We start from the raw sequence: 144179 nt of genomic DNA on the forward strand, positions 1-144179 counted from the left end.
ATAGGAAATGGAAATGCTGCATTTGTGTCATCACTTGCAAATTATTGTCCCAATGCATTGACATGAATTGTTGGTGCACCTTTGGGTTGTGGGTGGTGGTGATAGAGTAAGTCTGGATAATGGGGATCAGATTCATCTAAGGAATCTAAGGGAGATTCCTCATCCACATAAGCCAGCAGTTCATGTTCCATCCAATCTCGAAGGTCATTCCATAAGTTTAGACTACCTTTTAACAAGGTTCCTATGCGTATGTGAATTTGGGAGGAAAGGAAGGCAGAGAGACTAGACAGGTCGTGTTGATGAGTAGGGGCTTCTTGAGGGGCGGGGCCTTGATCATAGGGCGGACCAACAATAAAATATGGAATTTCAATTTGGTCCTTATTTGACAGGTGTGTTGGTCGAGAGGTAGTTGCAATATGAGGATAAAATACCTCATCAAATTTGTGTGCAGACCTCCTGGGTTTCTGTCGCGGACTCTATGTCATTGTTTGCTTAGAGTTGTTCAATGTGAATGTGGGATTTGGGCTTGGACATCGGTGGAACATGCATGGAGGATAAGGAGGCGCATGAGGGGAAAAATCGCCATTCGTCAACATCATTTTGCTGAACGGAATCTTCCTTGGCCTAGAGCAATTCACCGGGGACCTTGCGTGACCTGGTGTGGAAGTTCAGGTTCAATGGGGGATGGTGCGCACTCAAGTACGAGGTCAAAGGCTACGAAAATGGTTAATGGTTCAAGTTGAGCCTCATAATTCTCTACCAGTGTTTGGGCCTACTCTGCAGACATTGCTTCTCAAAGGTGGCATTGGGATATTTGGCTAGCTATTTTTTTCGTTTGGTGAGTTTTTGCTAGGTTGCATGGAGGAGTGGTAGTTAGGCACGATCATCGCTCTCAGAGGAGTATGTGGTCTTTGTTTGTTGAGCCTGTGCGGATGCTGACCCAATCGTCTTCGTGGGCAACGTGCTTAGAGAGAGTTGTTTCTTTCGGGATGTGGCCTTCTTTAGCTTGGCCTGCAAACCGTGTGACGACATTCAATGGGATAGTAGATATCTTCCCATATCGAACACTCAACACGTTGAGGGATTGTACGCCTTCGATTGTCGAATGAGAAACTGATTGCAAAGGGCAATCCTTATAATAATGGTCAATTTCATAGTTATGACATTGTGGTTGCATTAGCATCCATTTCTTTTGGGGGCATTCTGCCACTATATGGGGTTCATGGCAGAGGAAACACATAAGAGATGGTTTCCTTCAAGGGCACCTATAATGTGCACAAGTGGACCTGGTTCGAATCTTTCCATAAGAAATAGGGTGTGCCTAGAGAGAAAACTGTTGGGATGGAAAGATTGGTAGTGGAGAGGGTCGTGGTGGCGCTTTATGTGAGTAGTTTGTTTGGGGTGTGCCACAAGTAAGGTGGGGTCCGGGAGGAGAGGAAGGTAATGTTGCATATGAGCTATGGGTTGTTATTGGTACGGTGGCCAATTGTGTGGAATAGCTTTCTCACATGTTGTCATCATCAAGAAAGATTACCCATTCGCAGGCCTGATCAAAGGTGGAGGGGTCCTTGACCAACAAGTGGTCCGTCAAGTCTTGGATTGTGCAAGCCCAAGAGAAAATGGTCCATTAATTTCTTATCTCTCAATTTTTCCCTCTCTTTGCAATGTGAATCAAAGTACTTGATGTAAGCGATGTAGTCAGGTATTGTTTCCTTGGGTTTTTGTTCCAATTAGAACATTTGGATGGCGGGGCTCCATTTGGGCCATACGGTGTAAATCGAAGAGTGAAGGACTCCCTCACTACGTTGAAAGCAATTTTGTGCTGAGGGTCCAAGGATTGGAACCATTGCACAGCCTTGCCTTCAAGGGTGAGTCCAAGGAGATGGACTTTGGTTGCATCGTCGAATATTTCAAATGCTTGATAGATTTGGATAAAGACCTCGATATGGAATGTGGGGTCTCCAACTCTTTGGAATTTTGGCAGAAGCTCAAATTTTTTTTCCCACATAGGTTTTGTATGTGATGATTATGGGTACAAGTGTTGTGACACTCCCCTTCTTAGAGCTTGTGCTGCTAAGGTTGTAATGTTAAGTTGTGGCGTAAGGGGAGGTTGTGCAAGGGTGGGGGGTGGGAATAGATTCGTGGTGGTGAATAGAGAAGAAGGTACATGAGTGTTCTTGAGGCATCTATCCTGGCCAAGGTGCATGTATGGAGGGGGCCTACTAGATGAGGACTCTTCAAAAATCGTTTCGCCCTCATGGCTAAACATGTGTGGCGTTGCAACCACATGTGAATGTACAATGGGGACCGGGGTGCCGATGAATGGAATGGGGGCATTGGGGGGGCATGCAACCATGACCTAAAGGTGTCCACAGTGTGCGGGAGAAGCTTAGAAAAGCTTCAATGATGCATGCACGAGCCCAAAATAGGAGTTTTAGCTTACTTTTGCCTTTGGTGTGAACGCACCCTTAAGGTAAAAATGGTTTTTTGAGGTGTTTCATGCATGTAAAAATGACCCTAGTTAGTTCGGGAGATAGACCAAAAGCATCTCTAAACTTTTAGAAAATTTTGATTTTTTTTAAAAAAAAAGTTTTTTTTGGTACGGTCATACGCTTATAAGTGAACAGCCATGGCTTTAGTGTGGAACAGCTGTTTGAGTTTTTTTTTTGGGTACGTCCATATGCTCACAAGCGAACACCCATGGATTTAGTGTGGAATGGTTGTTTGATTTTTTTTATTTTTTATTTTGGTATATAGCCGTATGCTCACAAGCAAACACCAATGGCTTTAATTTGGAACGGTTGCGGGCGGCAAGTGTGAAACGACCATTCGAATCTTTTTATTAAAAGTTTTTTTTTGGGTAGGTCATACACTCACAAGCAAACGCCCATGGCTTTAGTGTGGAACGGTTGGTAAGTGTGGAACGGTTCTTTGAATTTTGAAAAAAAGAAATTTTAAAAAACAGTTTTTTTTTGGTACGACCGTATGCTCACAGCAACCACCCCTAGATTTAGTGTGGAATGACCATTCAATTTTTTTTCTATTTTTTTTTAAAAGTTATTTTTTGAGTATGGCCATGTGCTTACAAGTGGACGCCTGTGGCTTTAGGATGGAACAACCATGGCAAATGTGAAAGAGCGGTGGCAAGTTGGAATTTGAATTTGAATTTCAAATTGGAGGGAAGTGAGTGGGAGACAACTAAGACCCTCTCATTAATGCTAGGTAGGTGGAAAAGGGCTAAAGTTAGAGACTACCTCTAAATTAGTGGATTTCAACTAATTTAGAGGTACTTTAGCTTACCGAAAGATTAGTTTTCTTAATCCAAATGTTAATCACTTCTTAACCCTCTTCTTTGCCCTCAAATTAGTTTAAGCATGGGGATTTGATAGGTGGATTAGAAAAATTTATGCTAATCCAAAGGTGTGATTATCTTTTTAAAAAATAACTAATTAGGTCACTAATTAATCCACTCAAAAGAGAAAAAAACTTGACAAAAGAGACCAAATTAGTACCAATTCTTACTAATTAGGGCATAATTGGACTGAACAAAGCATAGACTTGAGTCAAGGCAAGTGTTGAACACTAATGCCACTCCAATTAGTCTAATTGCAAGCAATTAGGCTCACTTTTTTAGTTTTTTGCTCTCTTTAAGTTCACTTATCATACTAACCAGTACGTTAGTGACAATTAGTGAAAATTAAGAGATAGTTTATAGTTTTTTTTTTGTTTTTTTGTTTGATTAGTGTTCTATCTATAGTAATGCTAGCCTACCTATGCAAAGGAATTAAGCAAAAAAAAGAGCTAAAAATTAACAAAAAGAGTCCAGGTTTAAACAAAACTCCTCTTGATTAGGCTCTTTAATCACCCAAATCACAAGTTTATTTACTCAAACAAGTGATAATCCTACTTTAAACACAAAGCTATACATGAATCTTAACCAAAACATTAAAATAACCAAACAAAACATCAAAATACAAAAAAAAAACTATATTCGAAAGAGCCTACCTGGCATCGGGCTATGGGGGCTCCGTTGGATTCGAATCAAAGATGGCGTACACAAGTAGCGGATGACACTTCCCAAAGGAAGTGCCAAAAATGTTAAGGAAACCCTACACTAACTGTGTCATGGGAAGTTGCCTATTCGCCGAGCTTGAGCATGGCTCACGAGCTCCACCGTAGCCGCTTGTCACCGCCATTCTCCCATACTCGTTGTCACACCAAGGTGGTTACTCTACTCTAACGGGTGATGCAAGATTTCTCACAAAGATCACGTGGGATCTCCGTAGAAGTGGATTGCGTTGGTCACCCTAATCACTCAAGAGAGAGACAGAGAGATATGAAGCAAGAGGGAACAAGTGATTAGCACTAATCACTTCCAAACCCTAACCGTGCACACCACACATGTTAGATTAGAGTTACAAGAGAGAGGGAGAGAGAGAACGCTCCACTTCTATTGCACAAATGGGAGAATGAGTTACAAACAAGAGAAATCGACTTTTATAGTTCCAAGCCTTTTCCCACTAGGCTGCCTGGGAGTAAGTGACCCAAGGCACCCAAAACATAGTTATAAGGCTTTTCTCTATGATTTGGTCAACTTACCAAGATCCTCTTGTCTACTCTTTGACGCTCAATACTTGGGAGCATTCTTAGGGTGTTTCCCTCATCAAATGATGGGATTTACAATATAGCACAGGCGTCCATTACATAAGTGTGCGGACATAGCTGTCATAGAAATATGTTAACCAATATGTGGTTAAGAGAGGTGTTTTAGGAGAGAGTCTCAATTTCTAGATCGTTAGTCACAGCAGTGCTGCTAATTTTGCTAATGGGTAGTAGACTTTTTCTACTCCCGTCATGTCGTGTGGCAGTGAAGTCGGGTAATTTTTTGTCAACAGTTCTAAATGGTGTTGTGTGTTTTGTATGAACCCTAAATTAGTTTTGGCTAGGTTGAAGATCTCTGACAGTGATCATCAAGGGGTTAAAGTTGGTTCCAAGACATGGTTGAGAAAAAAAATTTATTGTGTGTGTGATCGATGTAGTCACGTATTGTTTCCTTGGGTTTTTGTTCCAATTAGAACATTTGGATGACGGGGCTCCATTTGGGCCCATAGGGTGCAAATCCGAGAATGAAGGACTCCCTTACTACGTTGAAAGAAATTTTGTGCCAAGGGTCCAAGGATTGGAACCATTGCATAGCCTTGCCTTCAAGGGCTGAGTACAAGGAGATGGACTTTTGTTGCATCGTCATATATTTCAAATGCTTGACAAATTTGGTTTAAGACCTCAATATGGAATTTGGGGTCTCCAATTCCATGGAATTTTGGTAGAAGTTGAAAATTTTCACCCACATAGGTTTTGTATATGACGTTTATGGATGCAAGTGTTGTGACACTCCCCTTCCTAGAGCTTGTGCTAAGGTTGGAATGTCAAGTTGTGGCGTAAGGTGAGGTTGTGCAAGGGTGGGGGTGGGAATAGATTCGTGTGGTAGATAGAGAAGAAGGTACATGAGTGTGCTGGATGCATCTGTCCTTGTAAGGGTGCATGTATGGAGGGGGGCCACTAGATGAGGGCTCTTCAAAAATTGTTTTGCCCTCATGGCCAAACGTGTGTGTGGCATTGCAACCACATGTGAATGTGCAATGGGGACCGAGGTGCCGATGAATGGAATGAGAGCATCGGGGGCATGCAACCATGACCTAAAGGTATCCACGGTGTGCGGAGAAGCTTAGAAAAGCTTCAATGTGATGCGCGCGTGAGCCTGAAATAGGAGTTTTAGCTCACTTTTGCCGTGTGTGAACGTACCCTTAAGGTAAAAATTGGTCTTTTGGGGTGTTTCATGAATGTAAAAATGACCCTAGTGAGTTCAGGAGATGGACCAAAAGCACCTCTAAACTTTTAGAAAATTTTGATGTTTTTGTGAATTTTTTTTGGTACGGTCATACGCTCACAAGCGAACACCCATGGCTTTAGTGTGGAACGACTGTTTGAATTTTTTTTGGGTGGAATGGTTGTTTCATTTTTTTTTTGGTAGAGCCATATGCTCACAAGCAAACGCCCATGGCTTTAATTTGGAACACCTGCGGCAAGTGTGAAATGACCATTCGAATCTTTTTATTAAAAGTTTTTTTTCTGGGTAGGTCATACGCTCACAAGCGAATGCCCGTGGCTTTATTGTGGAATGGCCGCAAGTGTGGATCAAATTTTCAAAATTTTTGGATATTTTATTTTTGGTACGACAGTATGCTCATAGCGAACACCCCTGGTTTTAGTGTGGAACGCCTATTCAAATTTTTTTTTTGAAAAAAAAGTTTTTTTTTAAGTACGGCCATATGCTTACAAGTGAACCCCTGTGGCTTTAGGATGGAGCAGCCATGGCAAATGTGAAACAGTCGTGGCAAGTTGAAATTTGAATTTGAATTTCAAATTAGAGGGAAGTGAGTGGGAGACAACTAAGACCCTCTCATTAATGCTAGGTAGGTAAAGGACTAAAGTTAGAGACTACCTCTAAATTAGTGGATTTCAACTAATTTAGACGTACTCTAGATTAATGAAAGATTAGTTTTTTTAATCCCAATGTTAATCACTCCTTAACAAGGCTCTTCTTTGCCCTCAATTACTCCTAATTGTTGGTGAGGAGTTTAAGCATGGAGATTTGATAGGTGGATTAGCAAAATTTATGCTAATCCAAAGGTGTGATTATTCGAAAATAATTTAACTAATTAGGTCACTAATTAATCCACTCAGAATTAAAAAAAACTAGGTCACTAATTAATCCACTCAGAATTAAAAAAATTAGACAAAAGAGAGCAAATTAGTGCCAATTCTTGCTAATTAGGGCCTAATGAACAAAGCATAAATTTGAGTTAGGGTAAGTGTTTAGAAACTAATGCCACTCCAATTAGTCTAATTACAAGCAATTAGGCTAACTTTTTTAGTTTTTTGCTCTCTTTAAGTTCACTTATCATACTAACCAGTACGTTAGTGATAATTAGTAAAAATTAAGGGATAGTTTATGGTTTTTTTGTAGTTTTTTTGTTTGATTAGTGTTCTATCTAGTAATGCTAGCCTACCTATGCAAAGGAATTAAGAAATAATAAATAAAATTAAGCTAAAAATTAACACAAAGAGTCTAGGTTTAAACAAAATCCCTCTTGATTAGGCTCTCTAATCACCCAAATCACAAGTTTCTTTACTGAAACAAGTGATAATCCTACTCTAAACACAAAGCTATACATAAATCTTAACAAAAATATTCAAACAACCAAACAAAACATTAAAATGTTAAAAAAAATAAAAACTATATGCGAAAGAGCGGACTATGGGGGCTCCGTTGGATTCGAATCAAAGATGGTGTAGACAAGTAGCGGATGGCGCTTCCTAGAAGCGGTGACAACAATGTTAAGGAAACCCTACACTAACCGTGTCGTGGGAAGTTTCCTATCTGCCGAGCATGGCTCACGAGCTTCACGGTAGCCGCTTGTCACCGCCGTTCTCCCCACTCATTTTGTCACACCAAGGCAGTTACTCTAATCCAACTGGTGATGCAAGATTTCTCACAAAGATCAGTGGGATCTCCGCATAAGTGGATTGCATTCGTCAGCCTAATCACTCAAGAGAGAGAGAGAGAGATAGGAAGCAAGAGGAAACAAGTGATTAGCACTAATCACTCCCAAACCCTAACCTATAAGCACACCACGTATGCTAGATTAGAGTTACAAGAGAGAGGGAGAGAGAGAACGCTCCACTTCTATTGCACAAATGGGAGAATGAGTTACAAACAAGAGAAATTGGCTTTTATAGTTCAGGGCCTTTTCCCACTAGGCCGCCCGGGAGTAAGTGATCCAAGCACCCAAAACATAGTTACAAGGCTTTTCTCTTTGGTTTGGCGAACCGACCAAGATCCTCTTGTCTATTCTTTGAAGCTCAATACTTCGGAGCGTGTTTAGGGCATTTCCCTCATCAAATGATGGGATTTACAATATAGCACGGGCATCCATTACTACATAAGTGTACGAACATAACTGTCATAGGAATGTGTTAACGAATAGGTGGTTAACAGCAGCAGCGTTTTAGGAGAGAGTCTCAGTTTCTAGATTGCCACTAATGAGCACTGCTAATTTCACTAATGGGCAATGGATTTTTTCTACTGTCGTTGTCGTTGTTGTGGCAATGAAGTCTTGGGTAGTTTTTTATCACAACAGTTCTAGATGGTGTTGTGTGTTTTGTATGAACCCTAAATAAGTTTTGGCTAGGTTTAATATCTCTGACAGTGATCATCAAGGGCTGAAAGTTGGTTCCAAGACATGGTTCAGAAAAACAATTCATTGTGCGTGTGATCGAAGTAAGGGCCAATATATACAATAACATCGTATAACAATTGAGCATATCCAGACATATGGGCTTCATGAGGCATTGGCACGAAAAAGTGCAAATGATAACATGGAGAAGAAACATAGGAGAGTGCTAGGTTACATGCCACACCATTCAGTGACATCGGGTAGAGTGAGGAAGGTGGAAAGGCTTCATATGGAAAGCATAGCTGAGACTCATCTTCGCCAACCAATGAATGATGTGCCTCCACCATTGCTACATGGGGAGGAAGAGAATATCATCATGGAAGACATAGTGAATGACTTCTTTGGACGAGAGGTCATAGATGATAGTGAGCAAGCTCCAATGTTAGAAGAGGACGAAACCTTGAGTAGAGAGGCAAGCACCCCTTTGTATATGAGGGATGTTCATACTGCACACTATGAGAAAACTTGGAGCTATTAAATTTGCAAACAACTTATGCATGGAGTGATGCAAGTGTCACCAGTCTTCTTTGGTACAACCGCCTCATTCTATTCTCTCAAATATAAAATGTTTCATGTTCTATATACTCTCATTTCTAATAATTTGACGTATGATTTCTTATGTTATGTAGTAGTCTTCTCAAGAATATTCTGCCCCCTCAAAATCTATTGCTAAACTCATGAGATGGATGTCTTAAAATTCTCTCTATGCTAGGTATGGATTACACAAAAATACATGCATGTCCCAATTATTACATGCTATTTAGAGGGGTTAATAACGATGTAACACAATGTCTACAATGTAGGGAGATCCACTATAGGGATAATTTGCAAGGAGATAAAGTTCCCCGAAAGGTTTTGAGACACTTCCTTATCATTCCTTGCATCCAACACGTTTAAATGTAAGGGGATTGCAGAATGCATGACATGGCATGTTACTCATCGCTCAACCGATGGCATAATGAGGATCGTATAGCTGATTCACCGACATGCCAACATGTGAAGAATCAATGGCCAAAGTTTAAAGATGAGCCCTGTCACTTGCGCCTTGGCTTGGGCATGGATGGTGTTAACCCATTTGGCTTCATGTCCACCTCATGGTCTACTTGGCCTCTTATATTGGTGAATTAAAACCTCCTTCCTTGGGTGGCAATCAAGAAATGTCATATTACGCTTGCTATCCTTCTACCAGGCAAGTATAAGGTGGCAAACATGGATCTGTACCTCGAGCCTTTGATTAAGTACATTGAGACACTATGGCGAGGTATCAAAGTACATGTCCTTTCAAGGCCAATAAATAGGCGTGAGGGAGAGTTGAAAGGAGTTTTGCTTTTGACGATGCGTTTATATCTCTACCTCTCAATCATCTCAATTTTAAAATAGTTTTGACAACCTTTGGACATCATACATGTTAGATTTGTGAACCATCACTTGTTTCAAAAAGACCCTCTACACTTAAGAAGGTGGTGTATGACAAACATCATCAATTTCTCCCTCCTTCACATCCCTAGTATGTTCCGCATGAGGGGTCTCACCACTTGTGATGAGAGGTACAGATTGGTTTGAGGCATGGAAAAGAACCCCTAATCCACCACACCCGCCGATGGGATGTCTAGACACTCAATCTTCTTTTGACTTCCATATTGGTGTGACATGAAGATCAATAATCTCTTAGATCCCATGCATATCTTCAAGAATGTAGACAAATATTTGGGACCATTTAACTGGTAAAAGAATACAAAGGGTACAAAACATTGGCTGCCTTCAAAGTGCATGTCCAATTGAAGGTGACAGTGACAACATGGTCCTACCAAAGGCACCATGGGTATTAACCAAGAAGGAGCACAATAAGGTGAAAAGTGTGATTGCCTCTTTTCGTAAACCAACGAGACTAATGCATTCATTGAAGGGTGCCTTCACAAATACCAAAAAGGAAGGAGAGGTACAATTATATGGCCTCAAGACACATGATTGGCACAAGATATTATAGGTATATAAATATTTGATTATTCTTTTTCTTTTTATGGTGCATAATTTGTAGGCTCATATACTAACTTTCATGTTTTTTCTATGCATAGTTTATTCTTCCAAATGCTATGGTTGGGTGTGGAGACAAGAAGGTGAGAGACGATATTTACAAAATGGGAAGATTCGTGAGGTATGAATCTTCTCTTCAATTCACTAGCTAAGTTATCTTGAAGAATTGGTATCCTCATGCGCTCACAAATTATGTATTGGTAAATAGTACACCATGATGTCTATGTATGTAGGTACATATCCTTAAAGTAGGTAGATCCTACATCCATTGAGATGGCTCGTCTCATGTATATACCTTGTTTAATACACTATACTAAATGTCATCCTTTTGTCTAATGTTAGTACAAACTATATAATGCAATATGGTCATAGGGAGAGCACTTTTGCACGGAGCATGTGGATTCTAAAAGAAACACATTTGATTTGTGGTGTGATGGAAACTTTTGAGCAAGAGAGTCAAGCTAGTAGATATCATACCAATGTCATAGAGGACAATCTTGAGCATTATAAAATTATTCAAGATATTCTTAGTTGGATTTAGAGAATTTAGTCTATTCATCTTTGATGTCAAATGGTTCAAGGTTGTATATAGGTGGTTGCAAGATGAGGTTATCTAGTTTCATGTAGTGGGCGCCCTTGGCTTTAGCCAGAAAACAGGCATTTTTCCAAGAAGAATAGCCAATCTCTCCTAGTTAGCCACCTAGTTAGCCAAGGAGTTTCACTTCAATGTCTTCTAATGAAACATCATATGCAAAGTTGGGCACCTAAAACTATAATCTGATCGAATATCCAATATTTACAAATCCCCTTTTCTTTGGGAATCAAAATTGTATATACAGGCCCTGTCAGAGGTTTAGACAAGTACAGTGAATGTGAGTAAATTGCCTATAACTTTTACATTATTGCTCATATGATGTTTCCACTTTGCATATCACAAATACAAATAACATAGAGCTTAACTTGATTTATCAAGTAATTTTTTATGTGTTCTACTATTTTCTATATTATTTAAAAGGTATTAGAATTGTTACAAAACATACTATTGTGTCCTCCCACCGCATCTACCATTTAAAATGCTCAAATTGTATGGATCTAGTGATGATTAGATTGGGAAAGATTAGTATAATGTGGGTATAAGATAAAATTACAAATCTAACGGTTGGATTTTTGTAGATTTACTTTGAAAAATTTGTTATGACTGTTATAGGCCCATTAAATCAATATAATTTAATTCAAGAAAATTAAATATTAAGTCTTTCAATCTAAAAACTCTAGGGATCAATATGCTTGTTGCCATGAATTTATTAAAAAAATTAGCTTAATTTGAGTATGGGAAGGTCCATTTTCAATCCTCCCAACTGAAAATTCCCATATTGTGTCCACTCTCCCCTTTTCAAGTCTAAAACCAATCCTAGTTAGGTTTGGAAATCTAGGCTTGGTAAACGTCAAAGCTTAGATATCATTCCATGTGTGAGGCTTGGGTAGGCACAAATCTTATAGATGCATGCCACTTTATGTCCACATCAGCTTTGAGAGGATCCACATAAGCAGCTTGCCACCTCACCTTGCCACCTCCACCCTCCATGTCAACATGGTCAACCTAGTTGACTCCCCACCTCATCATCCTAGTCATCATTAATGCCACATCTTCTTGCCACCTATGCATGCCACCTCGCACTTGGTGACATGGCATGCCACATCAACCATAATAGTGTCACATGTCAAGAGAATGCCACGTGTCATGCACGCATGTGACACGTGGCACCTCCTTCCCACCTCCCCTTTTTTTTAAAAATATATTTTTGAAAAAGTTAATTTAGTAATTTAGAGAAATAGAATATAGAATTTTAAATAATAAAATATATATAACTTATTAAATAAAAGAATTTGATATCACTAATTTTAAAGGATTATATTTTGGAATTAGATCAATAATATTATTTTTAAAGTTCATGTTATTCAATTTAACAGAATAAATTTTTAAGTTTAATATTTCTTGAAAATATTTTATGTAGAATAAACCTTTGAATAAAATTTAAAAAAATACATTATTAAAAAAATACAATTATATAATTATAAAATAAAAGATATATTTATATATCTAGTAATGATAAATATTTAGACTTGTTAATAAATATTATTAATAATATTAATTTTTAAGTGGATAATAGTTTATCTTTAATTATCTTTATGTTTATCTTAATTATCCAATCAATCTTAGATAGGAAATCCAATGAGATTTGAATTGGTTAACCTATTTTTCCTATATAATCACATATCTCTAGTACTATCCCACACTTATCTCTAGTACGATCCCATCATTGAGGCTTCATAATTTTTTCTCTCTTAGTTTCCTTGAGAATGGGTTCTCAAAGTCATAGGAGTCGGAAACGTGATAGGACTAGACGTCCCCCCATCCACCAAGTTCAAGAGGAGGAGAGGAAAAGAGTAGCTCGTGAGAGAAAGAGAGAGTGGAGAGCATGTCAACGAGCAACACCTTCCGTTAGCGATGAACCAAGCCTTGCTCCTCCTCTTTCGATTCCTCTCCCTCTGCCCTCTTCCCCCCCACTACCTGTTAGTTTAGATAATCCACATGAACCCGCCCTTCCTGAGTCCCCTTCTCTTCTACAAGAATCCACCCCCTCCTTTGGGGCGCCCATCGTGTGGATAGGAAAGAACTATCAAAGTCAGGGGCACATCGTCGTGCCCATGCAATCTTCCATTCCTATTTCAAAGACCTCACACCTTCATCACATGCATGTGTGCTTGATGCTTTGATCAATCTACCCAACATGGCCAAATGCAGGGCGCTTTCCAACATTGGAGGTCGAAGAGAGAGGAGAGTTGGCATGGCAGTGCTACAAAGTGTTCGTCATTCCTATATAGTTAACAAGAGGAGGAACTCTGTGGATGCTTTGGCTGCTCGACGGGCTATTATGGCAGCCATAATTAGCTCCCAAATGAAGGCTAAGGTGAGTTCCACATCTCGCATCCTTTCCATAGCACCACACGCACTTAGAGTTGGGTCTATTAGACGACAAAGTTTAGATGCCAATGAGGTTGGTGCTTTTTGGGCAAGTAGTGGACGTGTAGCTAGGCATGATCTCCTACTAGATGAAACCACTAGAGCCTTGATAGAAAGTTTTTGGGAGGAGAATTATCGTGCCTCACTAGTTTTCAAGAAAGCTTTGCGTGTAAGAGAGTGACAAGAGGAGTGTTCATTGAGCACGATGATTACTTTCTTGAAATGACCCAAACTAAGTTGTATTCTCAGTTTGTGGCTTCGTATCCAGAGCTTAAAATTGGTCAAAGGTCATTTGAGGGGTGTAAGCCTTGGTTTGTGAGGTACTCACGTCAGCGTGACACATGTTGTTGTCGCTACCATGTTGAGTTCAAACTTTTTTATGATGTGTTCCATTCTCTTAGTGGGCATAGAGAGTTGCCTCGTAGTCCTCGTGATTTCATCCACTCTCTTTGGTGTGCATGCACGGAGGATGCCGAGTTCCATAGGATGCCTTGTGTGGAGAGCAAATTGCACATCATGTGGTTCACTTGCACATCTACAGATGGTAGATCTTGATGCAAGTGACCAAGACATAACATTATGAGTATGTGACACACCAGCTCCAGAGTGGTGGACAGTCCAGGAAGTTGCAGCCCGTGGACAAACATAAACCACGTTGTCACTTCACAGCCACATTTAGGGAGCAGATCTACCCCTATATATGGCGTAGTCATTGTGCCAAGTGGCAGGATTGTCAGTTCCCATCATGCCTGGCAGAGTTTCCTATTGGTGTGGTCGTCTCTGTGATTGATTTCGCAGAGAACTACACCTTCACACCTTTTCAATAGATACAATCTGAGTATTACTTCTCAGAGCAAGTAATGGTTATATTTCATAATATTTGTTTCGTGTTTGAGCTATATTACTTATTTGATTTTTTGTGTCCTAATCATCTGTATTGCTTACCTCACCAGGTTGCTATTATGGTTGACATTAGCTATCGATATGCAGAGGCTCATGTAGATGGGATAACGAGTACCCCCCCGAGACCCGTGTCATTATTCGAGAGTATCATTTCTATATCAGTGATGATCGTTCACACATAATGCACATTTTGTGCAACACTGTTTTCGTCTCCATGACGATTTTTTACGAGATTGTGGGTCATACGTGGCGAGCGATGGGTTTGGTCGGATGGTTGTGGCGCCTAGTTCAAGTCATCACGACAATTCTATTGGCTCTACAGGTAGTAGTACTTATGGTTCTCTTATATTCGCGACAATTAAACTAAATTCACTAGAACATCTTAAAGAAAACAATAACTAAGACTTTGTTTTATGGATTTATAGGTGGCATGTGTAGTCTAGTATCCCAGTGATTTGGTCATTCTTTGAGACTGGTCACGGGAAGGGAGAGCATGATGGTGCGGGCGCGTGTGTGAAACATGCCCTAAGGCATCATCAGCTGCGGCAGGATGCTAAGCGATTTAGAGATGCGGGCCAGGTAGTCGAGTGGTGCTTCCAACATTTGTGTGGGAGTGCAGCATCATCATATCCCAAACGTGATGCTCGGAGTGTGAGGAGATTTTTTTGACATGTGGATGGTGGCATGATTGATCGTAGAGCCTCCCATGATTGTGACACAGTACCTGGCACCTTGGGCTTACATTCCATCAGACAGGAGCATGTGCATGGTACCCCCCACGATTTACACAGTACTTGGCACCTTGGGCTTACATTCCATCAGAAGCACGTGCATGGCACCTCCCACGATTTACACACAACGGTTTGCATGCTTCTGTGGAGCATGTATGGATGGGGATTGGTCACATTGTGCCTCGAGAGGATGGGCAGATGCATGGATACAGACATTCCTCTCCCCCGAGCATCCTTCACATCTAGTGTTGTCTGATGAGCACACAGGTCTTGCGTTCATGGTCAGTTATGATGACCTGAGAGATTTGCTACAGGAGGGTGATGTAGTTGTTGTTATTATGGGTGAGGGAAATAGCAAGGGAGTAGACTACTATCTGATGAGTTGCACTAGGCCAAAGTGCATCCTTGACCAGGATACAGTGGATGATCATGGGTTTTGTTTTAACGCCCATAGCATGATTGTGGCAGGCCAGTTCTACCAGCAGATTCGACTTCATTGTGAGTTCCTGTAATGGAAGTGGGAGTTAGAGGCATTTCAGTCGTCTCATCTAGTTGTTGCTACCAGGCTCACCCTTGATCAAGTACAGAGCCGAAAACACAGTTCTCACCCTCGTTTTCGGCTTCATGTGGATGACCATGAGAGCATTCTAGAGCAGTTGAGAGCTAGACAGGGTGCTGCTGAGTAGATCTCTATCTTGATAGTGACTAAACTCAAACTAGCTGGGTTAGCTCACTTACATTGTACTTAGATTTTTTGGGAGTGACTAATCTCATAATATCTGGGGTAGCTCATTTTCAAAATACCTTGATCTTTTGAGTTAGTGGTTGAAGTTTGAACCCATAGTGGTTGTGTTAGCTCACATTCTAAATGTACTTAGTTGATGTTTATATCATTATGAGTTTTCTCATTATTGAGGATCATTGCATTTTAGTTGATGTTCATGGTTTTCTGATTTTTTAACACTTTGGCTATCATATCGTTTGTTTAAAATCACCATCACCATATTGTTTGTTGAAAATCACCAAACTTTGCAAGCACTGGGCGCTAATTACTAACTCGAGCATGCTCCGATCACATGACCAAACTTTGCAAGCATGTGGCGGTGCCCTCCCCCCCCACATGCTTGAAAATTTTGGTCCCCATTGAAGCATGTTTATGTATGATGGTATGGGGAAGGCCCGGATTCTCCATGGCCTCTAAAGCACCAAGAGACTTGAAAAATCTGCACACTGGGCGCTAATTACTAACCCGAACATGCTCCAATCATGACCAAAGTTTGCAAGCATATGGGAGGGGCCCACCCCCACATTCTTGCAAAGTTTGGTCCCCATCCGAGCATGTTTGAGTACAAAGGTATGGGGAAGGCCTAGATTTTCCATGGCCTCTTAAGCACCGAGACTTAAAAAATCCACGCTGGCGCTAAGTACTAATCCAAAAATGCTCCGATTGTGACCAAACTTTGCAAGCATGTGAGGGTGGGTTTTCCCTACATTCTTGCAAAGTTTGGTCCCCATCGGAGCATGTTTGGGTACGATGGTATGGGGAAGGCCCGGATTTTCCATGGCCTCTTAAGCACCAAGAGACTTGAAAAATCTGCACTGGGTGCTATAATTACCAATTCAAACATGCTCCGATTGTGACCAAACTTTGCAAGCATAATTACCAATTCAAGACGATGAGCGAATGAACGACTGACGACCTCGCCTGCGAGCTCCGCGTCTCCCCCCCCGCTGCTTCTCGCCATCGCGCCCCCCTCTCCCCCCCTGCCAGTCCACCGCTTTCTCCTCCGTCCTCTTTCCCGCCTCCTTCATTACGCCCTTCCTCGCCATCTCTCCCCCGCCTTCTGCCTCTCATCCTCCCCCGCCATCGCTCCCCCGCCTCCCTCCTCGTTTCCTCCCCCGCCTTCTTTCCCCCTGCCTTCTCTTCCTCTGCCTCCTTCCACGCTGCCTCCCCCGCCATTCCCCCCTCCGCTTGCTTCCTTTCCCCCGTCATCTCTTTCCCCGCCTCTCTACCCCCCTCGCCTCCTTCTCCTCCGCCTCTCTTCTCTCCCCCGCCACCTCTCCCCCCTCCGCCTTCTCCTCCGCGCTGCACGTCTCTTCCCCTCTGCCTTCTCCCTCTCCTCCCTTTCCGTCTCGCCCCTCCACCCACCGCTAGCTCCCCCCCGCCTCAGCTCCCCCCTCCCCCCTCCCCCCTCCCGGCCCCCGCTACCTTGTAGCCCTCCGCCTCTCTTTTTTTCCTCGCAGGGCTGTGTCCCTCTCGTTGGTGACCCCGGTTTCTGGCCTTTTCCCTCTGGAGGACTCCATGGAAGCCGCTCCGACTACCCCTGCCGATTCCCGTCTCCGTCTGGAGTTCACAGCTGAAGATCTTCAGTTGTTTGTTTCCACAGTATCCGCTCTTTGAGGCCTCCTCCTTGGTCTGCAAGATAGTGGGTAGCCGTCCGATGGAAAGAGAGCTTCGCGACCTTCTGCAAGGCAGCCTTGTTGGCGTGCCCGCCAAGATCGTCAGCGTAGATTTTTTGGGACGTGGCTACTACCAGGTGGATTTCGAGTCCCCACAGGCAGCTCAGATGGTGCTGGCTCGGAGCCCCATTGCCCTCCGCTCATCCCGGGCGTTCCTGGCACGATGGACTCATGGTTTCAACCCCGCTTCTGACCCGCTAGCAGGCGCGCGAGTTTCCCCGTCACTATCTGCTCTCCTGGACTCCGTAGGGAGTACTTGCCCCTCTTGTCATCCATTGGCAAGGCGTTCGGGCAGGTGGTGGAGACGCCTCAGACAGCGGCTTCAGTGATTGCTCGGGCAGCAGGACTCCCGGCCATTCGTGTTGTGGTTCCATCACCGGAGTCCCTCCCGAAGACGATCCTTCTCCCTTGTCTTTCTGGAGGACATCTGATACAATGCGTGGAGTATTCGGGCCTCCCCGGCCAGTGTTACACATGTCGGGAGATGGGCCATCTCGCACGTGCCTGTCCCCGCAAGGGGGTTCATCCTTCACGCTATGCTGCCTCTGGACCCCCTGCAGGAGACCCGAGGGGTGGCCATCCACCTCAGAGACCAGACATCCCTGGCTCGCCACAGCAGGCGCCATCATCTGACGAGCAGGCCCCGGCGGAGGATGCCGTGCAGACCCAGGAGGCTGGCGGATGGCAGGAGGTTCACCGATGGAAACGCCCGGCCCGCAAGGACCATCGCAGACGCCAGCATGCAGCACAGGCTGGCGGACAGGCGACTCCGGTTGGCGTACAGGCACCTACCCGCACTTATGCTCCAGTCAGGGATAGGCGGCCAGCAGGTCCCACCCCGATGGACGAGGATTTAGACTCAGTGCCCGTTTTGAGGCCGCTTGTGGAGCCTCCCACGTGGAGACCCCGCTCCCGCCTCCCCCCGCGGGGGGCCCCGCCCCCTCCTTGGAGCAGATTCTTGAGGATCCCGGGCCGCACTCTATGACCCTCGGCTCCCCTTCCCCTCACCCGGAGAGCACTCCTTCCACCCTCCCTCTCCCCCCTAGCCCCCCCTCCCGCCTCCCCTGGCGGCCCCCCCTGACACCTATCCTCTGGCAGATGCCTCTCCATCCTCTGGCAGATGCCTCTCCATCCTCTGGCAGATGCCTCTCCATCCTCTCCTCGCTCTCCCCCCTCCTCGCCGCGAGCCCCCACCGTCCCTCGGCCTCTCCAGGATACTTCGCCAGACCACCCACTGCCCCGGGGCAGCGCAGCTGGGTAGGCCACCAGCGGCGGCTGTTGTTCCACCGCCACTCCGGGCCGGTGGAGATGGCGATCCTTACTTCGCCTGCCACCACAGAGTTCTCTCTACGAGTGATGGGGCTACCAGTGGATTACGGTTTTTTCAGGTGCCTCCAACTGGATGCTGGCCCGTTCGAGACACTGGTCGCGCCCTTGCGAGTTTGCGTGGTGTGCCATCCCTCTCGTTCTCCTTCAGTGGTGAGCAGCATGGTGGCTTTCTCCTTTCCTCTCAGTGTTGCCCCAGACACAGCATGGGATTGCAACTCTGTAGAGGAAGTTTTGCATGATCAGATACTGGAGTTTTCTCACCACTTCAGTGTGACTTGGGGCTTCAGTGATTGCTCGGGCAGCAGGACTCCCGGCCATTCGTGTTGTGGTTCCATCACCAGAGTCCCTCCCGAAGACGATCCTTCTCCCTTGTCTTTCTGGAGGACATCTGATACAACGCGTGGAGTATTCGGGCCTCCCCGACCAGTGTTACACATGTCGGGAGATGGGCCATCTCGCACGTGCCTGTCCCCGCAAGGGGGTTCATCCTTCACGCTATGCTGCCTCTGGACCCCCTGCAGGAGACCCGAGGGGTGGCCATCCACCTCAGAGACCAGACATCCCTAGCTCGCCACAGCAGGCGCCATCATCTGACGAGCAGGCCCCGACGGAGGATGCCGTGCAGACCCAGGAGGCTGGCGGATGGCAGGAGGTTCACCGATGGAAACGCCCGGCCCGCAAGGACCATCGCAGACGCCAGCATGCAGCACAAGCTGGCGGACATGCTGGCGGACAGGTGACTCCGGTTGGCGTACAGGCACCTACCCGCACTTATGCTCCAGTCAGGGATAGGCGGCCAGCAGGTCCCACCCCGATGGACGAGGATTTAGACTCAGTGCCCGTTTTGAGGCCGCTTGTGGAGCCTCCCACGTGGAGACCCCGCTCCCGCCTCCCCCCGCAGGGGGCCCCGCCCCCTCCTTGGAGCAGATTCTTGAGGATCTCGGGCCGCACTCTATGACCCTCGGCTCCCCTTCCCCTCACCCGGAGAGCACTCCTTCCACCCTCCCTCTCCCCCCCCAGCCCCCCCTCCCGCCTCCCCTGGCGGCCCCCCTGACACCTATCCTCTGGCAGATGCCTCTCCATCCTCTCCTCGCTCTCCCCCCTCCTCGCCGCGAGCCCCCACCCTCCCTCGACCTCTCCAGGATACTTCGCCAGACCACCCACTGCCCCGGGGCAGCGCAGCTGGGTAGGCCACCAGCGGCGGCTGTTGTTCCACCGCCACTCCGGGCCGGTGGAGATGGCGATCCTTACTTCGCCTGCCACCACAGAGTTCTCTCTACGAGTGATGGGGCTACCAGTGGATTACGGTTTTTTCAGGTGCCTCCAACTGGATGCTGGCCCGTTCGAGACACTGGTCGCGCCCTTGCGAGTTTGCGTGGTGTGCCATCCCTCTCGTTCTCCTTCAGTGGTGAGCAGCATGGTGGCTTTCTCCTTTCCTCTCAGTGTTGCCCCAGACACAGCGTGGGATTGCAACTCTGTAGAGGAAGTTTTGCGTGATCAGATACTGGAGTTTTCTCACCACTTCAGTGTGACTTGGGGCTCGCGGACCTATTGCAGACCCGATTACACTCAGCCCGCATGAGCTTGTTTGGTATAGGAGACTGGCTGGCGGATCCGGTCCACACCTCAGTTGAGGCGGTGCTTCTGATTCTCCTCCATGCCGCCCCGAGGGTGCAGCCTACCTTTAGATACATATATGCAGAGGATTGGTCTCACGCCTATGCTCTGGACAGGGCGAAGGCGGAGTGGGGCTGGACACAGAGACAGGTCACCCTCTTTTTGGAGAGACTCCGCAGCCGGACAGACAGTGACTATTCTCCCTCCAAGCCGGCGCCCAAGACTCATAGAGTGGAGCTCATCCATGAGGATCCTCTCATGGAACATCCAGGGTCTCGGTGGACATCGCTGCTACATTGGGGTCGAGCAGACTTTGCCAGGAGATCTAGAGGGCTCTCGTTGGAGGACCCATAGATATCCTTTTCATCCAGGAGCACCACCTTTCTGCCGGGCGTACCCGCACCTGCGGGAAGATCTTGCCAGGCAGGAGTCACACTTTTTAGTCACCGGCATACGGCTCCCAGGGGAACCAGGGTGGAGTATGCAGCAGCTTCTATCCGAGGTTGTGGACTCTGGCACTCTGGTCCAGGGTCGAGCGCAGTGGATCATCCTTCGGGTTGGGGAAGACCGCATTGGCTTCCTCAACTTCTACGCCCCTAATGGGGCGATCGGGAGAGCCGAGTTCTGGAGCACCATTAGGCAGTCCCTCCCCTTGTTGGCAGACCACTGGTGCCTCGGAGGGGATTGCAACATGCTGGAGGATGCAGAGGACAGAATGGGGGGCAACCAGGAGACCATTCATGGGCCGGAGCTAGCTGCCTGGGAGGAACTAGTGCTGCAGGTGAGAGGCCAGGATCCGTTGACTCTCCCGGAGTTTGGTAGGTTGCAGGGGAGTCTATCTTTCTCGCGCTCGGATAGACGGGCCACAGGAGTTAACCTTTCCCGCATCGACAGGTTTTACATTGATGAGTGGGCTCGTGATAGAGGTGGCACTGTGGGCATACTTGCAGGTTCTTCATTTTCAGACCACTTTCCAGTGCTTCTCCAGATCGAGGACCCTACGAGAGGAGAGCAGGGCCAGAGCGTCCGGATTCCAGATTGTCTCATAGAGGAGCCCGAGATTGCGATCAGAGCTGAGCAGGTCTGGCAGGAGCTGCAGTTCAGGAGAGGATCGGCAGCCAGCGATCTTGCCAGTGGCTTGCAGGAGATCAGTCAAATGCTCAGACAGGCTGCCTTGGACCGGCTGGAGGCCTTCAGAGAGCAGGAGAGGAGCCTACGAAGGAGTCTAGCGTCCCTCCAGAGACTCCAAGTGAGGGATCCTACGAGCCCTTGGATCTCAGAGCAGATGGAGTCAGCTCGCACTGAGATCAGATCCATCCGAGGAGAGGAGGGTGGAGTTCCGATTCCATGCTCGGGCTTCTTTTTGGACACAGGCTGGAGACAGAGTGACTCGAGATTTCTTTGAGGCGATAGGGCCTCGCTTCAGACGAGAGGGTCTCAGGCGTCTTCGGCATGCTGATGGCCAGGTTGTGGTGGATCCCCCTAGGGTTCGGGCTATAGCCACAGATTTTTACAGGGATCTTCTCTCTACTGAGCCAGCAGATGACAGGGTGAGAGAGGCTCGGGAGGCAGTCTGGAGCTTCACGAGACCGGTTGTGCCGGCCCATTTGCAGCACTCCCTTCTCTCCCCCTTCTCGGATACGGAACTGGAGGAGGCTCTTCATGAATTACCTCTAGGGGCAAATGCTGAGGAGAGGACGGTCTCTCAGTGGCTTTCTTCCAGAGGTACTGGGGCCTCTTACATAAGGGCTTCAGATTGGCATTCCAGGAGATTATGGAGTCGGGAGTCATGCCGGACAGCATGGCAGAGGGGTTGATCCACTTGATCCCCAAAGAGGGAGGAGACAGACTGGAGATTAGATAGTGGAGACCGATCACCTTGCTAGGCACGGCCTACAAGGTCCTAGCTAAGGCGATCAGCAGGCAGGCGGCTTCAGCCTCACTTTCCGGACATCATCCACTCCACGCAGATAGGCTTCGTCCAGGATAGGAGCATTCTGGATAACATTTTCTCTTTCTGGGAGGCTACGGCTCTGGCTAGATTTCGGCAGGAGGATCTGGCAGTGCTCCTTCTCGACTTCGAGAAGGCATATGATCGGGTGGACTGGGCCTTCTTGGAAGGCACTATGGAGAGGATGGGCTTCCCCCCTCAGTGGATCCGCCGTGGGGTCTCTGCACTCTACACATCGGCTCATAGCCAGGTGGTGCTGATACAGGGCGTGCCCAGAGAGAGGTTCCAGCTCTCGCACTCGTCGGTGCGGCAGGGGTGCTCCTTGGCGCCCTTTCTTTTTCTTTTTGTGGCGAAGGCCATGAGCACTTTTTTGACGGCACAAGATACAGGTTTGCGGGGCCTCCAGCTTCCCATCCGCACCTCGGAGGAGCTCCTAGACTCGGAGTTTGCGGATGACACTACTATCTATCTTCAGGGAGGTGAGGAGAACCTCCGCCGCTTCGCCTTAGCCATGGACAGGTTTTGCAGAGCTTCGGGTGCTTTGATCAACTGGCACAAGTCGTGTGGGTTCGGTTGTGACCAAACTTTGCAAGCATGTGAGAGGGACCCACTCCCACATGCTTGCAAAGTTTGGTCCTCATCGGAGCATGTTTGGGTACGATGGTATGGGGAAGGCCAGGACTTTCCATGGCCGCTTAAGCACCAAGAGACTTGAAAAATCCGCATTGGGCACTAATTTTCAATCCAAACATGCTCCGATTGTGACCAAACTTTGCAAGCATCGGACCATGTTTGGGTACGATGGTATGGGGAAGGCCCGGATTTTCCATGGTCTCAAGAGCACCAAGAGACTTAAGAAATCCACAAGCGTGGGCAATAATTACCAATTCAAACATGCTCCGGTTGTGACCAAACTTTGCAAGCATGTGGGAGGGGCCCACTCCCACATGCTTGCAAAGTTTGGTCCCTATCGGAGCATGTTTGGGTACAATGGTATGGGAAAGACCCGGATTTTCCATGGCCTCTTAAGCACCAAGAGACTTGAAAAATCTGCATTGAGCACTAATTTTCAATCCAAAGATGCTCCGATAGGGACCACACTTTGAAAGCATGTGGGGGTGGTCCCCTCCCACATGCTTTCAAAGTTTGGTTCCCATCGAAGCATGTTTGGGTACGATGGTATGAGGAAGGCCCCGATTCTCCATGGCCTTGTAAGCACAAGAGACTTGAAAAATCCGCACTGGGCGCGAATAAGTAACCCGACCACGCTCCGATAATGACCAAACTTTGCAAGCATGTGGGAGGTGTCCACCCCCACATGCTTGCAAAGTTTGGTTCCCATCGAAACATGTTTGGGTATGATGGTATGGGGAAGGCCCGGATTTTCCATGGCCTCCTAAGCACCAAGAGACTTGAGAAATCCACACTAGGGGCTAATTACCAATCCAAACATGCTCCGATTCTGACCAAACTTTGCAAGCATGTGGGGGTGGGCCCCTTCCACATGCTTGCAAAGTTTGCTTCCCATTGGAGCATGTTTGGGTACGATGATATGGGGAAGGCCCGGATTTTCCATGGCCTCTTAAGCTCCAAGAGACTTGAAAACTCTGCAGTGGGCGCTAATTACTAACCCGAACATGCTCCGATCATTACCAATTTTTGCAAGCATGTGGGAGGGGCCCACATCCACATGTTTGAAAAGTTTGGTCCCACCCATCGGAGCATATTTGGGTACGATGGTATGGGGAAGGCCCGGATTTTCCATGGCCTCTTAAGCACCAAGAGACTTGAAAAATCCACACTGGGCACTCATTACAAATCAAAACATGCTCCGATTGTGATTAAACTTTACAAGAATGTGGGGGCAGGCCCCTCCCACATGCTTGCAAAGTTTGGGGTGGGCCCCTCCCAAATGCTCGCAAAGTTTGCTTCCCATCGAAGCATGTTTGGGTACGATGGTATGGGGAAGGCCCGGATTTTCCATGGCCTCAAGAGCACCAAGAGACTTGAAAAATCCACACTGGGCACTAATTACCAATTCAAACTTGCTCCGGTTGTGACCAAACTTTGCAAGCATGTGGGAAGGGCCCACTCCCACATGCTTGCAAAGTTCGGAGCATGTTTGGGTGCGATCGTATGGGGAAGGCCAGGACTTTCTATGGCCGCTTAAGCACCAAGAGACTTGAAAATTCCGCATTGGGCACTAGTTTTTAATCCAAACATGCTCCGATTGTGACCAAACTTTGCAAGCATCGGACCATGTTTCGGTACGATGGTATGGTGAAGGCCCCGATTTTTCATGGCCTCGTAAGCACCAAGAGACTTGAAAAATCCGCACTGGGGGCAAATTATGGGGGCAAATTATACTAACCCGACCACCCGATCATGACCAAACTTTGCAAGCATGTGGGAGGGGCCCACCCCCACATCCTTGCAACGTTTGGTCTCCATCGGAGCATGTTTGGGTACGATGGTATGGGGAAGGCCCGGATTTTCCATGGATTCAAGAGCACCAAGAGACTTGAAAAATCCACACTCGTGGGCGGTAATTACCAATTCAAACATGCTTCAGTTGTGACCAAACTTTGCAAGGATGTGCGAGGGGCCCACTCCCACATGCTTGCAAAGTTTGGTCCCCATAGGAGCATGTTTGGGTACAATGGTATGGGGAAGGCCCGGATTTTCCATGGCCTCTTAAGCACCAAGAGACTTGAAAAATCTGCATTGAGCACTAATTTTCAATCCAAACATGCTCCGTTTGTGACCACACTTTGCAAACATGTGGGGGTGGGCCCCTCCCACATGTTTTCAAAGTTTGGTTCCCATCGAAGCATGTTTGGGTACGATGGTATGGGGAAGGCCCCGATTTTTCATGGCCTTGTAAGCATCAAGAGACTTGAGAAATCCACACTGGGGGCTAATTAGCAAACATGCTCCGATTCTGACCAAACTTTGCAAGCATGTGGGGGTGTGCCCCTTCCACATACTTGCAAAGTTTGGTTCCCATTGGAGCATGGTTCGGTACGATCATATGGGAAAGGCCCGGATTCTCCATGGCCTCTTAAGCACCAAGACACTTGAAAACTCTGCACTGGGCACTAATTACTAACCCGAACATGCTCCGATCATGACCAATTTTTGCAAGCATGTGGGAGGGTCTCACATCCACAAGCTTGAAAAGTTTGGTCCCACCCATCAGAGCATGTTTGGGTACGATGGTATGGGGAAGGCCCGGATTTTCCATGGCCTCTTAAGCACCAAGAGACTTGAAAACTCTGCACTAACCCGAACATGTTTCGAGCATGACCAATTTTTACAATCATGTGGGAGGGGCCCACATCCACATGCTTGGAAAGTTTGGCCCACCCATCAGAGCATGTTTGGGTACGAGGGTATGGGGAAGGCCCGGATTTTCCATGGCCTCTTAAGCACCAAGAGACTTGAAAAATCCACATTGGGCACTCATTATTACAAATCAAAGCATGCTCCGATTGTGACCAAACTTTACAAGCATGTGGGGGTGGGCCCCTCCCACATGCTTCCAAAGTTCGGGGTGGGCCCCTCCCAAATGCTTGCAAAGTTTACTTCCCATCGAAGCATGTTTGGGTACGATGGTATGGGGAAGGCCTGGACTTTCCATGGCCTCAAGAGCACCAAGAGACTTGAAAAATCTACACTGGGCGCTAATTACCAATTCAAACTTGCTCCGGTTGTGACCAAACTTTGCAAGCATGTGGGAGGGACCCACTCCCACATGCTTGCAAAGTTTGGTCAGCATCGGAGCATGTTTGCGTGCGATGGTATGGGGAAAACCAGGACTTTCCATGGCCGCTTAAGCACCAAGAGACTTGAAAAATCCGTATTGGGCACTAATTTTTAATCCAAACATGCTCCGATTGTGACCAAACTTTGCAAGCATCGGACCATGTTTGGGTACGATGGTATGGGGAAGACCCGGATTTTCCATGGTCTCAAGAGCACCAAGAGACTTGAAAAATCCACGTGGGCGGTAATTACCAGTTCAAACATGCTCCGGTTGTGACCAAACTTTGCAAGCATGTGGGAGGGGCCCACTCCCACATGCTTGCAAAGTTTGGAGCATGTTTGGGTACAATGGTATGGGGAAGGCCCGGATTTTCCATGGCCTCTTAAGCACCAAGAGACTTGAAAAATCTGCATTGAGCACTAATTTTCAATCCAAAGATGCTCCGATTGTGACCACACTTTGCAAGCATGTGGGGGTGGTCCCCTACCACATGCTTTCAAAGTTTTGTTCCCATCGAAGCATGTTTGGGTACGATGGTATGGGCAAGGCCCCGATTTTCCATGGCCTTGTAAGCACCAAGAGACATGAAAAATCCGCACTGGGCGCGAATAAGTAACCCGACCACGCTCCGATCATGACCAAACTTTCCAAGCATGTGGGAGGGGCCCACCCCCACATGCTTGCAAAGTTTGGTTCCCATCGAAGCATGTTTGGGTATGATGGTATGGGGAAGGCGCAGATTTTCCATGGCCTCCTAAGCACCAAGAGACTTGAGAAATCCACACTAGGGGCTAATTACCAATCCAAACATGCTCCGATTCTGACCAAACTTTGCAAGCATGTGGGGGTGGGCCCCTTCCACATGCTTGCAAGGTTTGGTTCCTATTGGAGCATGTTTGGGTACGATGATATGGCGAAGGCCCGGATTTTCCATGGCCTCTTAAGCACCAAGAGACTTGAAAACTTTGCACTGGGCGCTAATCACTAACCCGAACATGCTCCGATCATTACCAATTTTTGCAAGCATGTGGGAGGGGCCCACATCCACATGTTTGAAAAGTTTGGTCCCACCCATCGGAGCATATTTGGGTACGATGGTATGGGGAAGGCCCGGATTTTCCATGGCCTCTTAAGCACCAAGAGACTTGAAAAATCCACACTGGGCACTCATTACAAATCAAAACATGCTCCGATTGTGATTAAACTTTACAAGAATGTGGGGGCAGGCCCCTCCCACATGCTTGCAAAGTTTGGGGTGGGCCCCTCCCAAATGCTCGCAAAGTTTGCTTCCCATCGAAGCATGTTTGGGTACGATGGTATGGGGAAGGCCCGGATTTTCCATGGCCTCAAGAGCACCAAGAGACTTGAAAAATCCACACTGGGCACTAATTACCAATTCAAACTTGCTCCGGTTGTGACCAAACTTTGCAAGCATGTGGGAAGGGCCCACTCCCACATGCTTGCAAAGTTCGGAGCATGTTTGGGTACGATCATATGGGGAAGGCCAGGACTTTCCATGGCCGCTTAAGCACCAAGAGACTTGAAAATTCCGCATTGGGCACTAATTTTCAATCCAAACATGCTCCGATTGTGACCAAACTTTGCAAGCATCGGACATTGTTTCGGTACGATGGTATGGTGAAGGCCCCGATTTTTCATGGCCTCGTAAGCACCAAGAGACTTGAAAAATCTGCACTGGGGGGGCAAATTACTAACCCGACCACCCGATCATGACCAAACTTTGCAAGCATGTGGGAGGGGACCACCCCCACATCCTTGCAAAGTTTGGTCTCCATCGGAGCATGTTTGGGTACGATGGTATGGGGAAGGCCCAGATTTTCCATGGACTCAAGAGCACCAAAAGACTTGAAAAATCCACACTCGTGGGCGGTAATTACCAATTCAAACATGCTTCAGGTTTGACCAAACTTTGCAAGGATGTGCGAGGGGCCCACTCCCACATGCTTGCAAAGTTTGGTCCCCATAGGAGCATGTTTGGGTACAATGGTATGGGGAAGGCCCGGATTTTCCATGGCCTCTTAAGCACCAAGAGACTTGAAAATTCTGCATTGAGCACTAATTTTCAATCCAAACATGCTCCGTTTGTGACCACACTTTGCAAACATGTGGGGGAGGGCCCCTCCCACATGCTTTCAAAGTTTGGTTCCCATCGAAGCATGTTTGGGTACGATGGTATGGGGAAGGCCCCGATTTTTCATGGCCTTGTAAGCACCAAGAGACTTGAGAAATCCACACTGGGGGCTAATTAGCAAACATGCTCCGATTCTGACCAAACTTTGCAAGCATGTGGGGGTGGGCCCCTTCCACATACTTGCAAAGTTTGGTTCCCATTGGAGCATGGTTGGGTACGATGATATGGGGAAGGCCCGGATTTTCCATGGCCTCTTAAGCACCAAGACACTTGAAAACTCTGCACTGGTGGGCACTAATTACTAACCCGAACATGCTCCGATCATGACCAATTTTTGCAAGCATGTGGGAGGGTCTCACATCCACAAGCTTGGAAAGTTTGGTCCCACCCATCAGAGCATGTTTGGGTACGATGGTATGGGGAAGGCCCGGATTTTCCATGGCCTCTTAAGCACCAAGAGACTTGAAAAATCCACGTTGGGCACTAATTACAAATCCAAACATACTCCGATTGTGATCAAACTTTGCAAGAATGTGGCGGTGGGCCCCTCCCATGTGCTTGCAAAGTTTGGTTTCCATCGGACCATGTTTGGGTACGATGGTATGGGGAAGACCCGGACTTTCCATGGCCTCAAGAGCACCAAAAGACTTGAAAAATCCACACTGGTGGGGAGATAATTACAAATTCAAACATGCTCTGGTTGTGACCAAACTTTACAAGAATGTGAAAGGGGCCCACTCCCACATGCTTGCAAAGTTTGGTCCCCATCGGAGCATGTTTGGGTACAATGGTATGGGGAAGGCCTCGATTTTCCATGGCCTCTTAAGCACCAAGAAACTTGAAAAATCTGCATTGAGCACTAATTTTGAATCCAAACATGCTCCGATTGTGACCACACTTTGCAAGAATGTGGGGGTGGGCCCCTCCCACATGCTTGCAAAGTTTGGTTTCCATCGAAGCATGTTTGGGTACGATGGTATGGGGAAGGCCCCGATTTTCCATGGCCTCGTAAGCACCAAGAGACTTGAAAAATTCTGCACTAGGCGCGAATAACTAACTCGACCACGCTCCGATCATGACCAAACTTTGCAAGCATGTGGGAGAAGCCCACCCCCACATGCTTGCAAAGTTTGGTTCCCATCGGAGCATGTTTGGGTATGATGGTATGGGGAAGGCTTGGATTTTCCATGGCCTCCTAAGCACCAAGAGACTTGAGAAATCCACACTAGGGGCTAATTACCAATCCAAACATGCTCCGATTCTGACCAAACTTTGCAAGCATGTGGGGGTGGGTGCCTTCCACATGCTTGCAAAGTTTGGTTCCCATTGGAGCATGTTTGGGTACGATGATATGGGGAAGGACCGGATTTTCCATGGCCTCTTAAGCACTAAGAGACTTGAAAACTCTGCACACTGGGCGCTAATTACTAACCCGAACATGTTTCGATCATGACCAATTTTTACAATCATGTGGGAGGGGCCCACATCCACATGCTTGGAAAGTTTGGTCCCACACATCAGAGCATGTTTGGGTACGATGGTATGGGGAAGGCCCGGATTTTCCATGGCCTCTTAAGCACCAAGAGACTTGAAAAATCCACATTGGGCACTCATTATTACAAATCGAAGCATGCTCCGATTGTGACCAAACTTTACAAGCATTTGGGGTGGGCCCCTCCCACATGCTTCCAAAGTTCGGGGTTGACCCCTCCCAAATGCTTGCAAAGTTTGCTTCCCATCGAAGCATGTTTGGGTACGATGGTATGGGGAAGGCCTCGATTTTCCATGGCCTCAAGAGCACCAAGAGACTTGAAAAATCTACACTGGGCGCTAATTACCAATTCAAACTTGCTCCGGTTGTGACCAAACTTTGCAAGCATGTGAGAGGGGCCCACTCCCACATGCTTGCAAAGTTTGGTCCTCATCGGAGCATGTTTGGGTACGATGGTATGGGGAAGGCCAGGACTTTCCATGGCCGCTTAAGCACCAAGAGACTTGAAAAATCCACATTGGGCACTAATTTTCAATCCAAACATGCTCCGATTGTGACCAAACTTTGCAAGCATCGGACCATGTTTGGGTACGATGGTATGGGGAAGGCCCGGATTTTCCATGGTCTCAAACATGCTCCGGTTGTGACCAAAGTTTGCAAGCATGTGGGAGGGGCCCACTCCCACATGTTTGCAAAGTTTGGTCCCTATCGGAGCATGTTTGGGTACAATGGTATGGGAAAGACCCGGATTTTCCATGGCCTCTTAAGCACCAAGAGACTTGAAAAATCTGCATTGAGCACTAATTTTCAATCCAAAGATGCTCCGATTGTGACCACACTTTGCAAGCATGTGGGGGTGGTCCCCTCCCACATGCTTTCAAAGTTTGGTTCCCATCGAAGCATGTTTGGGTACGATGGTATGAGGAAGGCCCCGATTCTCCATGGCCTTGTAAGCACCAAGAGACTTGAAAAATCCGCACTGGGCGCGAATAAGTAACCCGACCACGCTCCGATAATGACCAAACTTTGCAAGCATGTGGGAGGTGTCCACCCCCACATGCTTGCAAAGTTTGGTTCCCATCGAAGCATGTTTGGGTATGATGGTATGGGGAAGGCCCGGATTTTCCATGGCCTCCTAAGCACCAAGAGACTTGAGAAATCCACACTAGGGGCTAATTACCAATCCAAACATGCTCCGATTCTGACCAAACTTTGCAAGCATGTGGGGGTGGGCCCCTTCCACATGCTTGCAAAGTTTGCTTCCCATTGGAGCATGTTTGGGTACGATGATATGGGGAAGGCCCGGATTTTCCATGGCCTCTTAAGCTCCAAGAGACTTGAAAACTCTGCAGTGGGCGCTAATTACTAACCCGAACATGCTCCGATCATTACCAATTTTTGCAAGCATGTGGGAGGGGCCCACATCCACATGTTTGAAAAGTTTGGTCCCACCCATCGGAGCATATTTGGGTACGATGGTATGGGGAAGGCCCGGATTTTCCATGGCCTCTTAAGCACCAAGAGACTTGAAAAATCCACACTGGGCACTCATTACAAATCAAAACATGCTCTGATTGTGATTAAACTTTACAAGAATGTGGGGGCAGGCCCCTCCCACATGCTTGCAAAGTTTGGGGTGGGCCCCTCCCAAATGCTCGCAAAGTTTGCTTCCCATCGAAGCATGTTTGGGTACGATGGTATGGGGAAGGCCCGGATTTTCCATGGCCTCAAGAGCACCAAGAGACTTGAAAAATCCACACAGGGCACTAATTACCAATTCAAACTTGCTCCGGTTGTGACCAAACTTTGCAAGCATGTGGGAAGGGCCCTTTCCCACATGCTTGCAAAGTCTGGTCCCCATCGGAGCATGTTTGGGTACGATCGTATGGGGAAGGCCAAGACTTTCCATGGCCGCTTAAGCACCAAGAGACTTGAAAATTCCGCATTGGGCACTAATTTTCAATCCAAACATGCTCCAATTGTGACCAAACTTTGCAAGCATCGGACCATGTTTCGGTACGATGGTATGGTGAAGGCCCCGATTTTTCATGGCCTCGTAAGCACCAAGAGACTTGAAAAATCCGCACTGGGGGCAAATTATACTAACCCAACCACCCGATCATGACCAAACTTTTCAAGCATATGGAAGGGGCCCACTCCCACATCCTTGCAAAGTTTGGTCTCCATCGGAGCATGTTTGGGTACGATGGTATGGGGAAGGCCCGGATTTTCCATGGACTCAAGACAACCAAGAGACTTGAAAAATCCACACTCGAGGGCGGTAATTACCAATTCAAACATGCTTCAGTTGTGACCAAACTTTGCAAGGATGTGCGAGGGGCCCACTCCCACATGCTTGCAAAGTTTGGTCCCCATAGGAGCATGTTTGGGTACAATGGTATGGGGAAGGCCCGGATTTTCCATGGCCTCTTAAGCACCAAGAGACTTGAAAAATCTGCATTGAGCACTAATCTTCAATCTAAACATGCTCCGTTTGTGACCACACTTTGCAAACATTTGGGGGTGGGCCTCTCCCACATGTTTTCAAAGTTTGGTTCCCATCGAAGCATGTTTGGGTACGATGGTATGGGGAAGGCCCCGATTTTTCATGGCCTTGTAAGCACCAAGAGACTTGAGAAATCCACACTGGGGGCTAATTAGCAAACATGCTCCGATTCTGACCAAACTTTGCAAGCATGTGGGGGTGGGCCCCTTCCACATACTTGCAAAGTTTGGTTCCCATTGGAGCATGGTTGGGTACGATGATATGGGGAAGGCCCGGATTTTCCATGGCCTCTTAAGCACCAACAAGACACTTGAAAACTCTGCACTGGGCACTAATTACTAACCCGAACATGCTCCGATCATGACCAATTTTTGCAAGCATGTGGGAGGGTCTCACATCCACAAGCTTGAAAAGTTTGGTCCCACCCATCAGAGCATGTTTGGGTACGATGGTATGGGGAAGACCCGGATTTTCCATGGCCTCTTAAGCACCAAGAGACTTGAAAAATCCACGTTGGGCACTAATTACAAATCCAAACATACTCCGATTGTGATCAAACTTTGCAAGAATGTGGCGGTGGGCCCCTCCCATGTGCTTGCAAAGTTTGGTTTCCATCGGACCATGTTTGGGTACGATGGTATGGGGAAGACCCGGATTTTCCATGGCCTCAAGAGCACCAAAAGACTTGAAAAATCCACACTGGGGTGGGGAGATAATTACAAATTCAAACATGCTCTGGTTGTGACCAAACTTTACAAGCATGTGAAAGGGGCCCACTCCCACATGCTTGCAAAGTTTGGTCCCCATCGGCAGAGCATGTTTGGGTACAATGGTATGGGGAAGGCCTCGATTTTCCATGGCCTCTTAAGCACCAAGAGACTTGAAAAATCTGCATTGAGCACTAATTTTGAATCCAAACATGCTCCGATTGTGACCACACTTTGCAAGAATGTGGGGGTGGGCCCCTCCCACATGCTTGCAAAATTTGGTTTCTATCGAAGCATGTTTGGGTACAATGGTATGGGGAAGGCCCCGATTTTCCATGGCCTCGTAAGCACCAAGAGACTTGAAAAATTCTGCACTGGGCGCGAATAACTAACTCGACCACGCTCCGATCATGACCAAACTTTGCAAGCATGTGGGAGAAGCCGACCCCCACATGCTTGCAAAGTTTGGTTCCCATCGGAGCATGTTTGTGTTGAGATATCGAGCTCTAGTGAGGCGGTGGACACTAATGACCCGCCTGGGGGATAGGCCCCACACTTACACCACTGGCATGGTTGGTGAGATCTTGGGTGATATGCGGCCAGTGGGATGACAGGCTGTGTGACAGCCACTCTAGAGACTGGCATAGTTATAGCGCCAGCTCATTTAGTCGGGTTCACACTATAGAGAACCCGTGTATGTATTTGGTTGAGTACCTTTCATATTATGTGTACTCTTATTCTTGTATATGGTGTGTTGAGTGTTGAGTAGAGATGAAGAAGATTTTCAGCCTCTCACCTTGTGTGTTCTCTATTAGGGTTTTGTGAGTGTGTGTGTGTGCTTGCAAGAGCTCAAGCTCTCTTCCCCCCTGCATCTTTTCAGTTTGGGTATGATGGTATGGGGAAGGCTTGGATTTTCCATGGCCTCCTAAGCACCAAGAGACTTGAGAAATCCACACTAGGGGCTAATTACCAATCCAAACATGCTCCGATTCTGACCAAACTTTGCAAGCATGTGGGGGTGGGTCCCTTCCACATGCTTGCAAAGTTTGGTTCCCATTGGAGCATGTTTGGGTACGATGATATGGGGAAGGCCCGGATTTTCCATGGCCTCTTAAGCACTAAGAGACTTGAAAACTCTGCACTGGGCGCTAATTACTAACCCGAACATGTTTCGATCATGACCAATTTTTACAATCATGTGGGAGGGGCCCACATCCACATGCTTGGAAAGTTTGGTCCCACACATCAGAGCATGTTTGGGTACGATGGTATGCGGAAGGCCCGGATTTTCCATGGCCTCTTAAGCACCAAGAGACTTGAAAAATCCACATTGGGCACTCATTATTACAAATCGAAGCATGCTCCGATTGTGACCAAACTTTACAAGCATGTGGGGGTGGGCCCCTCCCACATGCTTCCAAAGTTCGGGGTGGACCCCTCCCAAATGCTTGCAAAGTTTGCTTCCCATCGAAGCATGTTTGGGTACGATGGTATGGGGAAGGCCTGGATTTTCCATGGACTCAAGAGCACCAAGAGACTTGAAAAATCTACAGTGGGCGCTAATTACCAATTCAAACTTGCTCCGGTTGTGACCAAACTTTGCAAGCATGTGAGAGGGGCCCACTCCCACATGCTTGCAAAGTTTGGTCCTTATCGGAGCATGTTTGGGTACGATGGTATGGGGAAGGCCAGGACTTTCCATGGCCGCTTAAGCACCAAGAGACTTGAAAAATCCGCATTGGGCACTAATTTTCAATCCAAACATGCTCCGATTGTGACCAAACTTTGCAAGCATCGGACCATGTTTGGGTACGATGGTATGGGGAAGGCCCGGATTTTCCATGGTCTCAAGAGCACCAAGAGACTTAAAAAATACACAAGCGTGGGCAATAATTACCAATTCAAACATGCTCCGGTTGTGACCAAACTTTGCAAGCATGTGGGAGGGGCCCACTCCCACATGCTTGCAAAGTTTGGTCCCTATCGGAGCATGTTTGGGTACAATGGTATGGGAAAGACCCGGATTTTCCATGGCCTCTTAAGCACCAAGAGACTTGAAAAATCTGCATTGAGCACTAATTTTCAATCCAAAGATGCTCCGATTGTGACCACACTTTGAAAACATGTGGGGGTGGTCCCCTCCCACATGCTTTCAAAGTTTGGTTCCCATCGAAGCATTGGGTACGATGGTATGAGGAAGGCCCCGATTCTCCATGGTTGTAAGCACCAAGAGACTTGAAAAATCCGCACTGGTTTGGGTGGGCGCGAATAAGTAACCCGACCACGCTCCGATAATGACCAAACTTTGCAAGCATGTGGGAGGTGTCCACCCCCACATGCTTGCAAAGTTTGGTTCCCATCAAAGCATGTTTGGGTATGATGGTATGGGGAAGGCCCGGATTTTCCATGGCCTCCTAAGCACCAAGAGACTTGAGAAATCTACACTAGGGGCTAGTTACCAATCCAAACATGCTCCGATTCTGACCAAACTTTGTAAGCATGTGGGGGTGGGCCCCTTCCACATGCTTGCAAAGTTTGCTTCCCATTGGAGCATGTTTGGGTACGATGATATGGGGAAGGCCCGGATTTTTCATGTCCTCTTAATTTCTAAGAGACTTGAAAACTCTGCACTGGGCGCTAATTACTAACCCGAACATGCTCCGATCATTACCAATTTTTACAAGCATGTTGGAGGGGCCCACATCCACATGTTTGGAAAGTTTGGTTCCACCCATCGGAGCATATTTGGGTACGATGGTATGGGGAAGGCCCGGATTTTCCATGGCCTCTTAAGCATCAAGAGACTTGAAAAATCCACATTGGGCACTCATTATACAAATCGAAACATGCTCCGATTGTGACCAAACTTTACAAGCATGTGGGGGCGGGCCCCTCCAACATGCTTGCAAAGTTTGGGGTGGGCCCCTCCCAAATGCTTGCAAAGTTTGCTTCCCACCATCGAAAAATGTTTGGGTACGATGGTATGGGGAAGGCCCGGATTTTCCATGGCCTCAAGAGCACCAAGAGACTCAAAAAATCCACAGTGGGTGCTAATTACCAATTCAAACTTGCTCTGGTTGTGACCAAACTTTGCAAGTATGTGGGAAGGGCCCACTCCCACATGCTTGCAAAGTTTGGTCCCCATCGGAGCATGTTTGGGTACGATCGTATGGGGAAGGCCAGGACTTTCCATGGCCGCTTAAGCACCAAGAGACTTGAAAAATCCACATTGAGCACTAATTTTAAATCCAAACATGCTCCGATTGTGACCAAACTTTGCAAGCATCGGACCATCGGTACGATGGTATGGTGAAGGCCCCGATTTTCCATGGCCTCGTAAGCACCAAGAGACTTGAAAAATCCGCACTGGGGGCAAATTACTAACCCGACCACCCGATCATGACCAAACTTTGCAACCATGTGGGAGGGTCCCACCCCCACATCCTTGCAAAGTTTGGTCCCCATAATCGGAGCATGTTTGGGTACGATGGTATGGGGAAGGCCCGGATTTTCCATGGACTCAAGAGCACCAAGAGACTTGAAATTGAGAAAAGATGCAGGGGGGAAGAGAGCTTGAGCTCTTGCAAGCACACACACACACTCACAAAACCCTAATAGAGAACACACAAGGTGAGAGGCTGAAAATCTTCTTCTTCTCTACTCAACACTCAACACACCATATACAAAGATATGAGTACACAATAATATGAAAGGTACTCAACCAATACATACACGGGTTCTCTATAGTGTGAACCCGACTAAATGAGCTGGCGCTATAACTATGCCAGTCTCTAGAATGGCTGTCACACAGCCTGTCATCCCACTGGCCGCATATCACCCAAGATCTCACCAACCATGCCAGTGGTGTAAGTGTGGGGCCTATCCCCCAGGCGGGTCATCAGTGTCCACCGCCTCACTAGAGCTCGATATCTCAACACTCCCCCTCGAGCTCAACTCCATCTCATGTACACCAAGTGAAGCCCTGAATCTACGGAGCTTCTCTGTACCCAATGCTTTGGTGAAGATATCAGCTACCTGATCCTCTGTGCTGACATAAACAAGGTCAAGATCTCCTGCCAAGACCTTCTCTCTGACGAAGTGGTAGTGGACCTCTATGTGCTTCGTACGAGCATGAAAGACTGGGTTCCTGGCCAACTGTATACTGCTAATGTTGTCACAGAAAATGACAACTTGTCTATCCACTGATAGACCCAAATCTCCAAGTAGCTTTCTCAACCAAGCTACCTCACATGCTGCCATAGCAGCTCCTCTGTACTCGGCCTCTGTACTCGATAGAGCAATCGTAGGCTGCTTCTTGCTGCTCCAAGTCATAGCAGCACTCCCCAAAGAAAACATGAAGCCACTAGTAGATCTCCTATCTGAGATACTACCAGCCCAATCAGCATCTGTGTACCCATGTACACATATCTCTGTCCCAGTCTCATAGAATAGTCCACAATGCAAAGTAGACCTCACATACCTCAGTATGCGTCTCACTGCATCTAAATGCGGTTTTCGTGGAACCTGCATAAACTGACTCACCAACCCAACAGCATAGCTCAAATCTGGTCTGGTGATCGTCATGTAGATCAAACTTCCTACTATGCTCCTGTACATAGTAGGATCCTCCAAGATCTCTCCTGAATCTGCACTCAACTTGCCATTCTGATCCAATGGCACAGAAATAGGCTTACAGCCTGTCATACCATACTTGGACAACATGTCCAAGCCATACTGTCTCTGCAGTAATCCAATACCATGTGGTGACCTAATCACCTCAATGCCCAAGAAATATCTGAGCTCCCCCAGATCCTTCATCTCGAACTTCTGTCTAAGCAAGATCTTTACATCAAAGATCTCTGCATCATGGTCCCCCGTAATGATCAAGTCATCTACATAGATGACAACAAGCACAACTCCTCTATCACCATGTCTCACATACAATGAGAAATCTGCATTGGCTACATGAAAGCCAATAGTGACAAGATATTCAGAAATCTTGTCAGACCATGCTCTTGGTGCTTGCTTTAAGCCATACAAGGCTTTCTTCAACCTGCAAACATGCTCGGGGTGACCCACATCCTCATATCCAGGTGGCTGCAACATATACACCTCTTCTTGCAAATCCCCATGCAAGAATGCATTCTTTACATCCATCTGATGTAAAGACCATTGCTTTGACGCAGCCACTACTATCACAACTCTCACCGTTGCCATCTTGGCAACTGGGCTGAAGGTTTCCTCATAATCAATCCCATATGTCTGCGCATATCCTTTGGCTACCAATCTAGCCTTGTACCTGTTTATGCTTCCATCACTGTTATGTTTAACTTTGTACACCCACTTGCATCCAATGGCTTTCTTGCCTTCAGGCAATTGCACTAAGTCCCAAGTTTCATTTCCATATAGTGCATCCATCTCCTCATCCATAGCTTTCTCCCAACACACATTTCCAATAGCCTCATCAATGCATGTGGGCTCAACAACCTGCACAACCTTTGCCATATATGCATAGTGATGTGCCACATAACCATCATATGTAAATCTCTGCACAGGGTTCTTCACTCTCCCTGATCTTTGCAACTTTTCATTCATGGCTTCCATAGCCTTCTTTACACCAGGTGTTCTCATAGCTGGGATCCCAAGCTCCTCATCAAGGCTCATATCTGAGCCACTAGACTCTCCATCAACATGAGAATGCCCTGCAGAAATGTCAGGCATACCAAGGGGCTCAACCACTTTCTCTTTTCCTTTACATGATGTAGTAATCACATTTGCAGGACTGGTATTATGACGCAGCCTGCCACTCCATGGTCTATCAACAGACCCACTAGATGAGGACTCTCCTGGTCCACTCAAAGACTGTGATTGCTGACCTGCATTCTGTGCAACCACACTTCCACTCAAATCAGCCCCGACAGCTTCTTTTTCAGCAGCATACCAGCTGCTCATCTCATCAAATACAACATCCCTGCTTACCCTCAACTCGCGTGTAGCAGGGTTATAACACCTGTATCCCTTTTGCTCAAGGGAATATCCAATAAACACACATTTTTCAGCTTTCGGATCCAGCTTAGTTCTCAGCTCATCTGGCACATGCACATATGCAATGCATCCAAAGACTTTCAGATGAGACAAATCTGGTTTTCTGCCAGTAAACCTCTCCTCTGGAGTTACATCATGTATGGCTGCAGTTGGAGTCCTGTTCATGATGTATACTGCTGTAGAAACAGCCTCAGCCCAATAGCAATGCGGCATATTCTTCTCTTCCATCAATGCTCGCGCAATCTCAGCAATGTGCCTGTTTTTTCGCTCAGCAACTCCATTTTGCTGCGGAGTGTATCTGCATGTGAACTGTCTCCGAATACCATTCTTCTTCAAGAATTCAGAGAACTCATTGCAGAAGTACTCTCCCCCTCCATCTGACCTTAGGCACTTTACATATTTCCCTGTTTGCTTTTCAACCAAAACTCTAAAATTCTGAAAGTGAGTGAACACCTCACTCTTCTCCTTCATGAAATATACCCACACTTTCCTTGTGTGGTCATCAATGAAAGTGACATAGTACTTGCAGCCTCCCATAGACACGGTCTTCGTAGGACCCCATACATCTGAATGCACAACATCTAGTGCATTTCTGCTCACATATCTGTTACGTGGAAACACATGCTTTGTTTGCTTCCCAAATTGGCATGCTTCACAGATTTTATGCATACCTTCCACTTTAAATTTTGGCAGCCCTGTCACAATTCCTTTTGTCTGCATAGACTTCAATCTCTGCACATTCACATGTCCAATTCTTTTATGCCATATGTCTGTGTCTGCAACAATTCCTGAACCATTTGCAAACATCGCAGCACTCATTTCAGGCATGTCTACATCCAACGTAAACATTCTGCCCACTCTGTTGCCTTTTGCAACCAACCTGCACTTGTCTTTGAAATCTTCAACATAACACCCATCAGGGTTAAACCGAACCTGCAAACCCTGCTCAATCATCTGGCCAACTGAAACCAGATTCTTTGTTATGTTCGGTACATGAAGTACATCTGCAAGGTACTTCACTTTGCCATCCTGCATAGACAATGGCACATCTCCAACGTGGGCAATTGGATGAGCAGTGTCATCCCCTGTTTCCACAAAACCTGGTCTTTCTGGGTTTTTCATCTCCTTGAACCACTCCCCATGACTCGTCATGTGGTTCGAAGTGCCTGAATCCACATACCATACATTATCTTTTTGTGCTGCATCAACATTTTCAGACATGGCATTCACGACATGCTGCATAACAAACAACCTTTCATTATCCTCATTATTTCTGCTTGAGGATGCATAGTTGTTTTGCTGCACTTTCCCATTTTGCATGTCAGCCTGCTTCTTATAACATTCTGACTGCACATGTCCAGGCTTACCACAATAATAGCATTCACGTGCATCATTATATTGCCTTTGCCAATTTCCACGGCCTCTTTGACTCCCCCTGCCTCTAAATTTACCTCTTCCGCCTGCGTGTTGTTGTTGTTGTTGATTCTGGGACTGTTGTTGTTGTTGCTGCTGCTGGCCATAATTCTGATTACCTGTTCGGCCACCTCCTTGACCGCGTCCACGGCCTCCTCTACCTCGTCCTCTTCCTGAACTCGTGTAGAAGGCCTGTTGCTCTGAACTGTTTTTGCTTTGTGAAGTCTGTTGGTCTTCACCCAAGCTCTTCTCTTCGATAATCAGCATAGACACCAAATCTGTAAAGTTGGGAATGTTTTCCCGAGTCTGAATAGACATCTTGAACGCCTTGTATTGTGGCCCGAGACCACGTAGACAGACTTCCACCTTGTCATCATCATCTACTGACACACCAATAGATGCAAGGGATTCCACAATACCCTTTATCTTCAACGCATAGTCATTCACAGACATGCTCTTTTTCTCTACAGTATGAAGTTCATTCTTCAACTGTATCTTAGGAGCCTTGGTATTTGTTTCATAAAGCTTTACCAAGGTGTCACACGCCTCCTTGGGGGACTTGGCATCCTGAATGTGCCCAATCATGGTGTCCTGTATACTAATGGAAAGCCAATACATAACCTTCCTGGCTCCTTGGTTCCAGTCTTTAAACTCTTTCACATCTGCAGCAGTCGGATTTATATTCGGTATCTCCGGTGCCTCTTCATGCTCACCTTCTATGTAGTCCCAATAGCCTTTTCCCATCAGGAAATTCGTCAACCTGAACCTCCAAGCATGGAAGTTATTCTTATCCAGCTTCTCAGCCACAATCTGTGTTATGCCATCATTAGACATCTTGCCAAACACACAATTTCACCAGAAACTGCACTCTGGTTTTTCCTGCACAAATGCTGTATTTTCTGTAGCGGTACTGTAGTACTCTCAAATGTCACAACCAGTGACTTCAATGCACATACATACACCCAATGGCAACTGTAGACCTCTTGCAGCACCCACAGTGTCTGCACAGTCAATATGTCTTCATGCAGTTCTTAAAACAGAGTTCTGCAGACAATCGATGACTTACCCGCAGTGCTCGAAATCGCCTGCTTTCTGAAAAACGGAGGTCCAGACGCGCCGGAAACGCGTTTTCGGTCCAAAAATTTTAGTCCGTAGGACTGTATAGTTGCCCTGTAGCTTTACTCCCGCCAAGAAAGCTCCTCAATCAGAGATCGTTGCCGGTGCCTCCCGTAGAGCTCCCGACAAGGGTGTAGTCACCAACACAATAGGGAAGAGTAGTTGAAGCTCTTACCCTCGTACCGCTTCCTGTGGTTCTCTTGCTTGCAGCTCAGCCCTTAGCACGAACCAGGCTCTGATACCATGAAAAGATGCAGGGGGGAAGAGAGCTTGAGCTCTTGCAAGCATACACACACACTCACAAAACCCTAATAGAGAACACACAAGGTGAGAGGCTGAAAATCTTCTTCTTCTCTACTCAACACTCAACACACCATATACAAAGATATGAGTACACAATAATATGAAAGGTACTCAACCAATACATACACGGGTTCTCTATAGTGTGAACCTGACTAAATGAGCTGGCGCTATAACTATGCCAGTCTCTAGAATGGCTGTCACACAGCCTGTCATCCCACTGGCCGCATATCACCCAAGATCTCACCAACCATGCCAGTGGTGTAAGTGTGGGGCCTATCCCCCAGGCGGGTCATCAGTGTCCACCGCCTCACTAGAGCTCGATATCTCAACAGAAATATCCACACTCGTGGGCCGTAATTACCAATTCAAACATGTTCCAGTTGTGACCAAACTTTGCAAGCATGTGCAAGGGGCCCACTCCCACATGCTTGCAAAGTTTGGTCCCCATCGGAGCATGTTTGGGTACAATGGTATGGGGAAGGCCCGGATTTTCCATGGCCTCTTAAGCACCAAGAGACTTGAGAAATCTGCATTGAGCACTAATTTGCAATCCAAACATGCTCCGATTATGACCACACTTTGCAAGCATGTGGGGGTGGGCCCCTCCCTCATGCTTTCAAAGTTTGGTTCCCATCAAAGCATGTTTGGGTACGATGGTATAGGGAAGGCCCCGATTTCTCATGGCCTTGTAAGCACCAAGAGACACTCGGGGCTAATTAGCAATCCAAACATGCTCCGATTCTGACCAAACTTTGCAAGCATGTGGGGGTGGCCCCTTCCACATACTTGCAAAGTTTGGTTCCCATTGGAGCATGGTTGGGTACGATGATATGGGGAAGGCCTGGATTTTCCATGGCCTCTTAAGCACCAAGAGACTTGAAAACTCTGCACTGGGCGCTAATTACTAACCCGAACATGCTCCGATCATGACCAATTTTTGCAAGCATGTGGGAGGGGCCCACATCCACAAGCTTGGAAAGTTTGGTCCCATCCATCAGAGCATGTTTGGGTACGATGGTATGGGGAAGGCCCGGATTTTCCATGGCCTCTTAAGCACCAAGAGACTTGAAAAATCCACATTGGGCACTAATTACAAATCCAAACATACTCCGATTGTGATCAAACTTTGCAAGAATGTGGCGGTGGGCCCCTCCCATGTGCTTGCAAAGTTTGGTTTCCATCGGACCATGTTTGGGTATGATGGTATGGGGAAGACCCGGATTTTCCATGGCCTCAAGAGCACCAAAAGACTTGAAAAATCCACACTGGTGGGGCGATAATTACCAATTCAAACATGCTCTGGTTGTGACCAAACTTTACAAGCATGTGGGAGGGGCCCACTCCCACATGCTTGCAAAGTTTGGTCCCCATCGTGTTGGGTACAATGGTATGGGGAAGGCCTCGATTTTCCATGGCCTCTTAAGCACGAAGAGACTTGAAAAATCTGCATTGAGTACTAATTTTGAATCCAAACATGCTCCGATTGTGACCACACTTTGCAAGAATGTGGGGGTGGGCCCCTCCCACATGCTTGCAAAGTTTGGTTTCCATCGAAGCATGTTTGGGTATGAAGGTATGGGGAAGGCCCCGATTTTCCATGGCCTCGTAAGCACCAAGAGACTTGAAAAATCCGCACTGGGCGCGAATAACTAACTCGACCACGCTCCAATCATGACCAAACTTTGCAAGCATGTGAAAGGAGCCCACCCCCACATGCTTGCAAAGTTTAGCATGTTTGGGTATGATGGTATGGGGAAGGCCCGGATTTTCCATGGCCTCCTAAGCACCAAGAGACTTGAGAAATCCACACTGGGGGCTAATTACCAATCCAAACATGCTCCGATTCTGACCAAACTTTGCAAGCATGTGGGGGTGGGTCCCTTCCACATGTTTGCAAAGTTTGGTTCCCATTGGAGCATGTTTGGGTACGATGATATGGGGAAGGCCCGGATTTTCCATGGCCTCTTAAGCACCAAGAGACTTGAAAACTCTGCACTGGGGGCTAATTACTAACCCGAACATGTTTCGATCATGACCAATTTTTACAATGATGTGGGAGGGGCCCACATCCACATGCTTGGAAAGTTGGGTCCCACCCATCAGAGCATGTTTGGGTACGACGGTATGGGGAAGGCCCGGATTTTCCATAGCCTCTTAAGCACCAAGAGACTTGAAAAATCCACATTGGGCACTCATTATTACAAATCGAAGCATGCTCCGATTGTGACCAAACTTTACAAGCATGTCGGGGTGGGCCCCTCCCACATGCTTCCAAAGTTCGGGGTGGACCCCTCCCAAATTCTTGCAAAGTTTGCTTCCCATCGAAGCATGTTTGGGTACGATGGTATAGGGAAGGCCTGGATTTTCCATGGCCTCAAGAGCACCAAGAGACTTGAAAACTTTGGTCCCCATCGGAGCATGTTTGGGTACAATGGTTTAGGGAAGGCCTCGACTTTCCATAGGCTCTTAAGTACCAAGAGACTTGCAAGGTTTGGTTTACATCGAAGCATGTTTGGGTACGATGGTATGGGAAAGGCCCCGATTTTCCATGGCCTCGTAAGCACCAAGAGACTTGAAAAATCCACACTAGACGCGAATAACTAACTCGACCACGCTCCGATCATGACCAGACTTTGCAAGCATGTGGGAGAAGCCCACCCCCACATGCTTGCAAAGTTTGGTTCCCATCGGAGCATGTTTGGGTATGATGGTATGGGGAAGGCCCAGATTTTCCATGGCCTCCTAAGCACCAAGAGACTTGAGAAATCCACACTAGGGGTTAATTACCAATCCAAACATGCTCCGATTCTGACCAAACTTTGCAAGCATATGGGGGTGGGTCCCTTCCACATGCTTGCAAAGTTTGGTTCCCATTGGAGCATGTTTGGGTACGATGATATGGGGAAGGCCCGGATTTTCCATGGTCTCTTAAGCACCAAGAGACTTGAAAACTCTGCACTAACCCGAACATGTTTCGAGCATGACCAATTTTTACAATCATGTGGGAGGGGCCCACATCCACATGCTTGGAAAGTTTGGCCCACCCATCAGAGCATGTTTGGGTACGATGGTATGGGGAAGGCCCGGATTTTCCATGGCCTCTTAAGCACCAAGAGACTTGAAAAATCCACATTGGGCACTCATTATTACAAATCAAAGCATGCTCCGATTGTGACCAAACTTTACAAGCATGTGGGGGTGGGCCCCTCCCACATGCTTCCAAAGTTCGGGGTGGGCCCCTCCCAAATGCTTGCAAAGTTTACTTCCCATCGAAGCATGTTTGGGTACGATGGTATGGGGAAGGCCTAGACTTTCCATGGCCTCAAGAGCACCAAGAGACTTGAAAAATCCACACTGGGCGCTAATTACCAATTCAAACTTGCTCCGGTTGTGACCAGACTTTGCAAGCATGTGGGAGGGACCCACTCCCACATGCTTGCAAAGTTTGGTCCGCATCGGAGCATGTTTGCGTACGATGGTATGGGGAAAACCAGGACTTTCCATGGCCGCTTAAGCACCAAGAGACTTGAAAAATCCGTATTGGGCACTAATTTTCAATCCAAACATGCTCCGATTGTGACCAAACTTTGCAAGCATCGGACCATGTTTGGGTACGATGGTATGGGGAAGACCCGGATTTTCCATGGTCTCAAGAGCACCAAGAGACTTGAAAAATCCACACACGTGGGCGGTAATTACCAGTTCAAACATGCTCCGGTTGTGACCAAACCTTGCAAGCATGTGGGAGGGGCCCACTCCCACATGCTTGCAAAGTTTGGAGCATGTTTGGGTACAATGGTATAGGGAAGGCCCGGATTTTCCATGGCCTCTTAAGCACCAAGAGACTTGAAAAATCTGCATTGAGCACTAATTTTCAATCCAAAGACGCTCCGATTGTGACCACACTTTGCAAGCATGTGGGGGTGGTCCCCTCCCACATGCTTTCAAAGTTTTGTTCCCATCGAAGCATGTTTGGGTACGATGGTATGGGCAAGGCCCCGATTTTCCATGGCCTTGTAAGCACCAAGAGACATGAAAAATCCGCACTGGGCGCGAATAAGTAACCCGACCACGCTCCGATCATGACCAAACTTTCCAAGCATGTGGGAGGGGCCCACCCCCACATGCTTGCAAAGTTTGGTTCCCATCGAAGCATGTTTGGGTATGATGGTATGGGGAAGGCGCACATTTTCCATGGCCTCCTAAGCACCAAGAGACTTGAGAAATCCACACTAGGGGCTAATTACCAATCCAAACATGCTCCGATTCTGACCAAACTTTGCAAGCATGTGGGGGTGGGCCCCTTCCACATGCTTGCAAGGTTTGGTTCCTATTGGAGCATGTTTGGGTACGTTGATATGGCGAAGGCCCGGATTTTCCATGGCCTCTAAAGCACCAAGAGACTTGAAAACTCTGCACTGGGCGCTAATCACTAACCCAAACATGCTCCGATCATTACCAATTTTTGCAAGAATGTGGGAGGGGCCCACATCCACATGTTTGAAAAGTTTGGTCCCACCCATCGGAGCATATTTGGGTACGATGGTATGGGGAAGGCCCGGATTTTCCATGGCCTCTTAAGCACCAAGAGACTTGAAAAATCCACACTGGGCACTCATTACAAATCAAAACATGCTCCGATTGTGATTAAACTTTACAAGAATGTGGGGGCAGGCCCCTCCCACATGCTTGCAAAGTTTGGGGTGGGCCCCTCCCAAATGCTCGCAAAGTTTGCTTCCCATCGAAGCATGTTTGGGTACGATGGTATGGGGAAGGCCCGGATTTTCCATGGCCTCAAGAGCACCAAGAGACTTGAAAAATCCACACTGGGCACTAATTACCAATTCAAACTTGCTCCGGTTGTGACCAAACTTTACAAGCATGTGGGAAGGGCCCACTCCCACATGCTTGCAAAGTTCGGAGCATGTTTGGGTACGATCGTATGGGGAAGGCCAGGACTTTCCATGGCCGCTTAAGCACCAAGAGACTTGAAAATTCCGCATTGGGCACTAATTTTCAATCCAAACATGCTCCGATTGTGACCAAACTTTGCAAGCATCAGACCATGTTTCGGTACGATGGTATGGTGAAGGCCCCGATTTTACATGGCCTCGTAAGCACCAAGAGACTTGAAAAATCTGCACTGGGGGCAAATTACTAACCCGACCACCCGATCATGACCAAACTTTGCAAGCATGTGGGAGGGGCCCACCCCCACATAATTGCAAAGTTTGGTCTCCATCGGAGCATGTTTGGGTACGATGGTATGGGGAAGGCCCGGATTTTCCATGGACTCAAGAGCACCAAGAGACTTGAAAAATCCACACTCGTGGGCGGTAATTACCAATTCAAACATGCTTCAGTTGTGACCAAACTTTGCAAGGATGTGCGAGGGGCCCACTCCCACATGCTTGCAAAGTTTGGTCCCCATAGGAGCATGTTTGGGTACAATGGTATGGGGAAGGCCCGGATTTTCCATGGCCTCTTAAGCACCAAGAGACTTGAAAAATCTGCATTGAGCACTAATTTTCAATCCAAACATGCTCCGTTTGTGACCACACTTTGCAAACATGTGGGGGTGGGCCCCTCCCACATGCTTTCAAAGTTTGGTTCCCATCGAAGCATGTTTGGGTACGATGGTATGGGGAAGGCCCCGATTTTTCATGGCCTTGTAAGCATCAAGAGACTTGAGAAATCCACACTGGGGGCTAATTAGCAAACATGCTCCGATTCTGACCAAACTTTGCAAGCATGTGGGGGTGGGCCCCTTCCACATACTTGCAAAGTTTGGTTCCCATTGGAGCATGGTTGGGTACGATGATATGGGGAAGGCCCGGATTTTCCATGGCCTCTTAAGCACCAAGACACTTGAAAACTCTGCACTGGTGGGCACTAATTACTAACCCGAACATGCTCCGATCATGACCAATTTTTGCAAGCATGTGGGAGGGTCTCACATCCACAAGCTTGGAAAGTTTGGTCCCACCCATCAGAGCATGTTTGGGTACGATGGTATGGGGAAGGCCCGGATTTTCCATGGCCTCTTAAGCACCAAGACACTGAAAAATCCACGTTGGGCACTAATTACAAATCCAAACATACTCCGATTGTGATCAAACTTTGCAAGAATGTGGCGGTGGGCCCCTCCCATGTGCTTGCAAAGTTTGGTTTCCATCGAACCATGTTTGGGTACGATGGTATGGGGAAGACCCGGATTTTCCATGGCCTCAAGAGCACCAAAAGACTTGAAAAATCCACACTGGACTTTACAAGCATGTGAAAGGGGCCCACTCCCACATGCTTGCAAAGTTTGGTCCCCATCGGAGCATGTTTGGGTACAATGGTATGGGGAAAGCCTCGATTTTCCATGGCCTCTTAAGCACCAAGAAACTTGAAAAATCTGCATTGAGCACTAATTTTGAATCCAAACATGCTCCGATTGTGACCACACTTTGCAAGAATGTGGGGGTGGGCCCCTCCCACATGCTTGCAAAGTTTGGTTTCCATCGAAGCATGTTTGGGTACGATGGTATGGGGAAGGCCCCGATTTTCCATGGCCTCGTAAGCACCAAGAGACTTGAAAAATTCTGCACTAGGCGCGAATAACTAACTCGACCACGCTCCGATCATGACCAAACTTTGCAAGCATGTGGGAGACGCCCACCCCCACATGCTTGCAAAGTTTGGTTCCCATCGGAGCATGTTTGGGTATGATGGTATGGGGAAGGCTTGGATTTTCCATGGCCTCCTAAGCACCAAGAGACTTGAGAAATCCACACTAGGGGCTAATTACCAATCCAAACATGCTCCGATTCTGACCAAACTTTGCAAGCATGTGGGGGTGGGTCCCTTCCACATGCTTGCAAAGTTTGGTTCCCATTGGAGCATGTTTGGGTACGATGATATGGGGAAGGCCCGGATTTTCCATGGCCTCTTAAGCACTAAGAGACTTGAAAACTCTGCACTGGGCGCTAATTACTAACCCGAACATGTTTCGATCATGACCAATTTTTACAATCATGTGGGAGGGGCCCACATCCACATCCCACACATCAGAGCATGTTTGGGTACGATGGTATGCGGAAGGCCCGGATTTTCCATGGCCTCTTAAGCACCAAGAGACTTGAAAAATCCACATTGGGCACTCATTATTACAAATCGAAGCATGCTCCGATTGTGACCAAACTTTACAAGCATGTGGGGGTGGGCCCCTCCCACATGCTTCCAAAGTTCAGGGTGGACCCCTCCCAAATGCTTGCAAAGTTTGCTTCCCATCCAAGCATGTTTGGGTACGATGGTATGGGGAAGGCCTGGATTTTCCATGGCCTCAAGAGCACCAAGAGACTTGAAAAGTTTGGTCCCCATCGAAGCATGTTTGGGTACAATGGTATAGGGAAGGCCTCGATTTTCCATAGGCTCTTAAGCACCAAGAGACTTGCAAAGTTTGGTTTCCATCGAAGCATGTTTGGGTACGATGGTATGGGAAAGGCCCCCATTTTCCATGGCCTCGTAAGCACCAAGAGACTTGAAAAATCCACACTAGACGCGAATAACTAACTCGACCACGCTCCGATCATGACCAGACTTTGCAAGCATGTGGGAGGAGCCCACCCCCACATGCTTGCAAAGTTTGGTTCCCATGGGAGCATGTTTGGGTATGATGGTATGGGGAAGGCCCGGATTTTCCATGGCCTCCTAAGCACCAAGAGACTTGAGAAATCCACACTAGGGGTTAATTACCAATCCAAACATGCTCCGATTCTGACCAAACTTTGCAAGCATATGGGAGTGGGTCCCTTCCACCGGCTTGCAAAGTTTGGTTCCCATTGGAGCATGTTTGGGTACGATGATATGGGGAAGGCCCGAATTTTCCATGGTCTCTTAAGCACCAAGAGACTTGAAAACTCTGCACTGGGCGCTAATTACTAACCCGAACATGTTTCGATCATGATCAATTTTTACAATCATGTGGGAGGGGCCCACATCCACATGCTTGGAAAGTTTGGTCCCACCCATCAGAGCATGTTTGGGTACGATGGTATGCGGAAGGCCCGGATTTTCCATGGCCTCTTAAGCACCAAGAGACTTGAAAAATCCACATTGGGCACTCATTACAAATCAAAACATGCTCCGATTGTGATTAAACTTTACAACCATGTGGGGGCGAGTCCCTCCCACATGCTTGCAAAGTTTGGGGTGGGCCCCTCCCAAATGCTTGCAAAGTTTGCTTCCCATCGAAGCATGTTTGGGTACGATGGTAAGGAGAAGGCCCGGATTTTCCATGGCCTCAAGAGCACCAAGAGACTTGAAAAATCCACACTGGGCGCTAATTACCAATCCAAACTTGCTCTGATTCTGACCAAACTTTGCAAGCATGTGGGGGTGGGCCCCTTCCACATGCTTGCAAAGTTTGGTTCCCATTGAGGCATGTTTGGGTACGATGATATGGGAAAGACCCGGATTTTCCATGGCCTCTTAAGCACCAAGAGACTTGAAAACTCTGCACTAACCCGAACATGTTTCGAGCATGACCAATTTTTACAATCATGTGGGAGGGGCCCACATCCACATGCTTGGAAAGTTTGGCCCACCCATCAGAGCATGTTTGGGTACGATGGTATGGGGAAGGCCCAGATTTTCCATGGCCTCTTAAGCGCCAAGAGACTTGAAAAATCCACATTGGGCACTCATTATTACAAATCAAAGCATGCTCCGATTGTGACCAAACTTTACAAGCATGTGGGGGTGGCCCCCTCCCACATGCTTCCAAAGTTCGGGGTGGGCCCCTCCCAAATGCTTGCAAAGTTTACTTCCCATCGAAGCATGTTTGGGTACGATGGTATGGGGAAGGCCTAGACTTTCCATGGCCTCAAGAGCACCAAGAGACTTGAAAAATCCACACTGGGCGCTAATTACCAATTCAAACTTGCTCCGGTTGTGACCAAACTTTGCAAGCATGTGGGAGGGACCCACTCCCACATGCTTGCAAAGTTTGGTCCGCATCGGAGCATGTTTGCGTACGATGGTATGGGGAAAACCAGGACTTTCCATGGCCGCTTAAGCACCAAGAGACTTGAAAAATCCGTATTGGGCACTAATTTTCAATCCAAACATGCTCCGATTGTGACCAAACTTTGCAAGCATCGGACCATGTTTGGGTACGATGGTATGGGGAAGACCCGGATTTTCCATGGTCTCAAGAGCACCAAGAGACTTGAAAAATCGACACACGTGGGCGGTAATTACCAGTTCAAACATGCTCCGGTTGTGACCAAACCTTGCAAGCATGTGGGAGGGGCCCACTCCCACATGCTTGCAAAGTTTGGAGCATGTTTGGGTACAATGGTATGGGGAAGGCCCGGATTTTCCATGGCCTCTTAAGCACCAAGAGACTTGAAAAATCTGCATTGAGCACTAATTTTCAATCCAAAGACGCTCCGATTGTGACCACACTTTGCAAGCATGTGGGGGTGGTCCCCTCCCACATGCTTTCAAAGTTTTGTTCCCATCGAAGCATGTTTGGGTACGATGGTATGGGCAAGGCCCCGATTTTCCATGGCCTTGTAAGCACCAAGAGACATGAAAAATCCGCACTGGGCGCGAATAAGTAACCCGACCACGCTCCGATCATGACCAAACTTTCCAAGCATGTGGGAGGGGCCCACCCCCACATGCTTGCAAAGTTTGCTTCCCATCGAAGCATGTTTGGGTATGATGGTATGGGGAAGGCGCACATTTTCCATGGCCTCCTAAGCACCAAGAGACTTGAGAAATCCACACTAGGGGCTAATTACCAATCCAAACATGCTCCGATTCTGACCAAACTTTGCAAGCATGTGGGGGTGGGCCCCTTCCACATGCTTGCAAGGTTTGGTTCCTATTGGAGCATGTTTGGGTACGATGATATGGGGAAGGCCCGGATTTTCCATGGCCTCTTAAGCACCAAGAGACTTGAAAACTCTGCACTGGGCGCTAATCACTAACCCGAACATGCTCCGATCATTACCAATTTTTGCAAGCATGTGGGAGGGGCCCACATCCACATGTTTGAAGAGTTTGGTCCCACCCATCGGAGCATATTTGGGTACGATGGTATGGGGAAGGCCCGGATTTTCCATGGCCTCTTAAGCACCAAGAGACTTGAAAAATCCACACTGGGCACTCATTACAAATCAAAACATGCTCCGATTGTGATTAAACTTTACAAGAATGTGGGGGCAGGCCCCTCCCACATGCTTGCAAAGTTTGGGGTGGGCCCCTCCCAAATGCTCGCAAAGTTTGCTTCCCATCGAAGCATGTTTGGGTACGATGGTATGGGGAAGGCCCGGATTTTCCATGGCCTCAAGAGCACCAAGAGACTTGAAAAATCCACACTGGGCACTAATTACCAATTCAAACTTGCTCCGGTTGTGACCAAACTTTGCAAGCATGTGGGAAGGGCCCACTCCCACATGCTTACAAAGTTCGGAGCATGTTTGGGTACGATCGTATGGGGAAGGCCAGGACTTTCCATGGCCGCTTTAGCACCAAGAGACTTGAAAATTCCGCATTGGGCACTAATTTTCAATCCAAACATGCTCCGATTGTGACCAAACTTTGCAAGCATCGGACCATGTTTCGGTACGATGGTATGGTGAAGGCCCCGATTTTTCATGGCCTCGTAAGCACCAAGAGACTTGAAAAAACCGCACTGGGGGCAAATTACTAACCCGACCACCCGATCATAACCAAACTTTGCAAGCATGTGGGAGGGGCCCACCCCCACATAATTGCAAAGTTTGGTCTCCATCGGAGCATGTTTGGGTACGATGGTATGGGGAACGCCCGGATTTTCCATGGACTCAAGAGCACCAAGAGACTTGAAAAATCCACACTCGTGGGCAGTAATTACCAATTCAAACATGCTTCAGTTGTGACCAAACTTTGCAAGGATGTGCGAGGGGCCCACTCCCACATGCTTGCAAAGTTTGGTCCCAATAGGAGCATGTTTGGGTACAATGGTATGGGGAAGGCCCGGATTTTCCATGGCCTCTTAAGCACCAAGAGACTTGAAAAATCTGCATTGAGCACTAATTTTCAATCCAAACATGCTCCGTTTGTGACCACACTTTGCAAACATGTGGGGGTGGGCCCCTCCCACATGCTTTCAAGGTTTGGTTCCCATCGAAGCATGTTTGGGTACGATGGTATGGGGAAGGCCCCGATTTTTCATGGCCTTGTAAGCATCAAGAGACTTGAGAAATCCACACTGGGGGCTAATTAGCAAACATGCTCCGATTCTGACCAAACTTTGCAAGCATGTGGGGGTGGGCCCCTTCCACATACTTGCAAAGTTTGGTTCCCATTGGAGCATGGTTGGGTACGATGATATGGGGAAGGCCCGGATTTTCCATGGCCTCTTAAGCACCAAGACACTTGAAAACTCTGCACTGGTGGGCACTAATTACTAACCCGAACATGCTCCGATCATGACCAATTTTTGCAAGCATGTGGGAGGGTCTCACATCCACAAGCTTGGAAAGTTTGGTCCCACCCATCAGAGCATGTTTGGGTACGATGGTATGGGGAAGGCCCGGATTTTCCATGGCCTCTTAAGCACCAAGAGACTTGAAAAATCCACGTTGGGCACTAATTACAAATCCAAACATACTCCGATTGTGATCAAACATTGCAAGAATGTGGCGGTGGGCCCCTCCCATGTGCTTGCAAAGTTTGGTTTCCATCGGACCATGTTTGGGTACGATGGTATGGGGAAGACCCGGATTTTCCATGGCCTCAAGAGCACCAAAAGACTTGAAAAATCCACACTGGACTTTACAAGCATGTGAAAGGGGCCCACTCCCACATGCTTGCAAAGTTTGGTCCCCATCGGAGCATGTTTGGGTACAATGGTATGGGGAAGGCCTCGATTTTCCATGGCCTCTTAAGCACCAAGAAACTTGAAAAATCTGCATTGAGCACTAATTTTGAATCCAAACATGCTCCGATTGTGACCACACTTTGCAAGAATGTGGGGGTGGGCCCCTCCCACATGCTTGCAAAGTTTGGTTTCCATCGAAGCATGCTTGGGTACGATGGTATGGGGAAGGCCCCGATTTTCCATGGCCTCGTAAGCACCAAGAGACTTGAAAAATTCTGCACTAGGCGCGAATAACTAACTCGACCACGCTCCGATCATGACCAAACTTTGCAAGCATGTGGGAGAAGCCCACCCCCACATGCTTGCAAAGTTTGGTTCCCATCGGAGCATGTTTGGGTATGATGGTATGGGGAAGGCTTGGATTTTCCATGGCCTCCTAAGCACCAAGAGACTTGAGAAATCCACACTAGGGGCTAATTACCAATCCAAACATGCTCCGATTCTGACCAACCTTTGCAAGCATGTGGGGGTGGGTCCCTTCCACATGCTTGCAAAGTTTGGTTCCCATTGGAGCATGTTTGGGTACGATGATATGGGGAAGGCCCGGATTTTCCATGGCCTCTTAAGCACTAAGAGACTTGAAAACTCTGCACTGGGCGCTAATTACTAACCCGAACATGTTTCGATCATGACCAATTTTTACAATCATGTGGGAGGGGCCCACATCCACATGCTTGGAAAGTTTGGTCCCACACATCAGAGCATGTTTGGGTACGATGGTATGGGGAAGGCCCGGATTTTCCACGGCCTCTTAAGCACCAAGAGACTTGAAAAATCCACATTGGGCACTCATTATTACATATCGAAGCATGCTCCGATTGTGACCAAACTTTACAAGCATGTGGGGGTGGGCCCCTCCCACATGCTTCCAAAGTTCGGGGTGGACCCCTCCCAAATGCTTGCAAAGTTTGCTTCTCATCGAAGCATGTTTGGGTACGATGGTATGGGGAAGGCCTGGATTTTCCATGGCCTCAAGAGCACCAAGAGACTTGAAAAGTTTGGTCCCCATCGAAGCATGTTTGGATACAATGGTATAGGGAAGGCCTCGATTTTCCATAGACTCTTAAGCACCAAGAGACTTGCAAAGTTTGGTTTCCATCGAAGCATGTTTGGGTACGATGGTATGGGAAAGGCCCCCATTTTCCATGGCCTCGTAAGCACCAAGAGACTTGAAAAATCCACACTAGACGCGAATAACTAACTCGACCACGCTCCGATCATGACCAGACTTTGCAACCATGTGGGAGGAGCCCACCCCCACATGCTTGCAAAGTTTGGTTCCCATCGGAGCATGTTTGGGTATGATGGTATGGGGAAGGCCCGGATTTTCCATGGCCTCCTAAGCACCAAGAGACTTGAGAAATCCACACTAGGGGCTAATTACCAATCCAAACATGCTTCGATTCTGACCAAACTTTGCAAGCATATGGGGGTGGGTCCCTTCCACATGCTTGCAAAGTTTGGTTCCCATTGGAGCATGTTTGGGTACGATGATATGGGGAAGGCCCGGATTTTCCATGGTCTCTTAAGCACCAAGAGACTTGAAAACTCTGCACTGGACCCGAACATGTTTTGATCATGACCAATTTTTACAATCATGTGGGAGGGGCCCACATCCACATGCTTGGAAAGTTTGGTCCCACCCATCAGAGCATGTTTGGGTACGATGGTATGCGGAAGGCCCGGATTTTCCATGGCCTCTTAAGCACCAAGAGACTTGAAAAATCCACATTGGGCACTCATTACAAATCAAAACATGCTCCGATTGTGAATAAACTTTACAACCATGTGGGGGCGGGCCCCTCCCACATGCTTGCAAAGTTTGGGGTGGGCCCCTCCCAAATGCTTGCAAAGTTTGCTTCCCATCGAAGCATGTTTGGGTACGATGGTATGGGGAAGGCCGGGATTTTCCATGGCCTCAAGAGCACCAAGAGACTTGAAAAATCCACACTGGGCGCTAATTACCAATCCAAACATGCTCTGATTTTTACCAAACTTTGCAAGCATGTGCGGGTGGGCCCCTTCCACATGCTTGCAAAGTTTGGTTCCCATTGAGGCATGTTTGGGTACGATGATATGGGGAAGACCCGGATTTTCCATGGCCTCTTAAGCACCAAGAGACTTGAAAACTCTGCACTAACCCGAACATGTTTCGAGCATGACCAATTTTTATAATCATGTGGGAGGGGCCAACATCCACATGCTTGGAAAGTTTGGCCCACCCATCAGAGCATGTTTGGGTACGATGGTATGGGGAAGGCCCAGATTTTCCATGGCCTCTTAAGCGCCAAGAGACTTGAAAAATCCACATTGGGCACTCATTATTACAAATCAAAGCATGCTCCGATTGTGACCAAACTTTACAAGCATGTGGGGGTGGGCCCCTCCCACATGCTTCCAAAGTTCGGGGTGGGCCCCTCCCAAATGCTTGCAAAGTTTACTTCCCATCGAAGCATGTTTGGGTACGATGGTATGGGGAAGGCCTGGATTTTCCATGGCCTCAAGAGCACCAAGAGACTTGAAAAATCCACACTGGGCGCTAATTACCAATTCAAACTTGCTCCGGTTGTGACCAAACTTTGCAAGCATGTGGGAGGGACCCACTCCCACATGACTCCCACATGCTTGCAAAGTTTGGTCCGCATCGGAGCATGTTTGCGTACGATGGTATGGGGAAAACCAGGACTTTCCATGGCCGCTTAAGCACCAAGAGACTTGAAAAATCCGTATTGGGCACTAATTTTCAATCCAAACATGCTCCGATTGTGACCAAACTTTGCAAGCATCAGACCATGTTTGGGTACGATGGTATGGGGAAGACCCGGATTTTCCATGGTCTCAAGAGCACCAAGAGACTTGAAGAATCCACACGCGTGGGCGGTAATTACCAGTTCAAACATGCTCCGGTTGTGACCAAACTTTGCAAGCATGTAGGAGGGGCCCACTCCCACATGCTTGCAAAGTTTGGAGCATGTTTGGGTACAATGGTATGGGGAAGGCCCGGATTTTCCATGGCCTCTTAAGCACCAAGAGACTTGAAAAATCTGCATTGAGCACTAATTTTCAATCCAAAGACGCTCCGATTGTGACCACACTTTGCAAGCATGTGGGGGTGGTCCCCTCCCACATGCTTTCAAAGTTTTGTTCCCATCGAAGCATGTTTGGGTACGATGGTATGGGCAAGGCCCCGATTTTCCATGGCCTTGTAAGCACCAAGAGACATGAAAAATCCGCACTGGGCGCGAATAAGTAACCCGACCACGCTCCGATCATGACCAAACTTTCCAAGCATGTGGGAAGGGCCCACCTCCACATGCTTGCAAAGTTTGGTTCCCATCGAAGCATGTTTGGGTATGATGGTATGGGGAAGGCGCAGATTTTCCATGGCCTCCTAAGCACCAAGAGACTTGAGAAATCCACACTAGGGGCTAATTACCAATCCAAACATGCTCCGATTCTGACCAAACTTTGCAAGCATGTGGGGGTGGGCCCCTTCCACATGCTTGCAAGGTTTGGTTCCTATTGGAGCATGTTTGGGTACGATGATATGGCGAAGGCCCGGATTTTCCATGGCCTCTTAAGCACCAAGAGACTTGAAAACTCTGCACTGGGCGCTAATCACTAACCTGAACATGCTCCGATCATTACCAATTTTTGCAAGCATGTGGGAGGGGCCCACATCCACATGTTTGAAAAGTTTGGTCCCACCCATCGGAGCATATTTGGGTACGATGGTATGGGGAAGGCCCGGATTTTCCATGGCCTCTTAAGCACCAAGAGACTTGAAAAATCCACACTGGGCACTCATTACAAATCAAAACATGCTCCGATTGTGATTAAACTTTACAAGAATGTGGGGGCAGGCCCCTCCCACATGCTTGCAAAGTTTGGGGTGGGCCCCTCCCAAATGCTCGCAAAGTTTGCTTCCCATCGAAGCATGTTTAGGTACGATGGTATGGGGAAGGCCCGGATTTTCCATGGCCTCAAGAGCACCAAGAGACTTGAAAAATCCACACTGGGCACTAATTACCAATTCAAACTTGCTCCGGTTGTGACCAAACTTTGCAAGCATGTGGGAAGGGCCCACTCCCACATGCTTGCAAAGTTCGGAGCATGTTTGGGTACGATCGTATGGGGAAGGCCAGGACTTTCCATGGCCGCTTAAGCACCAAGAGACTTGAAAATTCCGCATTGGGCACTAATTTTCAATCCAAACATGCTCCGATTGTGACCAAACTTTGCAAGCATCGGACCATGTTTCGGTACGATGGTATGCTGAAGGCCCCGATTTTTCATGGCCTTGTAAGCACCAAGAGACTTGAAAAATCCGCACTGGGGGCAAATTACTAACCCGACCACCCGATCATGACCAAACTTTGCAAGCATGTGGGAGGGGCCCACCCCCACATAATTGCAAAGTTTGGTCTCCATCGGAGCATGTTTGGGTACGATGGTATGGGGAAGGCCCGGATTTTCCATGGACTCAAGAGCACCAAGAGACTTGAAAAATCCACACTCGTGGGCGGTAATTACCAATTCAAACATGCTTCAGTTGTGACCAAACTTTGCAAGGATGTGCGAGGGGCCCACTCCCACATGCTTGCAAAGTTTGGTCCCCATAGGAGCATGTTTGGGTACAATGGTATGGGGAAGGCCCGGATTTTCCATGGCCTCTTAAGCACCAAGAGACTTGAAAAATCTGCATTGAGCACTAATTTTCAATCCAAACATGCTCCGTTTGTGACCACACTTTGCAAACATGTGGGGGTGGGCCCCTCCCACATGCTTTCAAAGTTTGGTTCCCATCGAAGCATGTTTGGGTACGATGGTATGGGGAAGGCCCCGATTTTTCATGGCCTTGTAAGCATCAAGAGACTTGAGAAATCCACACTGGGGGCTAATTAGCAAACATGCTCCGATTCTGACCAAACTTTGCAAGCATGTGGGGGTGGGCCCCTTCCATATACTTGCAAAGTTTGGTTCCCATTGGAGCATGGTTGGGTACGATGATATGTTTGGGTACAATGGTATGGGGCCCACTCCCACATGCTTGCAAAGTTTGGTCCCCATCGGAGCATGTTTGGGTACAATGGTATGGGGAAGGCCTCAATTTTCCATGGCCTCTTAAGCACCAAGAAACTTGAAAAATCTGCATTGAGCACTAATTTTGAATCCAAACATGCTCCGATTGTGACCACACTTTGCAAGAATGTGGGGGTGGGCCCCTCCCACATGCTTGCAAAGTTTGGTTTCCATCGAAGCATGCTTGGGTACGATGGTATGGGGAAGGCCCCGATTTTCCATGGGCTCGTAAGCACCAAGAGACTTGAAAAATTCTGCACTAGGCGCGAATAACTAACTCGACCACGCTCCGATCATGACCAAACTTTGCAAGCATGTGGGAGAAGCCCACCCCCACATGCTTGCAAAGTTTGGTTCCCATCGGAGCATGTTTGGGTATGATGGTATGGGGAAGGCTTGGATTTTCCATGGCCTCCTAAGCACCAAGAGACTTGAGAAATCCACACTAGGGGCTAATTACCAATCCAAACATGCTCCGATTCTGACCAAACTTTGCAAGCATGTGGGGATGGGTCCCTTCCACATGCTTGCAAAGTTTGGTTCCCATTGGAGCATGTTTGGGTACGATGATACGGGGAAGGCCCGGATTTTCCATGGCCTCTTAAGCACTAAGAGACTTGAAAACTCTGCACTGGGCGCTAATTACTAACCCGAACATGTTTCGATCATGACCAATTTTTACAATCATGTGGGAGGGGCCCACATCCACATGCTTGGAAATTTTGGTCCCACACATCAGAGCATGTTTGGGTACGATGGTATGGGGAAGGCCCGGATTTTCCATGGCCTCTTAAGCACCAAGAGACTTGAAAAATCCACATTGGGCACTCATTATTACAAATCGAAGCATGCTCCGATTGTGACCAAACTTTACAAGCATGTGGGGTGTTGAGATATCGAGCTCTAGTGAGGCGGTGGACACTGATGACCCGCCTGGGGGATAGGCCCCACACTTACACCACTGGCATGGTTGGTGAGATCTTGGGTGATATGCGGCCAGTGGGATGACAGGCTGTGTGACAGCCATTCTAGAGACTGGCATAGTTATAGCGCCAGCTCATTTAGTCGGGTTCACACTATAGAGAACCCGTGTATGTATTGGTTGAGTACCCTTCATATTATTGTGTACTCTTATCTTGTATATGGTGTGTTGAGTGTTGAGTAGAGAAGAAGAAGATTTTCAGCCTCTCACCTTGTGTGTTCTCTATTAGGGTTTTGTGAGTGTGTGTGTGTGCTTGCAAGAGCTCAAGCTCTCTTCCCCCCTGCATCTTTTCATGGTATCAGAGCCTGGTTCGTGCTAAGGGCTGAGCTGCAAGCAAGAGAACCACAGGAAGCGGTACGAGGGTAAGAGCTTCAACTACTCTTCCCTATTGTGTTGGTGACTACACCCTTGTCGGGAGCTCTACGGGAGGCACCGGCAAACGATCTCCGATTGAGGAGCTTTCTTCGCGGGAGTGAAGCTACAGGGCAACTATACAGTCCTTCGGACTGGATTTTTCTGGCCGAAAACGCGTTTCGGGCGCGTCTGGACCTCCGTTTTTCAGAAAGCAGGCGATTTCGAGCACTGCGGGTAAGTCATCGATTCTCTGCAGAACTCTGTTTTACAAACTGCAGGAAGACAGATTGACTGTGCAGACACTGTGGGTGCTGCAAAGAGGTCTACAGTTGCCATTGGGTGTATGTATGCACATTGAAGTCACTGGTTGTGACATTTTAGTACTACAGTACCGCTGTGCAGAACATACTGCAGGTTGTGCAGAAAAACCAGAGTGCAGTTTCTGGTAAAATTGTGTGTTTGGCAAGATGTCTAATGATGGCATAACACAGATTGTGGCTGAGAAGCTGGACAAGAATAACTTCCATGCTTGGAGGTTCAGGTTGACGAATTTCCTGATGGGAAAAGGTTATTGGGACTACATAGAAGGTGAGCATGAAGAGGCACCGGAGATACCGGATATAAATCCGACTGCTGCAGATGTGAAAGAGTTTAAAGACTGGAACCAGGGAGCCAGGAAGGTTATGTATTGGCTTTCCATTAGTATACAGGACACCATGATTGGGCACATTCAGGATGCCAAGTCCCCCAAGGAGGCGTGGGACACCTTGGTAAAGCTCTATGAAACAAATACCAAGGCACGTAAGATACAGTTGAAGAATGAACTTCATACTGTGGAGAAAAAGAGCATGTCTGTGAATGACTATGCGTTGAAGATAAAGGGCATTGTGGAATCCCTTGCATCTATTGGTGTGTCAGTAGATGATGATGACAAGGTGGAAGTCTGTCTACGTGGTCTCGGGCCACAATACAAGGCGTTTAAGACGTCTATTCAGACTCGGGAAAACATTCCCAACTTTACAGATTTGGTGTCTATGCTGATTATTGAAGAGAAGAGCTTGGGTGAAGACCAACAGTCTTCACAAAGCAAAAACAGTTCAGAGCAACAGGCCTTCTACACGAGTTCAGGAAGAGGACGAGGTAGAGGAGGCCGTGGACGCGGTCAAGGAGGTGGCCGAACAGGTAATCAGAATTATGGTCAGCAGCAGCAGCAGCAGCAACAACAGTCCCAAAATCAACAACAACAACACGCAGGTGGAAGAGGCAAATTCAGAGGCAGGGGGAGCCAAAGAGGCCGTGGAAATTGGCAAAGGCAATACAATGATGCACGTGAATGCTACTATTGTGGTAAGCCAGGACATGTGCAGTCAGAATGTTATAAGAAGCAGGCTGACATGCAAAATGGGAAAGTGCAGCAAAACAACTATGCATCCTCAAGCAGAAATAATGAGGATAATGAAAGGTTGTTTGTTATGCAGCATGTTGTGAATGCCATGTCTGAAAATGTTGATGCAGCACAAAAAGATAATGTATGGTATGTGGATTCAGGCGCTTCGAACCACATGACGAGTCATGGAGAGTGGTTCAAGGAGATGAAAAACCCGGAAAGACCAGGTTTTGTGGAAACAGGGGATGACACTGCTCATCCAATTGCCCACGTTGGAGATGTGCCATTATCTATGCAGGATGGCAAAGTGAAGTACCTTGCAGATGTACTTCATGTACCGAACATAACAAAGAATCTGGTTTCAGTTGGCCAGATGATTGAGCAGGGTTTGCAGGTTCGGTTTAACCCTGATGGGTGTTATGTTGAAGATTTCAAAGACAAGTGCAGGTTGGTTGCAAAAGGCAACAGAGTGGGCAGAATGTTTACGTTGGATGTAGACATGCCTGAAATGAGTGCTGCAATGTTTGCAAATGGTTCAGGAGTTGTTGCAGACACAGACATATGGCATAAAAGGATTGGTCATGTGAATGTGCAGAGATTGAAGTCTATGCAGACAAAAGGAATTGTGACAGGGCTGCCAAAATTTAAAGTGGAAGGTATGCAGAAAATCTGTGAAGCATGCCAATTTGGGAAGCAAACAAAGCATGTGTTTCCACGTAACAGATATGTGAGCAGAAATGCACTAGATGTTGTGCATTCAGATGTATGGGGTCCTACGAAGACTGTGTCTATGGGAGGCTGCAGGTACTATGTCACTTTCATTGATGACCACACAAGGAAAGTGTGGGTATATTTCATGAAGGAGAAGAGTGAGGTATTCACTCACTTTCAGAATTTCAGATTTTTGGTTGAAAAGCAAACAGGGAAATATGTTAAGTGCCTAAGGTCAGATGGAGGGGGAGAATACTTCTCCAATGAGTTCTCTGAATTTTTGAAAAAGAATGGTATTCGGAGACAGTTCACATGCAGATACACTCCGCAGCAAAATGGAGTTGCTGAGCGGAAAAACAGGCACATTGCAGAGATTGCGCGAGCATTGATGGAAGAGAAGAATATGCCGCATTGCTATTGGGCTGAGGCTGTTTCTACAGCAGTATACATCATGAACAGGACTCCAACTGCAGCCATACATGATGTAACTCCAGAGGAGAGGTTTACTGGCAGAAAACCAGATTTGTCTCATCTGAAAGTCTTTGGATGCATTGCATATGTGCATGTGCCAGATGAGCTGAGAACTAAGCTGGATCCAAAAGCTGAAAAATGTGTGTTTATTGGATACTCCCTTGAGCAAAAGGGATACAGGTGTTATAACCCTACTACACGTGAGTTGAGGGTAAGCAGGGATGTTGTCTTTGATGAGATGAGCAGCTGGTATGCTGCTGAAAAAGAAGCTGTTGGGGCTGATTTGAGTGGAAGTGTGGTTGCACAGAATGCAGGTCAGCAATCACAGTCTTTGAGTGGACCAGGAGAGTCCTCATCTAGTGGGTCTGTTGATAGACCATGGAGTGGCAGGCTGCGTCATAATACCAGCCCCACAAATGTGATTACTACATCACGAAAAGGAAAAGAGAAAGTGGTTGAGCCCCTTGGTATGCCTGACATTTCTGCAGGGCATTCTCATGTTGATGGAGAGTCTAGTGGCTCAGATATGAGCCTTGATGAGGAGCTTGGGATCCCAGCTATGAGAACACCTGGTGTAAAGAAGGCTATGGAAGCCATGAATGAAAAGCTGCGAAGATCAGGGAGAGTGAAGAACCCTGTGCAGAGATTTACATATGACGGTTATGTGGCACATCACTATGCATATATGGCAAAGGTTGTGCAGGTTGTTGAGCCCACATGCATTGATGAGGCTGTTGGAAATGTGAATTGGGAGAAAGCTATGGATGAGGAGATGGATGCACTATATGGAAATGAAACTTGGGATTTAGTGCAATTGCCAGAAGGCAAGAAAGCCATTGGATGCAAGTGGGTGTACAAAGTTAAACATAACAGTGATGGAAGCATAAACAGGTACAAGGCTAGATTGGTAGCCAAAGGATATGCGCAGACATATGGGATTGATTATGAGGAAACTTTCAGCCCAGTTGCCAAGATGGCAACGGTGAGAGTTGTGATAGCAGTGGCTGCGTCAAAGCAATGGTCTTTACATCAGATGGATGTAAAGAATGCATTCTTGCATGGGGATTTGCAAGAAGAGGTGTATATGTTGCAGCCACCTGGATATGAGGATGTGGGTCACCCCGAGCATGTTTGCAGGTTGAAGAAAGCCTTGTATGGCTTAAAGCAAGCACCAAGAGCATGGTCTGACAAGATTTCTGAATATCTTGTCACTATTGGCTTTCATGTAGCCAATGCAGATTTCTCGCTGTATGTGAGACATGGTGATAGAGGAGTTGTGCTTGTCGTCATCTATGTAGATGACTTGATCATTACGGGGGACCATGATGCAGAGATCTTTGATGTAAAGATCTTGCTTAGACAGAAGTTCGAGATGAAGGATCTGGGGGAGCTCAGATATTTCTTGGGCATTGAGGTGATTAGGTCACCACATGGTATTGGATTACTGCAGAGACAGTATGGCTTGGACATGTTGTCCAAGTATGGTATGACAGGCTGTAAGCCTATTTCTGTGCCATTGGATCAGAATGGCAAGTTGAGTGCAGACTCAGGAGAGATCTTGGAGGATCCTACTATGTATAGGAGCATAGTAGGAAGCTTGATCTACATGACGATCACCAGACCAGATTTGAGTTATGCTGTTGGGTTGGTGAGTCAGTTTATGCAGGTTCCACGGAAACCGCATTTAGATGCAGTGAGACGCATACTGAGGTATGTGAGGTCTACTTTGCATTGTGGACTATTCTATGAGACTGGGACAGAGATATGTGTACATGGGTACACAGATGCTGATTGGGCTGGTAGTATCTCAGACAGAAGATCTACCAGCGGATTCATGTTTTCTTTGGGGAGTGCTGCTGTGACTTGGAGCAGCAAGAAGCAGCCTACGGTTGCTCTATCGAGTACAGAGGCCGAGTACAGAGGAGCTGCTATGGCAGCATGTGAGGTAGCTTGGTTGAGAAAGCTACTTGCAGATTTGGGTCTGTCAGTGGATAGACAAGTTGTCATTTTCTGTGACAACATTAGTAGTATACAGTTGGCCAGGAACCCAGTCTTTCATGCTCGTACGAAGCACATAGAGGTCCACTACCACTTCGTGAGAGAGAAGGTCTTGGCAGGAGACCTTGACCTTGTTTATGTCAGCACAAAGGATCAGGTAGCTGACATCTTCACCAAAGCATTGGGTACAGAGAAGCTCCGCAGATTCAGGGCTTCGCTTGGTGTACATGAGATGGAGTTGAGCTCGAGGGGGAGTGTTGAGATATCGAGCTCTAGTGAGGCGGTGGACACTGATGACCCGCCTGGGGGATAGGCCCCACACTTACACCACTGGCATGGTTGGTGAGATCTTGGGTGATATGCGGCCAGTGGGATGACAGGCTGTGTGACAGCCATTCTAGAGACTGGCATAGTTATAGCGCCAGCTCATTTAGTCGGGTTCACACTATAGAGAACCCGTGTATGTATTGGTTGAGTACCCTTCATATTATTGTGTACTCTTATCTTGTATATGGTGTGTTGAGTGTTGAGTAGAGAAGAAGAAGATTTTCAGCCTCTCACCTTGTGTGTTCTCTATTAGGGTTTTGTGAGTGTGTGTGTGTGCTTGCAAGAGCTCAAGCTCTCTTCCCCCCTGCATCTTTTCATGGGGGTGGGATGGTATGGGGAAGGCCTCGATTTTCCATAGACTCTTAAGCACCAAGAGACTTGCAAAGTTTGGTTTCCATCGAAGCATGTTTGGGTACGATGGTATGGGAAAGGCCCCCATTTTCCATGGCCTCGTAAGCACCAAGAGACTTGAAAAATCCACACTAGACGCGAATAACTAACTCGACCACGCTCCGATCATGACCAGACTTTGCAACCATGTGGGAGGAGCCCACCCCCACATGCTTGCAAAGTTTGGTTCCCATCGGAGCATGTTTGGGTATGATGGTATGGGGAAGGCCCGGATTTTCCATGGCCTCCTAAGCACCAAGAGACTTGAGAAATCCACGCTAGGGGCTAATTACCAATCCAAACATGCTCCGATTCTGACCAAACTTTGCAAGCATATGGGGGTGGGTCCCTTCCACATGCTTGCAAAGTTTGGTTCCCATTGGAGCATGTTTGGGTACGATGATATGGGGAAGGCCCGGATTTTCCATGGTCTCTTAAGCACCAAGAGACTTGAAAACTCTGCACTGGACCCGAACATGTTTCGATCATGACCAATTTTTACAATCATGTGGGAGGGGCCCACATCCACATGCTTGGAAAGTTTGGTCCCACCCATCAGAGCATGTTTGGGTACGATGGTATGCGGAAGGCCCGGATTTTCCATGGCCTCTTAAGCACCAAGAGACTTGAAAAATCTACATTGGGCACTCATTACAAATCAAAACATGCTCCGATTGTGATTAAACTTTACAACCATGTGGGGGCGGGCCCCTCCCACATGCTTGCAAAGTTTGGGGTGGGCCCCTCCCAAATGCTTGCAAAGTTTGCTTCCCATCGAAGCATGTTTGGGTACGATGGTATGGGGAAGGCCCGGATTTTCCATGGCCTCAAGAGCACCAAGAGACTTGAAAAATCCACACTGGGCGCTAATTACCAATCCAAACATGCTCTGATTTTTACCAAACTTTGCAAGCATGTGGGGGTGGGCCCCTTCCACATGCTTGCAAAGTTTGGTTCCCATTGAGGCATGTTTGGGTACGATGATATGGGGAAGACCCGGATTTTCCATGGCCTCTTAAGCACCAAGAGACTTGAAAACTCTGCACTAACCCGAACATGTTTCGAGCATGACCAATTTTTATAATCATGTGGGAGGGGCCAACATCCACATGCTTGGAAAGTTTGGCCCACCCATCAGAGCATGTTTGGGTACGATGGTATGGGGAAGGCCCAGATTTTCTATGGCCTCTTAAGCGCCAAGAGACTTGAAAAATCCACATTGGGCACTCATTATTACAAATCAAATCATGCTCCGATTGTGACCAAACTTTACAAGCATGTGGGGGTGGGCCCCTCCCACATGCTTCCAAAGTTCGGGGTGGGCCCCTCCCAAATGCTTGCAAAGTTTACTTCCCATCGAAGCATGTTTGGGTACGATGGTATGGGGAAGGCCTGGATTTTCCATGGCCTCAAGAGCACCAAGAGACTTGAAAAATCCACACTGGGCGCTAATTACCAATTCAAACTTGCTCCGGTTGTGACCAAACTTTGCAAGCATGTGGGAGGGACCCACTCCCACATGCTTGCAAAGTTTGGTCCGCATCGGAGCATGTTTGCGTACGATGGTATGGGGAAAACCAGGACTTTCCATGGCCGCTTAAGCACCAAGAGACTTGAAAAATCCGTATTGGGCACTAATTTTCAATCCAAACATGCTCCGATTGTGACCAAACTTTGCAAGCATCGGACCATGTTTGGGTACGATGGTATGGGGAAGACCCGGATTTTCCATGGTCTCAAGAGCACCAAGAGACTTGAAGAATCCACACGCGTGGGCGGTAATTACCAGTTCAAACATGCTCCGGTTGTGACCAAACTTTGCAAGCATGTGGGAGGGGCCCACTCCCACATGCTTGCAAAGTTTGGAGCATGTTTGGGTACAATGGTATGGGGAAGGCCCGGATTTTCCATGGCCTCTTAAGCACCAAGAGACTTGAAAAATCTGCATTGAGCACTAATTTTCAATCCAAAGACGCTCCGATTGTGACCACACTTTGCAAGCATGTGGGGGTGGTCCCCTCCCACATGCTTTCAAAGTTTTGTTCCCATCGAAGCATGTTTGGGTACGATGGTATGGGGAAGGCCCCGATTTTCCATGGCCTTGTAAGCACCAAGAGACATGAAAAATCCGCACTGGGCGCGAATAAGTAACCCGACCACGCTCCGATCATGACCAAACTTTCCAAGCATGTGGGAGGGGCCCACCCCCACATGCTTGCAAAGTTTGGTTGCCATCGGAACATGTTTGGGTATGATGGTATGGGGAAGGCGCAGATTTTCCATGGCCTCCTAAGCACCAAGAGACTTGAGAAATCCACACTAGGGGCTAATTACCAATCCAAACATGCTCCGATTCTGACCAAACTTTGCAAGCATGTGGGGGTGGGCCCCTTCCACATGCTTGCAAGGTTTGGTTCCTATTGGAGCATGTTTGGGTACGATGATATGGCGAAGGCTCGGATTTTCCATGGCCTCTTAACCACCAAGAGACTTGAAAACTCTGCACTGGGCGCTAATCACTAACCCGAACATGCTCCGATCATTACCAATTTTTGCAAGCATGTGGGAGGGGCCCACATCCACATGTTTGAAAAGTTTGGTCCCACCCATCGGAGCATATTTGGGTACGATGGTATGGGGAAGGCCCGGATTTTCCATGGCCCCTTAAGCACCAAGAGACTTGAAAAATCCACACTGGGCACTCATTACAAATCAAAACATGCTCCGATTGTGATTAAACTTTACAAGAATGTGGGGGCAGGCCCCTCCCACATGCTTGCAAAGTTTGGGGTGGGCCCCTCCCAAATGCTCGCAAAGTTTGCTTCCCATCGAAGCATGTTTGGGTACGATGGTATGGGGAAGGCCCGGATTTTCCATGGCCTCAAGAGCACCAAGAGACTTGAAAAATCCACACTGGGCACTAATTACCAATTCAAACTTGCTCCGGTTGTGACCAAACTTTGCAAGCATGTGGGAAGGGCCCACTCCCACATGCTTGCAAAGTTCGGAGCATGTTTGGGTACGATCGTATGGGGAAGGCCAGGACTTTCCATGGCCGCTTAAGCACCAAGAGACTTGAAAATTCCGCATTGGGCACTAATTTTCAATCCAAACATGCTCCGATTGTGACCAAACTTTGCAAGCATCAGACCATGTTTCGGTACGATGGTATGGTGAAGGCCCCGATTTTACATGGCCTCGTAAGCACCAAGAGACTTGAAAAATCCGCACTGGGGGCAAATTACTAACCCGACCACCCGATCATGACCAAACTTTGCAAGCATGTGGGAGGGGCCCACCCCCACATAATTGCAAAGTTTGGTCTCCATCGGAGCATGTTTGGGTACGATGGTATGGGGAAGGCCCGGATTTTCCATGGACTCAAGAGCACCAAGAGACTTGAAAAATCCACACTCGTGGGCGGTAATTACCAATTCAAACATGCTTCAGTTGTGACCAAACTTTGCAAGGATGTGCGAGGGGCCCACTCCCACATGCTTGCAAAGTTTGGTCCCCATAGGAGCATGTTTGGGTACAATGGTATGGGGAAGGCCCGGATTTTCCATGGCCTCTTAAGCGCCAAGAGACTTGAAAAATCTGCATTGAGCACTAATTTTCAATCCAAACATGCTCCGTTTGTGACCACACTTTGCAAACATGTGGGGGTGGGCCCCTCCCACATGCTTTCAAAGTTTGGTTCCCATCGAAGCATGTTTGGGTACGATGGTATGGGGAAGGCCCCGATTTTCCATGGCCTTGTAAGCACCAAGAGACTTGAGAAATCCACACTGGGGGCTAATTAGCAATCCAAACATGCTCCGATTCTGACCAAACTTTGCAAGCATGTGGGGGTGGGCCCCTTCCACATACTTGCAAATTTTGGTTCCCATTGGAGCATGGTTGGGTATGATGATATGGGGAAGGCCCGGATTTTACATGGCCTCTTAAGCACCAAGAGACTTGAAAACTCTGCACTGGGCGCTATTTACTAACCCGAACATGCTCCGATCATGACCAATTTTTGCAAGCATGTGGGAGGGGCCCACATCCACAAGCTTGGAAAGTTTGGTCCCACCCATCAGAGCATGTTTGGGTACGATGGTATGGGGAAGGCCCGGATTTTCCATGGCCTCTTAAGCACCAAGAGACTTGAAAAATCCACGTTGGGCACTAATTACAAATCCAAACATACTCCGATTGTGATCAAACTTTGCAAGAATGTGGCGGTGGGCCCCTCCCATGTGCTTCCAAAGTTTGGTTTCCATCGGACCATGTTTGGGTACGATGGTATGGGGAAGACCCGGATTTTCCATGGCCTCAAGAGCACCAAAAGACTTGAAAAATCCAAACTGGTGGGGCGATAATTACCAATTCAAACATGCTCTGGTTGTGACCAAACTTTACAATCATGTGCGAGGGGCCCACTCCCAAATGCTTGCAAAGTTTGGTCCCCATCGGAGCATGTTTGGGTACAATGGTATGGGGAAGGCCTCGATTTTCCATGGCCTCTTAAGCACGAAGAGACTTGAAAAATCTGCATTGAGTACTAATTTTGAATCCAAACATGCTCCGATTGTGACCACACTTTGCAAGAATGTGGGGGTGGGCCCCTCCCACATGCTTGCAAAGTTTGGTTCCCATCGAAGCATGTTTGGGTATGAAGGTATGGGGAAGGCCCCAATTTTCCATGGCCTCGTAAGCACCAAGAGACTTGAAAAATCCGCACTGGGCGCGAATAACTAACTCGACCACGCTCCGATCATGACCAAACTTTGCAAGCATGTGAAAGGAGCCCACCCCCACATGCTTGCAAAGTTTAGCATGTTTGGGTATGATGGTATGGGGAAGGCCCGGATTTTCCATGGCCTCCTAAGCACCAAGAGACTTGAGAAATCCACACTGGGGGCTAATTACCAATCCAAACATGCTCCGATTCTGACCAAACTTTGCAAGCATGTGGGGGTGGGTCCCTTCCACATGTTTGCAAAGTTTGGTTCCCATTGGAGCATGTTTGGGTACGATGATATGGGGAAGGCCCAGATTTTCCATGGCCTCTTAAGCACCAAGAGACTTGAAAACTCTGCACTGGGGGCTAATTACTAACCCGACATGTTTTGATCATGACCAATTTTTACAATGATGTGGGAGGGGCCCACATCCACATGCTTGGAAAGTTGGGTCCCATCCATCAAAGCATGTTTGGGTACGATGGTATGGGGAAGGCCCGGATTTTCCATAGCCTCTTGAGCACCAAGAGACTTGAAAAATCCACATTGGGCACTCATTATTACAAATCGAAGCATGCTTCGATTGTGACCAAACTTTACAAGCATGTGGGGGTGGGCCCCTCCCACATGCTTCCAAAGTTCAGGGTGGGCCCCTCCCAAATGCTTGCAAAGTTTCCTTCCCATCGAAGCATGTTTGGGTACGATGGTATGGAGAAGGCCTGGATTTTCCATGGCCTCAAGAGCACCAAGAGACTTGAAAAATCCACACTGGGCGCTAATTACCAATTCAAACTTGCTCCGGTTGTGACCAAACTTTGCAAGCATGTGGGAGGGGCCCACTCCCACATGCGTGCAAAGTTTGGTCCGCATCGGAGCATGTTTGGGTACGATGGTATAGGGAAGGCCAGGACTTTCCATGGCCGCTTAAGCACCAAGAGACTTGAAAAATCCGCATTGGGCACTAATTCTCAATCCAAACATGCTCCGATTGTGACCAAACTTTGCAAGCATAGGACCATGTTTGAGTACGATGGTATGGGGAAGGCCCGGATTTTCCATGGTCTCAAGAGCACCAAGAGACTTGAAAAATCCACACGCGTGGGCGGTAATTACCAATTCAAACATGCTCCGGTTGTGACCAGACTTTGCAAGCATGTGGGAGGGGCCCACTCCCACATGCTTGCAAAGTTTGGTCCCCATCGGAGCATGTTTGGGTACAATGGTATGGGGAAGGCCCGGATTTTCCATGGCCTCTTAAGCACCAAGAGACTTGAAAAATCTGCATTGAACACTAATTTTCAATTCAAAGATGCTCCGATTGTGACCACACTTTGCAAGCATGTGGGGGTGGTCCCCTCCCACATGCTTTCAAAGTTTGGTTCCCATCAAAGCATGTTTGGGTACGATGGTATGGGGAAGGCACCGATATTCCATGGCCTTGTAAGCACCAAGAGACTTGAAAAATCCGCACTGGGCGCGAATCAGTAACCCTCTGCATTGAGCACTAATTTTGAATCCAAACATGCTCCGATTGTGACCACACTTTGCAAGAATGTGGGGGTGGGCCCCTCCCACATGCTTGCAAAGTTTGGTTTCCATCGAAGCATGTTTGGGTACGATGGTATGGGAAAGGCCCCGATTTTCCATGGCCTCGTAAGCACCAAGAGACTTGAAAAATCTGCACACTGGGCACGAATAACAAACTCGACCACCCTCCGATCATGACCAGACTTTGGAAGCATGTGGGAGGAGCCCACCCTTACATGCTTGCAAAGTTTGGTTCCCATCGGAGCATGTTTGGGTATGATGGTATGGCAAAGGCCCGGATTTTCCATGGCCTCCTAAGCACCAAGAGACTTGAGAAATCCACACTGGGGGCTAATTACCAATCCAAACATGCTCTAATTCTGACCAAACTTTGCAAGCATGTGGGGGTGGGTCCCTTCCACATGCTTGCAAAGTTTGGTTCCCATTGGAGCATGTTTGGGTACGATGATATGGGGAAGGCCCAGATTTTCCATGGCCTCTTAAGCACCAAGAGAATTGAAAACTCTGCACTGGGCTCTAATTACTAACCCGAACATGTTTCGATCATGACCAATTTTTACAATCATGTGGGAGGGGCCCACATCCACATGCTTGGAAAGTTTAGTCCCACCCATCAGAGCATGTTTGGGTACGATGGTATGGGGAAGGCCCGGATTTTCCATGGCCTCTTAAGCACCAAGAGACTTGAAAAATCCACATTGGGCACTCATTATTACAAATCGAAGCATGCTCCGATTGTGACCAAACTTTACAAGCATGTGGGGGTGGGCCCCTCCCACATGCTTCCCAAAGTTCGGGGTGGGCCCGTCCCAAATGCTTGCAAAGTTTGCTTCCCATCGAAGCATGTTTGGGTACGATGGTATGGGGAAGGCCTGGATTTTCCATGGCCTCAAGAGCACCAAGAGACTTGAAAAATCCACACTGGGCGCTAATTACCAATTCAAACTTGCTCCGGTTGTGACCAAACTTTGCAAGCATGTGGGAGGGGCCCACTCCCACATGCTTGCAAAGTTTGGTCCGCATCGGAGCATGTTTGGGTACGATGGTATGGGGAAGGCCAGGACTTTCCATGGCCGCTTAAGCACCAAGAGACTTGAAAAACGCATTGGGCACTAATTCTCAATCCAAACATGCTCCGATTGTGACCAAACTTTGCAAGCATCGGACCATGTTTGGGTACGATGGTATGGGGAAGGCCCGGATTTTCCATGACACCAAGAGACTTGAAAAATCCACACACGTGGGCGATAATTACCAATTCAAACATGCTCCGGTTGTGACCAAACTTTGCAAGCATGTGGGAGGGGCCCACTCCCACATGCTTGCAAAGTTTGGTCCCCATCGGAGCATGTTTGGGTACAATGGTATGGGGAAGGCCCGGATTTCCCATGGCCTCTTAAGCACCAAGAGACTTGAGAAATATGCATTGAGCACTAATTTTCAATCCAAAGATGCTCCGATTGTGACCACACTTTGCAAGCATGTGGGGGTGGTCCCCTCCCACATGCTTTCAAAGTTTGCTTCCCATCGAAGCATGTTTGGGTACGATGGTATGGGGAAGGCCCCGATTTTCCATGGCCTTGTAAGCACCAAGAGACTTGAAAAACCTGCACTGGGCGCGAAAAAGTAACCCGACCACGCTCCGATCATGACCAAACTTTGCAAGCATGTGGGAGGGGCCCACCCCCACATGCTTGCAAAGTTTGGTTCCCATCGGAGCATATTTGGGTACGATGGTATGGGGAAGGCCCGGATTTTCCATGGCCTCTTAAGCACCAAGAGACTTGAAAAATCCACATTGGGCACTCATTACAAATCGAAACATGCTCCGATTGTGACCAAACTTTACAAGCATGTGGGGGCAGCCCCTCCCACATGCTTGCAAAGTTTGGGATGGGCCCCTCCTAAATGCTTGCAAAGTTTGCTTCCCATCGATTCCCATCGAAGCATGTTTGGGTACGATGGTATGGGGAAGGCCCGGATTTTCCATGGCCTCAAGAGCACCAAGAGACTCAAAAATCCACACTGGGCGCTAATTACCAACTCAAACTTGCTCCGGTTGTGACCAAACTTTGCAAGCATGTGGAAAGGGTGGCCTCTTAAGCACCAAGAGACTTGAAAAATCTGCATTGAGCACTAATATTCAATCCAAACATGCTCCGATTGTGACCACACTTTGCAAGCATGTGGGGGTGGGCCCCTCCAACATGCTTTCAAAGTTTGGTTCCCATCGAAGCATGTTTGGGTACGATGGTATGGGGAAGGCCCCGATTTTCCATGGCCTTGTAAGCACCAAGAGACTTGAGAAATCCACACTGGGGGCTAATTAGCAATCCAAACATGCTCCGATTCTGACCAAACTTTGCAAGCATGTGGGGGTGGGCCCCTTCCACATACTTGCAAATTTTAGTTCCCTTTGGAGCATGGTTCGGTACGATGATATGGGGAAGGCCCGGATTTTCCATGGCCTCTTAAGCACCAAGAGACTTGAAAACTCTGCACTGGGCGCTAATTACTAACCTGAACATGCTCCGATCATGACCAATTTTTGCAAGCATGTGGGAGGGGCCCACATCCACAAGCTTGGAAAGTTTGGTCCCACCAACCAGAGCATGTTTGGGTACGATGGTATGGGGAAGGCCCGGATTTTCCATGGCCTCTTAAGCACCAAGAGACTTGAAAAATCCACGTTGGGCACTAATTACAAATCCAAACATACTCCGATTGTGATCAAACTTTGCAAGAATGTGGCGGTGGGCCCCTCCCATGTGCTTGCAAAGTTTGGTTTCCATCGGACCATGTTTGGGTACGATGGTATGGGGAAGACCCGGATTTTCCATGGCTTCAAGAGCACCAAAAGACTTGAAAAATCCACACTGGTGGGGCGATAATTACCAATTCAAACATGCTCTGGTTGTGACCAAACTTTACAAGCATGTGGGAGGGGCCCAGTCCCACATGCTTGCAAAGTTTGGTCCCCATCGGAGCATGTTTGGGTACAATGGTATGGGGAAGGCCTCGATTTTCCATGGCCTCTTAAGCACGAAGAGACTTGAAAAATCTGCATTGAGTACTAATTTTGAATCCAAACATGCTCCGATTGTGACCACACTTTGCAAGAATGTGGGGGTGGGCCCCTCCCACATGCTTGCAAAGTTTGGTTTCCATCGAAGCATGTTTGGGTATGAAGGTATGGGGAAGGCCCCGATTTTCCATGGCCTCGTAAGCACCAAGAGACTTGAAAAATCCGCACTGGGCGCGAATAACTAACTCGACCACGCTCCGATCATGACCAAACCTTGCAAGCATGTGGAAGGAGCCCACCCCCACATGCTTGCAAAGTTTGGTTCCCATCGGAGCATGTTTGGGTATGATGGTATGGGGAAGGTCCGGATTTTCCATGGCCTCCTAAGCACCAAGAGACTTGAGAAATCCACACTCGGGGCTAATTACCAATCCAAACATGCTCCGATTCTGACCAAACTTTGCAAGCATGTGGGGGTGGGTCCCTTCCACATGTTTGCAAAGTTTGGTTCCCATTGGAGCATGTTTGGGTACGATGATATGGGGAAGGCCCGGATTTTCCATGGCCTCTTAAGCACCAAGAGACTTGAAAACTCTGCACTGGGGGCTAATTACTAACCCGAACATGTTTCGATCATGACCAATTTTTACAATGATGTGGGAGGGGCCCACATCCACATGCTTGGAAAGTTGGGTCCCACCCATCAGAGCATGTTTGGGTACGATGGTATGGGGAAGGCCCGGATTTTCCATAGCCTCTTAAGCACCAAGAGACTTGAAAAATCCTCATTGGGCACTCATTATTACAAATCGAAGCATGCTTCGATTGTGACCAAACTTTACAAGCATGTGGGGGTGGGCCCCTCCCACATGCTTCCAAAGTTCAGGGTGGGCCCCTCCCAAATGCTTGCAAAGTTTCCTTCCCATCGAAGCATGTTTGGGTACGATGGTATGGAGAAGGCCTGGATTTTCCATGGCCTCAAGAGCACCAAGAGACTTGAAAAATCCACACTGGGCGCTAATTACCAATTCAAACTTGCTCCGGTTGTGACCAAACTTTGCAAGCATGTGGGAGGGGCCCACTCCCACATGCGTGCAAAGTTTGGTCCGCATCGGAGCATGTTTGGGTACGATGGTATAGGGAAGGCCAGGACTTTCCATGGCCGCTTAAGCACCAAGAGACTTGAAAAATCCGCATTGGGCACTAATTCTCAATCCAAACATGCTCCGATTGTGACCAAACTTTGCAAGCATAGGACCATGTTTGAGTACGATGGTATGGGGAAGGCCCAGGTTTTCCATGGTCTCAAGAGCACCAAGAGACTTGAAAAATCCACACGCGTGGGCGGTAATTACCAATTCAAACATGCTCCGGTTGTGACCAGACTTTGCAAGCATGTGGGAGGGGCCCACTCCCACATGCTTGCAAAGTTTGGTCCCCATCGGAGCATGTTTGGGTACAATGGTATGGGGAAGGCCCGGATTTTCCATGGCCTCTTAAGCACCAAGAGACTTGAAAAATCTGCATTGAGCACTAATTTTCAATCCAAAGATGCTCCGATTGTGACCACACTTTGCAACCATTGTTGAGATATCGAGCTCTAGTGAGGCGGTGGACACTGATGACCCGCCTGGGGGATAGGCCCCACACTTACACCACTGGCATGGTTGGTGAGATCTTGGGTGATATGCAGCCAGTGGGATGACAGGCTGTGTGACAGCCACTCTAGAGACCGGCATAGTTATAGCGCCAGCTCATTTAGTCGGGTTCACACTATAGAGAACCCGTGTATGTATTGGTTGAGTACCTTTCATATTATTGTGTACTCTTATCTTTGTATATGGTGTGTTGAGTGTTGAGTAGAGAAGAAGAAGATTTTCAGCCTCTCACCTTGTGTGTTCTCTATTAGGGTTTTGTGAGTGTGTGTGTGTGCTTGCAAGAGCCCAAGCTCTCTTCCCCCCTGCATCTTTTCATGGTATCAGAGCCTGGTTCGTGCTAAGGGCTGAGCTGCAAGCAAGAGAACCACAGGAAGCGGTACGAGGGTAAGAGCTTCAACTACTCTTCCCTATTGTGTTGGTGACTACACCCTTGTCGGGAGCTCTACGGGAGGCACCGGCAAACGATCTCCGATTGAGGAGCTTTCTTCGCGGGAGTGAAGCTATAGGGCAACTATACAGTCCTTCAGACTACAATTTCCGGGCCGGAAACGCGTTTCGGGCGCGTCAGGACCTCCGTTTTTCAGAAAGCAGGCGATTTCGAGCACTGTGGGTAAGTCATCGATTCTCTGCAGAACTCTGTTTTAAGAACTGCAGGAAGACAGAATTACTGTGCAGACACTGTGGGTGCTGCAAGAGGTCTACAGTTGCCATTGGGTGTATGTATGTGCATTGAGGTCACTGGTTGTGACATTTAAGAGTACTGCAGTACCGCTGTGCAGAAAATACAGCAGTTGTGCAGAAAAACCAGAGTGCAGTTTCTGGTAAAATTGTGTGTTTGGCAAGATGTCTAATGATGGCATAACACAGATTGTGGCTGAGAAGCTGGACAAGAATAACTTCCATGCTTGGAGGTTCAGGTTGACAAATTTCCTGATGGGAAAAGGCTATTGGGACTACATAGAAGGTGAGCATGAAGAGGCACCGGAGATACTGGATATAAATCCGACTGCTGCAGATGTGAAAGAGTTCAAAGACTGGAACCAAGGAGCCAGGAAGGTTATGTATTGGCTTTCCATTAGTATACAGGACACCATGATTGGGCACATTCAGGATGCCAAGTCCCCCAAGGAGGCATGGGACACCTTGGTAAAGCTTTATGAAACAAATACCAAGGCACGTAAGATACAGTTGAAGAATGAGCTTCATACTGTGGAGAAAAAGAGCATGTCTGTGAATGACTATGCATTGAAGATAAAGGGTATTGTGGAATCCCTTGCATCTATTGGTGTGTCAGTAGATGATGATGACAAGGTGGAAGTCTGTCTACGTGGTCTCGGGCCACAATACAAGGCGTTCAAGACGTCTATTCAGACTCGGGAAAACATTCCCAACTTTACAGATTTGGTGTCTATGCTGATTATCAAAGAGAAGAGCTTGGGTGAAGACCAACAATCTTCACAAAGCAAAAACAGTTAAGAGCATTAGGCCTTCTACACGAGTTCAGGAAGAGGACGAGGTAGAGGAGGCCGTGGACGCGGTCAAGGAGGTGGCCAAACAGGTAATCAGAATTTTGGATAGCAGCAGCAACAGCAACAACAGTCCCAGAATCAACAACAACAACACGCAGGTGGAAGAGGCAAATTCAGAGGCAGGGGGGGTCAAAGAGGCCGTGGAAATTGGCAAAGGCAATATAATGATGCACGTGAATGCTATTATTGTGGTAAGCCTGGACATGTGCAGTCAAAATGTTATAAGAAGCAGGCTGACATGCAAAATGGGAAAGTGCAGCAAAACAACTATGCATCCTCAAGCAGAAATAATGAGGACAATGAAAGGTTGTTTGTTATGCAGCATGTTGTGAATGCCATGTCTGAAAATGTTGATGCAGCACAAAAAGATAATGTATGGTATGTGGATTCAGGCGCTTCGAACCACATGACGAGTCATGGAGAGTGGTTCAAGGAGATGAAGAACCCGGAAAGACCAGGTTTTGTGGAAACAGGGGATGACACTGCTCATCCAATTGCCCACGTTGGAGATGTGCCATTGTCTATGCAGGATGGCAAAGTGAAGTACCTTGCAGATGTACTTCATGTACCGAACATAACAAAGAATCTGGTTTCAGTTGACCAGATGATTGAGCAGGGTTTGCAGGTTCGGTTTAACCCTGATGGGTGTTATGTTGAAGATTTCAAAGACAAGTGCAGGTTGGTTGCAAAAGGCAACAGAGTGGGCAGAATGTTCACGTTGAATGTAGACATGCCTGAAATGAGTGCTGCGATGTTTGCAAATGGTTCAGGAGTTGTTGCAGACACAGACATATGGCATAAAAGAATTGGACATGTAAATGTGCAGAGATTGAAGTCTATGCAAACAAAAGGAATTGTGACAGGGCTGCAAAAATTTAAAGTGGAAGGTATGCAGAAAATATGTGAAGCATGCCAATTTGGGAAGCAAACAAAGCATGTGTTTCCACGTAACAGATATGTGAGCAGAAATGCACTAGATGTTGTGCATTCAGATGTATGGGGTCCTACGAAGACCGTGTCTATGGGAGGCTGCAGGTACTATGTCACTTTCATTGATGACCACACAAGGAAAGTGTGGGTATATTTCATGAAGGAGAAGAGTGAGGTTTTCACTCACTTTCAGAATTTCAGAGTTTTGGTTGAAAATCAAACAGGAAAATATGTACAGTGCCTAAGGTCAGATGGAGGGGGAGAATATTTCTCCAATGAGTTCTCTGAATTTTTGAAGAAGAATGGAATTCGGAGACAGTATACATGCAGATACACTCCGCAGCAAAATGGAGTTGCTGAGCGGAAAAACAGGCACATTGCTGAGATTGCGCGGGCATTGATGGAAGAGAAAAATATGCCGCATTGCTATTGGGCTGAGGCTGTTTCTACAGCAGTATACATCATGAACAGGACTCCAACTGCAGCCATACATGATGTAACTCCAGAGGAGAGGTTTACTGGCAGAAAACCATATTTGTCTCATCTGAAAGTCTTTGGATGCATTGCATATGTGCATGTGCCAGATGAGCTGAGAACTAAGCTGGATCCAAAAGCTGAAAAATGTGTGTTTATTGGATATTCCCTTGAGCAAAAGGGATACAGGTGTTATAACCCTGCTACACGTGAGTTGAGGGTAAGCAGGGATGTTGTTTTTGATGAGATGAGCAGCTGGTATGCTGCTGAAAAAGAAGCTGTTGGGGCTGATGTGAGTGGAAGTGTGGTTGCACAGAATACAGGTCAGCAATCACAGTCTTTGAGTGGACCAGGAGAGTCCTCATCTAGTGGGTCTGCTGATAGACCATGGAGTGGCAGGCTGCGTCATAATACCAGCCCTGCAAATGTGATTAGTACATCACGTAAAGGAAAAGAGAAAGTGGTTGAGCCCCTTGGTATGCCTGACTTTTCTGCAGGGCATTCTCATGTTGATGGAGAGTCTAGTGGCTCAGATATGAGTCTTGATGAGGAGCTTGGGATCCCAGCTATGAGAACACCTGGTGTAAAGAAGGCTATGGAAGCCATGAATGAAAAGCTGCGAAGATCAGGGAGAGTGAAGAACCTTGTGCAGAGATTTACATATGATGGTTATGTGGCACATCACTATGCATATATGGCAAAGGTTGTGCAGGTTGTTGAGCCCACATGCATTGATGAGGCTGTTGGAAATGTGTGTTGGGAGAAAGCTATGGATGAGGAGATGGATGCACTATATGGAAATGAAACTTGGGATTTAGTGCAATTGCCAGAAGGCAAGAAAGCCATTGGATGCAAGTGGGTGTACAAAGTTAAACATAACAGTGATGGAAGCATAAACAGGTACAAGGCTAGATTGGTAGCCAAAGGATATGCGCAGACATATGGGATTGATTATGAGGAAACTTTCAGCCCAGTTGCCAAGATGGCAACGGTGAGAGTTGTGATAGCAGTGGCTGCATCAAAGCAATGGTCTTTACATTAGATGGATGTAAAGAATGCATTCTTGCATGGGGATTTGCAAGAAGAGGTGTATATGTTGCAGCCACTTGGTTATGAGGATGTGGGTCACCCCGAGCATGTTTGCAGGTTGAAGAAAGCCTTGTATGGCTTAAAGCAAGCACCAAGAGCATGGTCTGACAAGATTTCTGAATATCTTGTCACTATTGGCTTTCATGTAGCCAATGCAGATTTCTCATTGTATGTGAGACATGGTGATAGAGGGGTTGTGCTTGTTGTCATCTATGTAGATGACTTGATCATTACGGGGGACCATGATGCAGAGATCTTTGATGTAAAGATCTTGCTTAGACAGAAGTTCGAGATGAAGGATCTGGGGGAGCTCAGATATTTCTTGGGCATTGAGGTGATTAGGTCACCACATGGTATTGGATTACTGCAGAGACAGTATGGCTTGGACATGTTGTCCAAGTATGGTATGACAGGCTGTAAGCCTATTTCTGTGCCATTGGATCAGAATGGCAAGTTGAGTGCAGATTCAGGAGAGATCTTGGAGGATCCTACTATGTACAGACGCATAGTAGGAAGTTTGATCTACATGACGATCACCAGACCAGATTTGAGCTATGCTGTTGGGTTGGTGAGTCAGTTTATGCAGGTTCCACGGAAACCGCATTTGGATGCAGTGAGACGCATACTGAGGTATGTGAGGTCTACTTTGCATTGTGGACTATTCTATGAGACTGGGACAGAGATATGTGTACATGGGTACACAGATGCTGATTGGGCTGATAGTATCTCAGACAGAAGATCTACCAGTGGATTCATGTTTTCTTTGGGGAGTGCTGCTGTGACTTGGAGCAGCAAGAAGCAGCCTACGGTTGCTCTATCCAGTACAGAGGCCGAGTATAGAGGAGCTACTATGGCAGCATGTGAGGTAGCTTGGTTGAGAAAGCTACTTGCAGATTTGGGTCTATCAGTGGATAGACAGGTTGTCATTTTCTGTGACAACATTAGCAGTATACAGTTGGCCAGGAACCCAGTCTTTCATGCTCGTACGAAGCACATAGAGGTCCACTACCACTTCGTCAGAGAGAAGGTCTTGGCAGGAGACCTTGACCTTGTTTATGTCAACACAGAGGATCAGGTAGCTGACATCTTCACCAAAGCATTGGGTACAGAGAAGCTCCGCAGATTCAGGGCTTTGCTTGGTGTACATGAGATGGAGTTGAGCTCGAGGGGGAGTGTTGAGATATCGAGCTCTAGTGAGGCGGTGGACACTGATGACCCGCCTGGGGGATAGACCCCACACTTACACCACTGGCTTGGTGAGATCTTGGGTGATATGCAGCCAGTGGGATGACAGGCTGTGTGACAGCCACTCTAGAGACCGGCATAGTTATAGCGCCAGCTCATTTAGTCGGGTTCACACTATAGAGAACCCGTGTATGTATTGGTTGAGTACCTTTCATATTATTGTGTACTCTTATCTTTGTATATGGTGTGTTGAGTGTTGAGTAGAGAAGAAGAAGATTTTCAGCCTCTCACCTTGTGTGTTCTCTATTAGGGTTTTGTGAGTGTGTGTGTGTGCTTGCAAGAGCTCAAGCTCTCTTCCCCCCTGCATCTTTTCAAGCATGTGGGGGTGGTCCCCTCCCACATGCTTTCAAAGTTTGGTTCCCATCAAAGCATGTTTGGGTACGATGGTATGGGGAAGGCACCGATATTCCATGGCCTTGTAAGCACCAAGAGACTTGAAAAATCCGCACTGGGCGCGAATCAGTAACCCTCTGCATTCAGCACTAATTTTGAATCCAAACATGCTCCGATTGTGACCACACTTTGCAAGAATGTGGGGGTGGGCCCCTCCCACATGCTTGCAAAGTTTGGTTTCCATCGAAGCATGTTTGGGTACGATGGTATGGGAAAGGCCCCGATTTTCCATGGCCTCGTAAGCACCAAGAGACTTGAAAAATCTGCACACTGGGCACGAATAACTAACTCGACCACCCTCCGATCATGACCAGACTTCGCAAGCATGTGGGAGGAGCCCACCCTTACATGCTTGCAAAGTTTGGTTCCCATCGGAGCATGTTTGGGTATGATGGTATGGCAAAGGCCCGGATTTTCCATGGCCTCCTAAGCACCAAGAGACTTGAGAAATCCACACTGGGGGCTAATTACCAATCCAAACATGCTCCGATTCTGACCAAACTTTGCAAGCATGTGGGGGTGGGTCCCTTCCACATGCTTGCAAAGTTTGGTTCCCATTGGAGCATGTTTGGGTACGATGATATGGGGAAGGCCCGGATTTTCCATGGCCTCTTAAGCACCAAGAGAATTGAAAACTCTGCACTGGGCGCTAATTACTAACCCGAACATGTTTCGATCATGACCAACTTTTACAATCATGTGGGAGGGGCCCACATCCACATGCTTGGAAAGTTTAGTCCCACCCATCAGAGCATGTTTGGGTACGATGGTATGGGGAAGGCCCGGATTTTCCATGGCCTCTTAAGCACCAAGAGACTTGAAAAATCCACATTGGGCACTCATTATTACAAATCGAAGCATGCTCCGATTGTGACCAAACTTTACAAGCATGTGGGGGTGGGCCCCTCCCACATGCTTCCCAAAGTTCGGGGTGGGCCCCTCCCAAATGCTTGCAAAGTTTGCTTCCCATCGAAGCATGTTTGGGTACGATGGTATGGGGAAGGCCTGGATTTTCCATGGCCTCAAGAGCACCAAGAGACTTGAAAAATCCACACTGGGCGCTAATTACCAATTCAAACTTGCTCCGGTTGTGACCAAACTTTGCAAGCATGTGGGAGGGGCCCACTCCCACATGCTTGCAAAGTTTGGTCCGCATCGGAGCATGTTTGGGTACGATGGTATGGGGAAGGCCAGGACTTTCCATGGCCGCTTAAGCACCAAGAGACTTGAAAAATGCGCATTGGGCACTAATTCTCAATCCAAACATGCTCCGATTGTGACCAAACTTTGCAAGCATCGGACCATGTTTGGGTACGATGGTATGGGGAAGGCCCGGATTTTCCATGGTCTCAAGAGCACCAAGAGACTTGAAAAATCCACACACGTGGGCGATAATTACCAATTCAAACATGCTCCGGTTGTGACCAAACTTTTCAAGCATGTGGGAGGGGCCCACTCCCACATGCTTGCAAAGTTTGGTCCCCATGGGAGCATGTTTGGGTACAATGGTATGGGGAAGGCCCGGATTTTCCATCGCCTCTTAAGCACCAAGAGACTTGAGAAATATGCATTGAGCACTAATTTTCAATCCAAAGATGCTCCGATTGTGACCACACTTTGCAAGCATGTGGGGGTGGTCCCCTCCCACATGCTTTCACAGTTTGGTTCCCATCGAAGCATGTTTGGGTACGATGGTATGGGGAAGGCCCCGATTTTCCATGGCCTTGTAAGCACCAAGAGACTTGAAAAATCTGCACTGGGCGCGAAAAAGTAACCCGACCACGCTCCGATCATGACCAAACTTTGCAAGCATGTGGGAGGGGCCCACCCCCACATGCTTGCAAAGTTTGGTTCCCATCGGAGCATATTTGGGTACGATGGTATGGGGAAGGCCCGGATTTTATATGGCCTCTTAAGCACCAAGAGACTTGAAAAATCCACATTGGGCACTCATTACAAATCGAAACATGCTCTGATTGTGACCAAACTTTACAAGCATGTGGGGGTAGGCCCCTCCCACATGCTTGCAAAGTTTGGGATGGGCCCCTCCCAAATGCTTGCAAAGTTTGCTTCCCATCGATTCCCATCGAAGCATGTTTGGGTACGATGGTATGGGGAAGGCCCGGATTTTCCATGGCCTCAAGAGCACCAAGAGACTCGAAAATCCACACTGGGCGCTAATTACCAACTCAAACTTGCTCCAGTTGTGACCAAACTTTGCAAGCATGTGGAAAGGGCCCACTCCCACATGCTTGCAAAGTTTGGTCCCCATCAGAGCATGTTTGGGTCCGATCGTATGGGGAAGGCCAGGACTTTCCATGGCCGCTTAAGCACCAAGAGACTTGCAAAATCCACATTGGGCACTAATTTTCAATCCAAACATGCTCCGATTGTGACCAAACTTTGCAAGCATCGGACCATGTTTCGGTACGATGGTATGGTGAAGGCCTCGATTTTCCATGGCCTCGTAAGCACCAAGAGACTTGAAAAATCTGCATTGGGGACAAATTACTGACCCGACCACCCGATCATGACCAAATTACTGACCCGACCACCCGATCATGACCCCCACATCCTTGCAAAGTTTGGTCCCCATCGGAGCATGTTTGGGTACGATGGTATGGGGAAGGCCAGGATTTTCCATGTACTCGAGCACTAAGAGACTTGAAAAATCCACACTCGTGGGTGGTAATTACGAATTCAAACATGCTCCAGTTGTGACCAAACTTTGCAAGCATGTACGAGGGGCCCACTCCCACATGCTTGCAAAGTTTGGTCCCCATGGGAGCATGTTTGGGTTCAATGGTATGGGGAAGGCCCAGATTTTCCATGGCCTCTTAAGCACCAAGAGACTTGAAAAATCTGCATTGAGCACTAATTCTCAATCCAAACATGCTCCGATTGTGACCACACTTTGCAAGCATGTGGGGGTGGGTCCCTCCAACATGCTTTCAAAGTTTGGTTCCCATCGAAGCATGTTTGGGTACGATGGTATGGGGAAGGCCCCGATTTTCCATGGCCTTGTAAGCACCAAGAGACTTGAGAAATCCACACTGGGGGCTAATTAGCAATCCAAACATGCTCCGATTCTGACCAAACTTTGCAAGCATGTGGGGGTGGGCCCCTTCCACATACTTGCAAATTTTGGTTCCCATTGGAGCATGGTTGGGTACGTTGATATGGGGAAGGCCCGGATTTTCCATGGCCTCTTAAGCACCAAGAGACTTGAAAACTCTGCACTGGGCGCTAATTACTAACCCGAACATGCTCCGATCATGACCAATTTTTGCAAGCATGTGGGAGGGGCCCACATCCACAAGCTTGGAAAGTTTGGTCCCACCCATCAGAGCATGTTTGGGTACGATGGTATGGGGAAGGCCCGGATTTTCCATGGCCTCTTAAGCACCAAGAGACTTGAAAAATCCACGTTGGGCACTAATTACAAATCCAAACATACTCCGATTGTGATCAAACTTTGCAAGAATGTGGCGGTGGGCCCCTCCCATGTGCTTGCAAAGTTTGGTTTCCATCGGAGCATGTTTGGGTACGATGGTATGGGGAAGACCCAGATTTACCATGGCCTCAAGAGCACCAAAAGACTTGAAAAATCCACACTGGTGGGGAGATAATTACCAATTCAAACATGCTCTGGTTGTGACCAGACTTTACAAGCATGTAGGTGGGGACCACTCCCACATGCTTGCAAAGTTTGGTCCCCATTGGAGCATGTTTGGGTACAATGGTATGGGGAAGGCCCGGATTTTCCATGGCCTCTTAAGCACCAAGAGACTTGAAAAATCTGCATTGAGCACAAATTTTCAATCCAAAGATGCTTTGATTGTGACCACACTTTGCAAGAATGTGGGGGTGGTCCCCTCCCACATGCTTTCAAAGTTTGGTTCCCATCGAAGCATGTTTGGGTACGATGGTATGGGGAAGGCCCCGATTTTCCATAGCCTTGTAAGCACCAAGAGACTTGAAAAATCCCCACTCGGCGCGAATAAGTAACCCGACCACGCTCCGATCATGACCAAACTTTGCAAGCATGTGGGAGGGGTCCACCCCCACATGCTTGCAAAGTTTGGTTCCCATCCGGAGCATGTTTGGGTATGATCGTATGGGGAAGGCCTGGATTTTCCATGGCCTCCTAAGCACCAAGAGACTTGAGAAATCCACACTGGGGGCTAATTACCAATCCAAACATGCTCCGATTCTGACCAAACTTTGCAAGCATGTGGGGGTGGGTCCCTTCCACATGCTTGCAAAGTTTGGTTCCCATTGGAGCATGTTTGGGTACGATAATATGGGGAAGGCCCGGATTTTCCATGGCCTCTTAAGCACCAAGAGACTTGAAAACTCTGCACTGGGCGCTAATTACTAACCCGAACATGTTTCGATCATGACCAATTTTTACAATCATGTGGGAGGGACCCACATCCACATGCTTGGAAAGTTTGGTCCCACCCATCAGAGCATGTTTGGGTACGATGGTATGGGGAAGGCCCAGATTTTCTATGGCCTCTTAAGCACCAAGAGACTTGAAAACTCTGCACTGGGCACTAATTACTAACCCCAACATGTTTCGATCATGACCAATTTTTACAATCATGTGGGAGGGGCCCACATCCACATGCTTGGAAAGTTTGGTCCCACCCATCAGAGCATGTTTGGGTACGATGGTATGAGGAAGGCCCGGATTTTCCATGGCCTCTTAAGCACCAAGAGACTTGAAAAATCCACATTGAGCACTCATTATTACAAATCGAAGCATGCTCCGATCGTGACCAAACTTTACAAGCATGTGGGGGTGGGCCCCTCCCACATGCTTCCAAAGTTCGGGGTGGGCCCCTCCCAAATGCTTGCAAAGTTTCCTTCCCATCGAAGCATGTTTGGGTACGATGGTATGGAGAAGGCCTGGATTTTCCATGGCCTCAAAAGCACCAAGAGACTTGAGAAATCCACACTGGGCACTAATTACCAATTCAAACTTGCTCCGGTTGTGACCAAACTTTGCAAGCATGTGGGAGGGACCCACTCCCATATGCGTGCAAAGTTTGGTCCGCATCAGAGCATGTTTGGGTACGATGGTATAGGGAAGGCCAGGACTGGCCGCTTAAGCACCAAGAGACTTGAAAAATCCGCATTGGGCACTAATTCTCAATCCAAACATGCTCCGATTGTGACCAAACTTTGCAAGCATCGGACCATGTTTGAGTACGATGGTATGGGGAAGGCCCGGATTTTCCATGGTCTCAAGAGCACTAAGAGACTTGAAAAATCCACACGCGTGGGCATTAATTACCAATTCAAACATGCTCCGGTTGTGACCAAACTTTGCAAGCATGTGGGAGGGGCCCACTCCCACATGCTTGCAAAGTTTGGTCCCCATCGGAGCATGTTTGGGTACAATGGTATGGGGAAGGCCCGGATTTTCCATGGCCTCTTAAGCACCAAGAGACTTTAAAAATCTGCATTGAGCACTAATTTTCAATCCAAAGATGCTCCGATTGTGACCACACTTTGCAAGCATGTGGGGGTGGTCCCCTCCCACATGCTTTCAAAGTTTGCAAAGCATGTTTGGGTACGATGGTCTTGTAAGCACCAAGAGACTTGAAAAATCCGCACTCGGCGCGAATAAGTGACCCTCTGCATTGAGCACTAATTTTGAATCCAAACATGCTCTGATTGTGACCACACTTTGCAAGAATGTGGGGGTGGGCCCCTCCCACATGCTTGCAAAGTTTGGTTTCCATCGAAACATGTTTGAGTACGATGGTATGGGAAAGGCCCCGATTTTCCATGGCCTCGTAAGCACCAAGAGACTTGAAAAATCCACACTGGGCGCGAATAACTAACTCGACCACCCCCCGATCATGACCAGACTTTGCAAGCATGTGGGAGGAGCACACCCTTACATGCTTGCAAAGTTTGGTTCCCATCGGAGCATGTTTGGGTATGATGGTATGGGAAAGGCCCGGATTTTCCATGGCCTCCTAAGCACCAAGAGACTTGAGAAATCCACACTGGTGGGGGCTAATTACCAATCCAAACATGCTCTAATTCTGACCAAACTTTGCAAGCATGTGGGGGTGGGTCCCTTCCACATGCTTGCAAAGTTTGGTTCCCATTGGAGCATGTTTAGGTATGATGATATGGGGAAGGCCCGGATTTTCCATGGCCTCTTAAGCACCAAGAGACTTGAAAACTCTGCTTTGGGCGCTAATTACTAACCCGAACATGTTTCGATCATGACCAATTTTTACAATCATGTGGGAGGGGCCCACATCCACATGCTTGGAAAGTTTGGTCCCACCCATCATGTTTGGGTACGATGGTATGGGGAAGGCCCGGATTTTCCATGGCCTCTTAAGCACCAAGAGACTTGAAAAATGCACATTGGGCACTCATTATTACAAATCGAAGCATGCTCCGATTGTGACCAAACTTTACAAGCATGTGGGGGTGGGCCCCTCCCACATGCTTCCAAAGTTCGGGGTGGGCCCCTCCCAAATGCTTGCAAAGTTGCCTTCCCATCGAAGCATGTTTGGGTACGATGGTATAGGGAAGGCCAGGATTCTCCATGGCCTCAAGAGCACCAAGAGACTTGAAAAATCCACACTGGGCGCTAATTACCAATTCAAACTTGCTCCGGTTGTGACCAAACTTTGCAAGCATGTGGGAGGGGCCCACTCCCACATGCTTGCAAAGTTTGGTCCGCATCGGAGCATGTTTGGGTACGATGGTATGGGGAAGGCCAGGACTTTCCATGGCCGCTTAAGCACCAAGAGACTTGAACCGCATTGGGCACTAATTCTCAATCCAAACATGCTCCGATTGTGACCAAACTTTGCAAGCATCGGACCATGTTTGGGTACGATGGTATGGGTAAGGCCCGGATTTTCCATGGTCTCAAGAGCACCAAGAGACTTGAAAAATCCACACGCGTGGGCGGTAATTACCAATTCAAACATGCTCCGGTTGTGACCAAACTTTGCAAGCATGTGGGAGGGGCCCACTCCCACATTCTTGCAAAGTTTGGTCCCCATCGGAGCATGTTTGGGTACAATGGTATGGGGAAGGTCTGGATTTTCCATGGCCCTTTAAGCACCTAGAGACTTGAAAAATCTGCATTGAGCACTAATTTTGAATCCAAACATGCTCCGATTGTGACCACACTTTGCAAGAATTTGGGGGTGGGCCCCTCCCACATGCTTGCAAAGTTTGGTTTCCATCGAAGCATGTTTGGGTACGATGGTATGGGGAAGGCCCCGATTTTCCATGGCCTCGTAAGCACCAAGAGACTTGAAAAATCCGCACTGGGTACGAATAACTAACTTGACCACGCTCTGATCATGACCAAAATTTGCAAGCATGTGGGAGGAGCCCACCCCCACATGCTTGCAAAGTTTGGTTTCTATCGGAGCATGTTTGGGTATGATGGTATGGGGAAGGCCCGGATTTTCCATGGCCTCCTAAGCACCAAGAGACTTGAGAAATCCACACTGGGGGCTAATTACCAATCCAAACATGCTCCGATTCTGACCAAACTTTGCAAGCATGTGGGGGTGGGTCCTTTCCACATGCTTGCAAAGTTTGGTTCCCATTGGAGCATGTTTGGGTACGATGATATGGGGAAGGCCTGGATTTTCCGTGGCCTCTTAAGCACCAAGAGACCTGAAAACTCTGCACTGGGTGCTAATTACTAACCCGAACATGCTCCGATCATGACCATTTTTTGCAAGCATGTTGGAGGGGCCCACATTCACATGTTTGGAAATTTTGGTCCCACCCATCGGAGCATATTTGGATACGATGGTATTGGGAAGGCCCGGATTTTCCATGGCCTCTTAAGCACCAAGAGACTTGAAAAATCCACATTGGGCACTCATTACAAATCGAAACATGCTCCGATTGTGACCAAACTTTACAAGCATGTGGGGGCAGGCCCCTCCCACATGCTTGCAAAGTTTGGGGTGGGCCCCTCCCAAATGCTTGAAAAGTTTGCTTCCCATCGAAGCATGTTTGGGTATGATGGTATGGGGAAGGCCCGGATTTTCCATGGCCTCTAGAGCACCAAGAGACTCGAAAATCCACACTGGGCGCTAATTACCAACTCAAACTTGCTCCGGTTGTGACCAAACTTTGCAAGCATGTGGGAAGGGCCCACTCCCACATGCTTGCAAAGTTTGGTCCCCATCAGAGCATGTTTGGGTACGATCGTATGGGGAAGGCCAGGACTTTCCATGGCCGCTTAAGCACCAAGAGACTTGCAAAATCCACATTGGGCACTAATTATCAATCCAAACATGCTCTGATTGTGACCAAACTTTGCAAGCATCGGACCATGTTTCGGTACGATGGTATGGTGAAGGCCCGGTACGATAGTATGGGGAAGGCCAGGACTTTCCATGGCCGCTTAAGCACCAAGAGACTTGAAAAATCCGTGTTGGGCACTAATTTTTGATCCAAACATGCTCCGATTGTGACCAAACTTTGCAAGCATCGGACCATGTTTCGGTACGATGGTATGGGGAAGGCGCGGATTTTCCATGGTCTCAAGAGCACCAAGAGACTTGAAAAATCCAAACGCGTGGGCGGTAATTACCAATTCAAACATGCTCCGGTTGTGACCAGACTTAGCAAGCATGTGGGAGGGGCCCACTCCCACATGCTTGCAAAGTTTGGTCCCCATCGGAGCATGTTTGGGTACAATGGTATTGGGAAGGCCCGGATTTTCCATGGCCTCTTAAGCACCAAGGGACTTGAAAAATCTACATTGAGCACTAATTTTCAATCCAAAGATGCTCCGATTGTGACCACACTTTGCAAGCATGTGGGGGTGGTCCCCTCCCACATGCTTTCAAGGTTTGGTTCCCTTCGAAGCATGTTTGGGTTTGATGGTATAGGGAAGGCCCCGATTTTCCATGGCCTTGTAAGCACCAAGAGACTTGAAAAATCCGCACTGGGCGGGAATAAGTAACCCGACCACGCTTCGATTATGACCAAACTTTGCAAGCATGTGGGAGGGGCCCACCCCCCACATGCTTGCAAAGTTTGGTTCCCATCCAAGCATGTTTGGGTATGATGGTATGGGGAAGGCCCGGATTTTCCATGGCCTCCTAAGCACCAAGAGACTTGAGAAATCCACACTAGGGGCTAATTACCAATCCAAACATGCTCTGATTCTGACGAAACTTTGCAAGCATGTGGGGGTGGGTCCCTTCCACATGCTTGCAAAGTTTGATTCCCATTGGAGCATGTTTGTGTACGATGATATGGGGATTGCCCGGATTTTCCATGGCCTCTTAAGCACCAAGAGACTTGAAAACTTTGCACTGGGCGCGAATTACTAACCCGAACATGCTCCGATCGTTACCAATTTTTGCAAGCATGTGGGAGGGGCCCACATCCACATGTTTGGAAAGTTTGGTCCCACCCATCGGAGCATATTTGGGTACGATGGTATGGGGAAGGCGCGGATTTTCCATGGCCTCTTAAGCACCAAGAGACTTGGAAAATCCACATTGGGCACTCATTACAAATCGAAACATGCTCGGATTGTGATCAAACTTTACAAGCATGTGGGGGCAGGCCCCTCCCGTATGCTTGCAAAGTTTGGGGTGGGCCCCTCCCAAATGCTTGCAAAGTTTGCTTCCCATCAAAGCATGTTTGGGTACGATGGTATGGGGAAGGCCCGGATTTTCCATGGCCTCAAGAGCACCAAGAGACTCGAAAAATCCACACTGGGCACTAATTACCAACTCAAACTTGCTCCGGTTGTGACCAAACTTTGCAAGCATGTGGGAAGGGCCCACTCCCACATGCTTGCAAAGTTTGGTCCCCATCGGAGCATGTTTGGGTACGATCGTATGGGGAAGGCCAGGACTTTCCATGGCCGCTTAAGCACCAAGAGACTTGAAAAATCCGCATTGGGCACTAATTCTCAATCCAAACATGCTCCGATTGTGACCAAACTTTGCAAGCATCGGACCATGTTTGAGTACGATGGTATGGGGAAGGCCCGGATTTTCCATGGTCTCAAGAGCACCAAGAGACTTGAAAAATCCACACGCGTGGGCGGTAATTACCAATTCCAACATGCTCCGGTTGTGACCAAACTTTGTAAGCATGTGGGAGGGGCCCACTCCCACATGCTTGCAAAGTTTGGTCCCCATCGGAGCATGTTTGGGTACAATGGTATGGGGAAGGCCCGGATTTTCCATGGCCTCTTAAGCACCAAGAGACTTGAAAAATCTGCATTGAGCACTAATTTTCAATCCAAAGATGCTCCGATTGTGACCACACTTTGCAAGCATGTGGGGGTGGTCCCCTCCCACATGCTTTCAAAGTTTGGTTCCCATCAAAGCATGTTTGGGTACGATGGTATGGGGAAGGCACCGATATTCCATGGCCTTGTAAGCACCAAGAGACTTGAAAAATCCGCACTGGGCGCGAATAAGTAACCCGACCACGCTCCGATCATGACCAAACTTTGCAAGCATGTGGGAGGGGCCCACCCCCACATGCTTGCAAAGTTTGGTTCCCATCGAAGCATGTTTGGGTATGATGGTATGGGGAAGGCCCGGATTTTCCATGGCCTCCTAAGCACCAAGAGACTTGAGAAATCCACACTAGGGGCTAATTACCAATCCAAACATGCTCTGATTCTGACCAAACTTTGCAAGCATGTGGGGGTGGGCCCCTTCCACATTCTTGCAAAGTTTGGTTCCCATTGGAGCATGTTTGGGTACGATGATATGGGGAAGGCCCGGATTTTCCATGGCCTCTTAAGCACCAAGAGACTTGAAAACTCTGCACTGGGCGCTAATCACTAACCCGAACATGCTCCGATCATTACCAATTTTTGCAAGCATGTGGGAGGGGCCCACATCCACATGTTTGGAAAGTTTGGTCCCACCCATCGGAGCATATTTGGGTACGATGGTATGGGGAAGGCCCGGATTTTCGATGGCCTCTTAAGCACCAAGAGACTTGAAAAATCCACATTGGGCACTCATTACAAATCGAAACATGCTCCGATTGTGACCAAAATTTACAAGCATGTGGGGGCAGGACCCTCCCACATGCTTGCAAAGTTTGGGGTGGGCCCCTCCCAAATGCTTGCAAAGTTTGCTTCCCATCAAAGCATGTTTGGGTACGATGGTATGGGGAAGGCCCAGATTTTCCATGGCCTCAAGAGCACCAAGAGACTCAAAAAGTCCACACTGGGCACAAAATACCAACTCAAACTTGCTCCGGTTGTGACCAAACTTTGCAAGCATGTGGGAAGGGCCCACTCCCACATGCTTGCAAAGTTTGGTCCCCATCAGAGCATGTTTGGGTACGATCATATGGGGAAGGCCAGGATTTTCCATGGCCGCTTAAGCACCAAGAGACTTGCAAAATCCGCATTGGGCACTAATTTTCAATCTAAACATGCTCTGATTGTGACCAAACTTTGCAAGAATGTGGCGGTGGGCCCCTCGCATGTGCTTGCAAAGTTTGGTTTCCATCGGAGCATGTTTGGGTACGATGGTATGGGGAAGACCCGGATTTTCCATGGCCTCAAGAGCACCAAAAGACTTGAAAAATCCACACTGGTAGGGCGATAATTACCAATTCAAACATGCTCTGGTTATGACCAAACTTTACAAGCATGTGGGAGGGGACCACTCCCACATGCTGAGCATGTTTGGGTACAATGGTATGGGAAGGCCTCGATTTTCCATGGGCTCTTAAGCACCAAGAGACTTGAAAAATCTGCATTGAGCACTAATTTTGAATCCAAACATGCTCCGATTGTGACCACACTTTGCAAGAATGTGGGGGTGGGCCCCTCCCACATGCTTGCAAAGTTTGGTTTCCATCGAAGCATGTTTGGGTACGATGGTATGGGAAAGGCCCCGATTTTTCATGGCCTCGTAAGCACCAAGAGACTTGAAAAATCCGCACTGGGCGCGAATAACTAACTCGACCATGCTCCGATCATGACCAGACTTTTGCAAGCATGTGGGAGGAGCCCACATGCTTGCAAAGTTTGGTTCCCATCGGAACATGTTTGGGTATGATGGTATGGGGAAGGCCCGGATTTTCCATGGCCTCCTAAGCACCAAGAGACTTGAGAAATCCACACTGGGGGCTAATTACCAATCCAAACATGCTCCGATTCTGACCAAACTTTGCAAGCATGTGGGGGTGGGTCCCTTCCACATGCTTGCAAAGTTTGGTTCCCATTGGAGCATGTTTGTGTACGATGATATGGGGAAGGCCCGGATTTTCCATGGCCTCTTAAGCACCAAGAGACTTGAAAACTCTGTACTGGGCGCTAATTACTAACCCGAACATGTTTCGATCATGACCAATTTTTACAATCATGTGGGAGGGGCCCACATCCACATGCTTGGAAAGTTTGGTCCCACCCATCAGAGCATGTTTGGGTACGATGGTATGGGGAAGGCCCGGATTTTCCATGGCCTCTTAAGCACCAAGAGACTTGAAAAATGCACATTGGGCACTCATTATTACAAATCGAAGCATGCTCCGATTGTGACCAAACTTTACAAGCATGTGGGGGTGGGCCCCTCCCACATGCTTCCAAAGTTCGGGGTGGGCCCCTCCCAAATGCTTGCAAAGTTTGCTTCCCATCGAAGCATGTTTGGGTACGATGGTATGGGGAAGGCCTGGATTTTCCATGGCCTCAAGAGCACCAAGAGACTTGAAAAATCCACACTGGGCGCTAATTACCAATTCAAACTTGCTCCGGTTGTGACCAAACTTTGCAGGCATGTGGGAGGGGCCCACTTCCACATGCTTGCAAAGTTTGGTCCGCATCGGAGCATGTTTGGGTACGATGGTATGGGGAAGGCCAGGACTTTCCATGGCCGCTTAAGCACCAAGAGACTTGAAAAATCCGCATTGGGCACTAATTTTCAATCCAAACATGCTCCGATTGTGACCAAACTTTGCAAGCATCGGACCATGTTTGGGTACGATGGTATGGGAAAGGCCCGGATTTTCCATGGTCTCAAGAGCACCAAGAGACTTAAAAAATCCACACGCGTGGGCAGTAATTACCAATTCAAACATGCTCGAGTTGTGACCAAACTTAGCAAGCATGTGGGAGGGGCCCACTCCCACATGCTTGCAAAGTTTGGTCCCCATCGGAGCATGTTTGGGTACAATGGTATGGGGAAGGCTCGGATTTTCCACGGCCTCTTAAGCACCAAGAGACTTGAAAAATCTACATTGAGCACTAATTTTCAATCCAAAGATGCACCGATTGTGACCACACTTTGCAAGCATGTGGGGGTGGTCCCCTCCCACATGCTTTCAAAATTTTGTTCCCATGGAAGCATGTTTGGGTACGACGGTATGGGGAAGGCCCCGATTTTCCATGGCCTTGTAAGCACCAAGAGACTTGAAAAATCCGCACTGGGCGCGAATAAGTAACCCGACCATGCTCCGATCATGACCAAACTTTGCAAGCATGTGGAAGGGGCCCACCCCCACATGCTTGCAAAGTTTGGTTCCCATCGAAGCATGTTTGGGTATGATGGTATGGGGAAGGCCCGGATTTTCCATGGCCTCCTAAGCACCAAGAGACTTGAGAAATCCACACTAGGGGCTAATTACCAATCCAAACATGCTCCGATTCTGACCAAGCTTTGCAAGCATGTGGGGGTGGGCCCCTTCCACATGCTTGCAAGGTTTGGTATGGGGAAGGCCCGGATTTTCCATGGCCTCTTAAGCACCAAGAGACTTGAAAAATCCACATTGGGCACTCATTACAAATCGAAACATGCTCCGATTGTGACCAAACTTTACAAGCATGTGGGGGCGGGCCCCTCCCACATGCTTGCAAAGTTTGGGGTGGGCCCCTCCTAAATGCTTGCAAAGTTTGCTTCCCATCGAAGCATGTTTGGCTACGATGTTATGGGGAAGGCCCGGATTTTCCATGGCCTCAAGAGCACCAAGAGACTCGAAAAATCCACACTGGGCGCTAATTACCAATTCAAACTTGCTCCGGTTGTGACCAAACTTTGCAAGCATGTGGGAAGGGCCCACTCCGACATGCTTGCAAAGTTTGGTCTCCATCGGAGCATGTTTGGGTACGATCGTATGGGGAAGGCCAGGACTTTTCATGGCCACTTAAGCACCAAGAGACTTGAAAATTCCGCATTGGGCACTAATTTTCAATCCAAACATGCTCCGATTGTGACCAAACTTTGCAAGCATCGGACCATGTTTCGGTACGATGGTATGGTGAAGGCCCCGATTTTTCATGGCCTTGTAAGCACCAAGAGACTTGAAAAATCCGCACTGGGGGCAAATTACTAACCCGACCACCCGATCATGACCAAACTTTGCAAGCATGTGGGAGGGGCCCACCTCCACATCCTTGAAAAGTTTGGTCTCCATCGGAGCATGTTTGGATACGCTGGTATGGGGAAGGCCTGGATATTCCATGGACTCAAGAGCACCAAGAGACTTGAAAAATCCACACTCGTGGGCAGTAATTACCATATCAAACATGCTCCAGTTGTGACCAAACTTTGCAAGCATGTGCAAGGGGCCCACTCCCACATGCTTGCAAAGTTTGGTCCCCATCAGAGCATGTTTGGGTACAATGGTATGGGGAAGGCCCAGATTTTCCATGGCCTCTTAAGCACCAAGAGACTTGAAACATCTGCATTGAGCACTAATTTTCAATCCAAACATGCTCCGATTGTGACCACACTTTGCAAGCATGTGGGGGTGGGCCCCTCCCACATGCTTTCAAAGTTTGGTTCCCGTGTTTGGGTACGATGGTATAGGCCCCGATTTTTCATGGCCTTGTAAGCACCAAGAGGCTTGAGAAATCCACACTGCGGGCTAATTAGCAAACATGCTCCGATTCTGACCAAACTTTGCAAGCATGTGGGGGTGGGCCCCTTCTACATACTTGCAAAGTTTGGATCCCAGTGGAGCATGGTTGGGTACGATGATATGGGGAAGGCCCGGATTTTCCATGGCCTCTTAAGCACCAAGAGACTTGAAAACTCTGCACTAGGCGCTAATTACTAACCCGAACATGCTCCGATCATGACCAATTTTTGCAAGCATGTGGGAGGGGCCCACATCCACAAGCTTGGAAAGTTTGGTCCCACCCATCAGAGCATGTTTGGGTACGATGGTATGGGGAAGGCCCGGATTTTCCATGGCCTCTTAAGCACCAAGAGACTTGAAAAATCCACGTTGGGCACTAATTACAAATCCAAACATACTCCGATTGTGATCAAACTTTGCAAGAATGTGGCGGTGGGCCCCTCCCATGTGCTTGCAGAGTTTGGTTTCCATCGGACCATGTTTGGGTACGATGGTATGGGGAAGACCCGGATTTTCCATGGCCTCAAGAGCACCAAAAGACCTGAAAAATCCACACTGGTGGGGCGATAATTACCAATTCAAACTTGCTCCGGTTGTGACCAAACTTTGCAAGCATGTGGGAGGGGCCCACTCCCATATGCTTGCAAAGTTTGGTCCGCATCGGAGCATGTTAGGGTACGATGGTATGGGGAAGGCCAGGACTTTCCATGGTTGCTTAAGCACCAAGAGACTTGAAAAATCCGCATTGGGCACTAATTTTCAATCCAAACATGCTCCGATTGTGACCAAACTTTGCAAGCATCGGACCATGTTTGGGTACGATGATATGGGGAAGGCCCGGATTTTCCATGGTTTCAAGAGCACCAAGAGACTCGAAAAATCCACACGCGTGGGCGGTAATTACCAATTCAAACATGCTCCGGTTGTGACCAAACTTTGCAAGCATGTGGGAGGGGCCCACTCCCACATGCTTGCAAAGTTTGGTCCCCATTGGGTACAATGGTATGGGGAAGGCCCGGATTTTCCATGGCCTCTTAAGCACCAAGAGACTTGAAAAATCTGCATTGAGCACTAATTTTCAATCCAAAGATGCTCCGATTGTGACCACACTTTGCAAGCATGTGGGGGTGGTCCCCTCCCACATGCTTTCAAAGTTTGGTTCCCATCGAAGCATGTTTGGGTACGATGGTATGGGGAAGGCCCCGATTTTCCATGGCCTTGTAAGCACCAAGAGACTTGAAAAATCCACACTGGGCGCGAATAAGTAACCCGACCACGCTCCGATCATGACCAAACTTTGCAAGCATGTGGGAGGGGCCCACCCCCACATGCTTGCAAAGTTTGGTTCCCATCGAAGCATGTTTGGGTATGATGGTATGGGGAAGGCCCGGATTTTCCATGGCCTCCTAAGCACCAAGAGACTTGAGAAATCCACACTAGGGGCTAATTACCAATCCAAACATGCTCTGATTCTGACCAAACTTTGCAAGCATGTGGGGGTGGGCCCCTTCCACATTCTTGCAAAGTTTGGTTCCCATTGGAGCATGTTTGGGTACGATGATATGGGGAAGGCCCGGATTTTCCATGGCCTCTTAAGCACCAAGAGACTTGAAAACTCTGCACTGGGCGCTAATCACTAACCCGAACATGCTCCGATCATTACCAATTTTTGCAAGCATGTGGGAGGGGCCCACATCCACATGTTTGGAAAGTTTGGTCCCACCCATCGGAGTATATTTGGGTACGATGGTATGGGGAAGGCCCGGATTTTCGATGGCCTCTTAAGCACCAAGAGACTTGAAAAATCCACATTGGGCACTCATTACAAATCGAAACATGCTCCGATTGTGACCAAAATTTACAAGCATGTGGGGGCAGGACCCTCCCACATGCTTGCAAAGTTTGGGGTGGGCCCCTCCCAAATGCTTGCAAAGTTTGCTTCCCATCAAAGCATGTTTGGGTACGATGGTATGGGGAAGGCCCAGATTTTCCATGGCCTCAAGAGCACCAAGAGACTCAAAAAGTCCACACTGGGCACAAAATACCAACTCAAACTTGCTCCGGTTGTGACCAAACTTTGCAAGCATGTGGGAAGGGCCCACTCCCACGTGCTTGCAAAGTTTGGTCCCCATCATAGCATGTTTGGGTACGATCATATGGGGAAGGCCAGGATTTTCCATGGCCGCTTAAGCACCAAGAGACTTGCAAAATCCGCATTGGGCACTAATTTTCAATCTAAACATGCTCTGATTGTGACCAAACTTTGCAAGCATCGGACCATGTTTCGGTACGATGGTATGGTGAAGGCCCCGATTTTCCATGGCCTCGTAAGCACCAAGAGACTTGAAAAATCTGCATTGGGGGCAAATTACTAACCCAACCACCTTATCATGACCAAACTTTGCAAGCATGTGGGAGGGGCCCACCCCCACATCCTTGCAAAGTTTGGTCCTCATCGGAGCATGTTTGGGTACGATGGTATGGGGAAGGCCTGGATTTTCCATGGACTCAAGAGCACCAAGAGACTTGAAAAATCCACACTCGTGGGTGGTAATTACGAATTCAAACATACTCCACTTGTGACCAAACTTTGCAAGCATGTACAAGGGGCCCACTCCCACATGCTTGCAAAGTTTGGTCCCCATCGGAGAATGTTTGGGTACAATGGTATGGGGAAGGCCCGGATTTTCCATGGCCTCTTAAGCACCAAGAGACTTGAAAAATCTGCATTGAGCACTAATTTTCAATCCAAACATTCTCCGATTGTGACCACACTTTGCAAGCATGTGGGGGTGGGCCCCTCCCACATGCTTTCAAAGTTTGGTTTCCATCGAAGCATGTTTGGGTACGATGGTATGCAGAAGGCCCCGATTTTTCATGGCCTTGTAAGCACCAAGAGACTTGAGAAATCCACACTGGGGGCTAATTAGCAATCCAAACATGCTCCGATTCTGACCAAACTTTGCAAGCATGTGGGGGTGGGCCCCTTCTACATACTTGCAAATTTTGGTTCCCATTGGAGCATGGTTGGGTACGATGATATGGGGAAGGCCCGGATTTTCCATGGCCTCTTAAGCACCAAGAGACTTGAAAACTCTGCACTGGGCACTAATTACTAACCCGAACATGCTCCGATCATCATGACCAATTTTTGCAAGCATGTGGGAGAGGCCCACATCCACAAGCTTGGAAAGTTTGGTCCCACCCATCAGAGCATGTTTGGGTACGATCATATGGGGAAGGCCAGGATTTTCCATGGCCGCTTAAGCACCAAGAGACTTGCAAAATCCGCATTGGGCACTAATTTTCAATCTAAACATGCTCTGATTGTGACCAAACTTTGCAAGAATGTGGCGGTGGGCCCCTCGCATGTGCTTGCAAAGTTTGGTTTCCATCGGAGCATGTTTGGGTACGATGGTATGGGGAAGACCCGGATTTTCCATGGCCTCAAGAGCACCAAAAGACTTGAAAAATCCACACTGGTAGGGCGATAATTACCAATTCAAACATGCTCTGGTTATGACCAAACTTTACAAGCATGTGGGAGGGGACCACTCCCACATGCTGAGCATGTTTGGGTACAATGGTATGGGAAGGCCTCGATTTTCCATGGGCTCTTAAGCACCAAGAGACTTGAAAAATCTGCATTGAGCACTAATTTTGAATCCAAACATGCTCCGATTGTGACCACACTTTGCAAGAATGTGGGGGTGGGCCCCTCCCACATGCTTGCAAAGTTTGGTTTCCATCGAAGCATGTTTGGGTACGATGGTATGGGAAAGGCCCCGATTTTTCATGGCCTCGTAAGCACCAAGAGACTTGAAAAATCCGCACTGGGCGCGAATAACTAACTCGACCATGCTCCGATCATGACCAGACTTTTGCAAGCATGTGGGAGGAGCCCACATGCTTGCAAAGTTTGGTTCCCATCGGAACATGTTTGGGTATGATGGTATGGGGAAGGCCCGGATTTTCCATGGCCTCCTAAGCACCAAGAGACTTGAGAAATCCACACTGGGGGCTAATTACCAATCCAAACATGCTCCGATTCTGACCAAACTTTGCAAGCATGTGGGGGTGGGTCCCTTCCACATGCTTGCAAAGTTTGGTTCCCATTGGAGCATGTTTGTGTACGATGATATGGGGAAGGCCCGGATTTTCCATGGCCTCTTAAGCACCAAGAGACTTGAAAACTCTGTACTGGGCGCTAATTACTAACCCGAACATGTTTCGATCATGACCAATTTTTACAATCATATAGGAGGGGCCCACATCCACATGCTTGGAAAGTTTGGTCCCACCCATCAGAGCATGTTTGGGTACGATGGTATGGGGAAGGCCCGGATTTTCCATGGCCTCTTAAGCACCAAGAGACTTGAAAAATGCACATTGGGCACTCATTATTACAAATCGAAGCATGCTCCGATTGTGACCAAACTTTACAAGCATGTGGGGGTGGGCCCCTCCCACATGCTTCCAAAGTTCGGGGTGGGCCCCTCCCAAATGCTTGCAAAGTTTGCTTCCCATCGAAGCATGTTTGGGTACGATGGTATGGGGAAGGCCTGGATTTTCCATGGCCTCAAGAGCACCAAGAGACTTGAAAAATCCACACTGGGCGCTAATTACCAATTCAAACTTGCTCCGGTTGTGACCAAACTTTGCAGGCATGTGGGAGGGGCCCACTTCCACATGCTTGCAAAGTTTGGTCCGCATCGGAGCATGTTTGGGTACGATGGTATGGGGAAGGCCAGGACTTTCCATGGCCGCTTAAGCACCAAGAGACTTGAAAAATCCGCATTGGGCACTAATTTTCAATCCAAACATGCTCCGATTGTGACCAAACTTTGCAAGCATCGGACCATGTTTGGGTACGATGGTATGGGAAAGGCCCGGATTTTCCATGGTCTCAAGAGCACCAAGAGACTTAAAAAATCCACACGCGTGGGCAGTAATTACCAATTCAAACATGCTCGAGTTGTGACCAAACTTAGCAAGCATGTGGGAGGGGCCCACTCCCACATGCTTGCAAAGTTTGGTCCCCATCGGAGCATGTTTGGGTACAATGGTATGGGGAAGGCTCGGATTTTCCACGGCCTCTTAAGCACCAAGAGACTTGAAAAATCTACATTGAGCACTAATTTTCAATCCAAAGATGCACCGATTGTGACCACACTTTGCAAGCATGTGGGGGTGGTCCCCTCCCACATGCTTTCAAAATTTTGTTCCCATGGAAGCATGTTTGGGTACGACGGTATGGGGAAGGCCCCGATTTTCCATGGCCTTGTAAGCACCAAGAGACTTGAAAAATCCGCACTGGGCGCGAATAAGTAACCCGACCATGCTCCGATCATGACCAAACTTTGCAAGCATGTGGAAGGGGCCCACCCCCACATGCTTGCAAAGTCTGGTTCCCATCGAAGCATGTTTGGGTATGATGGTATGGGGAAGGCCCGGATTTTCCATGGCCTCCTAAGCACCAAGAGACTTGAGAAATCCACACTAGGGGCTAATTACCAATCCAAACATGCTCCGATTCTGACCAAGCTTTGCAAGCATGTGGGGGTGGGCCCCTTCCACATGCTTGCAAGGTTTGGTATGGGGAAGGCCCGGATTTTCCATGGCCTCTTAAGCACCAAGAGACTTGAAAAATCCACATTGGGCACTCATTACAAATCGAAACATGCTCCGATTGTGACCAAACTTTACAAGCATGTGGGGGCGGGCCCCTCCCACATGCTTGCAAAGTTTGGGGTGGGCCCCTCCTAAATGCTTGCAAAGTTTGCTTCCCATCGAAGCATGTTTGGGTACGATGTTATGGGGAAGGCCCGGATTTTCCATGGCCTCAAGAGCACCAAGAGACTCGAAAAATCCACACTGGGCGCTAATTACCAATTCAAACTTGCTCCGGTTGTGACCAAACTTTGCAAGCATGTGGGAAGGGCCCACTCCGACATGCTTGCAAAGTTTGGTCTCCATCGGAGCATGTTTGGGTACGATCGTATGGGGAAGGCCAGGACTTTTCATGGCCACTTAAGCACCAAGAGACTTGAAAATTCTGCATTGGGCACTAATTTTCAATCCAAACATGCTCCGATTGTGACCAAACTTTGCAAGCATCGGACCATGTTTCGAGACGATGGTATGGTGAAGGCCCCGATTTTTCATGGCCTCGTAAGCACCAAGAGACTTGAAAAATCCGCACTGGGGGCAAATTACTAACCCGACCACCCGATCATGACCAAACTTTGCAAGCATGTGGGAGGGGCCCACCTCCACATCCTTGAAAAGTTTGGTCTCCATCGGAGCATGTTTGGATACGCTGGTATGGGGAAGGCCTGGATATTCCATGGACTCAAGAGCACCAAGAGACTTGAAAAATCCACACTCGTGGGCAGTAATTACCATATCAAACATGCTCCAGTTGTGACCAAACTTTGCAAGCATGTGCAAGGGGCCCACTCCCACATGCTTGCAAAGTTTGGTCCCCATCAGAGCATGTTTGGGTACAATGGTATGGGGAAGGCCCAGATTTTCCATGGCCTCTTAAGCACCAAGAGACTTGAAACATCTGCATTGAGCACTAATTTTCAATCCAAACATGCTCCGATTGTGACCACACTTTGCAAGCATGTGGGGGTGGGCCCCTCCCACATGCTTTCAAAGTTTGGTTTCCATGTTTGGGTACGATGGTATAGGCCCCGATTTTTCATGGCCTTGTAAGCACCAAGAGGCTTGAGAAATCCACACTGCAGGCTAATTAGCAAACATGCTCCGATTCTGACCAAACTTTGCAAGCATGTGGGGGTGGGCCCCTTCTACATACTTGCAAAGTTTGGATCCCAGTGGAGCATGGTTGGGTACGATGATATGGGGAAGGCCCGGATTTTCCATGGCCTCTTAAGCACCAAGAGACTTGAAAACTCTGCACTAGGCGCTAATTACTAACCCGAACATGCTCCGATCATGACCAATTTTTGCAAGCATGTGGGAGGGGCCCACATCCACAAGCTTGGAAAGTTTGGTCCCACCCATCAGAGCATGTTTGGGTACGATGGTATGGGGAAGGCCCGGATTTTCCATGGCCTCTTAAGCACCAAGAGACTTGAAAAATCCACGTTGGGCACTAATTACAAATCCAAACATACTCCGATTGTGATCAAACTTTGCAAGAATGTGGCGGTGGGCCCCTCCCATGTGCTTGCAGAGTTTGGTTTCCATCGGACCATGTTTGGGTACGATGGTATGGGGAAGACCCGGATTTTCCATGGCCTCAAGAGCACCAAAAGACCTGAAAAATCCACACTGGTGGGGCGATAATTACCAATTCAAACTTGCTCCGGTTGTGACCAAACTTTGCAAGCATGTGGGAGGGGCCCACTCCCATATGCTTGCAAAGTTTGGTCCGCATCGGAGCATGTTAGGGTACGATGGTATGGGGAAGGCCAGGACTTTCCATGGTCGCTTAAGCACCAAGAGACTTGAAAAATCCGCATTGGGCACTAATTTTCAATCCAAACATGCTCCGATTGTGACCAAACTTTGCAAGCATCGGACCATGTTTGGGTACGATGATATGGGGAAGGCCCGGATTTTCCATGGTTTCAAGAGCACCAAGAGACTCGAAAAATCCACACGCGTGGGCGGTAATTACCAATTCAAACATGCTTCGGTTGTGACCAAACTTTGCAAGCATGTGGGAGGGGCCCACTCCCACATGCTTGCAAAGTTTGGTCCCCATTGGGTACAATGGTATGGGGAAGGCCCGGATTTTCCATGGCCTCTTAAGCACCAAGAGACTTGAAAAATCTGCATTGAGCACTAATTTTCAATCCAAAGATGCTCCGATTGTGACCACACTTTGCAAGCATGTGGGGGTGGTCCCCTCCCACATGCTTTCAAAGTTTGGTTCCCATCGAAGCATGTTTGGGTACGATGGTATGGGGAAGGCCCCGATTTTCCATGGCCTTGTAAGCACCAAGAGACTTGAAAAATCCGCACTGGGCGCGAATAAGTAACCCGACCATGCTCCGATCATGACCAAAATTTGCAAGCATGTGGGAGGGGCCTACCCCCACATGGTTGCAAAGTTTGGTTCCCATCGAAGCATGTTTGGGTATGATGGTATGGGGAAGGCCCAGATTTTCCATGGCCTCCTAAGCACCAAGAGACTTGAGAAATCCACACTAGGGGCTAATTACCAATCCAAACATGCTCCGATTCTGACCAAACTTTGCAAGCATGTGGGGGTGGGCCCCTTCCACATGCTTGCAAGGTTTGGTTCATATTGGAGCATGTTTGGGTACGATGATATGGGGAAGGCCCGGATTTTCCATGGCCTCTTAAGCACCAAGAGACTTGAAAACTCTGCTTTGGGCGCTAATTACTAACCCGAACATGCTCCGATCACTACCAATTTATGCAAGCATGTGGGAGGGGCCCACATCCACATGTTTGAAAAGTTTGGTCCCACCCATCGGAGCATATTTGGGTACAATGGTATGGGGAAGGCCCTGATTTTCCATGGCCTCTTAAGCACCAAGAGACTTGAAAAATCCACATTGGGCACTTATTACAAATCGAAACATGCTCCGATTGTGATTAAACTTTACAAGCATGTGGGGGCGGGCCCCTCCCACATGCTTGCAAAGTTTGGGGTGGGCCCCTCCTAAATGCTTGCAAAGTTTGCTTCCCATCGAAGCATGTTTGGGTACGATGTTATGGGGAAGGCCCGGATTTTCCATGGCCTCAAGAGCACCAAGAGACTCGAAAAATCCACACTGGGCGCTAATTACCAATTCAAACTTGCTCTGGTTGTGACCAAACTTTGCAAGCATGTGGGAAGGGCCCACTCCCACATGCTTGCAAAGTTTGGTCCCCATCGGAGCATGTTTGGGTACGATCGTACGGGTAAGGCCAAGACTTTCCATGGCCGCTTAAGCACCAAGAGACTTGAAAATTCTACATTGGGCACTAATTTTCAATCCAAACATGCTCCGATTGTGACCAAACTTTGCAAGCATCAGACCATGTTTCGGTACGATGGTATGGTGAAGGCCCTGATTTTTCATGGCCTCGTAAGCACCAAGAGACTTGAAAAGTCCGCACTGGGGGCAAATTACTAACCCGACCACCCGATCATGACCAAACTTTGCAAGCATGTGGGAGGGGCCCACCCCCACATCCTTGCAAAGTTTGGTCTCCATCGGAGCATGTTTGGGTACGATGGTATGGGGAAGGCCCGGATTTTCCATGGACTCAAGAGCACCAAGAGACTTGAAAAATCCACACTCGTGGGCCGTAATTACCAATGCAAACATGCTCCAGTTGTGACCAAACTTTGCAAGCATGTGCGAGGGGCCCACTCCCACATGCTTGCAAAGTTTGGTCCCCATCGGAGCATGTTTGGGTACAATGGTATGGGGAAGGCCCGGATTTTCCATGGCCTCTTAAGCAACAAGAGACTTGAAAAATCTGCATTGAGCACTAATTTTCAATCCAAACATACTCCGATTGTGACCACACTTTGCAAACATGTGGCGATGGGCCCCTCCCACATGCTTTCAAAGTTTGGTTCCCATCGAAGCATGTTTGGGTACGATGGTATGGGGAAGGCTCCTATTTTTCATGGCCTTGTAAGCACCAAGAGACTTGAGAAATCGACACTGGGGGCTAACATGCTCCGATTCTGACTAAACCTTGCAAGCATGTGGGGGTGGGCCCCTTCCACATACTTGCAAAGTTTGGTTCCCATTGGAGCATGGTTGGGTACGATGATATGGGGAAGGCCCGGATTTTCCATGGCCTCTTAAGCACCAAGAGACTTGAAAACTCTGCACTGGGCACTAATTACTAACCCGAACATGCTCCGATCATGACCAATTTTTGCAAGCATGTGGGAGGGGCCCACATCCACAAGCTTGGAAAGTTTGGTCCCACCCATCAGAGCATGTTTGGGTACGATGGTATGGGGAAGGCCCGGATTTTCCATGGCCTCTTAAGCCCCAAGAGACTTGAAAAATCCACATTGGGCACTAATTACAAATCCAAACATACTCCGATTGTTATCAGACTTTGTAAGAATGTGGCGGTGGGCCCCTCCCATGTGCTTGCAAAGTTTGGTTTCCATCGGCGGACCATGTTTGGGTACGATGGTATGGGGAAGACCCGGATTTTCCATGGCCTCAAGACTTGAAAAATCCACACTGGTGGGGCAATAATTACCAATTCAAACATGCTCTGGTTGTGACCAAACTTTAAAAGCATGTGGGAGGGGCCCACTCGCACATGCTTGTAAAGTTTGGTCCCCATCGGAGCATGTTTGGGTACAATGGTATGGGGAAGGCCTCGATTTTCCATGGCCTCTTAAGCACCAAGAGACTTGAAAAATCTGCATTGAGCACTAATTTTGAATCCAAATATGCTCCGATTGTGACCACACTTTGCAAGAATGTGGGGGTGGGCCCCTCCCACATGCTTTGCAAAGTTTGGTTTCCATCGAAGCATGTTTGGGTACGATGGAATGGGGAAGGCCCCGATTTTCCATGGCCTCGTAAGCACCAAGAGACTTGAGAAATTCTGCACTGGGTGTGAATAACTAACTCGACCACGCTCCGATCATAACCAAACTTTGCAAGCATGTGGGAGGGAGACTTGAAAAATTCTGCACTAGGTGTGAATAACTAACTCGACCACGCTTCGATCATAACCAAACTTTGCAAGCATGTGGGAGGAGCCCACCCCCACATTCTTGTAAAGTTTGGTTCCCATCGGAGCATGTTTGGGTATGATGGTATGGGGAAGGCCCGGATTTTCCATGGCCGCCTAAGCACCAAGAGACTTGAGAAATCCACACTAGGGGCTAATTACCAATCCAAACATGCTCCGATTTTGACCAAACTTTGCAAGCATGTGGGGGTGGGTCCCTTCCACATGCTTGCAAAGCTTGGTTCCCATTGGAGCATGTTTGGGTACGATGATATGGGGAAGGCCCGGATTTTCCATGGCCTCTTAAGCACCAAGAGACTTGAAAACTCTACACTGGGCACTAATTACTAACCCGAATATGTTTCGATCATGACCAATTTTTACAATCATGTGGGAGGGACCCACATCCACATGCTTGGAAAGTTTGGTCCCACACATCAGAGCATGTTTGGGTACGATGGTATGGGGAAGGCCCGGATTTTCCATGGCCTCTTAAGCACCAAGAGACTTGAAAAATCCACATTGGGCACTCATTATTACAAATCGAAGCATGCTCCGATTGTGACCAAACTTTACAAGCATGTAAGGGTGGGCCCCTCCCACATGCTTGCAAAGTTTGGGGTGGGCCCCTCCCAAATGCTTGCAAAGTTTGCTTCCCATCGAAGCATGTTTGGGTACGATGGTATGGGGAAGGTCTGGATTTTCCATGGCCTCGAGCACGAAGGGACTTGAAAAATCCACACTGGGCGCTAATTACCAATTCAAACTTGCTCCGGTTGTGACCAAGCTTTGCAAGCATGTGGGAGGGGCCCACTCCCACATGCTTGCAAAGTTTGGTCCGCATCGGAGCATGTTTGGGTACGATGGTATGGGGAAGGCCAGGACTTTTCATGGCCGCTTAAGCACCAAGAGACTTGAAAAATCCGCAATGGGCACTAATTTTCAATCCAAACATGCTCCGATTGTGACCAAACTTTGCAAGCATCGGACCATGTTTGGGTACGATGGTATGGGGAAGGCCCGGATTTTCCATGGTCTCTCAAGAGCACCAAGAGACTTGAAAAATCCACACGCGTGGGCGGTAATTACCAATTTAAACATGCTCCGGTTGCGACCAAACTTTGCAAGCATGTGGGAGGGGCCCACTCCCACATGCTTGTAAAGTTTGGTCCCCATCGGAGCATGTTTGGGTACGATGGTATCGGGAAGGCCCGGATTTTCCATGGCCTCTCCATGGCCTCCTAAGCACCAAGAGACTGTTGAGATATCGAGCTCTAGTGAGGCGGTGGACACTGATGACCCGCCTGGGGGATAGGCCCCACACTTACACCACTGGCATGGTTGGTGAGATCTTGGGTGATATGCGGCCAGTGGGATGACAGGCTGTGTGACAGCCACTCTAGAGACTGGCATAGTTATAGCGCCAGCTCATTTAGTCGGGTTCACACTATAGAGAACCCGTGTATGTATTTGGTTGAGTACCTTTCATATTGTGTGTACTCTTATTCTTGTATATGGTGTGTTGAGTGTTGAGTAGAGAAGGAGAAGATTTCAGCCTCTCACCTTGTGTGTTCTCTATTAGGGTTTTGTGAGTGTGTGTGTGTGCTTGCAAGAGCTCAAGCTCTCCTCCCCCCTGCATCTTTTCATGGTATCAGAGCCTGGTTCGTGCTAAGGGCTGAGCTGCAAGCAAGAGAACCACAGGAAGCGGTACGAGGGTAAGAGCTGCAACTACTCTTCCCTATTGTGTTGGTGACTACACCCTTGTCGGGAGCTCTACGGGAGGCACCGGCAAACGATCTCTGATTGAGGAGCTTTCTTCGCGGGAGTAAAGCTATAGGGCAACTATACAGTCCTACGGAAAAACCAGAAAAACCAGAGTGCAGAAAAACCAGAGTGCAGTTTCTGGTAAAATTGTGTGTTTGGCAAGATGTCTAATGATGGCATAACACAGATTGTGGCTGAGAAGCTGGACAAGAATAACTTCCATGCTTGGAGGTTCAGGTTGACGAATTTCCTGATGGGAAAAGGCTATTGGGACTACATAGAAGGTGAGCATGAAGAGGCACCGGAGATACCGGATATAAATCCGACTGTTGCAGATGTGAAAGAGTTTAAAGACTGGAACCAAGGAGCCAGGAAAGTAATGTATTGGCTTTCCATTAGTATACAGGACACCATGATTGGGCACATTCAGGATGCCAAGTCCCCCAAGGAGGCATGGGACACCTTGGTAAAGCTTTATGAAACAAATACCAAGGCACGTAAGATACAGTTGAAGAATGAGCTTCATACTGTGGAGAAAAAGAGCATGTCTGTGAATGACTATGCATTGAAGATAAAGGGTATTGTGGAATCCCTTGCATCTATTGGTGTGTCAGTAGATGATGATGACAAGGTGGAAGTCTGTCTACGTGGTCTCGGGCCACAATACAAGGCGTTCAAGACGTCTATTCAGACTCGGGAAAACATTCCCAACTTTACAGATTTGGTGTCTATGCTGATTATCGAAGAGAAGAGCTTGGGTGAAGACCAACAGACTTCACAAAGCAAAAACAGTTCAGAGCAACAGGCCTTCTACATGAGTTCAGGAAGAGGACGAGGTAGAGGAGGCCGTGGACGCGGTCAAGGAGGTGGCCGAACAGGTAATCAGAATTATGGCCAGCAGCAGCAGCAACAACAACAGTCCCAGAATCAACAACAACAACAACACGCAGGTGGAAGAGGCAAATTCAGAGACAGGGGGAGTCAAAGAGGCCGTGGAAATTGGCAAAGGCAATATAATGATGCACGTGAATGCTACTATTGTGGTAAGCCAGGACATGTGCAGTCAGAATGTTATAAGAAGCAAGCTGACATGCAAAATGGGAAAGTGCAGCAAAACAACTATGCATCCTCAAGCAGAAATAATGAGGACAATGAAAGGTTGTTTGTTATGCAGCATGTTGTGAATGCCATGTCTGAAAATGTTGATGCAGCACAAAAAGATAATGTATGGTATGTGGATTCAGGCGCTTCGAACCACATGACGAGTCATGGGGAGTGGTTCAAGGAGATGAAGAACCCGGAAAGACCAGGTTTTGTGGAAACAGGGGATGACACTGCTCATCCAATTGCCCACGTTGGAGATGTGCCATTGTCTATGCAGGATGGCAAAGTGAAGTACCTTGCAGATGTACTTCATGTACCGAACATAACAAAGAATCTGGTTTCAGTTGGCCAGATGATTGAGCAGGGGTTGCAGGTTCGGTTTAACCCTGATGGGTGTTATGTTGAAGATTTTAAAGACAAGTGCAGGTTGGTTGCAAAAGGCAACAGAGTGGGCAGAATGTTTACGTTGGATGTAGACATGCCTGAAATGAGTGCTGCGATGTTTGCAAATGGTTCAGGAGTTGTTGCAGACACAGACATATGGCATAAAAGAATTGGACATGTAAATGTGCAAAGATTGAAGTCTATGCAGACAAAAGGAATTGTGACAGGGCTGCCAAAATTTAAAGTGGAAGGTATGCAGAAAATATGTGAAGCATGCCAATTTGGGAAGCAAACAAAGCATGTGTTTCCACGTAACAGATATGTGAGCAGAAATGCACTAGATGTTGTGCATTCAGATGTATGGGGTCCTACGAAGACCGTTTCTATGGGAGGCTGCAGGTACTATGTCACATTTATTGATGACCACACAAGGAAAGTGTGGGTATATTTCATGAAGGAGAAGAGTGAGGTGTTCACTCATTTTCAGAATTTCAGAGTATTGGTTGAAAAGCAAACAGGGAAATATGTCAAGTGCCTAAGGTCAGATGGAGGGGAGAATACTTCTCCAATGAGTTCTCTGAATTCTTGAAGAACAATGGTATTCGGAGACAGTTTACATGCAGATACACTCCGCAGCAAAATGTTGTTGCTGAGCGGAAAAACAGGCACATTGCTGAGATTGCGCGAGCATTGATGGAAGAGAAGAATATGCCGCATTGCTATTGGGCTGAGGCTGTTTCTACAGCAGTATACATCATGAACAGGACTCCAACTGCAGCCATACATGATGTAACTCCAGAGGAGAGGTTTACTGGCAGAAAACCATATTTGTCTCATCTGAAAGTCTTTGGGATGCATTGCATATGTGCATGTGCCAGATGAGCTGAGAACTAAGCTGGACCCGAAAGCTGAAAAATGTGTGTTTATTGGATATTCCCTTGAGCAAAAGGGATACAGGTGTTATAACCCTGCTACACGTGAGTTGAGGGTAAGCAGGGATGTTGTCTTTGATGAGATGAGCAGCTGGTATGCTGCTGAAAAAGAAGCTGTCGGGGCTGATTTGAGTGGAAGTGTGGTTGCACAGAATGCAGGTCAGCAATCACAGTCTTTGAGTGGACCAGGAGAGTCCTCATCTAGTGGGTCTGTTGATATACCATGGAGTGGCAGGCTGCGTCATAATACCAGCCCTGCAAATATGATTACTACATCACGAAACGGAAAAGAGAAAGTGGTTGAGCCCCTTGGTATGCCTGACATTTCTGCAGGGCATTCTCATGTTGATGGAGAGTCTAGTGGCTCAGATATGAGCCTTGATGAGGAGCTTGGGATCCCAGCTATGAGAACACCTGGTGTAAAGAAGGCTATGGAGGCCATGAATGAAAAGCTGCGAAGATCAGGGAGAGTGAAGAACCCTGTGCAGAGATTTACATATGATGGTTATGTGGCACATCATTATGCATATATGGCAAAAGTTGTGCAGGTTGTAGAGCCCACATGCATTGATGAGGCTGTTGGAAATGTGTGTTGGGAGAAAGCTTTGGATGAGGAGATGGATGCACTATATGGAAATGAAACTTGGGATTTAGTGCAATTGCCTGAAGGCAAGAAAGCCATTGGCTGCAAGTGGGTGTACAAAGTTAAACATAACAGTGATGGAAGCATAAACAGGTACAAGGCTAGATTGGTAGCCAAAGGATATGCGCAGACATATGGGATTGATTATGAGGAAACTTTCAGCCCAGTTGCCAAGATGGCAACGGTGAGAGTTGTGATAGCAGTGGCTGCGTCAAAGCAATGGTCTTTACATCAGATGGATGTAAAGAATGCATTCTTGCATGGGGATTTGCAAGAAGAGGTGTATATGTTGCAGCCACCTGGTTATGAGGATGAGGGTCACCCCGAGCATGTTTGCAGGTTGAAGAAAGCCTTGTATGGCTTAAAGCAAGCACCAAGAGCATGGTCTGACAAGATTTCTGAATATCTTGTCACTATTGGCTTTCATGTAGCCAATGCAGATTTCTCATTGTATGTGAGACATTGTGATAGAGGGGTTGTGCTTGTTGTCATCTATGTAGATGACTTGATCATTACGGGGGACCATGATGCAGAGATCTTTGATGTAAAGATCTTGCTTAGACAGAAGTTCGAGATGAAGGATCTGGGGGAGCTCAGATATTTCTTGGGCATTGAGGTGATTAGGTCACCACATGGTATTGGATTACTGCAGAGACAGTATGGCTTGGACATGTTGTCCAAGTATGGTATGACAGGCTGTAAGCCTATTTCTGTGCCATTGGATCAGAATGGCAAGTTGAGTGCAGATTCAGGAGAGATCTTGGAGGATCCTACTATGTACAGGAGCATAGTAGGAAGTTTGATCTACATGACGATCACCAGACCAGATTTGAGCTATGCTGTTGGGTTGGTGAGTCAGTTTATGCAGGTTCCACGAAAACCGCATTTGGATGCTGTGAGACGCATACTGAGGTATGTGAGGTCTACTTTGCATTGTGGACTATTCTATGAGACTGGGACAGAGATATGTGTACATGGGTACACAGATGCTGATTGGGCTGGTAGTATCTCAGACAGAAGATCTACCAGTGGATTCATGTTTTCTTTGGGGAGTGCTGCTGTGACTTGGAGCAGCAAGAAGCAGCCTACGGTTGCTCTATCGAGTACAAAGGCCGAGTATAGAGGAGCTGCTATGGCAGCATGTGAGGTAGCTTGGTTGAGAAAGCTACTTGGAGATTTGGGTCTATCAGTGGATAGACAAGTTGTCATTTTCTGTGACAACATTAGCAGTATACAGTTGGCCAGGAACCCAGTCTTTCATGCTCGTACGAAGCACATAGAGGTCCACTACCACTTCGTCAGAGAGAAGGTCTTGGCAGGAGACCTTGACCTTGTTTATGTAAGCACAGAGGATCAGGTAGCTGACATCTTCACCAAAGCATTGGGTACAGAGAAGCTCCGCAGATTCAGGGCTTCGCTTGGTGTACATGAGATGGAGTTGAGCTCGAGGGGGAGTGTTGAGATATCGAGCTCTAGTGAGGCGGTGGACACTGATGACCCGCCTGGGGGATAGGCCCCACACTTACACCACTGGCATGGTTGGTGAGATCTTGGGTGATATGCGGCCAGTGGGATGACAGGCTGTGTGACAGCCACTCTAGAGACTGGCATAGTTATAGCGCCAGCTCATTTAGTCGGGTTCACACTATAGAGAACCCGTGTATGTATTTGGTTGAGTACCTTTCATATTGTGTATACTCTTATTCTTGTATATGGTGTGTTGAGTGTTGAGTAGAGAAGGAGAAGATTTCAGCCTCTCACCTTGTGTGTTCTCTATTAGGGTTTTGTGAGTGTGTGTGTGTGCTTGCAAGAGCTCAAGCTCTCCTCCCCCCTGCATCTTTTCAGAGACTTGAGAAATCCACACTAGGGGCTAATTACCAATCCAAACATGCTCCGATTCTGACCAAGTTTTGCAAGCATGTGGGGGTGGGCCCCTTCCACATGCTTGCAAGGTTTGGTTCCTATTGGAGCATGTTTGGGTACGATGATATGGGGAAGGCCTGGATTTTCCATGGCCTCTTAAGCACCAAGAGACTTGAAAACTCTGCACTGGGCACTAATTACTAACCCGAACATGCTCTGATCATTACCAATTTTTGCAAGCATGTGGGAGGGGCCCACATCCACATGTTTGGAAAGTTTGGTCCCACCCATCGGAGCATATTTGGGTACGATGGTATGGGGAAGGCCCGGATTTTCCATGGCCTCAAGAGCACCAAGAGACTCGAAAAATCCACACTGGATGCTAATTACCAATTCAAACTTGCTCCGGTTGTGACCAAACTTTGCAAGCATGTGGGAAGGGCCCACTCCCACATGCTTGCAAAGTTTGGTCCCCATCGGAGCATGTTTGGGTACGATCGTATGGGGAAGGCCAGGACTTTCCATGGCCGCTTAAGCACCAAGAGACTTGAAAAATCCGCATTGGGCACTAATTTTCAATCCAAACATGCTCCGATTGTGACCAAACTTTGCAAGCATTGTCGGTACGATGGTATGGTGAAGGCCCCGATTTTCCATGGCCTCGTAAGCACCAAGAGACTTGAAAAATCCGCACTAGGGGTAAATTACTAACCTGACCACCCGATCATGACCAAACTTTGCAAGCATGTGGGAGGGGCCCACCCCCACATCCTTGCAAAGTTTGGTCCCCATCGGACCATGTTTGGGTATGCTGGTATGGGGAAGGCCCGGATATTCCATGGACTCAAGAGCACCAAGAGACTTGAAAAATCCACACTCGTGGGCCGTAATTACCAATTCAAACATGCTCTAGTTGTGACCAAACTTTGCAAGCGTGTGAGAGGGGCCCCATCGGAGCATGTTTGGGTACAATGGTATGGGGAAGGCCCGGATTTTCCATGGCCTCTTAAGCACCAAGAGACTTTAAAAATCTGCATTGAGCACTAATTTTCAATCCAAACATGCTCCGATTGTGACCACACTTTGCAAGCATGTGGGGGTGGGCCCCTCCCACATGCTTCCCATCGAGGGTACGATGGTATAGGGAAGGCCCCGATTTTTCATGGCCTTGTAAGCACGAAGAGACTTGAGAAATCCACACTGGGGGCTAATTAGCAATCCAAACATGCTCCGATTCTGACCAAACTTTGCAAGCATGTGGGGGTGGGCCCCTTCCACATACTTGCAAAGGTTGGTTCCCATTCGAGCATGGTTGGGTACGATGATATGGGGAAGGCCCGGATTTTCCATGGCCTCTTAAGCACCAAGAGACTTGAAAACTCTGCACTCGGCGCTAATTACTAACGCGAACATGCTCCGATCATGACCAATTTTTGCAAGCATGTGGGAGGGGCCCACATCCACAAGCTTGGAAAGTTTGGTCCCACCCATCAGAGCATGTTTGGGTACGATGGTATGGGGAAGGCCCGGATTTTCCATGGCCTCTTAAGCACCAAGAGACTTGAAAAATCCACGTTGGGCACTAATTACAAATACAAACATACTCCGATTGTGATCAAACTTTGCAAGAATGTGGCGGTGGGCCCCTCCCATGTGATTGCAAAGTTTGGTTTCCATCGGACCATGTTTGTGTACGATGGTATGGGGACGACCCGGATTTTCCATGGCCTCAAGAGCACCAAAAGACTTGAAAAATCCACACTGGTGGGGCGATAATTACCAATTCAAACATGCTCTTGTTGTGACCAAACTTTACAAGCATGTGGGAGGGGCCCACTCCCACATGCTTGCAAAGTTTGGTCCCCATCGGAGCATGTTTGGGTACAATGGTATGGGGAAGGCCTCGATTTTCCATGGCCTCTTAAACACCAAGAGACTTGAAAAATTTGCATTGAGCACTAATTTTGAATCCAAACATGCTCCGATTGTGACCACACTTTGCAAGAATGTGGGGGTGGGCCCCTCCCACATGCTTGCAAAGTTTGGTTTCCATCGAATCATGTTTGGGTACGATGGTATGGGGAAGGCCCGGATTTTCCATGGCCTCTTAAGCACCAAGAGACTTGAAAAATCTGCATTGAGCACTAATTTTCAATCCAAACATGCTCCGATTGTGACCACACTTTGCAAGCATGTGGGGGTGGGTCCCTCCCACATGCTTTCAAAGTTTGGTTTCCATCGAAGCATGTTTGGGTACGATGGTATGCGGAAGGCCCCGATTTTTCATGGCCTTGTAAGCACCAAGAGACTTGAGAAATCCACACTGGGGGCTAATTAGCAATCCAAACATGCTCCGATTCTGACCAAACTTTGCAAGCATGTGGGGGTGGGCCCCTTCTACATACTTGCAAATTTTGGTTCCCATTGGAGCATGGTTGGGTACGATGATATGGGGAAGGCCCGGATTTTCCATGGCCTCTTAAGCACCAAGAGACTTGAAAACTCTACACTGGGCACTAATTACTAACCCGAACATGCTCCGATCATCATGACCAATTTTTGCAAGCATGTGGGAGGGGCCCACATCCACAAGCTTGGAAAGTTTGGTCCCACCCATCAGAGCATGTTTGGGTACGATGGTATGGGGAAGGCCCGGATTTTCCATGGCCTCTTAAGCACCAAGAGACTTGAAAAATCCACATTGGGCACTAATTACAAATCCAAACATACTCCGATTGTGATCAAACTTTGCAAGAATGTGGCGGTGGGCCCCTCCCATGTGCTTGCAAAGTTTGGTTTCCATCGGACCATGTTTGGGTACGATGGTATGGGGAAGACCCGGATTTTCCATGGCCTCAAGAGCACCAAAAGACTTGAAAAATCCACACTGGTGGGGCGATAATTACCAATTCAAACATGCTCTGGTTATGACCAAACTTTACAAGCATGTGGGAGGGGACCACTCCCACATGCTGAGCATGTTTGGGTACAATGGTATGGGAAGGCCTCGATTTTCCATGGGCTCTTAAGCACCAAGAGACTTGAAAAATCTGCATTGAGCACTAATTTTGAATCCAAACATGCTCCGATTGTGACCACACTTTGCAAGAATGTGGGGGTGGGCCCCTCCCACATGCTTGCAAAGTTTGGTTTCCATCGAAGCATGTTTGGGTACGATGGTATGGGAAAGGCCCCGATTTTTCATGGCCTCGTAAGCACCAAGAGACTTGAAAAATCCGCACTGGGCGCGAATAACTAACTCGACCATGCTCCGATCATGACCAGACTTTGCAAGCATGTGGGAGGAGCCCACATGCTTGCAAAGTTTGGTTGCCATCGGAACATGTTTGGGTATGATGGTATGGGGAAGGCCCGGATTTTCCATGGCCTCCTAAGCACCAAGAGACTTGAGAAATCCACACTGGGGGCTAATTACCAATCCAAACATGCTCCGATTCTGACCAAACTTTGCAAGCATGTGGGGGTGGGTCCCTTCCACATGCTTGCAAAGTTTGGTTCCCATTGGAGCATGTTTGTGTACGATGATATGGGGAAGGCCCGGATTTTCCATGGCCTCTTAAGCACCAAGAGACTTGAAAACTCTGTACTGGGCGCTAATTACTAACCCGAACATGTTTCGATCATGACCAATTTTTACAATCATATGGGAGGGGCCCACATCCACATGCTTGGAAAGTTTGCTCCCACCCATCAGAGCATGTTTGGGTACGATGGTATGGGGAAGGCCCGGATTTTCCATGGCCTCTTAAGCACCAAGAGACTTGAAAAATGTACATTGGGCACTCATTATTACAAATCAAAGCATGCTCCGATTGTGACCAAACTTTACAAGCATGTGGGGGTGGGCCCCTCCCACATGCTTCCAAAGTTCGGGGTGGGCCCCTCCCAAATGCTTGCAAAGTTTGCTTCCCATCGAAGCATGTTTGGGTACGATGGTATGGGGAAGGCCTGGATTTTCCATGGCCTCAAGAGCACCAAGAGACTTGAAAAATCCACACTGGGGGCTAATTACCAATTCAAACTTGCTCCGGTTGTGACCAAACTTTGCAGGCATGTGGGAGGGGCCCACTTCCACATGCTTGCAAAGTTTGGTCTGCATCGGAGCATGTTTGGGTACGATGGTATGGGGAAGGCCAGGACTTTCCATGGCCGCTTAAGCACCAAGAGACTTGAAAAATCCGCATTGGGCACTAATTTTCAATCCAAACATGCTCCGATTGTGACCAAACTTTGCAAGCATCGGCGGACCATGTTTGGGTACGATGGTATGGGAAAGGCCCGGATTTTCCATGGTCTCAAGAGCACCAAGAGACTTGAAAAATCCACACTCGTGGGCAGTAATTACCAATTCAAACATGCTCCAGTTGTGACCAAACTTAGCAAGCATGTGGGAGGGGCCCACTCCCACATTCTTGCAAAGTTTGGTCCCCGTCGGAGCATGTTTGGGTACAATGGTATGGGGAAGGCCCGGATTTTCCACGGCCTCTTAAGCACCAAGAGACTTGAAAAATCTGCATTGAGCACTAATTTTCAATCCAAAGATGCTCCGATTGTGACCACACTTTGCAAGCATGTGGGGGTGGTCCCCTCCCACATGCTTTCAAAGTTTTGTTCCCATGGAAGCATGTTTGGGTACGACGGTATGGGGAAGGCCCCGATTTTCCATGGCCTTGTAAGCACCAAGAGACTTGAAAAATCCGCACTGGGCGCGAATAAGTAACCCGACCACGCTCCGATCATGACCAAACTTTGCAAGCATGTGGAAGGGGCCCACCCCCACATGCTTGCAAAGTTTGGTTCCCATCGAAGCATGTTTGGGTATGATGGTATGGGGAAGGCCCGGATTTTCCATGGCCTCCTAAGCACCAAGAGACTTGAGAAATCCACACTAGGGGCTAATTACCAATCCAAACATGCTCCGATTCTGACCAAGCTTTGCAAGCATGTGGGAGTGGGCCCCTTCCACATGCTTGCAAGGTTTGGTTCCTATTGGAGCATGTTTGGGTACGATGATATGGGGAAGGCCCAGATTTTCCATGGCCTCTTAAGCACCAAGAGACTTGAAAACTCTGCACTGGGCGCTAATTACTAACCCGAACATGCTGTGATCATTACCAATTTTTGCAAGCATGTGGGAGGGGCCCACATCCACATGTTTGGAAAGTTTGGTCCCACCCATCGGAGCATATTGTTGAGATATCGAGCTCTAGTGAGGCGGTGGACACTGATGACCCGCCTGGGGGATAGGCCCCGCACTTACACCACTGGCATGGTTGGTGAGATCTTGGGTGATATGCGGCCAGTGGGATGACAGGCTGTGTGACAGCCATTCTAGAGACTGGCATAGTTATAGCGCCATCTCATTTAGTCGGGTTCACACTATAGAGAACCCGTGTATGTATTGGTTGAGTACCTTTCATATTGTGTGTACTCTTATCTTGTATATGGTGTGTTGAGTGTTGAGTAGAGAAGAAGAAGATTTTCAGCCTCTCACCTTGTGTGTTCTCTATTAGGGTTTTGTGAGTGTGTGTGTGTGCTTGCAAGAGCTCAAGCTCTCTTCCCCCCTGCATCTTTTCATGGTATCAGAGCCTGGTTCGTGCTAAGGGCTGAGCTGCAAGCAAGAGAACCACAGGAAGCGGTACGAGGGTAAGAGCTTCAACTACTCTTCCCTATTGTGTTGGTGACTACACCCTTGTCGGGAGCTCTACGGGAGGCACCGGCAAACGATCTCCGATTGAGGAGCTTTCTTCGCGGGAGTGAAGCTACAGGGCAACTATACAGTCCTTTGGACTACAATTTTCGGGCCGAGAACGCGTTTCGGGCGCGTCTGGACCTCCGTTTTTCAGAAAGCAGGCGATTTCGAGCACTGCGGGTAAGTCATCGATTCTCTGCAGAACTCTGTTTTAAGAACTGCAGGAAGACAGATTGACTGTGCAGACACTGTGGGTGCTGCAAAGAGGTCTACAGTTGCCATTGGGTGTATGTATGTGCATTGAAGTCACTGGTTGTGACATTTGAGAGTACTACGGTACCGCTGTGCAGAAACTACAGCATTTGTGCAGAAAAACCAGAGTGCAGTTTCTGGTAAAATTGTGTGTTTGGCAAGATGTCTAATGATGGCATAACACAGATTGTGGCTGAGAAGCTGGACAAGAATAACTTCCATGCTTGGAGGTTCAGGTTGACTAATTTCCTGATGGGAAAAGGCTATTGGGACTACATTGAAGGTGAGCATGAAGAGGCACCGGAGATACCGGATATAAATCCGACTGCTGCAGATGTGAAAGAGTTTAAAGACTGGAACCAAGGAGCCAGGAAGGTTATGTATTGGCTATCCATTAGCATACAGGACACCATGATTGGGCACATTCAGGATGCCAAGTCCCCCAAGGAGGCGTGGGACACCTTGGTAAAGCTCTATGAAACAAATACCAAGGCACGTAAGATACAGTTGAAGAATGAACTTCATACTGTCGAGAAAAAGAGCATGTCTGTGAATGACTATGCGTTGAAGATAAAGGGCATTGTGGAATCCCTTGCATCTATTGGTGTATCAGTAGATGATGATGACAAGGTGGAAGTCTGTCTACGTGGTCTTGGGCCACAATACAAGGCGTTTAAGACGTCTATCCAGACTCGGGAAAACATTCCCAACTTTACAGATTTGGTGTCTATGCTGATTATCGAAGAGAAGAGCTTGGGTGAAGACCAACAGACTTCACAAAGCAAAAACAGTTCAGAGCAACAGGCCTTCTACATGAGTTCAGGAAGAGGACGAGGTAGAGGAGGCCGTGGACGCGGTCAAGGAGGTGGCCGAACAGGTAATCAGAATTATGGCCAGCAGCAGCAGCAACAACAACAGTCCCAGAATCAACAACAACAACAACACGCAGGTGGAAGAGGCAAATTCAGAGACAGGGGGAGTCAAAGAGGCCGTGGAAATTGGCAAAGGCAATATAATGATGCACGTGAATGCTACTATTGTGGTAAGCCAGGACATGTGCAGTCAGAATGTTATAAGAAGCAAGCTGACATGCAAAATGGGAAAGTGCAGCAAAACAACTATGCATCCTCAAGCAGAAATAATGAGGACAATGAAAGGTTGTTTGTTATGCAGCATGTTGTGAATGCCATGTCTGAAAATGTTGATGCAGCACAAAAAGATAATGTATGGTATGTGGATTCAGGCGCTTCGAACCACATGACGAGTCATGGGGAGTGGTTCAAGGAGATGAAGAACCCGGAAAGACCAGGTTTTGTGGAAACAGGGGATGACACTGCTCATCCAATTGCCCACGTTGGAGATGTGCCATTATCTATGCAGGATGGCAAAGTGAAGTACCTTGCAGATGTACTTCATGTACCGAACATAACAAAGAATCTGGTTTCAGTTGGCCAGATGATTGAGCAGGGGTTGCAGGTTCGGTTTAACCCTGATGGGTGTTATGTTGAAGATTTCAAAGACAAGTGCAGGTTGGTTGCAAAAGGCAACAGAGTGGGCAGAATGTTTACGTTGGATGTAGACATGCCTGAAATGAGTGCTGCGATGTTTGCAAATGGTTCAGGAGTTGTTGCAGACACAGACATATGGCATAAAAGAATTGGACATGTAAATGTGCAGAGATTGAAGTCTATGCAGACAAAAGGAATTGTGACAGGGCTGCCAAAATTTAAAGTGGAAGGTATGCAGAAAATATGTGAAGCATGCCAATTTGGGAAGCAAACAAAGCATGTGTTTCCACGTAACAGATATGTGAGCAGAAATGCACTAGATGTTGTGCATTCAGATGTATGGGGTCCTACGAAGACCGTGTCTATGGGAGGCTGCAGGTACTATGTCACTTTCATTGATGACCACACAAGGAAAGTGTGGGTATATTTCATGAAGGAGAAGAGTGAGGTTTTCACTCACTTTCAGAATTTCAGAGTTTTGGTTGAAAAGCAAACAGGAAAATATGTCAAGTGCCTAAGGTCAGATGGAGGGGGAGAATACTTCTCCAATGAGTTCTCTGAATTTTTGAAGAAGAATGGTATTCGGAGACAATTGACATGCAGATATACTCCGCAGCAAAATGGAGTTGCTGAGCGGAAAAACAGGCACATTGCTGAGATTGCGCGAGCATTGATGGAAGAGAAGAATATGCCGCATTGCTATTGGGCTGAGGCTGTTTCTACAGCAGTATACATCATGAACAGGACTCCAACTGCAGCCATACATGATGTAACTCCAGAGGAGAAGTTTACTGGCAGAAAACCAGATTTGTCTCATCTGAAAGTTTTTGGATGCATTGCATATGTGCATGTGCCAGATGAGCTGAGAACTAAGCTGGATCCGAAAGCTAAAAAATGTGTGTTTATTGGATATTCCCTTGAGCAAAAGGGATACAGGTGTTATAACCCTGCTACACGTGAGTTGAGGGTAAGCAGGGATGTTGTCTTTGATGAGATGAGCAGTTGGTATGCTGCTGAAAAAGAAGCTATTGGGGCTGATGTGAGTGGAAGTGTGGTTGCACAGAATGCAGGTCAGCAATCACAGTCTTTGAGTGGACCAGGAGAGTCCTCATCTAGTGGGTCTATTGATAGACCATGGAGTGGCAGGCTGCGTCATAATACCAGCCCTGCAAATGTGATTAGTACATCACGTAAAGGAAAAGAGAAAGTGGTTGAGCCCCTTGGTATGCCTGACATTTCTGCAGGGCATTCTCATGTTGATGGAGAGTCTAGTGGCTCAGATATGAGTCTTGATGAGGAGCTTGGGATCCCAGCTATGAGAACACCTGGTGTAAAGAAGGCTATGGAAGCCATGAATGAGAAGCTGCAAAGATCAGGGAGAGTGAAGAACCCTGTGCAGAGATTTACATATGATGGTTATGTGGCACATCATTATGCATATATGGCAAAAGTTGTGCAGGTTGTAGAGCCCACATGCATTGATGAGGCTGTTGGAAATGTGTGTTGGGAGAAAGCTATGGATGAGGAGATGGATGCACTATATGGAAATGAAACTTGGGATTTAGTGCAATTGCCTGAAGGCAAGAAAGCCATTGGATGCAAGTGGGTGTACAAAGTTAAACATAACAGTGATGGAAGCATAAACAGGTACAAGGCTAGATTGGTAGCCAAAGGATATGCGCAGACATATGGGATTGATTATGAGGAAACTTTCAGCCCAGTTGCCAAGATGGCAACGGTGAGAGTTGTGATAGCAGTGGCTGCGTCAAAGAAATGGTCTTTACATCAGATGGATGTAAAGAATGCATTCTTGCATGGGGATTTGCAAGAAGAGGTGTATATGTTGCAGCCACCTGGTTATGAGGATGTGGGTCACCCCGAGCATGTTTGCAGGTTGAAGAAAGCCTTGTATGGCTTAAAGCAAGCACCAAGAGCATGGTCTGACAAGATTTCTGAATATCTTGTCACTATTGGCTTTCATGTAGCCAATGCAGATTTCTCATTGTACGTGAGACATGGTGATAGAGGGGTTGTGCTTGTTGTCATCTATGTAGATGACTTGATCATTACGGGGGACCATGATGCAGAGATCTTTGATGTAAAGATCTTGCTTAGACAGAAGTTCGAGATGAAGGATCTGGGGGAGCTCAGATATTTCTTGGGCATTGAGGTGATTAGGTCACCACATGGTATTGGATTACTGCAGAGACAGTATGGCTTGGACATGTTGTCCAAGTATGGTATGACAGGCTGTAAGCCTATTTCTGTGCCATTGGATCAGAATGGCAAGTTGAGTGCAGATTCAGGAGAGATCTTGGAGGATCCTACTATGTACAGGAGCATAGTAGGAAGTTTGATCTACATGACGATCACCAGACCAGATTTGAGCTATGCTGTTGGGTTGGTGAGTCAGTTTATGCAGGTTCCACGGAAACCGCATTTGGATGCTGTGAGATGCATACTGAGGTATGTGAAGTCTACTTTACAGTGTGGACTATTCTATGAGACTGGGACAGAGATATGTGTACATGGGTACACAGATGCTGATTGGGCTGGTAGTATCTCAGACAGAAGATCTACCAGTGGATTCATGTTTTCTTTGGGGAGTGCTGCTGTGACTTGGAGCAGTAAGAAGCAGCCTACGGTTGCTCTATCAAGTACAGAGGCCGAGTACAGAGGAGCTGCTATGGCAGCCTGTGAGGTAGCTTGGTTGAGAAAGCTACTTGGAGATTTGGGTCTATCAGTGGATAGACAAGTTGTCATTTTCTGTGACAACATTAGCAGTATACAGTTGGCCAGGAACCCAGTCTTTCATGCTCGTACGAAGCACATAGAGGTCCACTACCACTTCGTCAGAGAGAAGGTCTTGGCAGGAGACCTTGACCTTGTTTATGTCAGCACAGAGGATCAGGTAGCTGACATCTTCACCAAAGCATTGGGTACAGAGAAGCTCCGCAGATTCAGGGCTTCGCTTGGTGTACATGAGATGGAGTTGAGCTCGAGGGGGAGTGTTGAGATATCGAGCTCTAGTGAGGCGGTGGACACTGATGACCCGCCTGGGGGATAGGCCCCGCACTTACACCACTGGCATGGTTGGTGAGATCTTGGGTGATATGCGGCCAGTGGGATGACAGGCTGTGTGACAGCCATTCTAGAGACTGGCATAGTTATAGCGCCAGCTCATTTAGTCGGGTTCACACTATAGAGAACCCGTGTATGTATTGGTTGAGTACCTTTCATATTGTGTGTACTCTTATCTTGTATATGGTGTGTTGAGTGTTGAGTAGAGAAGAAGAAGATTTTCAGCCTCTCACCTTGTGTGTTCTCTATTAGGGTTTTGTGAGTGTGTGTGTGTGCTTGCAAGAGCTCAAGCTCTCTTCCCCCCTGCATCTTTTCACATATTTGGGTACGATGGTATGGGGAAGGCCCGGATTTTCCATGGCCTCTTAAGCACCAAGAGACTGAAAAATCCACATTGGGCACTCATTACAAATCGAAACATGCTCCGATTGTGACCAAACTTTACAAGCATGTGGGGGCGGGCCCCTTCCACATGCTTGCAAAGTTTGGGGTGGGCCCCTCCCAAATGCTTGCAAAGTTTGCTTCCCATCGAAGCATGTTTGGGTACGATGGTATGGGGAAGGCCCGGATTTTCTATGGTCTCAAGAGCACCAAGAGACTCAAAAAATCCACACTGGGCACTAATTACCAATTCAAACTTGCTCCGGTTGTGACCAAACTTTGTAAGCATGTGGGAAGGGCCCACTCCGACATGCTTGCAGAGTCTGGTCCCCATCGGAGCATGTTTGGGTACGATCGTATGGGGAAGGCCAGGACTTTCCATGGCCGCTTAAGCACCAAGAGCTTGAAAATTCCGCATTGGGCACTAATTTTCAATCCAAACATGCTCCGATTGTGACCAAACTTTGCAAGCATCGGACCATGTTTCGATACGATGGTATGATGAAGGCCCCGATTTTTCATGGCCTCGTAAGCACCAAGAGACTTGAAAAATCCGCACTGGGGGCAAATTACTAACCCGACCACCCGATCATGACCAAACTTTGCAAGCATGTGGGAGGGGCCCACCTCCACATCCTTGAAAAGTTTGGTCTCCATCGGAGCATGTTTGGATACGCTGGTATGGGGAAGGCCCGGATATTCCATGGACTCAAGAGCACCAAGAGACTTGAAAAATCCACACTCGTGGGCAGTAATTACCAATTCAAACATGCTCCAGTTTGGACCAAACTTTGCAAGCATGTGCGAGGGGCCCACTCCCACATGCTTGCAAAGTTTGGTCCGCATCGGAGCATGTTTGGGTACGATGGTATGGGGAAGGCCAGGACTTTCCATGGTCGCTTAAGCACCAAGAGACTTGAAAAATCCGCATTGGGCACTAATTTTCAATCCAAACATGCTCCGATTGTGACCAAACTTTGCAAGCATCGGCGGACCATGTTTGGGTACGATGGTATGGGAAAGGCCCGGATTTTCCATGGTCTCAAGAGCACCAAGAGACTTGAAAAATCCACACACGTGGGCAGTAATTACCAATTCAAACATGCTCCAGTTGTGACCAAACTTAGCAAGCATGTGGGAGGGGCCCACTCCCACATGCTTGCAAAGTTTGGTCCCCATCGGAGCATGTTTGGGTACAATGGTATGGGGAAGGCCCGGATTTTCCACGGCCTCTTAAGCACCAAGAGACTTGAAAAATCTGCATTGAGCACTAATTTTCAATCCAAAGATGCTCCGATTGTGACCATACTTTGCAAGCATGTGGGGGTGGTCCCACATGCTTTCAAAGTTTTGTTCCCATGGAAGCATGTTTGGGTACGACGGTATGGGGAAGGCCCCGATTTTCCATGGCCTTGTAAGCACCAAGAGACTTGAAAAATCCGCACTGGGCGCGAATAAGTAACCCAACCACGCTCCGATCATGACCAAACTTTGCAAGCAAAGGGAAGGGGCCCCCCCCACATGCTTGCAAAGTTTGGTTCCCATCGAAGCATGTTTGGGTTGATGGTATGGGGAAGGCCCGGATTTTCCATGGCCTCCTAAGCACCAAGAGACTTGAGAAATCCACACTAGGGGCTAATTACCAATCCAAACATGCTCCGATTCTGACCAAGCTTTGCAAGCATGTTGGGGTGGGCCCCTTCCACATGCTTGCAAGGTTTGGTTCCTATTGGAGCATGTTTGGGTACGATGATATGGGGAAGGCCTAGATTTTCCATGGCCTCTTAAGCACCAAGAGACTTGAAAACTCTACACTGGGCGCTAATTACTAACCCGAACATGCTCCGATCATTACCAATTTCTGCAAGCATGTGGGAGGGGCCCACATCCACATGTTTGGAAAGTTTGGTCCCACCCATCGGAGCATATTTGGGTACGATGGTATGGGGAAGGCCCGGATTTTCCATGGCCTCTTAAGCACCAAGAGACTTGAAAAATCCACATTGGGCACTCATTATACAAATCGAAACATGCTCCGATTGTGACCAAACTTTACAAGCATGTGGGGGCGGGCCCCTCCCACATGCTTGCAAAGTTTGGGGTGGCCCCCTCCCAAATGCTTGCAAAGTTTGCTTCCCATCGAAGCATGTTTGGGTACGATGGTATGGGGAAGGCCCGGATTTTCTATGGTCTCAAGAGCACCAAGAGACTCGAAAAATCCACACTGGGCGCTAATTACCAATTCAAACTTGCTCCGGTTGTGACCAAACTTTGTAAGCATGTGGGAAGGGCCCACTCCGACATGCTTGCAGAGTTTGGTCCCCATCGGAGCATGTTTGGGTACGATCGTATGGGGAAGGCCAGGACTTTCCATGGCCGCTTAAGCACCAAGAGACTTGAAAATTCCGCATTGGGCACTAATTTTCAATCCAAACATGCTCCGATTGTGACCAAACTTTGCAAGCATCGGACCATGTTTCGGTACGATGGTATGGTGAAGGCCCCGATTTCTCATGGCCTCGTAAGCACCAAGAGAATTGAAAAATCCACACTGGGGGAAAATTACTAACCCGACCACCCGATCATGACTAAACTTTGCAAGCATGTGGGAGGGGCCCACCTCCACATCCTTGAAAAGTTTGGTCTCCATCGCAGCATGTTTGGATACGCTGGTATGGGGAAGGCCCGGATATTCTATGGACTCAAGAGCACCAAGAGACTTGAAAAATCCACACTCGTGGGCAGTAATTACCATATCAAACATGCTCCAGTTGTGACCAAACTTTGCAAGCATGTGCGAGGGGCCCACTCCCACATGCTTGCAAAGTTTGGTCCCCATCAGAGCATGTTTGGGTACAATGGTATGGGGAAGGCCCAGATTTTCTATGGCCTCTTAAGCACCAAGAGACTTGAAAAATCTGCATTGAGCACTAATTTTCAATCCAAACATGCTCCGACTCTGACCACACTTTGCAAGCATGTGGGGGTGGGCCCCTCCCACATGCTTTCAAAGTTTGGTTCCCATCGAAGCATGTTTGGGTATGATGGTATGGGGAAGGCCCCGATTTTTCATAGCCGTGTAAGCACCAAAGAGACTTGAGAAATCCACACTGCGGGCTAATTAGCAAACATGCTCCGATTCTGACCAAACTTTGCAAGCATGTGGGGGTAGGCCCCTCCCACATGCTTGCAAATTTTGGTCATGATCGGAGCGTGGTCGGGTTACTTATTCGCGCCTAGTGCGGATTTTTCAAGTCTCTTGGTGCTTACAAGGCCATGGAAAATCAGGGCCTTCCCCATACCATCGTACCCAAACATGCTTTGATGGGAACCAAACTTTGAAAGCATGTGGGAGGGGACCACCCCCACATGCTTGCAAAGTGTGGTCACAATCGGAGCATCTTTGGATTGAAAATTAGTGCTCAATGCAGATTTTTCAAGTCTCTTGGTGCTTAAGAGGCCATGGAAAATCCGGGCCTTCCCCATACCATTGTACCCAAACATGGTCCCACCCATCAGAGCATGTTTGGGTACGATGGTATGGGGAAGGCCCGGATTTTCCATGGCCTCTTAAGCACCAAGAGACTTGAAAAATCCACGTTGGGCACTAATTACAAATACAAACACACTCCGATTGTGATCAAACTTTGCAAGAATGTGGCGGTGGGCCCCTCCCATGTGATTGCAAAGTTTGGTTTCCATCGGACCGTGTTTGTGTACGATGGTATGGGGACGACCCGGATTTTTCATGGCCTCAAGACCCGGATTTTTCATGGCCTCGTAAGCACCAAGAGACCTGAAAAATCCGCACTAGGGGTAAATTACTAACCCGACCACCCGATCATGACCAAACTTTGCAAGCATGTGGGAGGGGCCCACCCCCACATCCTTGCAAAGTTTGGTCTCCATCGGAGCATGTTTGGGTACGATGGTATGGGGAAGGCCCGGATTTTCCATGGACTCAAGAGCACCAAGAGACTTGAAAAATCCACACGCGTGGGCGGTAATTACCAATTCAAACATGCTCCAGTTGTGACCAGACTTTGCAAGCATGTGGGAGGGGCCCACTCCCACATGCTTGCAAAGTTTGGTCCCCATCGGAGCATGTTTGGGTACAATGGTATGGGGAAGGCCCGGATTTTCCATGGCCTCTTAAGCACCAAGAGACTTGAAAAGTCTGCATTGAGCACTAATTTTCAATCCAAAGATGCTCCGATTGTGACCACACTTTGCAAGCATGTGGGGGTGGTCCTCTCCCACATGCTTTCAAAGTTTGGTTCCCATCAAAGCATGTTTGGGTACGATGGTATGGGGAAGGCCCCGATTTTCCATGGCCTTGTAAGCACCAAGAGACTTGAAAAATCCGCACTGGGCGCTATATTGGAGCATGTTTGGGTACGATGATATGGGGAAGGCCCGGATTTTCCATGGCCTCTTAAGCACCAAGAGACTTGAAAACTCTGCTTTGGGCGCAATTACTAACCCGAACATGCTCCGATCACTACCAATTTTTGCAAGCATGTGGGAGGGGCCCACATCCACATGTTTGAAAAGTTTGGTCCCACCCATCGGAGCATATTTGGGTACGATGGTATGGGGAAGCCCCTGATTTTCCATGGCCTCTTAAGCACCAAGAGACTTGAAAAATCCACATTGGGCACTCATTACAAATCGAAACATGCTCCGATTGTGATTAAACTTTACAAGCATGTGGGGGCGGGCCCCTCCCACATGCTTGCAAAGTCTGGGGTGGGCCCCTCCTAAATGCTTGCAAAGTTTGCTTCCCATCGAAGCATGTTTGGGTACGATGTTATGGGGAAGGCCCGGATTTTCCATGGCCTCAAGAGCACCAAGAGACTCGAAAAATCCACACTGGGCGCTAATTACCAATTCAAACTTGCTCCGGTTGTGACCAAACTTTGCAAGCATGTGGGAAGGGCCCACTCCCACATGCTTGCAAAGTTTGGTCCCCATCGGAGCATGTTTGGGTACGATCGTACGGGTAAGGCCAAGACTTTCCATGGCCGCTTAAGCACCAAGAGACTTCAAAATTCCGCATTGGGAACTAATTTTCAATCCAAACATGCTCCGATTGTGACCAAACTTTGCAAGCATCGGACCGGTACGATGGTATGGTGAAGGCCCTGATTTTTCATGGCCTCGTAAGCACCAAGAGACCTGAAAAATCCGCACTAGGGGTAAATTACTAACCCGACCACCCGATCATAAGCATCGGACCGGTACGATGGTATGGGGAAGGCCCGGATTTTCCATGGACTCAAGAGCACCAAGAGACTTGAAAAATCCACACTCGTGGGCCGTAATTACCAATGCAAACATGCTCCAGTTGTGACCAAACTTTGCAAGCGTGTGCGAGGGGCCCACTCCCACATGCTTGCAACGTTTGGTCCCCATCGGAGCATGTTTGGGTACAATGGTATGGGGAAGGCCCGGATTTTCCATGGCCTCTTAAGCACCAAGAGACTTGAAAAATCTGCATTAAGCACTAATTTTCAATCCAAACATACTCCGATTGTGACCACACTTTGCAAACATGTGGCGATGGGCCCCTCCCACATGCTTTCAAAGTTTGGTTCCCATCGAAGCATGTTTGGGTACGATGGTATGGGGAAGGCCCCTATTTTTCATGGCCTTGTAAGCACCAAGAGACTTGAGAAATCCACACTGGGGGCTAACATGCTCCGATTCTGACTAAACTTTGCAAGCATGTGGGGGTGGGCCCCTTCCACATACTTGCAAAGTTTGGTTCCCATTGGAGCATGGTTGGGTACGATGATATGGGGAAGGCCCGGATTTTCCATGGCCTCTTAAGCACCAAGAGACTTGAAAACTCTGCACTGGGCACTAATTACTAACCCGAACATGCTCCGATCATGACCAATTTTTGCAAGCATGTGGGAGGGGCCCACATCCACAAGCTTGGAAAGTTTGGTCCCACCCATCAGAGCATGTTTGGGTACGATGGTATGGGGAAGGCCCGGATTTTCCATGGCCTCTTAAGCACCAAGAGACTTGAAAAATCCACGTTGGGCACTAATTACAAATCCAAACATACTCCGATTGTTATCAAACTTTGTAAGAATGTGGCGGTGGGCCCCTCCCATGTGCTTGCAAAGTTTGGTTTCCATCGGACCATGTTTGGGTACGATGGTATGGGGAAGACCCGGATTTTCCATGGCCTCAAGAGCACCAAAAGACTTGAAAAATCCACACTGGTGGGGCAATAGTTACCAATTCAAACATGCTCTGGTTGTGACCAAACTTTAAAAGCATGTGGGAGCGGCCCACTCGCACATGCTTGTAAAGTTTGGTCCCCATCGGAGCATGTTTGGGTACAATGGTATGCGGAAGGCCTCGATTTTCCATGGCCTCTTAAGCACCAAGAGACTTGAAAAATCTGCATTGAGCACTAATTTTGAATCCAAATATGCTCCGATTGTGACCACACTTTGCAAGAATGTGGGGGTGGGCCCCTCCCACATGCTTTGCAAAGTTTGGTTTCCATCGAAACATGTTTGGGTACGATGGAATGGGGAAGGCCCCGATTTTCCATGGCCTCGTAAGCACCAAGAGACTTGAAAAATTCTGCACTGGGTGTGAATAACTAACTCGACCACGCTCCGATCATAACCAAACTTTGCAAGCATGTGGGAGGGAGACTTGAAAAATTCTGCACTAGGTGTGAATAACTAACTCGACCACGCTTCGATCATAACCAAACTTTGCAAGCATGTGGGAGGAGCCCACCCCCACATTCTTGCAAAGTTTGGTTCCCATCGGAGCATGGGTATGATGGTATGGGGAAGGCCCGGATTTTCCATGGCCTCCTAAGCACCAAGACACTTGAGAAATCCACACTAGGGGCTAATTACCAATCCAAACATGCTCCGATTCTGACCAAACTTTGCAAGCATGTGGGAGGGGCCCACTCCCACATGCTTGCAAAGTTTGGTCCCCATCGGAGCATGTTTGGGTACAATGGTATGGGGAAGGCCCGGATTTTCCATGGCCTCTTAAGCACCAAGAGACTTGAAAACTCTGCACTGGGCGCTAATTACTAACCCGAATATGTTTCGATCATGACCAATTTTTACAATCATGTGGGAAGGACCCACATCCACATGCTTGGAAAGTTTGGTCCCACACATCAGAGCATGCTTGGGTACGATGGTATGGGGAAGGCCCGGATTTTCCATGGCCTCTTAAGCACCAAGAGACTTGAAAAATCCACATTGGGCACTCATTATTACAAATCGAAGCATGCTCCGATTGTGACCAAACTTTACAAGCATGTAAGGGTGGGCCCCTCCCACATGCTTGCAAAGTTTGGGGTGGGCCCCTCCCAAATGCTTGCAAAGTTTGCTTCCCATCGAAGCATGTTTGGGTACGATGGTATGGGGAAGGTCTGGATTTTCCATGGCCTCGAGCACCAAGGGACTTGAAAAATCCACACTGGGCGCTAATTACCAATTCAAACTTGCTCCGATTGTGACCAAACTTTGCAAGCATGTGGGAGGGGCCCACTCCCACATGCTTGCAAAGTTTGGTCCGCATCGGAGCATGTTTGGGTACGATGGTATGGGGAAGGCCAGGACTTTTCATGGCCGCTTAAGCACCAAGAGACTTGAAAAATCCGCAATGGGCACTAATTTTCAATCCAAACATGCTCCGATTGTGACCAAACTTTGCAAGCATCGGACCATGTTTGGGCACGATGGTATGGGGAAGGCCCAGATTTTCCATGGTCTCTCAAGAGGACCAAGAGACTTGAAAAATCCACACGCGTGGGCGGTAATTACCAATTCAAACATGCTCCGGTTGTGACCAAACTTTGCAAGCATGTGGGAGGGGCCCACTCCCACATGCTTGCAAAGTTTGGTCCCCATCGGAGCATGTTTGGGTACAATGGTATGGGGAAGGCCCGGATTTTCCATGGCCTCTTAAGCACCAAGAGACTTGAAAAATCTGCATTGAGCACTAATTTTCAATCCAAAGATGCTCCGATTGTGACCACACTTTGCAAGCATGTGGGGGTGGTCCCCTCCCACATGCTTTCAAAGTTTGGTTCCCATCGAAGCATGTTTGGGTACGATGGTATGGGGAAGGCCCCGATTTTCCATGACCTTGTAAGCACCTAGAGACTTGAAAAATCCGCACTGGGCGCGAATAAGTAACCCGACCACGCTCCGATCATGACCAAACTTTGCAAGCATGTGGGAGGAGCCCACCCCCACATGCTTGCAAAGTTTGGGTCCCATCGAAGCATGTTTGGATATAATGATATGGGGAAGGCCCAGATTTTCCATGGCCTCCTAAGCACCAAGAGACTTGAGAAATCCACACTAGGGGCTAATTACCAATCCAAACATGCTCCGATTCTGACCAAGCTTTGCAAGCATGTGGGGGTGGGCCCCTTCCACATGCTTGCAAGGTTTGGTTCCTATTGGAGCATGTTTGGGTACGATGATATGGGGAAGGCCCGGATTTTCCATGGCCTCTTAAGCACCAAGAGACTTGAAAACTCTGCACTGGGCGCTAATTACTAACCCGAACATGCTCCGATCATTACCAATTTTTGCAAGAATGTGGGAGGGGCCCACATCCACATGTTTGGAAAGTTTGGTCCCACCCATGGGGACGATGGTATGGGGAAGGCCCGTATTTACCATGGCCTCAAGAGCACCAAGAGACTCGAAAAATCCACACTGGGCACTAATTACCAATTCAAACTTGCTCCGGTTGTGACCAAACTTTGCAAGCATGTGGGAAGGGCCCACTCCCACATGCTTGCAAAGTTTGGTCCCCATCGGAGCATATTTGGGTACGATCATATGGGGAAGGCCAGGACTTTCCATGGCCGCTTAAGCACCAAGAGACTTGAAAAATCTGCATTGGGCACTAATTTTCAATCCAAATATGCTCCGATTGTGACCAAACTTTGCAAGCATCGGACCATGTTTCGGTACGATGGTATGGTGAAGGCTTCGATTTTCCATGGCCTCGTAAGCACCAAGAGACTTGAAGAATCCGCACTAGGGATAAATTACTAACCCGACCACCCGATCATGACCAAACTTTGCAAGCATGTGGGAGGGGCCCACCCCCACATCCTTGCAAAGTTTGGTCCCCATCGGACCATGTTTGGGTACGCTGGTATGGGGAAGGCCCGGATATTCCATGGACTCAAGAGCACCAAGAGACTTGAAAAATCCACACTCATGGGCCGTAATTACCAATTCAAACATGCTCCAGTTGTGACCAAACTTTGCAAGCATGTGAGAGGGGCCCACTCCCACATGCTTGCAAAGTTTGGTCCCCATCGGAGCATGTTTGGGTACAATGGTATGGGGAAGGCCCGGATTTTCCATGGCCTCTTAAGCACCAAGAGACTTGAAAAATCTGCATTGAGCACTAATTTTCAATCCAAACATGCTCCGATTGTGACCACACTTTGCAAGCATGTGGGGGTGGGCCCCTCCCACATGCTTTCAAAGTTTGGTTCCCATCGAGGGTACGATGGTATAGGGAAGTCCCCGATTTTTCATGGCCTTGTAAGCACCAAGAGACTTGAGAAATCCACACTGGGGGCTAATTAGCAATCCAAACATGCTCCGATTCTGACCAAAATTTGCAAGCATGTGGGGGTGGGCCCCTTCCACATACTTGCAAGGTTTGGTTCCCATTGGAGCATGGTTGGGTACGATGATATGGGGAAGGCCCGGATTTTCCATGGCCTCTTAAGCACGAAGAGACTTGAAAACTCTGCACTAGGCGCTAATTACTAACCCGAACATGCTCCGATCATGACCAATTTTTGCAAGCATGTGGGAGGGGCCCACATCCACAAGCTTGGAAAGTTTGGTCCCACCCATCAGAGCATGTTTGGGTACGATGGTATGGGGAAGGCCCGAATTTTCCATGGCCTCTTAAGCACCAAGAGACTTGAAAAATCCACGTTGGGCACTAATTACAAATACAAACATACTCCGATTGTGATCAAACTTTGCAAGAATGTGGCGGTGGGCCCCTCCCATGTGATTGCAAAGTTTGGTTTCCATCGGACCATGTTTGTGTACGATGGTATGGGGACGACCCGGATTTTTCATGGCCTCAAGACCCGGATTTTTCATGGCCTCGTAAGAACCAAGAGACCTGAGAAATCCGCACTAGGGGTAAATTACTAACCCGACCACCCGATCATGACCAAACTTTGCAAGCATGTGGGAGGGGCCCACCCCCACATCCTTGCAAAGTTTGGTCTCCATCGGAGCATGTTTGGGTACGATGGTATGGGGAAGGCCCGGATTTTCCATGGACTCAAGAGCACCAAGAGACTTGAAAAATCCACACTCGTGGGCCGTAATTACCAATGCAAACATGCTCCAGTTGTGAACAAACTTTGCAAGCATGTGCGAGGGGCCCACTCCCACATGCTTGCAAGGTTTGGTCCCCATCGGAGCATGTTTGGGTACAATGGTATGGGGAAGGCCCGGATTTTCCATGGCCTCTTAAGCACCAAGAGACTTGAAAAATCTGCATTAAGCACTAATTTTCAATCCAAACATACTCCGATTGTGACCACAGTTTGCAAACATGTGGCGATGGGCCCCTCCCACATGCTTTCAAAGTTTGGTTCCCATCGAAGCATGTTTGGGTACGATGGTATGGGGAAGGCCCCTATTTTTCATGGCCTTGTAAGCACCAAGAGACTTGAGAAATCCACACTGGGGGCTAACATGCTCCGATTCTGACTAAACTTTGCAAGCATGTGGGGGTGGGCCCCTTCCACATACTTGCAAAGTTTGGTTCCCATTGGAGCATGGTTGGGTACGATGATATGGGGAAGGCCCGGATTTTCCATGGCCTCTTAAGCACCAAGAGACTTGAAAACTCTACACTGGGCACTAATTACTAACCCGAACATGCTCCGATCATGACCAATTTTTGCAAGCATGTGGGAGGGGCCCACATCCACAAGCTTGGAAAGTTTGGTCCCACCCATCAAAGCATGTTTGGGTACGATGGTATGGGGAAGGCCCGGATTTTCCATGGCCTCTTAAGCACCAAGAGACTTGAAAAATCCACGTTGGGCACTAATTACAAATCCAAACATACTCCGATTGTGATCAAACTTTGCAAGAATGTGGCGGTGGGCCCCTCCCATGTGATTGCAAAGTTTGGTTTCCATCGGACCATGTTTGGGTACGATGGTATGGGGAAGACCCGGATTTTCCATGGCCTCAAGAGCACCAAAAGACTTGAAAAATCCACACTGGTGGGGCGATAATTACCAATTCAAACATGCTCTGGTTGTGACCAAACTTTACAAGCATGTGGGAGGGGCCCACTCCCACATGCTTGCAAAGTTTGGTCCCCATCGGAGCATGTTTGGGTACAATGGTATGGGGAAGGCCTCGACTTTCCATGGCCTCTTAAACACCAAGAGACTTGAAAAATTTGCATTGAGCACTAATTTTGAATCCAAACATGCTCCGATTGTGACCACACTTTGCAAGAATGTGGGGGTGGGCCCCTCCCACATGCTTGCAAAGTTTGGTTTCCATCGAAGCATGTTTGGGTACGATGGTATGGGGAAGGCCCGGATTTTCCATGGCCTCTTAAGCACCAAGAGACTTGAAAAATCTGCATTGAGCACTAATTTTCAATCCAAACATGCTCCGATTGTGACCACACTTTGCAAGCATGTGGGGGTGGGCCCCTCCCACATGCTTTCAAAGTTTGGTTTCCATCGAAGCATGTTTGGGTACGATGGTATGCGGAAGGCCCCGATCTTTCATGGCCTTGTAAGCACCAAGAGACTTGAGAAATCCACACTGGGGGCTAATTAGCAATCCAAACATGCTCCGATTCTGACCAAACTTTGCAAGCATGTGGGGGTGGGCCCCTTCTACATACTTGCAAATTTTGGTTCCCATTGGAGCATGGTTGGGTATGATGATATGGGGAAGGCCCGGATTTTCCATGGCCTCTTAAGCACCAAGAGACTTGAAAACTCTGCACTAGGCGCTAATTACTAACCCGAACATGCTCCGATCATGACCAATTTTTGCAAGCATGTGGGAGGGGCCCACATCCACAAGCTTGGAAAGTTTGGTCCCACCCATCAGAGCATGTTTGGGTACGATGGTATGGGGAAGGCCCGGATTTTCCATGGCCTCTTAAGCACCAAGAGACTTGAAAAATCCACGTTGGGCACTAATTACAAATACAAACATACTCCGATTGTGATCAAACTTTGCAAGAATGTGGCGGTGGGCCCCTCCCATGTGATTGCAAAGTTTGGTTTCCATCGGACCATGTTTGTGTACGATGGTATGGGGACGACCCGGATTTTCCATGGCCTCAAGAGCACCAAAAGACTTGAAAAATCCACACTGGTGGGGCGATAATTACCAATTCAAACATGCTCTGGTTGTGACCAAACTTTACAAGCATGTGGGAGGGGCCCACTCCCACATGCTTGCAAAGTTTGGTCCCCGTCGGGGCATGTTTCGGTACGATGGTATGGGGAAGGCCTCGATTTTCCATGGCCTCTTAAACACCAAGAGACTTGAAAAATTTGCATTGAGCACTAATTTTGAATCCAAACATGCTCCGATTGTGACCACACTTTGCAAGAATGTGGGGGTGGGCCCCTCCCACATGCTTGCAAAGTTTGGTTTCCATCGAAGCATGTTTGGGTACGATGGTATGGGGAAGGCCCCGATTTTCCATGGCCTCGTAAGCACCAAGAGACTTGAAAAATCCGCACTGGGCGCGAATAGCTAACTTGACCACGCTCTGATCATGACCAAACTTTGCAAGCATGTGGGAGGAGCCCACCCCCACATGTTTGCAAAGTTTGGTTTCCATCAGAGCATGTTTGGGTATGATGGTATGGGGAAGGCCGGGATTTTCCATGGCCTCCCAAGCACCAAGAGACTTGAGAAATCCACACTAGGGGCTAATTACCAATCCAAACATGCTCCGATTCTGACCAAACTTTGCAAGCATGTGGGGGTGGGTCCCTTCCACATGCTTGCAAAGTTTGGTTCCCATTGGAGCATGTTTGGGTACGATGATATGGGGAAGGCCCGGATTTTTCATGCCCTCTTAAGCACCAAGAGACTTTAAAACTCTGCACTAGGCGCTAATTACTAACCCGAACATGTTTCGATCATGACCAATTTTTACAATCATGTGGGAGGGGCCCACATCCACATGCTTGGAAAGTTTGGTCCCACCCATCAGAGCATGTTTGGGTATGATGATATGGGGAAGGCCCGGATTTTCTATGGCCTCTTAAGCATCAAGAGACTTGAAAAATCCACATTGGGCACTCATTATTACAAATCGAAGCATGCTCCGATTGTGACCAAACTTTACAAGCATGTGGGGGTGGGCACCTCCAACATGCTTCCAAAGTTCGGGGTGGGCCCCTCCCAAATGCTTGCAAAGTTTGCTTCCCATCGAAGCATGTTTGGGTACGATGGTATGGAGAAGGCCTGGATTTTCCATGGCCTCAAGAGCACCAAGAGACTTGAAAAATCCACATTGGGCGCTAATTACCAATTCAAACTTGCTCCGGTTGTGACCAAACTTTGCAAGCATGTGGGAGGGGCCCACTCCCACATGCTTGCAAAGTTTGGTCCGCATCGGAGCATGTTTGGGTACGATGGTATAGGGAAGGCGAGGACTTTCCAAGGCCGCTTAAGCACCAAGAGACTTGAAAAATCCGCATTGGGCACTAATTCTCAATCCAAACATGCTCCGATTGTGACCAAACTTTGCAAGCATTGGACCACGTTTGGGTACAATGGTATGGGGAAGGCCTGGATTTTCCATGGCCTCAAGAGCACCAAGATACTTGAAAAATCCACACGTGTGGGCGGTAATTACCAATTCAAACATGCTCCGGTTGTAACCAAACCTTTCAAGCATGTGGGAGGGGCCCACTCCCACATGCTTGCAAAGTTTGGTCCCCATCGGAGCATGTTTGGGTACAATGGTATGGGGAAGGCCCGGATTTTCCATGGCCTCTTAAGCACCAAGAGACTTGAAAAATGTGCATTGAGCACTAATTTTCAATCCAAAGATGCTCCAATTATGACCACACTTTGCAAGCATGTGGGGGTGGTCCCCTCCCACATGCTTTCAAAGTTTGGTTCCCATCGAAGCATGTTTGGGTACGATGGTATGGGGAAGGCCCCGATTTTCCATGGCCTTGTAAGCACCAAGAGACTTGAAAAATCCGCACTGGGCGCGAATAAGTAACCCGACCACGCTCCGATCATGACCAAACCTTGCAAGCATGTGGGAGGGGCCCACCCCCACATGCTTGCAAAGTTTGGTTCTCATCAAAGCATGTTTAGGTATGATGATATGGGGAAGGCCCGGACTTTCCATGGCCTCCTAAGCACCAAGAGACTTGAGAAATCCACACTAATTACCAATCCAAATATGCTCCGATTCTGAACAAACTTTGCAAGCATGTGGGGGTGGGCCCCTTCCACATGCTTGCAAAGTTTGGTTCCCATTGGAGCATGTTTGGGTACGATGATATGGGGAAGGCCCGGATTTTCCATGGCCTCTTAAGCACCAAGAGACTTGAAAACTCTGCACTGGGCGCTAATTACTAACTCCAACATGCTCCGATCATTACCAATTTTTGCAAGCATGTGGGAGGGGCCCACATCCACATGCTTGGAAAGTTTGGTCCCACCCATCGGAGCATATTTGGGTACGATGGTATGGGGAAGGCCCGGATTTTCCATGGCCTCTTAAGCACCAAGAGACTTGAAAAATCCACATTGGGCACTCATTATACAAATCGAAACATGCTCCGATTGTGACCAAACTTTACAAGCATGTGGGGGCGGGCCCCTCCCACATGCTTGCAAAGTTTGGGGTGGGCCCCTCCCAAATGCTTGCAAAGTTTGCTTCCCATCGAAGCATGTTTGGGTACGATGGTATGGGGAAGGCCCGGATTTTCCATGGCCTCAAGAGCACCAAGAGACTCGAAAAATCCACACTGGGCACTAATTACCAATTCAAACTTGCTTCGGTTGTGACCAAACTTTGCAAGCATGTGGGAAGGGCCCACTCCCACATGCTTGCAAAGTTTGGTCCCCATCGGAGCATATTTGGGTACGATCATATGGGGAAGGCCCGGACTTTCCATGGCCGCTTAAGCACCAAGAGACTTGAAAAATCCACATTGGGCACTAATTTTCAATCCAAACATGCTCCGATTGTGACCAAACTTTGTGAAGGCCCCGATTTTCCATGGCCTCGTAAGCACCAAGAGACTTGAAAAATCCGCACTGGGGGCAAATTACTAACCCGACCACCCGATCATGACCAAACTTTGCAAACATGTGGGGGGCCCACCCCCACATCCTTGCAAAGTTTGGTCCCCATCGGAGCATGTTTGGGTACGATGGTATGGGGAAGGCCCAGATTTTCCATGGACTCAAGAGCACCAAGAGACTTGAAGAATCCACACTCGTGGGCCGTAATTACCAATTCAAACATGCTCCAGTTGTGACCAAACTTTGCAAGCATGTGCGAGGGGCCCACTCCCACATGCTTGCAAAGTTTGGTCCCCATATCGGAGCATGTTTGGGTATAATGGTATGGGGAAGGCCCGGATTCTCCATGGCCTCTTAAGCACCAAGAGACTTGAGAAATCTGCATTGAGCACTAATTTTCAATCCAAACATGCTCCGATTCTGACCACACTCTGCAAGCATGTGGGGGTGGGCCCTTCCGGCCTCTTAAACACCAAGAGACTTGAAAAATTTGCATTGAGTACTAATTTTGAATCCAAACATGCTCCGATTGTGACCACACTTTGTAAGAAAGTGGGGGTGGGTCCCTCCCACATGCTTGCAAAGTTTGGTTTCCATCGAAGCATGTTTGGGTGCGATGGTATGGGGAAGGCCCCGATTTTCCATGGCCTCGTAAGCACCAAGAGACTTGAAAAAATCGCAGTGGGCACGAATAACTAACTTGACCACGCTCCGATCATGACCAAACTTTGCAAGCATGAGGGAGGAGCCCACCCCCACATGCTTGCAAAGTTTGGTTCCCATCGGAGCATGTTTGGGTATGATGGTATGGGGAAGGCCGGGATTTTCCATGGCCTCCTAAGCACCAAAAGACTTGAGAAATCCACACTGGGGGCTAATTACCAATCCAAACATGCTCCGATTCTGACCAAACTTTGCAAGCATGTGGGGATGGGTCCCTTCCACATGCTTGCAAAGTTTGGTTCCCATTGGAGCATGTTTGGGTACGATGATATGGGGAAGGCCCGGATTTTCCATGGCCTCTTAAGCACCAAGAGACTTGAAAACTCTGCGCTGGGCGCTAATTACTAACCCGAACATGTTTCGATCATGACCAATTTTTACAATCATGTGGGAGGGGCCCACATCCACATGCTTGGAAAGTTTGGTCCCTGGAGAGACGGAAAACTCTCTCTTGTAGTAAGAGGAGTACGATCCACACTAAGCTCACTCCAATGGGATTTGCATCCCTTTCGGAGCTAGGGATTCGACCCGTACCGGTGCACAAGAGCTTATCCACAAATGGAGAGAATGCTCATGGCTACCACCACTTGACACTAGACTAAGCATACACACAAGCTCAACTTGTCCTCATTCCTACACACCCATTCATTCACAAATACAAGCAAGAGGAATACAATCACTATGCACTCAAGCAAAGAGAAAGACCTCACTCCACTCCTATCTTCCTACAAGCATGCATACATTCAAGCATCAAGCTTCCATGAAAGCTTCAAATCAATCCATGTACTCAAAAATGAAATACTAAAAGCATGCATAAGAGTAAAATGATTAGAGAAGAGGATGAGAAAGACTCATGACATTGCTAATGATTCAATGAAGAGATTTACCTCATACAATGATGTAGATGGGGTGAGAGAAGAGTCTTCACCTCTATGGAGAAGAGGGAGAGTAGGTCTCTCAAAGGAGCTCTTGCATAAACAAAGCCCAAAGTGTGTCTAAGCTCTCAAATGAGCCACCTTTTATACAAAAATTCTAGGACTCCCATAAGTCCCCATGTGGGATTATTATCAAACCCTCTCCCACATTCATCTACAAAGTGGAACTCTTTTCAAGAGCCCTAAGTATCGTTTTTGTTGCATCCTGGTATTGATCTTCATTTGCAAGCAACACTCCCCCCTTCCTATTTTGCGCACGTCCTCGAGCGCGGTAGTAGCAAGAGCTGTTGTAGTGCCTTGTTGATGTTGTTCGTTTGCCTTGAATAATTGCTGATTTTGTGCAGATTGCTTCTCCTTGATCCCTGTAGGCATAGCATATCTCCCCCCTTCCTAGTTTGTGTGCACGATAGGTGGACTGTAGGGGCGTATTTGATGCTCTTCTTAAGCTGAGATCTCTGCACAAAGTTTTATTAACAAACAAAGAAAAAAACAAAAGAATAAAATTTGTTAGTGGTGCCAATCACCAAATATAACCGAGGGGAAAAAACCCAATGGGAGAAAAGTGCCCTGGCTTGTCGTTCTTATTGTGGAGTCGTTGAACTTACTCTTGCACTGGTGGTGGAGATTATCTCAAAAAGAACATAATCCTTTAAAGGCGTAAGGCACCACACTATTCAAACATTGATCTACCAAAGAGCTTTATTTGTAGTGCTAATGCCTTATCTTTGGTTTTAGGTATGTCCTTCTTGGGTGGGAACTTTATCAATTGTCTTGGAATTTGAGCAAGATAAGAGGATTTAGGCATTGAAATACCAGAATCTATGCTCAAATGAGACTCCTTTGGACTTGTCTTAGGTACACCAGTTGATGATGGAATTGTGTAACATGGAGAAATAGGGACAACAGGTGTCTCAATACATGTTTTAGGAAGATCAACACAAGTTGATTTGTAAGTGCTATTACAACCACCTTTCCTTTCTCGAAGAGTTTGTGTTGATTTCTTTTGCACCCACTGGTATGGAAAATCAAGGGTGGCTTTTGGATTCTTTCCGACACACTCTTTTACCCATAGCAAAGCATGGCATTTTGGAAGCCAAATTGCTGTTGCACCCTCATAATAGCCTTGTGCTTTGAGCACATGTTTTGGGATCCATCGAGTAACAATGCGAGATTTAGGTTTGGAAATGATGTGCTTCTTAAGAGGCTTAACAACTGGAATAGATGGTACAAGTTTGTACGCATCTTTGGGTAGCCACATTGATAATTCCTTATTGCCCGGCCTTCTTTGAGCAGCAACTAGAGTAGTTGGAACATACCAGCCATGGCCCTCACTTGAGTACTCATCAATTATCCACATCATTTGTTTTGGAGCTTTAAGAGCAGATTTTGATTGTGGGTTGGGTAAGGTAGAAACATTACCCTTTTGACACGATAAAGCTCGTGGAGTAGCCGAGACTTCCTTAACATGCAATGCTGTTGTGGATGCATTCCTATAGTACAAATCATCTCGAAGGTTATGTGGTTGTACCATTCGTATAGGAATAATGTCATATCCATCTGAGTCACAAAATTGAATTGGCTTCGGTAAAGCACATGTCGATAATGTTGCAAGGACATGACTCCATTCTAATGGATCAATTAAATGCTCAGGGAAGGGTTGTGGAATGTATGCCTCGTCTGATACACTTCGATTACCCTTAAGTCTCTCAGTGTTGAAATCCCTACATGAGGCTCCACACATCCATAGATCTTCTCGCCCATCTGACAATGTAACTTTTGAGCCCTCAGATGAAGCAGAATCAAACTCATCTATTGGAGACCTTGTTACATCACGATATGAGTGATTCCATAGGTTGACCCTAGTGATGACAGAATCATGTCGGAGGTACAAATAATTGTATCCCCAAT

Source organism: Cibotium barometz, chromosome 15, assembly GCF_041138505.1.
Source record: "Cibotium barometz isolate CiBa-2024 chromosome 15, ASM4113850v1, whole genome shotgun sequence".
Taxonomy (NCBI): domain Eukaryota; kingdom Viridiplantae; phylum Streptophyta; class Polypodiopsida; order Cyatheales; family Cibotiaceae; genus Cibotium; species Cibotium barometz.